The following is a 125,079-nucleotide window of genomic DNA, read 5'->3' on the forward strand; positions in this document are numbered from 1 at the left end:
ATTTAATGATATAAGATGTCGTCTCTAAATATGTAACTTGGTTAATATAGAATCAGCATTGTCCAATGAAATAAAGGTTTCTTGGTATCAACACTTTAAAAAAAATATGTAAAAAAATGTTGTGTATTTGTATAGCTGTAACCTCTCTGCGAAAGGCGGATACATAAATCCAAGATAAACTGAGTTACACCTATTGCGTTGTTGGGGTATGACAGTCACTGCTGTTTTCCTCGAGGACGCAGCCTATCGCGTTATATAACAGTAAATATACCTGATATTGCCTCTCCTTAAAAGAAACCAGTAACTAACAAAAGATGTACAGAACTATTGTATTACTTAGATAACTAAGGGTTACAACGTTACATACGATTTATGTTTAGAAACGTATCACTTGAATCGATAAGCTTTATAGGCGTTATATGCACAATCCATAATTGCATATCTTTGAATTCTACTCTAATTGACGTCAATATTTATCGAATATTTACTCACACGTATCACAAGAACTCGCCCCACTTAACTATTTTTAAACGTGCGTGTTGTATGCTTGCGGGCTCAAACGTACCTGATGAGTCCTTGCAGAACGAAACATCTGTGATGCTGTTAAATATATCATTTTCTATTTTTTATGAATTATTCCCTTGTGCTTCGTCCAATCCATGTATGCTTTTTATTGCAAAACGTGGATTCATCATAGACACTATTCAAACGCTCTCGCCATGAATATGTATTTTTGTAAGTGGATGGATGGTAATCTTTTTGGACATACATTCACACATGTACGCGTGTGCAATGCATTGTTGTCAAACCATGGCCCTTTTTTCTAATTAGAAAATTGCCTCGAGCGATGTCAAACTCGATCACTCTGATGATTTTCACGTCAATCGTTACAAAAGGAAATATATCTGGATGCCGAGTGACCACAGGCAACGTTCCCGGCTGCAGATTGCTACCATTATACATAATTACTAGATTATCCGGCAAACAACTTCAAACGGAAAATATGACTCCATGTGCAATTATTAAAGCTGGATGCAGGGAAGTCATTTATTAAAAACAAAAACAAAAATTATGCATGGTAATCAATCAATTTTAGAATGTGTTCCGGAGGCTAAATCTGATTGAGATAAACTCTTTGCACTTGAAGTGGCAGTTGACATCGACGTTATGTACACGCTTGTTGCCTATATTGTATTCATGAGATCGATCGAGCTCGTCGTAATTAATCAAAACTGTTGTTTTTGTAGTGAATTCCATAGAATGTTTTCATCCTAATATCGACTAAATCTCGCCACATGAAGTCCTTTTATCTATCTCTACACCTGAAAAATTCCAATTCACCCCATTCTGGTTTCTTATAAGGATGACAAATCTTATCGCAGCATGTGTTTGACTCATTCGTTGAGATTTTCAGTTTGTGTTGTGTTTGTGTTGTAGACGATGGAGAATTATGGACACACGTACAGTTCACGTATTCTTTCTACATATAGTATGATTACATCTCAGTAATTATGGACTGTGTTTGTAATTCCATGAAGATTCCATGAAGAGCATAGCATGCCAGTTCTCGCGCAAACTCATACTCTCACATCTTTTATACGTGTAGAATTTCTTTTCTTAAATCACATCTTCAAACTACTGACTCTGACTTTTTCCTTTGTAAACAAATATTTTATAAGTCTCATGTTTATATTTATAATCATTTATAGGTGAATTAGAAATGTATCTTGTAAGTGAAACGTTTAATATTAGGTGCTGAGTTTTCTTGAGTAACATTGGAGGGAGAGGGATCGCCACTACAACTGCAGCCTCGCTTTAGCTATTATCACTTATTGGTATCTATGCGACATTTTCGCTATAGAAAATACATTAAATGACAACAACGCATGACTATCATCACGCGATTACTGTTGGTATAGAAACGGCCGTCCAAACCCATAAAAGGTAAATATACGATTAGTATTGTATTTCGATGGCATTTATAGTTGATATATATGACATAGTTTAGTCTAACTTCCAATGATATAATCGCAAGTTTAGCCGTCTTGTTACCACCAATTCGGTAACAAAAAATGGAAAGTTATTGAATAGCAGTAACATTATACAGGAAATACAAACACACCTGATGGGACATAGTGACAGATATCGTGTACAGGAAATACAAACACACCTGATGGGACATAGTGACAGATATCGTACAGGAAATACAAACACACCTGATGGGACATACTGACAGATATCGTACAGGAAATACAAACACACCTGATGGGACATACTGACAGATATCGTACAGGAAATACAAACACACCTGATGGGACATTCTGAGAGATATTAACAGGAAATACAAACACACCTGATGGGACATAATGACAGATGTCGTACAGGAAATACAAACACACCTGATGGGACATAGTGACAGATATCGTACAGGAAATACAAACACACCTGATGGGACATAGTGATAGATACCGTAGAGGAAATACAAACACACCTGATGGGACATAGTGACAGATATCGTACAGGAAATACAAACACACCTGATGGGACATAGTGACAGATATCGTACAGGAAATACAAACACACCTGATGGGACATACTGACAGATATCGTACAGGAAATACAAACACACCTGATGGGACATACTGACAGATACCGTGTACAGGAAATACAAACACACCTGATGGGACATAGTGATAGATACCGTACAGGAAATACAAACACACCTGATGGGACATAGTGACAGATATCGTACAGGAAATACAAACACACCTGATGGGACATAGTGACAGATATCGTACAGGAAATACAAACACACCTGATGGGACATACTGACAGATACCGTGTACAGGAAATACAAACACACCTGATGGGACATACTGACAGATATCGTACAGGAAATACAAACACACCCGATGGGACATACTGACAGATATCGTACAGGAAATACAAATACACCTGATGGGACATACAGACAGACATCGTACAGGAAATACAAACACACCTGATGGGACATACAGACAGATACTGTACAGGAAATACAAACACGTCTGAAGGGACATACTGACATATATCGTACAGGAAATACAATCACACCTGATGAGACATACAGACAGATATCGTGTACAGGAAATACAAACACACCTGATAGGATATAGTGATAGATACCGTACAGGAAATACAAATACACCTGATGGGACATAGTGACAGATATCGTACAGGAAATACAAACACACCTGATGGGACATAGTGATAGATACCGTACAGGAAATACAAATACACCTGATGGGACATACTGACAGATACCGTGTACAGGAAATACAAACACACCTGATGGGACATAGTGATAGATACCGTACAGGAAATACAAATACACCTGATGGGACATACTGACAGATATCGTACAGGAAATACAAACACACCTGATGGGACATACAGACAGATACCGTGTACAGGAAATACAAACACACCTGATGGGACATACTGACAGATATCGTACAGGAAATACAAACACACCTGATGGGACATAGTGATAGATACCGTACAGGAAATACAAACACACCTGATGGGACATACTGACAGATACCGTGTACAGGAAATACAAATACACCTGATGGGACATAGTGATAGATACCGTACAGGAAATACAAATACACCTGATGGGACATACTAACAGATACCGTGTACAAAAAATACAAACACACCTGATGGGACATACAGACAGATACCGTGTACAGGAAATACAAACACACCTGATGGGACATACTGACAGATATCGTACAGGAAATACAAACACACCTGATGGGACATAGTGACAGATATCGTACAGGAAATACAAACACACCTGATGGGACATAGTGACAGATATCGTACAGGAAATACAAACACACCTGATGGGACATACTGACAGATATGACAGGAAATACAAACACACCTGATGGGACATACTAACAGATACCGTGTACAAAAAATACAAACACACCTGATGGGACATACAGACAGATATTGTATATGAAATACAAACACACCTGATGGGACATACAGACAGGTATTGTATATGAAATACAAACAAACCTGATGGGACATACAGACAGACATTGTATATGAAATACAAACAAACCTGATGGGACATACTGACATATATCGTACAGGAAATACAAACACACCTGATGGGACATAGTGATAGATACCGTACAGGAAATACAAACACACCTGATGGGACATAGTGACAGATATCGTACAGGAAATACAAACACACCTGATGGGACATAGTGACAGATATCGTACAGGAAATACAAACACACCTGATGGGACATAGTGATAGATACCGTGTACAGGAAATACAAACACACCTGATGGGACATAGTGACAGATATCGTACAGGAAATACAAACACACCTGATGGGACATACTGACAGATATCGTACAGGAAATACAAACACACCTGATGGAGCATACAGACAGATACAGTGTACAAGAAATACAAACACACCTGATGGGACATACTGACAGATATCGTACAGGAAATACAAACACACCTGATGGGACATACTGACAAATATCGTACAGGAAATACAAACACACCTGATGCGACATACTGACAGATATCGTACAGGAAATACAAACAAACCTGATGGGACATACTGACAGATATCGTACAGGAAATACAATCACACCTGATGGGACATACAGACAGATATCGTGTACAGGAAATACAAACACACCTGAAGGGACATACTGACAGATATCGTGTACAGGAAATACAAACACACCTGATGGGACATACTGACAGATATCGTACAGGAAATACAAACACACCTGATGGGACATACTGACAAATATCGTACAGGAAATACAAACACACCTGATGGGAGATAGTGATAGATACCGTGTACAGGAAATACAAACACACCTGATGGGAGATAGTGATAGATACCGTGTACAGGAAATACAAACACACCTGATGGGACATAGTGACAGATATCGTACAGGAAATACAAACACACCTGATGGGACATACTGACAGATATCGTACAGGAAATACAAACACACCTGATGGAACATACTGACAGATACCGTGTACAAGAAATACAAACACACCTGATGGGACATACTGACAGATATCGTACAGGAAATACAAACACACCTGATGGGACATACTGACAAATATCGTACAGGAAATACAAACACACCTGATGGGACATACTGACAAATATCGTACAGGAAATACAAACAAACCTGATGGGACATACTGACAGATATCGTACAGAAAATACAATCACACCTGATGAGACATACAGACAGATATCGTGTACAGGAAATACAAACACACCTGATGGGACATACTGACAGATATCGTGTACAGGAAATACAAACACACCTGATGGGACATACTGACAGATATCGTACAGGAAATACAAACACACCTGATGGGACATACTAACAGATACCGTGTACAAAAAATACAAACACACCTGATGGGACATACAGACAGATATTGTATATGAAATACAAACACCCCTGATGGGACATACAGACAGATATTGTATATGAAATACAAACACACCTGATGGGACATACAGACAGGTATTGTATATGAAATACAAACAAACCTGATGGGACATACAGACAGACATTGTATATGAAATACAAACAAACCTGATGGGACATACTGACATATATCGTACAGGAAATACAAACACACCTGATGGGACATAGTGATAGATACCGTACAGGAAATACAAACACACCTGATGGAACATACAGACAGATACCGTGTACAAGAAATACAAACACACCTGATGGGACATACTGACAGATATCGTACAGGAAATACAAACACACCTGATGGGACATACTGACAAATATCGTACAGGAAATACAAACACACCTGATGGGACATAGTGATAGATACCGTGTACAGGAAATACAAACACACCTGATGGGACATAGTGACAGATATCGTACAGGAAATACAAACACACCTGATGGGACATACTGACAGATATCGTACAGGAAATACAAACACACCTGATGGAACATACAGACAGATACCGTGTACAAGAAATACAAACACACCTGATGGGACATACTGACAGATATCGTACAGGAAATACAAACACACCTGATGGGACATTCTGACAAATATCGTACAGGAAATACAAACACACCTGATGGGACATACTGACAGATATCGTACAGGAAATACAAACACACCCGATGAGACATACTGACAGATATCGTACAGGAAATACAAACACACCTGATGGGACATACTGATAGACATCGTACAGGAAATACAAACACACCTGATGGGACATACAGACAGATATCGTGTACAGGCAATACAAACACACCTGATGGGACATACTGACAGATATCGTACAGAAAATACAAACACACCTTATGGGACATACAGACAGATATTGTATATGAAATACAAACACCCCTGATGGGACATACAGACAGATAACGTGTACAGGAAATACAAACACACCTGATTGGACATACTGACAGATATCGTGTACAGGAAATACAAACACACCTGATGGGACATACTGACAGATATCGTGTACAGGAAATACAAACACACCTGATGGGACATACTAACAGATACCGTACAGAAAATACAAACACACCTGATGGGACATACAGACAGATATTGCATATGAAATACAAACACACCTGATGGGACATACAGACAGGTATTGTATATGAAATACAAACACACCTGATGGGACATACAGACAGATATTGTATATGAAATATAAACACACCTGATGGGACATACAGACAGGTATTGTATATGAAATACAAACAAACCTGATGGGACATACACACAGATATTGTATATGAAATACAAACAAACCTGATGGGACATACTGACATATATCGTATATGAAATACAAACACACCTGATGGGACACACTGACAGATATCGTGTACAGGAAATACAATCACACCTGATGAGACATACAGACAGATAACGTGTACAGGAAATACAAACACACCTGATGGGACATACTGACAGATATCGTGTACAGGAAATACAAACACACCTGATGGGACATACTGACAGATATCGTACAGGAAATACAAACACACCTGATGGGACATACTAACAGATACCGTACAGAAAATACAAACACACCTGATGGGACATACAGACAGATATTGTATATGAAATACAAACACACCTGATGGGACATACAGACAGATATTGTATATGAAATACAAACACACCTGATGGGACATACAGACAGATATTGCATATGAAATACAAACACACCTGATGGGACATACAGACAGGTATTGTATATGAAATACAAACACACCTGATGGGACATACAGACAGATATTGTATATGAAATACAAACACACCTGATGGGACATACAGACAGGTATTGTATATGAAATACAAACAAACCTGATGGGACATACTGACATATATCGTACAGGAAATACAAACACACCTGATGGGACATACTGACATATATCGTACAGGAAATACAAACACACCTGATGGGACATACTGGCAGATATCGTACAGGAAATACAAATACACCTGATGGGACATACTGGCAGATATCGTACAGGAAATACAAACACACCTGATGGGACATACTGGACATACTGGCAGATATCGTACAGGAAATACAAACACACCTGATGGGACATACTGGCAGATATCGTACAGGAAATACAAACACACCTGATGGGACATATAGACAGATATCGTACAGGAAATACAAACACACCTGATGAGACATACTGACAGATATCGTACAGGAAATACAAACACCTGATGGGACATACTGACATATATCGTACAAAAAATACAAACACACCTGATGGGACATACTGGCAGATATCGTACAGGAAATACAACCACACCTGATGGGACATACTGGACATACTGGCAGATATCGTACAGGAAATACAAACACACCTGATGGGACATACTGACAGATATCGTACAGGAAATACAAACACACCTGATGGGACATACTGGCAGATATCGTATAGGAAATACAACCACACCTGATGGGACATACTGGACATACTGGCAGATATCGTACAGGAAATACAACCACACCTAATGGGACATAGTGATAGATACCATGCACAGGCAATACAAACACACCTGATGGGTCCACGAACATCAATATATATCAATTATATACATTTGTTGACTGGGTTTTTATGTTTCAGCCTCAGGCAACAGTTTGGTGGGAGGGTCATAAACCGAAAATCCAAATTTACAAATGTTTGCTTTACCTTCTACCGTTTACAAATGTTTTGTTGTACCTTCTATCGTTTACAAATGTTTTGTTGTACCTTCTATCGTTTACAACTGTTTTGTTGTACCTTCTACCGTTTACAAATGTTTTGTTGTACCTTCTACCGTTTACAAATGTTTTGTTGTACCTTCTACTGTTTACAAATGTTTTGTTTTATATTCTACCGTTGACAACTGTTTTGTTGTACATTCTACTGTTTACAACTGTTTTGTTGTACATTCTACCGTTTACAACTGTTTTGTTGTACCTTCTACCGTTTAACAAATGTTTTGTTGTACCTTCTATCGTTTACAAATGCTTTGTTAGTACCTTCTACCGTTTACAAATGTGTTTGTTGTACATTCTACTGTTTACAAATGTTTTTGTACATTCTACCGTTTACAACTGTTTTGTTGTACATTCTACCGTTTACAACTGTTTTGTTGTACCTTCTACCGTTTACAAATGTTTTGTTAGTACCTTCTACCGTTTACAAATGCTTTGTTGTACCTTCTACCGTTTACAAATGTTTTGTTAGTACCTTCTACCGTTTAACAAATGTTTTGTTGTACCTTCTATCGTTTACAAATGCTTTGTTAGTACCTTCTACCGTTTAACAAATGTTTTGTTGTACCTTCTATCGTTTACAAATGCTTTGTTAGTACCTTCTACCGTTTAACAAATGTTTTGTTGTACCTTCTATCGTTTACAAATGCTTTGTTAGTACCTTCTACCGTTTACAAATGTTTTGTTGTATATTCTACCGTTTACAAATGTTTTGCTGTACCTTCTACCGTTTACAAATGTTTTGTTGTACATTCTACTGTTTACAAATGTGTTTTTTGTACCTTCTACCGTTTACATCTGTTTTGTTGTACATTCTTCCGTTTACAACTGTTTTGTTGTACCTTCTATCGTTTACAAATGTTTTGTTGTACATTCTACTGTTTACAAATGTGTTTTTTGTACCTTCTACCGTTTACATCTGTTTTGTTGTACATTCTTCCGTTTACAACTGTTTTGTTGTACCTTCTTCCGTTTACAACTGTTTTGTTGTACCTTCTACCGTTTACAAATGTTTTGTTGTACATTCTTCCGTTTACAACTGTTTTGTTGTACCTTCTTCCGTTTACAAATGTTTGTTGTACATTCTACCGTTTACAAATGTTTGTTGTACATTCTACCGTTTACAACTGTTTTGTTGTACATTCTACCGTTTACAACTGTTTTGTTGTACATTCTACCGTTTACAAATGTTTGTTGTACATTCTACTGTTAACAACTGTTTTGTTGTACATTATACTGTTTACAACTGTTTTTTTGTACCTTCTACCGTTTACAAATGTGTTTGTTGCACATTCTACCGTTTACAAATATTTGTTGTACCTTCTACCGTTTAACAAATGTTTTGTTGTACCATCTTCCGTTTACAACTGTTTTGTTGTACATTCTACCGTTTACAAGTGTTTTGTTGTACCTTCTACTGTTTACAACTGTTTTGTTGTACATTCTACTGTTTACAACTGTTTTGTTGTACATTCTACCGTTTGTAAATGCTTTGTTAGTACCTTCTACCGTTTACAAATGTTTTGTTAGTACCTTGTACCGTTGAAAACGAATCATTATTGAGAATGTCATGCATGCCTTTAGTGGTATGTTCAGCAAATCTGTCCATGATGGCAGACGACATGTAAACATCGGACCGGAAGCTGACATTAGCAATACTTCCTAGAGAGGGGAGTGGGCACTATTGCTTAATGGTGGAAATTGTCGAGTAACGATCGGAGAGTTACGAACCAAAATAATCTGTGGAGTCAGCAGTCAACATCAAGTTGTTGCCTAGTCAGCATTGTACTTTGGCAAACATCTGACATTTCAGACTTTATGCACTATAGAGAAGTATAGAACTAGTAAAGGTAAAACAATGACGCATTTGTGGTAGTTTCTACGACAATGACGTTTGCTATCGGCGATGATACGCCGCTGCTTGGTTATGACTGCCTCTCCAAACAGATTGGAATTTAAACATAGATAGCACTTAACAGTACCAATATGACATTTACTCGATAAACGGCCAGAAGAAATTCATTCACTGAAAGAATATCAATATGTCAATATGTCCACAGGCTGTATAAGCATTCTCTGTACCTGTTATTTTTCTGTATATCCAACAAGGTGTGTTCATGTTCGCTCTGCATGATATTTGCATGTCTCACTGGTGTATTTATGTTTTTTAAAATTCTAGTTCGTTGTACATGTAAACTTTCTATATACCCTTTCTGTTGTATTTGCAATATGTGTACATGGTGTCTGTCAGTATGTCTCACCAGGTGTGTTTGTATTTCCTGTACGATATCTGCCAGTATGTCCCATCAGGTGTGTTTGTATTTCCTGTACGATATCTGTCAGTATGTCCCATCAGGTGTGTTTGTATTGCCTGTGCATGGTATCTATCAGTATGACCCATCAGGTGTGTTTGTATTTCCTGTACGATATATGTCAGTATGTCCCATCAGGTGTGTTTGTATTTCCTGTACGATATCTGTCAGTATGTCCCATCAGGTGTGTTTGTATTTCCTGTACGATATCTGTCAGTATGTCCCATCAGGTATGTTTGTATTTCCTGTACGATATCTGTCAGTATGTCCCATTAGGTGTGTTTGTATTTTCTGTCAGTATGTCCCATCAGGTGTGTTTGTATTTCCTGTACACGTTATCTGTCAGTATGTCCCATCAGGTGTGTTTGTATTTCCTGTACACGATATCTGTCAGTGTGTCCCATCAGGTGTGTTTGTATTTCCTGTACTCGATATCTGTCAGTATGTCCCATCAGGTGTGCTTGCATTTCCTGTACACGATATCTGTCAGTATGTCTCATCAGGTGTGTTTGTATTTCCTGTACACGTTATCTGTCAGTAAGTCCCATCAGGTGTGTTTGTATTTCCTGTACATGCTATCTGTCAGTATGTCCCATTAGGTGTGTGTATTTCCTGTACACGTTATCTGTCAGTAAGTCCCATCAGGTGTGTTTGTATTTCCTGTACGATATCTGTCAGTATGTCCCATCAGGTGTGTTTGTATTTCCTGTACACGGTATCTGTCAGTATGTCCCATCAGGTGTGTTTGTATTTCCTGTACACGATATCTGTCAGTATGTCCCATCAGGTGTGTTTGTATTTCCTGTACGATATCTGTCAGTATGTCCCATCAGGTGTGTTTGTATTTCCTGTACACGATATCTGTCAGTATGTCCCATCAGGTGTGTTTGTATTTCCTGTACACGATATCTGTCAGTATGTCTCATCAGGTGTGTTTGTATTTTCTGTACACGATATCTGTCAGTATGTCCCATCAGGTGTGTTTGTATTTCCTGTACACGTTATCTGTCAGTATGTCTCATCAGGTGTGTTTGTATTTCCTGTACACGTAATCTGTCAGTATGTCCCATCAGGTGTGTTTGTATTTCCTGTACACGTAATCTGTCAGTATGTCCCATCAGGTGTGTTTGTATTTCCTGTACACGATATCTGTCAGTATGTCCCATTAGGTGTGTTTGTATTTCCTGTACACGATATCTGTCAGTATGTCCCATCAGGTGTGTTTGTATTTCCTGTACACGTTATCTGTCAGTATGTCCCATTAGGTGTGTTTGTATTTCCTGTACACGTTATCTGTCAGTATGTCCCATCAGGTGTGTTTGTATTTCCTGTACACGATATCTGTCAGTATGTCCCATCAGGTGTGTTTGTATTTCCTGTACACGTTATCTGTCAGTATGTCTCATCAGGTGTGTTTGTATTTCCTGTACACGTAATCTGTCAGTATGTCCCATCAGGTGTGTTTGTATTTCCTGTACACGTAATCTGTCAGTATGTCCCATCAGGTGTGTTTGTATTTCCTGTACACGATATCTGTCAGTATGTCCCATCAGGTGTGTTTGTATTTCCTGTACACGTTATCTGTCAGTATGTCCCATCTGGTGTGTTTGTATTTCCTGTACATGATATCTGTCAGTATGTCCCATCAGGTGTGTTTGTATTTCCTGTACACGTTATCTGTCAGTATGTCCCAGCAGATGTGTTTGTATTTCCTGTACACGGTATCTGTCAGTGTGTCCCATCTGGTGTGTTTGTATTTCCTGTACACGATACCTGTCAGTATGTCCCATCAGGTGTGTTTGTATTTCCTGTACACGATATCTATCAGTATGACCCATCAGGTGTGTTTGTATTTCCTGTACACGTAATCTGTCAGTATGTCCCATCAGGTGTGTTTGTATTTCCTGTACACGATATCTATCAGTATGACCCATTAGGTGTGTTTGTATTTCCTGTACACGTAATCTGTCAGTATGTCCCATCAGGTGTGTTTGTATTTCCTGTACACGTAATCTGTCAGTATGTCCCATCAGGTGTGTTTGTATTTCCTGTACACGATATCTGTCAGTATGTCCCATTAGGTGTGTTTGTATTTCCTGTACACGATATCTGTCAGTATGTCCCATCAGGTGTGTTTGTATTTCCTGTACACGATATCTATCAGTATGTCCCATCAGGTGCATTTGTATACTAGTAGGCGTATTTACGTTTCTAGGATGGTATTTAGCGGTTTTCTTGTCATTTGAACGTGCAGTACGTCTATTACAAAAAGTGTGTAAACAGTGACAATTCCTGATATAACCACGCGGTAAAGGCGGGTATACCATCGATTGAGTGTCGTGATAATAAGATGTAGAACTCTCTTGTGAACATGTCTCTCCTTATCAATAAAACCATATGCCATTCTGTGGTAATCGTCGGTCGCGTCTAGGCTGTGATGTAATATTGTTTTACACCATAGCTGTTTGTCAGGAGCTTCCCTTTCGATAACGATCGTGAATGAAATGAATCGACGTAGCTGCATCGACTTATATTCACTAGTCGTTAAAACAGGCATCCAGGAAAAAGACAAAAATTGAGAACTCCCATCAACAGACTTTACTCAATAATTTTTCTTCAAACCTGAAAGCATTGATTTTTTTGGCAAGTCAAAAACAACGTATGAATTTCATTCTACTCCATTGCGTGGATAACAATGCGTATTGAGTTGGCAAAACAAAAACTATACAGGCACACAGTCATATAGGGCGATATAGGGGTTAAATAGTGAAGCACATTATTCAAGGCACATCTCTTCAAGGCTAGATGTGTAAGGTAATCAGGGTCACTGCAAATATGGGGAAAGCTTAATTCTGAGATTAAAAAACTCAGCTAATTAGAAAGGTAGAAAGCATTGTAATTGTATTAACCCAATAAGTTTCTCAGGCAACATCAATTAAATATTCCCGGTTCACTGTATTACCGTGAGAATCTAATTAGTATGCAGTTCCGAAGGCAATCGAGAGATATATTGCCAAGGCAGCGATTCGCCTATCACAGCTACACCTTCACTCCAGCACTACAGACTCCGTTGGTGTTCGCAAGAGTACAATCTATACATGGCACTGTTACACAGTCATGAATATCCAAAAACTGTCTCGTGAATAAATTCACAAATTTCAAGACAAAAAAAAAAAAAAAAAAATCCAAGCATGTTAATGAAATTATAGTACAAACTCAAATTCAATAGAACTCGAGCAAAAGATGGACGAATGAAACAGTTACACAGAGATTACAAGGACAATAAGCCCAGATGTTATTGTTCAATTGCTATTGTCCGTGCAATCGAGGTTTCCTACTGTCTATAACTTCTTGTTTGTCAACTCTTGGTGTTGACTTCATGACTTGATGACAGAAAGAGAAACTGATTATTCACGTAATCATTCATTTTAAACATCAACCACGTCACTACCCATAGTATCTTCTAGAATCAATTTCAAACCTAGACAAATGTTTCTGGTGACTGCACAAAATTGCTGTGGAGTTGATGGATTAAACTTGCCCAAGGTCGTTATTAGGGCAGCTCGCGCTCCCCTGTTCCTTATAAGGACATTCCGTGTCTGCTATTTCACCAACATCGATTCATTAATTCAATATTTACATATGATTTAACACCATTTTTAATCGCAATCTCGACATGCCCGTGGATAATTTAATCTAAGGGAAACCCGCAGGTTTTCATGGGTGTCACGTAATACCGCCATTAAGATTTCATTCTAAATCTATCTAAAACCTGTCTTCATGATAAGTGCCTGTCTTGTTCCCTTGTGTTACGTAACCCCATTACGATATTAACGTCATTAGGTCTATATATATATGTATATTAGATTCTGAGATATGCGCCTATCAAATTGACGTATACCTTTCTCCTAAAATGGCGTGTAACACTGATACCACTGTCCGGATTTGTGTCATGTAAATCTGATTCGTGATACGGCACTCACTAGTGATAATTATGTAAATCTGATACTAGTGTTAGTGTTACTCGTCTGTCGTATCGCATTACAGGTTTCGATCAAGTGCGATGCTTTCACGTATTGGTCTTTTCGTCGTTAATTCATCTCATTCTTATTATGAAACATATAAATATCATTTCTTATATGAGCTCCAGAACATTGAACATATCTGTGTGAGATGGTTACTTTTGTGGACAACTATAAGATGGTTACTTGTGTGGACAACTATAAGACGGTTACTTTTGTGGACAACTATAAGATGTTTACTTGTGTGGAAAACTATAAAATGTTTACTTGTGTGGACAACTGTAAGACGGTTACTTGTGTGGACAACTATAAGACGGTTATTTGTGTGGACAACTATAAGATGTTTACTTGTGTGGACAACTATAAGATGGTTTCTTGTGTGGACAACTATAAGATGTTTACTTGTGTTGACAACTATAAGATGTTTACTTGTGTTGACAACTATAAGATGGTTTCTTGTGTGGACAACTATAAGACGGTTACTTGTGTGGACAACTATAAGATGGTTTCTTGTGTGGACAACTATAAGACGGTTACTTGTGTGGACAACTATAAGATGGTTTCTTGTGTGGACAACTATAAGATGTTTACTTGTGTGGACAACTATAAGACGGTTACTTGTGTGGACAACTATAAGATGGTTACTTGTGTGGACAACTATAAGATGTTTACTTGTGTGGACAACTATAAGACGGTTACTTGTGTGGACAACTATAAGATGGTTACTTGTGTGGACAACTATAAGACGGTTACTTGTGTGGACAACTATAAGATGGTTACTTGTGTGGACAACTATAAGATGTTTACTTGTGTGGACAACTATAAGATGTTTACTTGTGTGGACAACTATAAGACGGTTACTTGTGTGGACAACTATAAGATGGTTTCTTGTGTGGACAACTATAGGACGGTTTTTGTGTGGACAACTATAAGATGTTTACTTGTGTGGACAACTATAAGATGTTTATTTGTGTGGACAACTATAAGACGGTTACTTGTGTGGACAACTATAAGACGGTTACTTGTGTGGACAACTATAAGATGGTTTCTTGTGTGGACAACTATAAGATGGTTACTTGTGTGGACAACTATAAGATGGTTACTTGTGTGGACAACTATAAGATGGTTACTTGTGTGGACAACTATAAGATGGTTACTTGTGTGGACAACTATAAGATGGTTTCTTGTGTGGACAACTATAAGATGGTTACTTGTGTGGACAACTATAAGATGTTTACTTGTGTGGACAACTATAAGATGGTTACTTGTGTGGACAACTATAAGATGGTTTCTTGTGTGGACAACTATAAGATGGTTACTTGTGTGGACAACTATAAGATGGTTACTTGTGTGGACAACTATAAGACGGTTTTTGTGTGGACAACTATAAGATGTTTACTTGTGTGGACAACTATAAGATGGTTACTTGTGTGGACAACTATAAGACGGTTACTTGTGTGGACAACTATAAGATGGTTACTTGTGTGGACAACTATAAGACGGTTTCTTGTGTGGACAACTATAAGATGGTTTCTTGTGTGGACAACTATAAGATGGTTTCTTGTGTGGACAACTATAAGATGGTTTCTTGTGTGGACAACTATAAGATGGTTTCTTGTGTGGACAACTATAAGATGGTTTCTTGTGTGGACAACTATAAGATGGTTACTTGTGTGGACAACTATAAGATGGTTACTTGTGTGGACAACTATAAGATGGTTACTTGTGTGGACAACTATAATCAGATGATTATACCCATGAGGACAACTGAATACAATATAGTTACTTATGGGGAATATCATACGTTCATATACCTTTTCACTAAAGGCAAATCATCATGCTGCATTCATTCTCTTTTAACTATTGCAATTATCTGTTAGAGCTTGGCATGTTTTGAATCTTCAACCATTGGCATTATGTTGGTTGACATTGGTACTATGTCATTATTTCTTTCTCGTGTTATAAAATAAACTTGGTAGTGTTTTGTCTTTCGTGGACGCGTGCGATCTAGCTTCAGATCACTCTTTAATTGCCAAAGATCGTGGTAATAGGTATCATACTCTCGACGATAGAACTTGGTTTAATGCCCTGTCAGCAGCTATGGTCATTTAAGGATTTTCGTGTATGCGAGGTGAGTGCATATGCTGAATGTGCCTGTATGTGCCTGCAATATGTTCGTGTAAGCCTCCTTGTGATAATATGGAACAAATGACGACTTCATAGTGCGATCACACTGAAGTATACTGTCCAAAAAACCTAACAAGACACTATCCAACCGTCTTCAAAATTTTGACAAAGGACAAAACAGTCGTGCACTAATACAGCAGACTAAGAAAGAGAACCAAAAGCTTTACAAACGAGTGAACGATCTACTTAAAAGTGAGGCAGTGTCAATGGAGCCATTTGGAAGAAATTATTTTAAGGAAAAGAGAAAGCATAAAGCTTCCAAGTTCAGTAGCCTCTTATAATCATGTGAAGGGCACCTCAGGTACAATTCTTACGTCATATATTAAGGACAGACTACCATTGTTTTACATACAGCTATCAAAAGTCAATCCACATCTTATATCCTTTACTTCAATATTTTGTTCGACAGATTTCGAGATATCTAGAATTTTACATATATGACCACTAGTATAACTGACGAGTCCTTGAATGAATGAACAATGGGTCTAATGGGCCTAAATAGCTCTTCAGTTACACAGGAGACTTTCTTACTTCGTTAGGTAAAAGCCTATTCCCAAGCATGCTACAGCAGAAATATAACGGCGCAGTGTCATTTGCTTGCTGGAAAGAAATTTTCAATTCGATAAACAGTTGGGCAATGTAAACTGGAAAAACGTTTCAAGGTTATTCATTTGAACAACATGGTAGCCCTTTATTCAAGTATGTTACAGACCAAATATCAGCAATTTTGGCCTTTCTATTATTGAAAAGACGTTTGAATGTATTAACACATTTGGTCAGCGACCATAAAAGTGTGCAAAGACATTCAGCTAAACAAACTTCGTAACACTTCATCTCAACATGCTACAGGCCTAATATCAGCACCATTTTGGTTATTGTCGCTTATTTAAACAAATTTGAAGATCAAGGTCATTCATTTGAACGGACTAGGTAACGCGTTATTCCGACATGCTACAGGCCCAACATCAGCAACTTGGGACATTTGGGTATTGAGAAGACATTTTTTGAAGGGCAAAGGTTGACACCAGACGGAGGACGAGACACGGCATAAGCTTACTTATCCTTCGGACATACTTGGGTATGATAAAAATTGATTTAGTGCAAGACAATAGTCCAGAGTCAGCTGCTCGATCACACACAGACATTGGCCATTTTAGTGATGTTGCAGAGACGATAGGGGACACAATTTCTAATGACGTTTCCTGTTTTTCTCTTACAACAATCGCTATCCGAAGGATTAATGGAAACACCTTGTTAGAACATCAATCTTTTCAGACATCACTAGCTATTTATAGAAACAGTGAGGTTTTGTGTCCGTTTATCTAATGCGTCAATGTCAGGATATCAGGGTCTGCATCAATCTGGGTCAGGGAATATCTTGGTCAATGAAAGTAGAGGGTCAGTTCTCTACTATTGGGGTCTGTTTCATTCAGAATAAGTATCAGTCATGACCAGTGGGACACGGTTCTGTAACTGTCAGAGCCATTACCTGTCTGGACAAGTGGGGGTTAAGCTCTGTATCAATCAGGGTTAGTATCTGTTTTGACGAGGAAAAGTCGGGGTCTGTGACGTAACAATCAGGGTCACACTGTTTGGATCCGTGAGAAATTGAGTTTGTAACAATCAGAACCAATACTTGTTTGAGTAAGAGAGAGTAGAGGTCTGTATCAATCTGTATTTGAGAGGGTTAGGGAAAGTCGGAGTCTGTATCAATCAGGACCAGTTCTAGTCTTGGTCAGTTAGAAACAGGGTTGGCATCCTTATGTGAAAGTGAGAGTCGACGTTTGTAAGAATCAGATTCAGTCCGAGTCGGGTTAAATGTCTGCGTAACAGTGAGTTTGTAAGAGACAGGGTCTGTAACAGTCTGGGTCAGTGAAGGTCAGGGTCTGTAACAGTCTTGGTCAGTGAATGTCAAGGTCTGTAACAGTCAGTGATAGTTGGGGTCTGTAACAGTCTGGGTCAGTGAAGGTCAAGGTCTGTAACAGCCTTGGTCAGTGAAGATGTCAAGGTCTGTAACAGCCTTGGTCAGTGAAGATCAAGGTCTGTACCAGTCGGAGTCAGTGATAGTTGGGGTCTGTAACAGTCTGGGTCAGTGAAGGTCAAGGTCTGTAACAGCCTTGGTCAGTGAAGGTGTCAATGTCTGTAAGAGCCTTGGTCAGTGAATGTCAAGGTCTGTAACAGTCTGAGTCAGTGATAGTTGGGGTCTGTAACAGTCTGGGTCAGTGAAAGTCAAGGTCTGTAACAGTCTGGGTCAGTGAAGTTCAAGGTCTGTAACAGTCTGAGTCAGTGAATGTTGGGATCTGTAACAGTCTTGAGTTAATAAGAGTTGGGGTCTGTAACAGTCTGGGCCAGTGAAGGCCAAGGTCTGTAACAGTCGGAGTCAGTGAAGGTGAATGTCTGTAACAGTCGGAGTCAGTGATAGTTGGGATCTGTAACAATCATGGTCAGTGAAGGTGTCAAGGTCTTTAAGAGCCATGGTCAGTGAAGGTCAAGGTCTGTGACAGTCTGGGTCAGTGAGAGTTGGGGTCTGTAACAGTCTGAGTCAGTGAGAGTTGGGGTCTGTAACAATCTGGGTCAGTGAAGGTCAAGGTCTGTAACAGTTTGGGGTTAGTGAAGGTCGAGGTCTGTAACAGTCTGGGTTAGTGAAGGTCAAGGTCTGTAAAAGTCTGTGTCATTGATAGTTGGGGTTCTGTAACAGTCTGGGTCACTGAGAGATGGGGTAGGTAACAGTCTGGGTCAGTGAAGGTCAAGGTCTGTAACAGTCAGAGTCAGTGAGAATCAGGTTCTGGATTAGCGAGAGTCGTTTCCTGTAACAATGAGCGTCAGTATCTGTCATTTTCAGACATACATATTTATACACCGGCTGACTCATTGAAGACGTATGTTACCTTTCACTTTACATTAATTCATTGGTATAGAATCACAGGAAATCACCGGATTTTATTCGTAAATATGACTTGGTCGTTGATGAGTCAGACCAGGATTTTTTATTCGAGGAAAACAAGACAGTGTTGTTTTGTATGCGCTCCCTGCTAAATTGGATTTTATTTTGCGTTAAACAATGATTAGTGAGATATCCAGAAGGAATTACTAAAATGACTGCAGGAGGATGTGTCATGGATTCACTGCACTACACTCGTATTCTTTTTATTCGCGAAGGTTGTCGAGAAATATATTGTAAAAAAAAACAAAAAAAAACAATGTTTTTTATTTATTTATTTATTATTTATTTATTTTTTTTTTGTATATTGTGAACATTGTTGACGGTGATCGCTTTTCAAAGGGTTTTCTGAACCAGGGATTTGATTACAAATGTATTAGGTATATTAGCACCTAGTTATGTATTTGGTGCCTTACAGGGTGGGCGTACGTTTTGTATCTGCTTTTATATTGTGGATTTATTTAACCTGACCTGATCTATATTTTATCTATACTGTATTTTTCCGAATGTGACACTGCCTCGCTTGTAGGCTTTTCTTTAGCGTTTATCTCTGTGAGGAAGGACTTTTAGTTCTGTTTCAGGCTGAGATTTACAAGTGTCATTATAATGGACAGTTACTCTACTCCTTAAGCATACTCAAAATTGTGAAAGTGTAACGACTGGTTTGTCTGTTGTCAGTGTAATGTAACACGAATTTATCACAGTGACCAGAAACACACAGACTCAACACACGCACTCACCTCTAATGCAAACAGAAGCCGTCCATAAATGGCCAAATCAGTTAATACAAAGACTTTAAAAAATAAAAAAAAAAAAAAAAAAAAAAAACAAACAAACGAAATCTTTGGGAAGTTTTAAAGGTGTCATACGATCGCACAAGGCTACCAGTGGCACCAAAAGGGAATTACAAAGGCACGCTAAGAAATGGCACTTTTATCACTTGTCAAAACAACAAATAGATATATATGGTTCCCATTACGTTCTTAATAATATGACACGCTCTTTACTGTAGGATTAGACCACAGTGCATGGAAAAAGGACAGACAATACTGTTCGCAAGAAATGTCATATGTTTTCCTTCTCTTAACACTCTGATGCAGCTTAACTTTGCTCTGTTTGTCATCGGAAATCACTCAAAATCTCTTTCACTCTTTAATATTAGATATCTGTAGAGCAAATTTGGAACATATGTCCCTGAGGTATCATTACAAAACATATCGTGTCACAATATCTCTCATTTGTCTAGTGTGATGTAATACAATATAAAAAGTTCGATAACCATGATATAAATCTTACTTACTCTGTGCAGTTCTTCTGAATAATTCGAAACACACACATAAAGGGGGAATTGAATTATTTATTATGCTTATAAATCGATGTATTCTTTGAAAAAGAAATAATATTACCACAAATGGCGTCATTGGTTGCTTCAGAATACGATTATTACCAGAGAACATTCGTCTTCTTGTTGTACGATAATAGATGTGAAACAAAAAGTGAAAATTATTTGTAACCACAGACTTGTTATTTGTGTCTTAAGATATAGATATTCTCTCAATAGGAGACGTGTTGATTATATATTTAAGTTTTATATTAAATGTGTTAAAAAAATGTGCTGTTATTTTCCCAGACACCCGATTTTTTATGGATTTTCTTGAACGCTATGAATACCGTATGACATCTATAAAAGTAACGTCACGGGAACGATATAGTGTAGGGAAAATATAAAATAAGGAATTTTAATCTGTGATTTCTTCATCGATTTGAAAAGTAATCTCCGTCTAGGTGGTAAAATTACAAGTATTTTATAGTGTGTTATCCTGCTGTTGCAATGTCACCTGGAGTATATCATGTTTTGTAGCAGATAATATTCATCAGATTCATGACTAGGACAGACCTGATTCAACGCATTGGATCATATCCATTTTTTCAAATTAGAATTGTGTACGTATGGTAGTCAAAATGTTTTAACATTCTTTTATATGACGCCATAATACGCCTTCATTTGTATTGTCTTCAATACAATTACCTAAGTTTTGTTTCTCTGTAATAGCTTCTATAGCTCATTCTCTTGTTTATCAAGAACAACTGAAATCCCCAAGTCTATATTTTTTACAGCAACACCAAGCGGGTCTCCCTGATTAAGCAGAAGACACTTATCATTCCGCTTCACTAATCTTATTTCTATTTTACCCTAGATTCATCAAACTGAGTTTGAATTAATGACAATCACGCCTAAGGATCAAAGCGGTTTTATTGTCTCCTTGACAAATACTTGCCACACCAACATGCATGTGCCCATTACCTAAGAATATGGATTCGATAGAAACAGTCCCATAATGTCAAGTTACGGACAACGGCCTGAAAAACAAATTAAAAAAGGAGTTAGTTGCTGGATTGTACAAAATACACAACTGAATAGCACAATTTTACAAACTTAAAATGAGAAACAGTAAAGCGATATAATGAATTAAACTGCATCATACAACTGCTTTTACCTTCCCAACTAATGCTTGAGGCCTTATATTTTAGGAGACAACTGAAGAAGATCACAATCAGCCGAAACCAATCCTTCGAGTTTGTAATAGATTTCGTCATGAAACGGGGTCATCATTAGAGTTTAGGCAATAAAAAATCCATTTAGCAGTTTTAACGAGAATGGAAATTGAAGAAATGAGATGTTGAAATTGCATGTTCAGAATCGAAATTTGAGGGATGTTTTCTAAACAATATTGAGTACATAATACCAGTATACGCATGCGTGGCTCATTTCAGCATGATATTGAAGCTTATATACCGAGGAGGCAGACATTTTTATTTCTTGCTGATTTCATTCTGTAAAAGGGTTTTCTGTGTTTTCTTTGTTTTGTTTTGTTTTTTTTTTCAAAATGATCAAATGACAATTAGTCCAAGTTATCAAACACATGACCACGATATTAATAACTATACTATACCTTCTCGACAAGAATTAACAACGGGTTTTTAGAGTTAATTCTAATGATTCATTTACAGTTTGCGATATTTTTCATGTTATGAACTCTTTTTTCTTAAATAATTTCCTACACCGCAGCGAATCAAACGTGGCGTTACAAAATGAGGTAAATTTTATCATGGAGTGATAAAAAATAGCCAATGAAAATTGGTGTTTCTAAGAGGATAAAATGTTATATACGTATTAATACATGACATGTTGTTGCTTTTAATATGGTGTGCAATGTGCAGAAATATCAACGAGTTTAACATACCAAACATTATGTCGTAGTTTTGTGTATTTAATGGCGTTGTGTTTAGTTTCCCTTAATTCTGGTTTGGACATTGATGAAGAAAAACATACCAAAACGTCAAACCCCATTACAGACCTTCATTTTTAAAAAAAAAAAAAAAAAAAAAAACCACCGCCATTTGTGACAATAAAACGTTTATCAAATCCAATGTCGTTAATTTTTATATCTCTCGTTCTAACTTCATTTCAATTGTTCCATAATGACTTTTCTCTCTCACTGATTTCTGATAATGATGCCTGCATTCATTTATCACATTAAACCTACTCAGTGGTTTGTTGTACAACAAAATGATGTATCAAACGAAATGAGAGAAATCTTCGTTCTCCTTATAACATACCCTGCCTTGTTCAAGCAGCACCATATTGATGTAGTTTTCTGTACAGGTTTATACCCTGTTCACTGTACATTAACAAGTAACGAATCCAGACGGATCTAAATAGTTTGCAGTTGACTTGGGTTTTACATACGTTTATATCAGACTGAGACTATGATCAAGCGATCATGGTCACACAGTCTTTATATTCCTTTTCAATCCCTACACAAATATTTGAATAACAACATCTCACGAAAGTAAAATCCAGTTATCTAACAACTGAAATACTGGCTTGAAATCCTTCAAAGTAATAAAAATTTGGAATCATTATCATTCTATCGTTATATGTATATAACAAAATATTTGTTTTTTACTAAGTTTTTAGCCGAACATCATCAGATTTGAGGGTTGTTCGAATCATCCTTCGTCCGTGGTTCATTTGTCTCACCATTTATTTTGAATTACTGTTGGATTTTTCTCAAACTTGGCGTTACTCTTCATCCCTGGTTATGCCTATTTAATAGTGAATCAAAATGACCAATAGGCGGCAGTCTTGCATTTCATAGATGTGCCACAAGTTTCCATTCTTGGTTGTGATTTGGCTGTTGTGTGTAATATTTTTTGTGGTCTGGGTATGGTAATATGTCTTTCAGTCTCCGTTTAATGGAGGGTTGCTTGTGATTCATAGGAGACAGATTTGTCCGTGGACTGACTGCTTGAATTAGCTGTATTTGCTTTGTAGATGTCACAGAAAGGGCGTTTTGTTTCAGGTTTTTGTAAGAAAAGGTGATTAAAAGAATCTTTCACCACCAGTGGATGCCTGCAAGCATGTTCAGAGTAAAAGAATGTTTTTTCAGTGAAAAGATATTTCTGTTTGTGGTTTTGAAAAGGGTGTATTTTTATTAGCGATCACGATGGCGGAGAAAGAATGGTTCTCTTTCAAGTATGGAAAAGGAAACTGTTTTGCTTGTGTAAAAAACAGTTGGAGTAGATAATAAAAAAGAGAACAATTAATTTTGAGACCTGGTTGTAGAAAAGTTTGACTTGATCGTTGTCTTGGTGGCAGAGAAATGACAGTTTAGTTGGTGGTCTGAATGTCAGTCACAAGGTATCTTGTTTCAATGTATAAGCACACAACAGTGGGAAATGATGTAAAAATCGATACGCCCCTGTGACAGCTGGTGTAGACTGGAAACAGCTCTGGACTCGTAAGGTGTCATCGATTCTCACAAACGGCATACAGTTGGAAGAGTGTTTTTTCCTCTCACCTGCATATACGTTTGTGTTTCAGTAAAGATGAAAACGACACGAAGAAGTATTTTTTCTTAATAAATATCCAGATGCATTACTCAAATGATTCATTACGGGTTTCCAGAAACAATCCTCAGACGAACGCAATCGGAATAGCACATTGTGGAATGTATGTTGAATGAAGTCTATAAGTTATAAAGCAATTTTTAGAAGAAATGAGAAATATAAATGAATAAATTGATATGGACTAATCACAAGGATTTTTTATATCGCGCTTAAACGAATTGGCAGTTTGAAATCTAAAACGAAATGAAAATACAGGTCAGTGTACCTCGATCCTGATGTTAAACTCTCACTTCAAAATTTATAATACAGATTCTGTACCTGCATATAAGGCGTCCAATAACTTGATCCTTGTGTAGAGACGTTATTACATTTCCAATATAAAAAGAACTAGACTTGCTTGATTACAAATGGAATCCCACCTTTACATTACGCAATCTTTCGCTTCGGTATTACAATAATTCAGAATGACTATCAAAATAAAGGATACGGACCTCCCTCGTTTATGTTTGATTCCTTAACTTCACAATAATCCATATAAACAAAGTTTTGTTGCTGGCTCGTCTTACGATACAATATATGGTTCTGAAATATACCCAAATGTATTTCGCGAAAAATATGGCCAAATCGAAGAAAAACTAGGACGAAATCATAAGAATGATCAAGTTTTTGGTTGACAACGTCTTTTGACATACCCATCAGATCTAACTGCGCCCCTCTGTTTGCTGATTTGTTTTCGCCTTTATACGAGGTTAGATATTTCGAGGAGCTCATCAAAATAGGTCAAAAAGACCTTGTTAAGTAGTTTAATTTCACTGTCAGCCACATTGATGACGTCTTGCCTTTACTTGACTAAAACATTTTCGACCACGTTATTCGTATATACCCACCAGAATTGGAAATCAAAGACACGACAGCCTTTTCCACATCAGCCGCTTATCTCGATCGTTTGAAAATTAAGGGGACGTTTTACAGTCGTTATATATTTACGATTCGTTTACAGTATAATAATATTGATGTCATGCATTGTTTGATTGACTAGACACATTCGGAGAGGACAGCCTCGCCTATCCCTATCGTTTAAAAATGGGAATGCACACGAGGACAACAGAGTCTCACCATCGATAACACCTTCAACATCAATAGCACATAAAACATGATGTTTACAACAATTAAACCACATATACAATATTATGTAGACAGGTCAATTACTAATGTACCTTACATAATCAAATCACCTTTTTACGTGTTGTAGAAAAACACCAAGAAAATACCAACATGGCAACATAATCTCAAATTCCATAAAGCTAGAGAAAAATATGAACAAAAGAAAGATTTACACGAAGACTTCTGAAAATTACAAGGAGAATAAGACTAGGCGTTCCGGAAGCGTCTTCTGCTTCATCGACGAGACCAACCATGTGAACGTTGGATATCTAAGTAAGTAATGTCACGTTCTCAAACAAACAAGCAAATACAGCTTCATGTCACATAAAGAACCAGAATATTTCTCAATGAGATCGCTATGACGACCATAGAACTTCCCCATGATTTTCACAATCCTGCTTCTTTTGAACCCATGTGTTACAAGTTTGTAAGTCTGTTGACGACTTCTTGCACGAAAATCGTGATAATGGGAACAGGCTCTTGAACATCGAATCAACCGTAACATGTAAATACCACAGTTTGGAGATGTAGGGACATTACTATCCAGAAATTGAAAGTTCACAATAGGGAAATTGAAATCATCACGTCTACAATACAGCTTGATGGATAACTGCCCATGTTGGTTTCATTGTACGAAAAGATCGAGATAAGCGGTTGATGTAGAAGAGTCTGTCGTATCTTTGATTTCCAGTTCTGGTTGATATAAACGATGGACGTAGTAAAAAAACTTTCTTGTTATTTAGACAAGACGTCATCAATATATCTATAGGTGAAATTAAATGACTTTTCAAGGTCCTTGGGACCTGTTTTGACAAGCTCTTCGAAAACAAGTCGGTCAACAGAGCCAGTAGTCGGTTAGACGATCTTACCACCAAACTCGACGAAGATGTTGTCAAGCAGAAACCCGATCATTTTGTAGGTAAATGTGTTTCTGTTGTAGTTTTCCGTCACTTTCCCCCTTAAGCAATGTAATGCTGTCCCTGATATAGGAATGGTCTCAATTAGGTTGAAAAATATACCACACAACCTGTAGAACACGATAACAGATACTATTATGTTTACATGGTCATTATGACCAGCTTTGAGAAAGTCTTCAAGCAATTTAACCTCATATATTAGACCAAAACAAGTTATTTAGAAAACATGTATGTTTCCATAGGTATTCTAGTAGTATATTATTAGATCGTATCTGCCATATCGACAAAAATATTGTCAACCAGACATACGATCATTTAAGTATTGGGTACGTATGGCAAATATCAAAGTCTACGACACAATAAAATATGTTTGTATGGGATACTATAGAAGGTAGATCATTATACATTTATATTGATTTTAGTATAAAGAATATCGCATTTCAACGGAGTCTTCACGTCAAATGAATGTGGTTGTTTTTGCAAATTGATTTAATAACGAACGTTGCAATGCCACATGTGATAATGTGATGGATTTGAAAATAGCGAAGTCAGTAGAAAGCTCTGCGACGTAGACTATAGAAAGGGAGCATGCTATAACTGGTCAATGTGTGTATCACAGCTTAATCGTTAATATCAAGAACTTATTAATTACATATCGACTTCAGGTTTATATAATTTTATATAATCATAGGGGAGAAATATGAACAGGTACAGATATAATATTAATGTTAATGTGATATACAGGTAATTTGTTTTTTTTTTTATTGATCAACACCACCACTGTATCAATATCGGGATATCGCAAACATCTCTTATTTATTTGCATAACACAGAACGTTTATGAAATATTTCTTAAAAATCGAAAGACAGAAGCACAAGGTAATTATCTGTGCACGCCATCACACGTGAAAGGAAACGTAACGACCAACCAGCGCTAGGTACATCGTATCGTAGTCAGCGTCACGCTTTGGGGACAAATATTCAATACTGTGAATTCATGATCTGTATACTGTAGCAATCATCTGCTGGCAATGTGTTGAATGACGGGATTACCACCTGAGCAAAGTATTAGTTGGTGTCGTTTCCAGAGCTTTCTAATGAAGATCACGTGTCCTTTGTTATCACGCATGTGAAACATTCAATTCGAGACTTTATAAAAAAACACAATTGGTCAGTGGTCACAATCATTGCATTTATACACTTTCTCATGTCTATGTATCTAAATTTGATACATACACCTGTTACGTGGATTACGTTTCTGCGCGTGCGCGAACATTATTGAATTCTGTTTCAGCAACTTCTGTACATGTGATCCCTAGCAGTTTCCGTCTCGTAACATTACCGTGTGTGTCACCTCAGCACTTCTCGATAAAATAGGCTTAGATCGAATCAATTAGGAGATATAGATTTTACATTTTCCTTTCACTTAAAAGTTCATTTGAACTTATTTAATTTGGAAATATACATAAAACATGGCAGCGACCGCCGAGGGAAATTTCTTGAGACAATTTCGGGATTTGAATACGAGAGAGTTTAAGCAGATTACAGCTAACCAATTCATGGATGTTTGGCATCATTACGACTCGAACGGTAAGTGGCTATCACGATGGAGGTCTCCTTGTGAGACTATAGGGTAAAAGTTTTACATACATAGTCGAAATATCATATATATATATATATATATATATCGATTTGGTGCTATGTCGTATACCAGGTTATTGAATGTCACTAATTAGTTGTAATCTGTCAGCTTTTCGAAACATCCAGGCACAGAGCGGTAGGCATGTTTCTCTTAATCTCTTCTATGCAACAAGAAGTAGCACAGTCTTCAATACCAGCATCAAGCTCATTCTTGGGTGTGGATTTTTTTTAAATAAGTCATATTTGAATACAATAGAGGTAATACAATATCAATACATGAAATTTACATACCTGATCGGAAAACTGAAATAACTGCATACAGACAACTTGTCAACATGCATGTTTTTGTCGAAATAAAAAAATCAAGTGATGTTAATATGTGATAGAAATGCATTTGTATTTCTTTGTTATCGAACTATTTCTTATAAAGTATCGTTGTTACAAGGATAAACATTTTTAGTTTGAAAGTAGCATTCGGTACCATTCCCCTATCATTGCCATAGTGACATGCAGTGACAGATTTGTCGACAGGAAGGGACTCAGAATAAGAGTATATTGTATATATCACACATTCCTAAATAAGTACATAAGAATGACATTTATGACAAATCGTCGGGAAATTATTATTTTGTGCTCTGTTAAGGCAAAATGTAAAAAAGGATGTAAGCATTTACCCTAAGAAGCAGGTGTTTGAGTTCGTAATAAAGTCATAAATGATTTATATCATATTCCGTAAATTAATTCAGACTCACCCATGTCATAACTGTTCAACCAATTTACTTTCGGACAAATTGAGGGCTCAATATCAAACAATGTATATCAGGTCTATCTTAAGTAAACTTTAGTATCATTTATTGGAAACGTAAATATGTCGTTTGATGTTCAAACACAATATGTTTTATGATTTTTTGCTCATTAAATATATTTCATTAAAGTAAATTCTGAATTGCAAAGATGGGTTTACATTTCGTTCTTTGAAGCTGTGAAGATGCAGAAGCTTTAGGGGGAAATGATGAAAAACTCTTCACCGATATCCTTGATAGTAATATGATTAAGAACATGGCGAATAATATATGGATTCTTATGCTTACTACAAAACCTGTCAGATCAATATTGATAAAATAATGGATACCCAAGCAACATGTGGTAGGAGCTACATTTATAACAAGGTTTTCGTTCGGCGGGGTTATTGATGTAAAGACATCCTACACGGTCAAACCAACGTCAGTTAGCGAGACTATCAGAGAGATCAAACTCCCATATACCACTGCACGCATCCAGCTATTATCAGCTTCTCTTACAACCGTGGTGAAAGGAATCATTGTCAGAATTAATTTGATCAATTCTGAAAGTTAAAATGTGTTTACAAAATGTGTGACGAGGTGGTAATGTTTTCAGGTGTGCGGGTCTGCCACCACGGAACGACTAACAGTGAAATAACAAAGATTTTATCTTAGTAATGTAGCGTTTTACAGTCATGATAAATAGAGTCGTCAAGAACTATCGTAGGAAACAGTCTAGTAGTATGTCCTTTTTCGTAACTGAATTTGGATTGGTAAGAAATTGCGTATAATTCATTCATTAACTATTAAAATCAAGTAGCATTGGGGATGGGAACTAGCGTCGCATAGATTTAGTAAACCGTGTAATTGTTACATAAATTTGAGGCATTTATCTTTTGTTCTTCTAAACTGTATTTAATGTCTAGCAAATCCATTTTCTCCAAACAACTCGTGTCTTTATGCTATTTGAGTTAAAGCGAAAACAAAACAGATGCATCCTTATATGTCTCGTGCTTGGTCGTTACACCTTCATACCAAACTGGGACGTGTGCTTAAAATAGTTTTTTTTTTCTATTTTAATCCTGATATATATCGACATGATGATTAGTGTTATGATATTGTCGGATGTCGCTGTGTATATTAAATCTCAGACGGAAAAGACTAAACTGTTCGCATTAATTTCCTTTTAGATATATCAGTTTAATTTTAGTTTTTATCTCTGGTACATTGTGTGATACTGTGATGACACAATGCTTGTTTTCTTTCTGTTATTTTAGATTACTATAACTCTTACATCTATGTTTCAGTAAATGTGTGACACGTTTTGATGGTAATAATTGTACGATTGACATGGATCAAGCTAATCGATTACCATATAGCCTATTAATTCCCTTTCCATAAAAAGGATACACTCTATTCATGAACTTTTGTATTAATACAATATTGACGATGAACACTAAACTCTTAAACAAACGTTTGTTTTCCGATTATTACATGTATACGGTACATAAAGGCCTTGGCAAGCAGAATTGACACACCGTTTAACTAGGGTCATTGTGCAGGGCAAATGCTGTAAGTCGAAAGTCGATATACAAACATTCTACCTGAGGATAAATAAAGTAATATTATATTTCTTTATCACTAGAGGAAAATAAATCAATATAGAGTATGGTTTACTGTAAAACAGAGTCGGAAGGTGTGTTCTGAATGCTGAAGCAGTCGTTCCAGTGCAATCACAATAAGTTAACGTCCTTTCACGTTATTTTGGGAAGCTTTTGTATCATGTATCCGTTGTAAACGCTTTTTAATTATTCCCTAATGTCGCCTTCGGCTTCAGAGTATATATGTGTATTTAGTTGAAACATGTTCTACGATTTGTTTAACGTCAACATGCAAAGACAAAATGCGTGCTTATATCTAATATATGTATATATTGATCAGAAAATACGAACGATCAAATGAAACCATTATTCAAATTGAAATCCAGGAAAGAGACAAAAAGAACACATGACCTTCAATATTTTCCTTTCATAAAACTCCCCGACTACCATAAAATGCTCACCACCTTATTCTGAGAGTAACTCGAAAAATAGGAAGAGAAAATATGTCGTATATTTTGCTTTTAGATATTTTTGCGAGCATTCCGACCTTACCAATATCGCAAAATTTAAAATCATATCATTATGTGCCTCTTTTTGCTTGCTTGTTTTTATTAATTAAGGAAATTCGCTTAGACATTTGCATTCTAGATATACTATCAACCACCGGTCGTAAAGCACAAGTAGGAGTAGTGATCACAGTCACGGTTGCTATAATTATGACTTTCTACAGTAGAAGTAGTGACCACAGCTGCCATAGTTATGACTTTCTTCAGTAGGAGTAGTGACCACAGTTGCTATAGTTATGACTTTCTACAGTAGGAGTAGTGACCACAGTTGCTATAGTTATGACTTTCTACAGTAGGAGTAGTGACCACAGTAACGGTTGCTATAGTTAGGACATTCTACAGTAGGGGTAGTGACCACAGTAACGGTTGGTATAGTTATCACTTTCTACAGTAGGAGTAGTGACCACAGTTGCCATAGTTATGACTTTCTACAGTAAGGGTAGTGATCACAGTAACGGTGGCTAGAGTTATGACTTTCTACAGTAGAAGTAGTGACCACAGTAATGGTTGCTATATTTATCACTTTCTACAGTAGGAGTAGTGATCACAGTAACGGTTGCTATAGGTAGGACTTTCTACAGTAGGAGTAGTGACCACAGAAACGGTTGCTATAGTTATGACTTTCTACAGTAGGAGTAGTGATCACAGTAACGGTTGCTATAGTTATCACTTTCTACAGTAGGAGTAGTGACCACAGAAACGGTTGCTATAGTTATCACTTTCTACAGTAGGAGTAGTGACCACAGTAACGGTTGCCATAGTTATCACTTTCTATAGTAGGAGTAGTGATCACAATAAGTTGCTATAATTATGACTTTCTACAATAGGAGTAGTGACCACAGTAACGGTTGCTATAGTTATGACTTTCTACAGTAGGAGTAGTGACCACAGTAACGGTTGCTATAGTTATGACTTTCTACAGTAGGAGTAGTGACCACAGTAACGGTTGCTATAGTTATCACTTTCTACAGTAGGAGTAGTGATCACAGTAACGGTTGCTATAGTTATGACTTTCTACAATAGGAGTAGTGACCACAGTAACGGTTGCTATAGTTATCACTTTCTACAGTAGGAGTAGTGACCACAGTAACGGTTGCCATAGTTATCACTTTCTACAGTAGGAGTAGTGACCACAGTAACGGTTGCCATAGTTATCACTTTCTACGGTAGGAATAGTGACCACAGTAACGGTTGCCATAGTTATCACTTTCTATAGTAGGAGTAGTGGTCACAGTAAGTTGCTATAGTTATGACTTTCTACAGTAGGAGTAGTGACCACAGTAATGGTTGCCATAGTTATCACTTTCTACAGAAGTAGTGACCAAAGTTGCTATAGTTATGACTTTCTACAGTAGGAGTAGTGACCACAGTAACGGTTGCCATAGTTATCACTTTCTACAGTAGGAGAAGTGACCACAGTAACGGTTGCTATAGTTAGGACTTTCTACAGTAGTAGTGACCACAGTAACGGTTGCTATAGTTAGGACTTTATGCGGTAGGAGTAGTGACCACAGTAACAGTTGCTATAATTTGATCTATACCACAGTAAAAGTGTCACCCCAGCGACTTGTACCTTAGTTTTGAGTAGTTCTACGATAGTGATGTTGAATCTTTCTTTTGTTCATATTTTGCCCCAATGTTATTGTATTTGAGGTTGGATTATGATTATTTTGACTTTTGACATGTTTGTATTTTCTTATTGTGTGTATGTATTTGAATTTAGATTCTGTTTACATGTTGATAATTTGTGGTTTTTCTTTGTGGTAGAGATGATGACTAAGGTGATATTCTCTATACTGTCGATTTTTCTATGCTTCAAAACATATAGATCATAAATAATATTAAAATATTTTTTATTCATATAAATTAATTTAGATCGTCACATAAAAGATACGAATAAAGATATTTTTCACCCAATAAAATGGTGGCATGTGTTGCACTACCTCAACATGTTACAACGTGCTATAAAGGTCGTCAATAATGAAAAATGTGTTGTTTTCTTCACCTAAGCCGTGGTCACACTGTATTTAGATCTGTAGCCGACACATTATACATTGTGCATGGGTATAAGGTGGCGTCTATTCTGTTGTGTGCTCACGGTGATAAAGTTATCATATGTATGTTTTTGTCACCATGACTGTTTGTGGCGTTGCTGCGCCGACGCCGCTGGCGTTCTTACGACAGAAGTTGGCTAGGGAGGTGGCGGCTGCAATCATACAACTAACAGTAGTTAATATTTTTTCAGTAAAAGAAGACATTTCCACTTAAACTATTCCCATACTGTATATTTCTTATAGAGTGGTTATATGATCGAGCGTTGTCGCTAGGTTTATAAATGGCAAAGAACATTTCTTTAAAGAGTTAATTTAATATATAGGTTGATCATTCAGTGGGCAAACTGCTTTGCTTTTCAATCACTCTATTCTGTCGACTGGACTGTGATTTGAGTGTCAGAAACCATACACTATTACAAAAACATGGAAATACGTAACCTTCATTATTTCCTCTTTGAATTTTTGAACAACGAAAGGATAATATATTTGGGAAGGGTTAAACGTCTACTTCTTAATAACCGAAATCTAATTTTTTAATGAGAAAAAGGAAATGCTTGGTGTTTCCCTAAACCTTAACGACACAATTCAGTAAAAGGCTAAATGTTGATCTCGTAAAAAGTAATATTTTCTTTATATGTCAACAAAAATACAATCTTATCAAAAGAAATATTTTACGATCCTTAAATACACAAGACCGATCATCTTCTCCCTATTTAAAGCACGAAATTGACCATAAGCTGTAAAGGTTATCGCCACTGACCACGGGTTCTAGAATGACCAAACAGATGTATGGTGAAGTCTTATTCGTTATTTGGCACAACTGTATGTTATTCTATATCTATATTGTAAGGTGGCTTCACTTGTGTCTTTTATCCAATCGTCAAAGTACTTACGACTTGTCGACGAGGAATAAATTTCCGGTATGGTCGTGTCCGGGCTACCCAGATACTTGTATTTACATTTTGCAGTAGATTCTAAGGCCTTAGTTCTAATATCACAAATACAGTGATGATATCACCGATCTAAACAAAATACATGCAAGCGGGGGATGCATGTCTATGTAAACTATCGGTGAGTTATATAGGTGTCATTATTATATATAAAAAATCTGTGTTATGCCTTCTTGCAAAGCCTTCCTTCTGTTCGATCCAGACTGCGTTGAAAGAGTGAAAATGCATGGGGTTTAACACCTAATGTGTATCTGTTATAACCGAGGTACAATTAGGGGCGCACATCAAGTTCTTGTGGCGATTTATTTGCTGTGGTCATTCGTCTTTTAGTGCTAGTTACCAATTTATAGTTTTTAAAAAGTCAATATCTTGTATTCCTTATGAGTTCGATCTACATTTGTACAAGTTAGTCGTTTTAGAAACACTTTATTACGCTTGCCTGACCAGAGTCAAATACTCCTATCAATAGGATGAGGACATTTCCTGACGACAGATGTTTAGCTTGTAAAAGCCATGAGTGTCATTGTCTTTGCGATAAGGGTCATACTGGGCGCTATAAAGTTGAAAGGTATTACTGTTCTAACTGTTTAGCTCAAGCTGTAATTGCCAGAACACCGTTTAGGAAACGCTGATATGTATATTCATGTCTGTAGAGTTGTAGACACCATACTGTCGTGTTTTATGTACGCATTAGTGGTGATTGTTCTTGCATAAAGCTTACAATTACCATTAAATAACTCTGAATATTAAAGGCCGCTCTCACTCTTCATCCAAATGCCATTTGAAATGCAAATATATACGCATACACTAGAAAAATACATGACTTCGTTAAAGACTTCGTTGCAGACCCTGTGCCTTTTACTCTTTGACTTTGAGTGACTCATATCTTAGTAATTAAAGAGAAACATGAAAAACAACAGACATTTAAAGTCCTATGTTAGAAACACTACACTGACCTATAAAAACATATTAGTTTACAACTTGTTAAAACCTTGCGCATTACATGTATTGATGGACAAGCTTTACTTAGCGACAGCACTACCTAAACTCCGCATAAAACCTGGATACAAAAGGTTGTTGAGTACCAGACAGACAGCTGAAGGAATGTATGACAAGAGACGAAAGGATGTCAACAACACCTGGTGTTATATCACATAAAACACGATCTGCAACATATGGTAAATAAGGGAAAACTCAACGGATACTACACTATATCGTCCGTCAATACCTGGTATTTGTTACTCGAAGTCAAATAAAATCCGAAACAAAGAGATCTAGCTTCGTTAACTTTATTTATCGATAAGGTGCGTTTGGGAGAGGGGTGAACAAAATAACGATTAACACCGCAACATTGAAAAAAGTGGAGGTAAATAAAAGTTGTAGTAAATGTAGTTGAAATGCATCTTTAGCAAGAGACACTCGACATGCCAAATTATCAATAAATCATACAGGTGATGTATCATGGCTTATCAGAAAAGCAAAGGTCCAAATCTGGGAGTGTATCAGTGATAGCTAAACATGCCTAAAGACCTACAATTGTGACGCCAAGTACTGTGAACCGCCATGACAGTTGTGTTTTTATTTGGTTCAGGAGATGTCGACATGTTTCTACTGCTAAGCCCACAAAAGTCCTAAAGTGGTTCCATAAAATGATCTTGGGTGAAGCAAAATCCCTAAACAACTTCCTGATAGAATGTCCAAATCTTTGACATAATTCTTTAAAAGTTTTTCGAAAAGGTGCATTTAATTTAATGATATTTAAAACATTAATTTCAATACTATTTTATGAGACCTTAAGCTTGAATTAATGTCATAGAGATACTTTCCATTTGGTCTGATGTTCTTTTCAATTTTTTGTTTTTGTCTTGTTTGTAAGTTGATACCTGAACCGTCATCTATTGACCATGTCGCACATATTAATCCGCATGCATTTATAATGTGTTATAAATAATTGCTATCACAAATCACGATATTAATTGAAATATAATATCTACCATGAAACACGAATAATTCTAGAAAGGATACCTCCTACGTAACTCTGTCACGTACATGTACAAGTACAAGTAATATATTTTGCTTTAACATACGTTTTACCAACATGACAAAAGACCAAAACAAACATTCTTTTGTACAACTTCTTTTAAAGAAGTTCCTAATCCGTTATGGAACCCTATTCAATATCTCCAATGCACCTACGATCAAGCTGTGGAATGGAGTAAGCATAATTCCTGGGTTCTCCGTTGTCCCCTAAACAGGTATCCGAGGAAACCGCTACAGCAGATGCCCTACAAGTAGTCATCTCTTAGTTCCTGTCATGAGAGCGACATATTTCCCCAGATTCTACCAGAATAGCGTTGTAACAGAAGCAGTACAAGCAACAATTAGAAAGCATTATTAAATAGTTGCACCTGTTTATACTCCTTACAATTCCGATGAGGTAGAAAGGCTTTCATACACTGTGGAGGTGGTAGTGAAAGTTTTCATGCACGATACTCGCAATCAGAAATATTTAAGTTTTGACCACCTATGATTCCGATGTACGTCAGGGTCTTTATGCATCACCTAAATTTTCTCGGTTTAGTGATAAAGGTATCTTTAGTATGTTTCCATTTCATATGATATTTTATGAAACTCGTTTTGAAATCTGAAATGTTTGCTCTTATCAAATTTTATGTGAATTGAAAACTCCAGTATTGCCTAAATATTGACGCAAAAGTATACCTAAGCACCATTTCCAGACTTTTCCTTCACACATTTAGATATAAAGGTTTGTGTATTGTTTACATCATTATTAATGTTGTATAATCCATGATAACATCTAACGTATTCGGATCAACATGTTTTATGTGACGGGTCAATCTTATTAAAACCATCAATAAATTGTGTAAATTCTCTGTTTGTTTCTATTCCAGTCCTGAATGATTTAAGATCATTGAAACTGGTTTGGACTTATCGTGATGGGTTTCTTAAATACAGGTTTTATATATACTGTTGATAAAATCTCTATATTTGATCGCCTTTTTATCTCATTGCCATTATAAAATATTTCATCATTTCTGAAAGTATTACAATATGAGAAAAATACATTTAAAGGTTTTCTGAAGTTCATTGTACACGTAATGCAGACCGCTATTCCCACAAATATTAATAAGAGTGTTTTGTTTCACGCTTGGAGAAGCATTATTGATTTAATAGTCTTTTGTCGATAACTTATAACGGATTGAATTTATTTAATTATCTTAAACAAAGTGATTTTTCCCTTGAGAGATGATCAAACATCACTTCCATTTCCATTATAGCTTTCCTACACGGTAGGTAACAGGATATTCACAGGATTGTTATATCAGTTGGAGTAACCAGCCATTGCTCCGTACTCTGGAATGATTCCGTTAAGGCCCGTTAAACAATCGTGTAGGTACATTACCTCCAACGAGATCTAATGCGGTCATAATTGCAAAAAAGTCAGGATATTCCCGCGACAAAACCATTCCTGATATTTTGCAAAATTGACAATTTCCGCGTTATTTGAGATACCAGTATTTCTGCTAATTTTGAGACGACGCGACGAAAGACAAACACTAGTAAAATCGTTCGACCGTTATCAGGGTTTTTTGTCCTAGGCTAAAACGCGATTGTTGACATTGCTATTAAGAGATATGTTGATGTTGAAGTCATGTGTGCCAGTCTTTATACTGTTATTTGCATTCTTTCTTGACAGTACTTTCAGCCAATATCACGAAATGATCACGTCATATTTCAAAATCCATTATGTTATGCGGTACTATCTTTATTGCAGATATTTCTGAACTGAATAATCCTATATATACATCAAAATACGTTCCTCTATCATGCATTTTTTTCCTCCATATCACATACGTTGTAATCAGTTACTCTATCACGTATCATTAGGCTACACTGGGTTGTCTATAACGACTTAAGCTTCAGTCTATAATCTTATATTAGGCTCCAGTTTATACGCCATGTATCTGATACATAGCCTCCTTTGTTATCTATCGTTTACATCAGTTTAGCTACACGGTATAGCTACTCGTCCGTTCCTGCAATGCATGTGTCATACATAAGGTGTTTTAATGAAATGCTTCTGTCATAGCTCTGATCATGTGTAGCCTCACAAAGCAGCGTTAAACCTGCAATATTTTAATGCAACACAAAAGACATTCACAAACAGTGGATGATTTTTTTATACTTTTGCAACTGACAACCAATTACCATAGAGGTAAACCAGTGCTATTACCATGAGTATTGCCATAGCAATAGATATCGGACAGGCTTAGGGCTTCTATACTGCGACGTCATTTAAAACATTTTCGTTTAAAAAGCTGTAACGGACATCAGCCGGTATATTATACCGGTTAAGAATAAAAGGTAATTAAATCAATCCTTTAATTGATAAAATTATTTGTTTTGATGTTGGTTTAGTCTGTAGCCTGTAAATATCGCCCTCTATTCACTTCATAGCTTTACTGGCTTTCATTGTTCCACGGCGAAATTTAAATTTTGAAAGCTAATCCGATTGTTTGCATGAATGACTTCGAGAAAGAAAATCATGACAATATCGAAAAAAAAGAAATTCGCGTCAACTTAATTAGGGTTTCTTTCATACCAATAATCTTTATAAACGAGAACATGTTAGAAATATAGCGTTAATTGCCCTGCTCTGTGAAGTAGTTCTAGCTATTGTTTCTGTTATCTGATCAATTAAATCGTAGAGGATACTGACGAGATCTCAGATGCAGTACATATACATCAGTCATCAGATTATTTACTTTCAACCTTACGGTTTATCAGTACAGAAATTGTATTACCTTACCATTACATCATTGCCATTGCCGCCAGGACATTATCTCAAACCCCACGTGCAGGTTGGATGCTGCATTTTGTACGTACACATACCAATTACAATAAACATTGTCCATCTCTGACAGTTGAAGGGGAAATGTTAAATTGACACTATCAGGGCGTTGATAGAGGCTTTTAACCAGCCTGCAAAGTTGTCCACAGTCGACAATGGAATATAGCAATCAACAGGCCAAATGGCAATGAGCGCTCTCGTTTTGTGAATTCACGTAACAATAATTTAAAATCAACTATCATTGAAATTTATTTAATTTGCTTGGTTATAGGGTTAGATCTCCTCATCTACATGTCAATATATCTGCCCGATTTCCTAAACTAGTCTTTCAGAAGCAGTATGATGTAGTTCAATCATTTATGGGGTTAGACCGCCTCCTTTTCTACATTTCAACTGATTTCGATTTCTCAAACTTCCAGAAGCTATATGATGGATTAATTATACTTGTGAGTTTTGTAAAACCGTTATAGATATGTTTATTTATAGATACGTTTATTTATAGATACGTTTATTTATAGATACGTTTATTTATAGTTAAAGATAAATAAAACATTAAGTCATGGTGACTGTGCTAAACACTAGGAATAGACGGTTCAGCATTACTCATGGTAGTAGTAGATATATGTTTGTCTTTAATGTCCAATGCCAAAAATATTGATCAATGACTTGCCAAATATATTGATCAATGACATGCCAAATATATTGATCAATGACATGCCAAAAATATTGATCAATGACTTGCCAAATATATTGATCAATGACTTGCCAAAAATATTGATCAATGACTTGCCAAATATATTGATCAATGACTTGCCAAAAATATTGATCAATGACATGCCAAAAATATTGATCAATGGCATGCCAAAAATATTGATCAATGGCATGCCAAAAATATTGATCAATGACATGCCAAAAATATTGATCAATGACATGCCAAATATATTGATCAATGACTTGCCAAAAATATTGATCAATGACATGCCAAATATATTGATCAATGGCATGCCAAAAATGTTGATCAATGACATGCCAAATATATTGATCAATGACATGCCAAATATATTGATCAATGACTTGCCAAAAATATTGATGATATCCAAAAAACACAATTTTACGTTTACATACATTCGAAAGCCACCTTACGTATGCTCGGCCCAAATAAGGCATAAATGTTTCTCAACTAGACTTTGTACCAACGAATCATTTTGTTTTTGTCAAGTCATCGCGTTGGAATGCTCGCTAGTGGGTTTACAATTAAGATAATAACAACGTATACTAACATAAACTCTCGTAATGAATGAAAGCATTTTGGAGAACGTTACTGTATTTTATTTAATTGAACGGCATCCTAGAATTTATCATAAATTGTGATGCGGGAGTTAAAAAAAATACAGAAATAACTCTTTTACATCATAACTCGGAATCAATCGATTCATCGACGACATCCGCCATCTGAATTTCGGCCAATTTTATCAAGTAATATCATGTACTGTAATGCGAGCCAAATTAATTAAGACGATACGCACCACCTAAATATCGGTCAATATAATTTAATAATGTCATGATCTGTAATGTGAACCAAATTAATAAAGACTACATCCACCACCTGAATATCGGTCAGTCTTATTAAAAATGTCATGTTCTGTAATGTGAACAAAGTTAATCAAGACGACACCTACCACCCGAATATTGATCAATCTAATTTAAAATGTCATGTTCTGTAATGTTAACCAAGTTAACCAAGACGACACCCTCCACCCGAATACTGATCAATCTTATTTAAAATGTCATGTTCTGTAATGTTAACCAAGTTAATCAAGACGACACCCTCCACCTGAATATCGATCAATCTAATTTAAAATGTCATGTTCTGTAATGTTAACCAAGTTAATCAAGACGACACCCTCCACCTGAATATCGATCAATCTAATTTAAAATGTCATGTTCTGTAATGTGAACCAATTTAATCAAGATGACACCCACCACCTGAATACCGGCCGATCTGATTAAAAATGTCATGTTCTGTAATGTGAACCAATTTAATCAAGATAACACCCACCACCTGAATACCGGCCGATCTTATTAAAAATGTCATGTTCTGTAATGTGAACCAATTTAATCAAGATAACACCCACCACCTGAATACCGGCCGATCTGATTAAAAATGTCATGTTCTGTAATGTGAACCAAGGTGCCAACCATGAAACAACAAGGTATACGAACGAACATCTAATACATCTCCCGTCGGAATGAGATCATTATAAAGACCATTCATACTCCATTCATCAGCTGGATTTCGTAAGTTGATCCTTCTGTTGTCGACATCTATAAAGATTTATGTACTAAGAAACACAACTATAATATCGAATATTGTGTGAGATGTAGACATCGCAATTCGGAAAATAACCCTGGTTCAGTAATAATCCGGTTCTTATCCTTTGTCGTTTCAAATGCTCATTTGCAAACGTCATATACAAATTCCATTCCATGTCTTATTTCCAAATATATTATAAGTGAACCGTTGTAAAGTAGAATTAACTACAGCCGCTGTAACATACTGCTAGTGTCTGGTCCCTTTCAGGGAGTTGATGTTGAAGAGTGTGTGCGTTGAAGAACAAAGGGAAAATAAATATGTGTATGTTAGTTGGAATTAATTCATTGCTTAGGACTCTTTCGTTTAGGGAAGAAACCCTATCTATGTTTGAGGATGTACAGACAAGTTGTATCCGCTTACCGGCATCTCTAGACGAAAGAAATGGATTTAATGTGTAATAAGATTAGAGAAAATTGTTTCTGTGTAAACAGTACTACGCACGGGGAGCACATGGTAACGACGAGGAATGGAATCCTATTACTACATTATCTGTAGATATATTTGTTTTGTTAATTGATAGAGCCTACATTAAGGGACATTAGAAAACAGTATATCTTAATAGATCCGTTAGTTAATACACATAGTTAGGGAAGTATGAGTTCATTGTAGAATATTTATTTCACAAGTTATTGGATAAAATATCAATTACGTAAAATGTAGGATTACACATACGTCAGCAGGTTTCAAAATTAAGACCTCCGGCATCACTGACGAGTCCTTGAAGGAGGTAAAAACTGTATGATGTGGTTTCATTCCTTATATATATTTTGTTCAATTTTCGAGCACACACTGTCGGATGGTCTTATACATTTTATATTTTGTCAGCTTCGCACTATCGAGAGAGATGTGATATATTTCCGCTTCAAGTACGCACTTTATCTATTTATCATTCAATGGGTTTTACGTACACTGTTAAGATCTTTCGACCGAAATTTGGCCTTTCAGGGGATGAGAGATAAATTGTTAATTGTCAGCTTCGAGTACGCACTGTCGAGAGATATGATACAGGTTGGAGTACGCACTGTCAAGAAAAATGATACAGCTTCGAGTACGCACTGTGGAGAGAGATACGGCTTATTGTCAGCTTCGAGTACGCACTGTCGAGAGAGATACGGCTTATTGTCAGCTTTGAGTACGCACTGTCGAGAGAGATACGGCTTATTGTCAGCTTCGAGTACTCACTGTCGAGAGAGATACGGCTTATTGTCAGCTTCCAGAACGCACTGTCGAGAAAAATGATACAGCTTCGAGTACGCACTGTCGAGATAGATACGGCTTAATGTCAGCTTCGAGTACGCACTGTCGAAGGACATGTGTTAAATATCAACTTTTGACACCTTTTGTCGTGCCGTATAATGCTATGATAATAATAGTAAACAGACGCTACACTAATTTAATATCAATGTGTGATATGATGAATATTTTAGTTTCAATCTATACTTCCGGTCTATATGTCATGTTTACATTTCTCAGAGGTACCATAAGGGAAAGCTCTCGTCCAATCAATTTGTATCACAATTTAAATGTGAAAATTTTATGAATATTTTATTCCATTCTCAACAAAATAGGATTGAAAAAAAAAAAACACACACACACTGTGGAAATTAAAATAGGAAATATGATGGATGGTGAAATGGTTATCATGTAACTCGGTAACTTGATATTAATGAAATTGCAGTAAACACATATTTATAGTTCTGGTGTTGCAGACCATGAGAAATAATGAGTCCATGTGATATCTTGTTTTGACAAACATAAAACCTTGGAGTGAAATATGTAGGAGTTTCCGATAGGAACTTTGCGTGATACGTATATCGGACAAATTTGTCGATAAATATTGTGTCGATACCATGCATAGTAATTGTCAACATCTTGAAATCGATTAGTAAATACTACAATAATTTCTTTTCTTTAATTTTCCTAAAGAGCGGGATTTGTTTGTCCTTTAAAACCATCTTTTTCATTCGAGCTTTGCTATTCAGAATAAAATCAACAAAGAAGATAAATTTATCAATATAATGACCGTCTTATGTGTAAAGCTATTTCTATTCATTCACTTTGACGTTATCAACGGATATAAAATGATTTATGAAGTGTTTTTGGATAAACCACGGGAAACGTCTATTGTGACGTTGTGTTCGCTATCCAATTGTGGCGAGAACGAAAACCATTCAATCAATAATATTGTACTTTCTCAATTGTTTCATTTCTATAAGTTCAGGTTTGATTTATTTCAAACATTCAGCATAATGATAATGAAAAAGATATTTTCCACTTGGTGAAACGTTTGTATGTTATCACGACGGCAATGGCGTGAGGGCTTCAGAATTGTACCTGCTGTCGCCATGGTGTACTCGTGTAACATGCGACTAACTTTGGGATCTATTTTATCTTATAATTTCTTTCTAAACATCCATTTATTCTCTGCCTCTCTGTTGGCCTTTAGTTTCGCCCCTGTGACGACTTTGGGTTCTGAGACTTACCAGAGCCTATTCAGTAATATTACTCCCTGATTAAGGATCAGGACTGTGGTAGTTAACGCCTACTTGCCTGCTGTAAGAATCATGTGACCAGGTGGGATGTTCTGCTGGTTACCTTAGGCTGTATGCCTCAATGTAATAGCACAAAAAGTCGGTGTCAGTATCGTACAATCACAAGGAGGCGTACACAAACATAAGTCAGTCTTAGCATATAACCGTACCTTGCAAGCATAAGGCGATCGTTCTTAAATGACGACAACACATACCAAAGCGTCGTGACACATCACCTACAACAATGTTGTCACACAACACATACCACAGAGTCGTCAAACAACGACAACACATACCAGAACGTCGTCACACAACGACAACCTGTACCAAAGCGTCGTCACACAACGGCAACTCATACCACAGAGTCGTCACACAACGACAATATATACCACAGCGTCGTCACACAGCAACATATACCACAGCGTCGTCACACAACAACATATATCACAGCATCGTCACACAACAACATGTACCACAGAGCTGTCACACAACAACATATACCAAAGCGTCGTCACACAACGACAACTCATACCACAGAGTCGTCACACAACAACATATACCACAGCATCGTCATACAACAACATGTACCACAGCGTCGTCATACAACATGTACCACAGCGTCGTCACACAACAACATGTAAAACAGCGTCGTCATACAACATGTACCACAGCGTCGTCACACAACAACATGTACCACAGCGTCGTCACACAACAACATATACCACAGCGTCGTCACACAACAACATGTACCACAGATTTGTCACACAACAACATGTAAACAGCGTCGTCACACAACAACATGTACCACAGCGTCGTCACACAACAACATGTACCACAGCGTCGTCACACAACAACATGTACCACAGCGTCGTCACACAACAACATGTAAAACAGCGTCGTCATACAACATGTACCACTGCGTCGTCACACAACAACATATACCACAGCGTCGTCACACAACAACATGTACCACAGATTTGTCACACAACAACATGTAAACAGCGTCGTCACACAACAACATGTACCACAGCGTCGTCACACAACAACATGTACCACAGCGTCGTCACACAACATGTACCACAGCGTCGTCACACAACAACATGTACCACAGCGTCGTCACACAACAACATGTACCACAGCGTCGTCACACAACAACATGTACCACAGCGTCGTCACACAACAACATGTACCACAGCGTCGTCACACAACAACATGTACCACAGCGTCGTCACACAACGACAATATATACCGCAGCGTCGTCACACAACGACATATATCACAGCGTCGTCACACAACAACATGTACCACAGAGTTGTCACACAACGACAATATATACCGCAGCGTCCCACAACACATACCACAACGTCGTCGTAATAAACACATGCCATTCAAAAGTATATAAAAAAAACACCAGGATAAAACATACAATTGCAAAACATGCCGGAGACAATCCATAACGATAAGCTATGATACACTGTCAACGTACAAGTATAACGACAAATTCTAACGATGAGTCAACAGTAATCACAATTTATCCTGCAACCGCTTCGTGTATCAGCCGATAACTACTGCCAGATAAACCAGTACCTTTATCCGTCAGTTCAAAGTGCTTTATCTGTCAATACGATTCACGTGGAGTTGTTCCGATTTTCACCGGACTATTTTCAAGTTGACCTGAACTTTGACCTATTGTGTCATGCTAACGTAAACAAACCTGAGTAATGCCTATATATTTCATTGCGCATTGATATTTTCAAAATGTAAATTTTCAAAAAGGTAAATGCTCTTTTTATGAATGGAAATCTTCTTACGCGACGAAGTGAGGGCGCCGCTTCAGTACAAGCAAAGGTAAACAATATTGCGCTGTACTCGTTTTATGTAAACATTGTTGAAAAATGGTTGCAGGATAAACAGAATACATGGTCTTTTCTAACCCTCGTCAAAAATAAACCTTGTATTGTACGATACTGACCATGTATTCTCTATATATCTGACGTTAGCTGTTGTCGTAAACTATAACGGTGTATAGATACCTCACTGAGTAACATGTACCACAGCTGAACATCTATGGATGTCACGTGATACTTAGTGAATTCAAAATGATATTTGACGTCATGCTACACCTACTGTACTCTGTACAGAAGTTTTGATGATATATGTATCTATATATAAATATTGCCACGATTCGGTACACAGACGAGAACTATCAATCGACCAGCAAATGACATTTTTGTCCCAGCAAACAGGAAACAATGAATAACTATGAAGCAAAATCCAATATATCACACGTAACGCTGGTTATGTTTTAGATAAAATGTTTCGTTCATGTTTGTGTCTGCAGATACATAGGTCTGTTTCAATCAATCAACAAGGGGATTGTTTGTGATTTCGTATACTACGGACTTAAGGAGTCCTACCACCACGCACGTACACTATGTCTAGACACCATCTTGCAGGCGAATTGGCTACTTTTTTCCTCAATAGATAAAAATCAATGTCATCAACATAATTTTCACCAGGAAACTTTTTCCCTGTGAATACGGGATTATATGGTTACTTAAGTGAGCGAACCATACACTGTTCCAAGGGGGTAAGCTGATATTTATGTACCAGTAACGTTTGCAGACGGTTTCTAGTTAAAACCCACCCACTCTTCATTCAGTATATATCATTGAGTTTAAATTAAAAGATAAATTCTCAGCTTCGGTTAAGGATTTCTCCTTCAGGTATTTTATCAAAAGCATTAAAATACGACTGAATTGTCAATTACACCACGGTAAAGTCGTCTGTTTGTTGGCTGGTTCTTTGGTCATAATGTCATAATTGGTGTTTCAAATCGTCTATCCACGACGCTACATGTAACAAAAAAACGTTAAAATCGAACAGTTCTCATTTAGATTGTAAGACGTAGGTTTGATAAGGAAACTACTTGTGTGATTCTCATCGAACCAAGTTTTCCTGTGTGGTATTAGCTCCTAATATATATCGTTTTTCCGTATCCTGGTATATAATATCTGTTCCACTTTTTAGTATATTCCACGTCCAGGCATATATCATCTACTCCGTTTTCTGGCATGTATATAAATCGTTCCACGTCCTGGCATATATTATCTGTTCCGCTTCCTACTATTTTTCATCTGTTCCACTTCCTGTCATATATCACTCGGGTCACTTCTTGAAATATCATCCTTTCCACTTCATGGTATACATTTTCTGTTCCATTTTCTGTTATATATCAACCACTTTATTTTCTGGTACACATCATTTGTTCAACTTTCAGTTACATGTCGTCCACTCCACTTCCGGGTGTATATATCATCGGTCCCACTTCCGGGGATATATATCATCTGTTCTACTTCCTGTTATATATTATCTGTTCCACTTTTTTGGTTGGATATGTCGTTTCTTTAACTTTTTGCAAAAGAAATATCACTCATTTAAAGTGTCTCGCTGGTATATACATAGAACCAATTGACAAAAATTGATTCAAACATCGGAAAAGAGGATTAGAGGCTTACGAGGATTGTTTCCCCTACCGGTATGTATGGAAGTAGGTTTGCGTGTTTGATTGTATCTACAACTAAAGATACAGCACAATCACGAGCAAAATTGTCCTTTTCATATACCTCCAGTTACAAACATTACACACGTCTACAGAATTAATTTTAATGCAGATTACCTTGTTTCTATCTATCTTTCACTGGCGCCAGTCACGATATAAACTTCAAGAGTATCATTTGATGTTGATAAAGGGTTGTTTCAAATGTAGTGTAGATCGAACCTGGTCAGACACCATAGCGATAGAAGAGATCAACTGTTTTATGTCTGTGTTCAGCTGTAACGACCAAAAAGGCGAGCACAACGTCTCATTAGTTCGTAACACATCAAGCGATTGTTTTCATATGAAAACATCTCTGAAGAATTCAAAATGAAACATTCTTCCGAGTTAGATGTACTGTTAGTAACTTTATATTTTACTTTGTATGTGTGGAATACTTAAAACACTACACGTGTATATCAGTTTAGTCATAAAATGTTATATTCATACACCTTGGTGTTTCTGCTGGAAGCACTGGCGCCATCATGGTCTTGTCGTCTTTGAATGGAATCTATCAATACATTTTGTTCCTGTGACATAATGTCACGGCTTGCTTTGTTCCTGTGACATAATGTCATATCTTGTTTTGTTCCTGTGACATAATGTCATATCTTGTTTTGTTCCTGTGACATAATGTCACGGCTTGTTTTGTTCCTGTGACATAATGTCATATCTTGTTTTGTTCCTGTGACATAATGTCACGGCTTGTTTTGTTCCTGTGACATAATGTCATATCTTGTTTTGTTCCTGTGACATAATGTCACGGCTTGTTTTGTTCCTGTAACATAATGTCATATCTTGTTTTGTTCCTGTGACATAATGCCATATCTTGTTTTGTTCCTGTGACATAATGTCACGGCGTGCTTTGTTCCTGTGACATAATGTCATATCTTGTTTTGTTCCTGTGACATAATGTCATATCTTGTTTTGTTCCTGTGACATAATGTCACGGCTTGTTTTGTTCCTGTAACATAATGTCATATCTTGTTTTGTTCCTGTGACATAATGCCATATCTTGTTTTGTTCCTGTGACATAATGTCACGGCGTGCTTTGTTCCTGTGACATAATGTCATATCTTGTTTTGTTCCTGTGACATAATTCATATCTTGTTTTGTTCCTGTGACATAATGTCATATCTTGTTTTGTTCCTGTGACATAATGTCACGGCTTGTTTTGTTCCTGTGACATAATGTCACGGCTTGTTTTGTTCCTGTGACATAATGTCACGGCTTGTTTTGTTCCTGTGACATAATGTCATATCTTGTTTTGTTCTTGTGACATAATGTCATATCTTGTTTTGTTCCTGTGACATAATATCATATCTTGTTTTGTTCCTGTGACATAATGTCACGGCTTGTTTTGTTCCTGTGACATAATTTCATATCTTGTTTTGTTCCTGTGACATAATGTCATATCTTGTTTTGTTCCTGTGACATAATTTCATATCTTGTTTTGTTCCTGTGACATAATGTCACGGCTTGTTTTGTTCCTGTGACATAATGTCATATCTTGTTTTGTTCCTGTGACATAATGTCATATCTTGTTTTGTTCCTGTGACATAATGTCATATCTTGTTTTGTTCCTGTGACATAATGTCATATCTTATTTTGTTCCTGTGACATAATGTCATATCTTGTTTTGTTCCTGTGACATAATGTCACGGCTTGCTTTGTTCCTGTGACATAATGTCATATCTTGTTTTGTTCCTGTGACATAATGTCATATCTTGTTTTGTTCCTGTGACATAATGTCACGGCTTGCTTTGTTCCTGTGACATAATGTCATGGCTTGTTTTGATTTTTAGCATTTTGTCTAATTACTAAACAGCAATTTACAGCAGATTTAGGATTTCCTGACCGGACAGTTGCGGCCTCACTTTTGACAGAAGATTCTTGTCAACATGACCTAAATACTTTATCGTCCAGAGAAGAATGAATGTGATCCACCTGTATTGCACGTGCGATCGATGCCTATGATTCACTTCTACGATAAAGTTTCTGCTGTGCTCGAGGAGTTAGTTATTGTTATCAAAACAGCTGGTACTGTTGACCTATAAAGCATTTCCCACTGTTCCTGGCAGATTATCCTGTGTTAATGATTGATTTTCATGTTTTCTAATATCTCTTGTTCACTCCCCAAATGATCTCATTCAAAACATTGTAGCAGCTGCAATAATATTATACATTCTACTCATGTCATTGAAAAGTCGATAAAAGGATACTTCGAGGGGCTGTTAAACGCACCAAAGTAGCGTAATTATTTGGTTTGGGTTTGTTTATATTGTGTAACGGCCTATCAACAGGCAGGGTCATTTAAGGACTATCTCCCGCGGGTATTTTAGATGTTATCTGAAATAATATTGATAAATTGAAACGAAAATTTATTTTATTTCAAGATACCTTTCCACAAGGATGGTGTTGTTTATGCAGCAATCGTATTTCAGTAACAAGGCGATTCATTGCGTCTCAAAATGAACAAATAGAGGTACGGTTTCTATGGCAAAAATAAATAAAAAATTCTCCGATTTTCTCTTCCGAAACTGGTCTTTTCTTTCAATGCAAAGAAGATAACTGTTTTACAGTTTTGTTTTCCAATTAATTTCTCTTCATAATCACGCAATATCACATTAACGATGGGTGTTATACATGTAGACATTTAAACAAACCCAAAAACAAGACAATACCAACATGACTGCATAATCTAGACTCAAATTTTATATAGCATGGACAAAATAGGATCAAGAGAAAGATTTATACAAATCTTGAAAACAGTGCAATGAGAATAAGACCGAGTGTTCTGTAAGAGTATAATCGTCTTATGCTTCATCAATGACTCCCGCTTTGTCAATCTTAAACAATCCCAATAAGAAATGTCATTTTCTGAAATGAGAACAAGGTATACAACAGCGGAACCAACAGGCAAACTAACGAGCAACAAACATGTCCAGCTTCATATCACACAAAGAAACTGAATATTTTTCAATGAGATAAATATGCCAAACGTAAAGCTCCTACATAGTTTTCATCAACCTGCATCCCTTGAAACCATGTGTTATGAGTCAGTTGACAATATCTTGCATAAAAATCGTGATGTTGGGAACATGCTCTTGAATAACGAATCAGCTGGGAAATCGAAATCATTACGATTGTCATGCAGTATGATGGAATGTTGGTGTAGTTGTAGGAAAAGATGAAAAATAAGCGCCCTATATAGAAGTATCTGTCGTGTCACTGCTTCATGGTTACATATACGATGAACGTGGTCAATCAATCTCTTGTTATTTAAAAACAAGGCATAATCAATAATATGGACGTGAAATTGGAGGACTTTGTCAGCTGTTTGCGGTATGTTTTCATTAGCTATTCGATAAATTCAGCCACATATGAAAACAAAAATAAGTCAGCCGACACAGGGGCATAGTTTGGTCTCTGAGGTTTGGTAATAGTCTTTTGAATAATCTTGCAATCCAATTCGACAAGGATGGTGTCAGGCAGAAACTCAATCGTTTCGCCTTTGACTTGGACATATTTTTCACGAGAGACGCTTCAATTTAGCTCACAACTATATACCTGTATCGCCGTCCACCTGTCTTGGAAAAAGGAAGCTCACACAACTAGAGAACAAAACCTTGAGATACCCATACTTATATTTCTACTTCTTGAGAAGACAGTATCGCAATAAGACTGTAACCCGATATTGATGCAAGTAAACCATCATTTCTGTTACAGACATATTATTGTCAGGTCGATACATAGGATGTGAATATATAAGTACCACTTGTGATAGTTAGATATGAAAGCTGACGTCACAGCACACTGGGTCTACAACAGCTGTGTTACGAGTCAAATGCTCAGACTGCATACATATTTTGCAACCGAACTTAATGTTTGCGTGGGTAGGAGTTCGAATCCGGTAAGTTTGGAAGATCGCTATAATTTGGTTCAGGCAATAATGCCATAGTGTCATGGAATGGATATAACTGGATTTTATGCCGTCAGCAACTTTACAAGTACACAATGCAATTCAACAACAAATGTTTCAAATAGTCATTCGACTAGTTTTCTTTGGTTTTGAAATACATTAAGAGATAATGACATTTTTGCTATGCTTAGTACATATTCCGTGAGGTATGTGATCGTAAGTACTGAATAGGCCTTTATGTGTCGAAGTTAACATCCTCTGTTTTTAACTATGTACGAGTTCAAAAGTCATTTAAGAATGAGATAACACCGCCTCAGATAAGTAAAGAACTCTGATGCTTGCAATATGCTCAATAGGCGGAGTGTCTTTCGGAATGAAGGTCAAATAATATCAAGTATAACATGAGTACACTCGCTACAGCTAGAGATGACTCGTTGCAAAAAGATCGCATGGATTCACAATTCAATGGAAACAAAGTGTAAAATATTGTTCCTTCTAGCTAATATTGTATTATATATGTGACTGCAAATCAATTTTAAAGCACCATAAACAACTGTCATGGAAAAAGGGTATTGGTGAATCTTACACGGTGCTCCCATTTAAATCAACGTTTTTTTAATATTATAATCCACACCTTTTTTCTAGATAATTAACCAAGCTTTGATAATTGATGACCGGAAATAATACAACTGTCTCATATTCAGACTAGACATTACGATGCGCAGTTCCTTTGAGGACATTAAAACTGCTGTTGTTCTAAATTTTATATCATATCTTTAACCGTATCTCAAGTATGTATTTCACGTTAGATATACAATCAATATTGTGACAAAAGAGTGAACATTGTTGTGGTTGACATTCGGTCTATATACAGCGCATCATAACCGGTAACATGCATAGTTCCATATTTGCACAACACATGTTAAATCAAATAACATCTGTACTTCCGGTGTCCCATCACGTGTTCATGATTTTTTCCTCCTTAGATATGCTACAGTGTAATCACAACACACCACCGCATATTTCAATACTTTGGTGTTATTAACTTAAATGTTATCCCTACATGACATTAACACGGTGTTGGTTAAATACAGAATAATTGTGTAAAGCAAATAATTCCAATAGATAGAAAAAAAAGTTTGTCTGAAACAAATGAAGCTACAACGTATTGTAGTGTATTATGACATTTTATAGAAGAGTGCTCGCTTATTTCCAATCATCGCGATGTAACAGGAATAGAAAGGAGTAATAAAAACCAACAGCGCTAGGGTTCTAACTAGCGACTCTTCGGTGTCTAGCCAGTCACTCTACCGCTTGACCCAAGAAAGTAACTTTTAGTTGAGACTAGTCAAGTGATATGGATTCTAAATTGCTATAGTGACAGTATTAAATATTGAATTTCTTTTTAGGATGCCAAGTCAATAAACAAGATTTTAACATAAAGACTATGCGTCAAGCAATATAATTTAGAAATATCTTTTAGGTTGTCAGATCAGCTAGTGGACAACATCGCTATACGTCACATAAATAGACAACCATGGCTATGTCGTGTCGAGCTAGGATAATGATGGAGGGTATCTCATTTATTTCTGTCATACTTCGGCCACATGCACGAAACGCAAATCATAAGGTCACTTTCTTATCGAATAGAGTTTCTGGTCAAAAGTGTATCCGTTGGTCGGAGAATTGACATTCGATGTCAAGAAAGACACAATGAAAGAGTAAGAGGGTGAAGACTTAGGGTACTGAAGCTGTAATTACTAAGTCACCTGACACGTGACCAGATGTAGGTATTATACGTATCCTTAGATAGACAGTCAATGGAAGCTGGTGTATCACCATACATCACTGGACTGTCTGTATCTGGCATTCTATACTCAATTTAAACAATTGATCAAATACAAGTACAGAAAACGGCGCTCATGTCGTCTCGGGAATATCCCAGCTCCATCGTGACGATCAATATAAAACGTAATGCACGTGACAAGCATGGACAAAACATTTTATACAAAATCTAATCAGCGTTTTTTTATTTTTATTTTAATCAATACAATTCATCAATACCCAATCAATACGTGGGTTGGTGGTTTAATTAACAATATTAAGGCTTTCGAATCACTAATAAATAGCAGGCAGATAATAGTTTGAAAACAACCATATACGTTTTATGAGATTTTGATGTCAAAACAACACTCGATGATTGCATGTGTGCATTTTATGCATTTAACAAAATATTCTAATAAACGAGAGCAAATTATGTATCATTTTTCATATTTACTGAATGAACTGGACATGCTTGTTAAATAAGAAAACGAATCCATTATGTTTACGAAACATATAGAAAAACTATAACCGAGCTGTGTAATACAGAACAATGTCACTTATTGCGGTTGAGTTGCATCTTAGTGTCCCCTGATAACACCCAGTTTCTCTTGCCCTGCAGGTAGGGTGTAATAATTGTATTGGTTTTCCACTTTCCGTGATTTGTAAGAGACGACTAAATTGCAGATCAAATCTTTTCTTTTCTTTCTAAACAACATTTTCCCGAAAATATCACTTGAGCTGAGGTTTCGTACTCGTGAAAAAGATGTGTTCCGTCCCAAGACACAAGAGTCTTTAAAACATGTATTCAATATCCCCTGTTTTATGTTCGACATTGTGGTTATGTATCAACTCGTTGTTAGTAAAATGAGGTGTCCTGCTGGGTGTCTTCCGTAATGTATTTCAGCAAGGTAGCAACAATATTATAGTTTCATCATCAATTCTGAACTATGACAAGGATTCTCATACAAGCATATCTCAGCTCTCCGGAAACACACACGCACTCATTTCACATAAATTATACAAAGCGATCCCGTTTGTATATATTACCTTTTATGTTTATGGGATATTAATTACTATAAAACCAAATATTACCATTTTATCAAATTCATGCATGGGTTGGTAGTAGCTCACATGGAGTCGCAAGGTAAAAACCATATAGACATATTCATGAATATTTCACAGCAATGTCGACATGTTATAACCAACAGGGCACAGTAGTATAGATCGGTGAACTGTTGTCTTTGATGTTATATGCATGCTTTTAGAAGCAATAGCCGTTCTCGTGCATACCGGAACCAATTATACCATAATTAGTGAATACGTTGATTAAACACCGGGATAATTTCAACATTATCATATCAACCCCGTTATGAGAAATAGGAGAAAATACATGTCCCTGTATTTGAAATTGGAACATGTGGTATGAGTTTATAATGACCTAGTCTTCTTAATGCGTTCCGTCGCGGAATGTTGGGTGCATGTAGTAAAATTTCTGACATTTTGTATGCGATGCAAAGCTTACCGTAGATATACATGTATCTGGGTATTTATTTGTGAATATCATAACCGAGGTTCGCCAAGTTACTAGCATCAGGATTTCCAATGTCGGTTTTAAATCATTATAGACATCTTTTATTAAGAGTCTTTTAATATAAAATTCATTTCATTCCGATTCGTACATTTCTATCCAATACAGGATAGGATACGGATACAACTCAAGATAGATTATACAAAGCACGGAAGAAACCGATTTATTCTAAAGTCAACCTCAGTGAAGTTAAGGTGTAAGTTTGTGATTTTGATATCACATTTGGCGAAAATTCTAAAAGTTCATTTGAAACCTGTAGCAGACAATTCTACTCTCGATTCTCATAAAGATAATCATGTAAACGAGTCTAGATCGTAAATGTGTAAGACGTATCGATTTCCATGTTTTAATCATGACATATAAGCTAATTTTAAACTCAGTCCTAAAGTGTTCAGCTTGTGTTTTTTCCGTGTTTTAATCACGACATATACATGTAAGCTAATTTTAAACTCAGTCCTCAAAGTGTTCAGCTTGTGTTTTTTCCGTGTTTTAATCACGACATATAAGCTAATTTTAAACTTCGTCCTGAAAATGCTCAGCTTGTGTTTATCAGCAAACTGTGAAAAACACAAGTCAGTATTGGACAAATATGTAGCGTGTTATCAGTCATCTAGCTTGGTGGTATACAATATCATAACAATACGGAACAACAATGTTACGAAATCAATACATATGAAAGCACTATTTGCATTAGCTTTCATGGTTTAGGGAAGGTGCTATCTATTATCACTATCCACAACACCTGCAACGGAAGTACAGAACGTTTTCAACAGCAATACAATTAACATAGGTTTTTTTTTCTTTAGTGTTATGTTACTTTTCTGGTTTTCTGTTCACATTGTAATAATTGTTTTTATAAGGGATCAAATGGATCGGATTTCAATTCAGCCACTATAAATCCTAATTAATAAATTCCTAATTAATTACACGAAAATATTTCATCATATACTTTTTTATATCTATCATAGGGGATGGATACATAGAGGGAAAGGAGTTGGACAGTTTCCTGAAGGAGCTAGTGACAAGCATAAACAAAGAAGACGTCGGACTTGAGGTAAGCTACATTTACTGAATGTTTGATTTCGCGAGGCTAATATTCGTGGCTTTCCCGGATAGGGCTAGTTCGCGCAAATTAAACATCATGCATAGGTATTATAGATAGATTTTCGTTTACTTCAGAAATGTTCTCTGGGGTATTTGATTTTGCGCTAACTTTACTGGCGTTGAATACATATCGAAATTAAAGCTTTCTCGAATATTACGAATTATACAGTATATATATGTCGGCTTGTAGAAAAAATAACCATTGAAATATTTATGGCACTTTTAAAAGAGTGTACGGAATGAACCCATTCTATTTATTAGGAAAATATATATGTATTATTTGACACCTTTCATCGCCTGTGTGGAATCGTGTGGAAAATATTACATATACTGGTGTGTCCATGTGGGTAAGCACATAATACACAGAACATTTGCCAGAGCACCATAGAGTTTTTTAGAGTGTCATTTTGGTTTTAAATGACTTTATTGGCGTCCGGGTCTATATAACAGCAGGTTGTAGCAATTTGCACCTTTACAGGTCATTAAGCATTGAGAGTTCAAACTGTATCTATCGAGATGGAAAGCATACTGCAATAAACAATGAAAACATATACTTGTCATTTCTCTATAATCGCATTTTGTCTGTTTTTGAAAAGCTTGTGCTAAGCAATGTCGGTCATGTATTGTAGAATAAACTCCGCCTTGTCATAAATGGATTTATTATCCCGCTTTGTCCTGTGTTTGACTTGTTCATCAACCATCCTTTCACGTTTGGACTTTGATCCAAAGTGATCCCGCTTAACATCAGCTGTCCCAAGTACTTCTCTTCTTCTTGTCGGCACTGAACAAGTTATTGACAATGGGCGATCTAAGGCAATACATATTAACGATGCGTTTCAAGTCAGTCATTTGGACAAGCAATGACTGTCCATACGTGTTCAAGAATACAACTGAGAGCGCTATAATGACGAGGACCACGGACATAATACGAGTAACCTAAACAATATGGGATATGTTTTGTTTACTTAAAGATTATAGAATAAAACTTTCAGTTAAGAAACAAAATTATACCAAGTATAGCCATATAATGAATTCAACCGCATCACACAACTGTTTCATCCTTCTAGGACTGGACAAACCTGTAACAGTATTTCTAATTTGCATTCACCAGAAACACTTTTACTCCCAAGGCATGTGCGATATTCGAGTCATAATATTGCGATGGAGCTGTCTGACATCGTGTAAATGGCCACTTCGGTGGCGCCATGAGGTGTCAGAAAGCTCGTTCTCTTCAACAGCCGTATCAATATTAATGTTCCATCCAGGATACTACTTGAAAACTCCAGTAAGAGGTTTAAGATCGATCCGTGTAGGATTAATATACCCGCGTGACTGCCACAGGTAGACTTTCCGCTAATAGATGTCCATTTGAGGTAGTAAAAGTGACGTGTGTTATCGATAACCTTGTTGTTGAAATGCTCTGTAACATCATTAATTGTCATTAGGATTTTTGTTGTTGGTGTCATGGGTACTGCAAGTTCACTCATTTCCATATGTCTTCGAAATCATGCATATAGAAAGTTTGACATAGATTATAGTTCTGTCGAATATTGTAATCAAGAACAAGAAAAAAACATTTCAACTTAATCAGAAACCAAATCAAATTAAGTAAAACAATAGCACAAAATATTAACAAAAGATTTCTGAAAAGTACAAGGATGATATGTTCCGGAAGAGTAAGCCTCTTCTGCTTCATCGACGACACCCGCCATGAAAATCTAGGTCAATCCAAGTAAGTAGTGTCACTTCCTCAAATGAAAACAAGGTATATAACAACAAAACCAATAGACAAACTAACGAGCATCAAGCACATACAGCTTCGTATCGCACAAATAAACATAATAATTCTCAATAGGATAACTATGATGGCCTTAAAGCAGTCCCATAATGTTCATCATCCTGCATCTTTTTGAACCCTGTCAGTTTATTCTTCAGATTCGTCAACGAATCCAAGTGCCAACGAAAATGTTTTTTGGAAAACTAGGAAATTTGAGTCCACAAAAATATATGATTTTACAATAGTTTCAACCTTACCTATACCATCTGACCATAAATCGTGGAAATGCAAAGCAGATGAAATTGTTTGGTGTTATGTCAATAATTCAACAATTGGTATTATGTGTCTAGTACGAGTATCAACATTACGCCTATTTAGGTACAAGTTTGTATTAAAATATTCGATATCATAACAGATATCCCACGTGCGATGAATTTGTTTATGGTTTATTGATAAATACAGATATGCATCGCTAATTATTGACATATCGTTTACATTTGCATTCATGAAATAGATTACCTTGGAAAAGACTGGTGCGAAATTAACTCCATGAATGGTGATATATGTACGTGTTGGAAAATAAAAATATTAGCTTAAGTTTGAATAATCCGAAAACATTGAAAAAACAAGACTATACACTAGTCCATGATATTCACCATTACAATGATTCAGATAGTCAATACATAATCAAATGCAAACCCTTCTTGATTTTATTGGATGCGTAAACTATACAAGAGGATGTATAAATGTGATATCATTTAAGATCAGTCAATCTAAAGTAAAATAGCTTAATCTTTGATATCATTACAACAAATTTTTCTTCATTGTTTTGAGATGGTGTACACCATTATTATAACAAGAAAGTTATAAAAAAAAACTTCGGTGGAACTGGTTTTTCGTCTTCCATGTAGTCAAGAAAAGCTAAAACCAAAAAGAAATATACTGTGGGATGAAATTGTGAAATCCGTCGATTCAACAAAAAAATACTTACTCTTCCGGAACACTTGGTCTTCTTTTTTTGTACTTTTTCATGAGTTGCCAGGTTAATGATTACTTTGTGCTAGTTGTCCTCCAAATTCATAGATTTTGAGTTTGAATTATGTGATTTTTTTTTTTTTTTTTTTTTGTATTTTCCGGCTAGTTGATTTGTATCTTGTGAACGGCATCTATTATTCAGGACGACTTTTATCGTCAGAAACACCCACACACATTCTACATCTTACGCTTGGTACGCAAAATGTGCTCCGAGTGCGATCTCGCCTTTTCCCATTTGCACATTAACCATTTGACAAGACCAGGTGACAAAATCTGCGTTAAGGGAAAAGCTTGAAAGATATACGCCAGCCACACCTCAGTCGCTTGAAGGGCGGGTTCGAGATAAAAAGGTTATCTTTGTGTTTACACTTGATATAACATATGTCGAGAATAAAGCATAAATAAACCTATATCTATACGGGCATTTTGAGGGGTCGACGCTCTAGTTTATACTTCTTGTTCTACACATTTGGTATAGTGAAATAAGATGACAAAAAGATAGAGGTGAAACCACTGTCGCCTGAAAATAAGAAGTGGCATGACAAGATCATCGCCTAAACAACAGTTATAATCTTAACATCTTCGCCTGTCGTTAAAAATAGACGTTTGAATTGAAGGAATAGAAATTTTTTAAAAAAAAGTCTGTTGTTATCCAAGCTTGGAATTTGCTGGATTGTCTACGTGTGTAACCGACACAGATGACCATTCCTGTTTCTGTTCAATCCATCCCTAAACACTAGGATTATATTATGATAAGTGCTTTGCTGCACATTACTTCGCCTTTGGTTCCATGTCTACTCCCAGGAGTAAGGTTATGTTGCGTCATGCTGCTTTTGTAAGAGATATGACACTAATTGGTCATGGAGATGTCTCATACTCCTGAGACTACCTCATCTTTGTTGTGGCTCTAGTTATATAAATCCGTTAACGAGCATTTCTATGTGAATTCCAACTTCGTCGTTGATGATTTAGATCTAAGTGGATAGTTTGATATAGTGGCAAATCAATGGCTAAGACAGGTAATAGCAAATCGTCTGTTTCCTAAAGGCAGCTATAGGTGTTAACACAGTCCGCGGTCGAAGGGATCTAAGGCAGACAGATGTAAGAAATCTCGGCAATTTCCCAAGCGACAGAAAATGGTTATTTATACTTTACACATTATGTGTTAAAGGGCTTCACTTACTAATAGGAGCAAAAGCCTCAGGACATCCTTATTAAGTAAGATTCTCATAAAAATGAGATTATTAAGAGCAATGTTGAAATTAGGGAGGAAAAAACTGCCTGCTACAAGGTCATTTAAATCTAGATTTAACCTAATTAGACATGAGATGTGACTGTTATCTACACCATTATCGCTTCGTGGTACTTTTTATTTTAATAAAAAAAAAGTCTATAGAATATAACCAAACAAAATGCTGTAAAGTCACATCTTATTTTCTCAAATTGTAATTGTATCAGACATCCCTGATCTCATTACTACCTGTCCGTACGACCCATCCACGACAACCCCGGTTTGATTAGCGGTTACAATAGCGATGAAAGTAACAGTAGATGTAGAAATCTTCCTAGGCTAGTGTTATTGATGGATAGCGAACGTCATTACAAACCAGGCCACTACTGTACATTTCCAGTCTATTGGATGGATGTTCAAGCATAAACAACTTGTGTTTCAAGGAAGTCCGGTACATTTAACATGACTGATCGTTATAAGAGGACAAAAGGCTCGAGGCACACAATAACACACTAATTAAGAAAAAGTCACGATGTTTCTGAATTAGAAAAAAAATCCTTTTGGATTTAAAAAGAGATATGTTTTGAGGCCAGCACGAAATTTCTACTGTGTGAACCATTGTTGATGACAAGACTTAATTGAATTGGAAATGAACTCTCACCTCTTGTTTTATACACCATATGATCAGTACTTTCACAAAATAAGACTGTAATCTTTATCGTTTTGTTCACGTTGAGGAAAACAGTGCACTCCAACAGCGATATAATTTTATTATTCTAAGTTAATATTAACGGATGCAATGTTTACACTGTGCAATCAGTTCGACAAGTCTAAGAAATAGGTAATGGAATTCATTAACACAACATCTGCAGAAAGACATGCACATTTCATTATTCGTGATACAGAAATTTTCGCGGTAAGAAAATCCGACAGGAAGTTTCTCATAAGTTTTCTATCTATGATTAGCTATGTTTCGAACCACTGTTCACGTCTTTCTATAGACGGATATAGCAAGAGAGGTGTAAAGCAATTTCCGGGGTTGGAGTTCTGGAATGAATCTGTCCGGAAATTGCTCACATTGTCAACGCCATAGATCATAGACTTAAACTAATGACATTCTAAGACCTGTTGCACTGGGTTTCACTCTAAAGCAGAGGTACAGAACAAAATAAATATAATCAACAATTCAACATACATTTCAAATGATAAAAGTTTAACAGAGATGAAGTGACGTAAGGTTTTATTTTTTTACAAAGGAAACAGTGCCGTCATGTATTAGCATGCCGGAGGCGAAGTAAAGAATATTACCTGAAAACATTTTGTTTTTTTCATATACAATGAAATTGATAATTGAAACATCATGCCTGCATTTTTGATTCAGTATCTTTATTGATTTTGTTGGAAATTTGCGTCATCTCACCGTTATTTTATCCCTGCATATTACTCACATCACTTACCTGGTACCCAATCAATAATTTATAGAATTATTAGCACCTACCAAGTACATCAACAATACCCTTTTAATCACCACCTGCCCGGTACTTCATCACTATTATCTACCAAGTACATCAACAATACCCTTTTAATCACCACCTGCCTGGTACTTCATCACTATTATCTACCAAGTACATCAACAATACCCTTTTAATCACCACCTGCCCGGTACTTCATCACTATTATCTACCAAGTACATCAACAATACCCTTTTAATCACCACCTGCCTGGTACTTCATCACTATTATCTACCAAGTACATCAACAATACCCTTTTAATCACCACCTGCCTGGTACTTCATCACTATTATTTACCAAGTACATCAACAATACCCTTTTAATCACCACCTGCCTGGTACTTCATCACTATTATCTATCAAGTACATCACCAATACCCTTTTAATCACCACCTGCCTGGTACTTCATCACTATTATCTATCAAGTACATCACCAATACCCTTTTAATCACCACCTGCCTGGTACTTCATCACTATTATCTACCAAGTACATCAACAATACCCTTTTAATCACCACCTGCCCGGTACTTCATCACTATTATCTACCAAGTACATCAACAATACCCTTTAATCACCACCTGCCTGGTACTTCATCACTATTATTTACCAAGTACATCAACAATACCCTTTTAATCACCACCTGCCCGGTACTTCATCACTATTATCTACCAAGTACATCAACAATACCCTTTTAATCACCACCTGCCCGGTACTTCATCACTATTATTTATCAAGTACATCACCAATACCCTTTTAATCACCACCTGCCTGGTACTTCATCACTATTATCTACCAAGTACATCAACAATACCCTTTTAACCACCACCTGCCCGGTACTTCATCACTATTATCTACCAAGTACATCACCAATACCCTTTTAATCACCACCTGCCTGGTACTTCATCACTATTATCTACCAAGTACATCACCAATACCCTTTTAACCACCACCTGCCCGGTACTTCATCACTATTATTTACCAAGTACATCACCAATATCCTTTAATCACCACCTGCCCGGTACTTCATCACTATTATTTACCAAGTACATCAACAATACCCTTTTAACCACCACCTGCCCGGTACTTCATCACTATTATTTACCAAATACTTCACCAATACCCTTTTAACCACCACCTGCCCGGTACTTCATCACTATTATCTACCAAGTACATCACCAATACTCTTTAAACAACTTCCTGCAACAATACGTCATCACTGCTATATAAACATACCTGCCCGGTACTTTGTCGTTCACTGTTATCTAAAATTATCATTTCACCGTTTCTACAATGTTAGGCCCTAAAGCGTTTGTACAGTAAATCACATCTGCAGCAAAGTGAAAAAAAAACCCATTATATAACATTCAGTGAATTGTCTTCAATGAGACTGAAATTCGCATGATATGTAAAGCCTTGCAGCTGGTATTAATGGTGTATGTGGAAGGTATATTGACAAAGGCTAATATAATTCTGAATACAAATCTAAGGTTAATCTAATCTATATGTCCTCCAAGGAAACCTGTCGCTTCACATTGAAGAGATATGCAAACCGAAACCACGCAAAATGACAGAAAAGCAAAAATTGCTGATTTGCATCATTTCAACAGACATGCAAAACAAACGAGTTTTCTGACTAAACACGCAATTTCTGTCAGTCATTTCTTTATGGGATTCAATTTCGTTTTAAATCTGAAATCTACTGCATCCAAAAACAGAATATGATCGTTCTTGGTTAACAGTTATTCTTTGCACATTCATTCCTAATTTGTTGTTTTTAAACAAAAAATGCATTTAGAATGTCTTCACGCTTGACAAATAAGATATTATCCAAATGACTAGTCAACGAATGGCATTAAGTGCCTTTGTTTCTTGGATAAGTCTCCACTTCGATTCATTTATGAAACATTTAATCTTATACACCCGTAGTAAGACACTGTAGATTAATTGATCTGACTCTTTAATTAATCAATTGTCTTGACATTCAATGAAAGATATGTATAGTATTATTTTTGGAAATTTATTGAAACTTTCATTCTTTAACTACAATATGTTTTGGAAATAAAGGCTCGTGGTTTTTCCTTCATTTATCTTGCCTTTAGTCGCCTTGATCCTATTGTGAAGGTACCACCACGTTGATGCATAGCTTAGCCTTTTCAAGTATATCAATGTGCATCGTCTGGATTTTTTCTGGTGGTAAAATTTGCGCGGAAAACTGGATACATATTCTTTTGTACCTGTGTTGATTTAAATACTCCGTCTTTTAAAAATAGAACTACTCAAGTTACTCGAAAATAATAATAATGATAATAATAATGATAGGTAGCATAATTCAATGATATTTGAATGAGACAGAACAGAAATAATCTATCACTGTCTGTAAAGTGTGTTGAAATATATAACAAAGGCTTTCTAAATAGCTTCTTATAGATTTACAGCAACTTATCTCTTTAAAGGGAAATAAATGCATTACAGCTCCATGTAGATATTTTAATTTTTTTTTTAATTTGTGTTCAAAGATGCAGAAATAATATACCACGAATCACAAACACATTAGTCCACAACGTCTATCACCAGCAATCATTTATCTTCAACAGCGTCAGCCTCAAGGATAAAAAAGGCAGCGCAATATGAAACTTAGCCAGGAATGTGAAAAGGGGAAAGCAAAGCTGTATACACAACAGCGATAAAAAGTCAACGAACAAAGTCATTAGATTACACGGATGAAGCACTAATTGTGCATATATAATGTGCGACAAGAATATAGATAAATATAAACTATGTACATTGGAACCTAATAGATAAATAAACTGTTATGATGAAGTAAAGGCAACCTGTTTCTGATAAACTCTTGCTCGAAGTCAATAAACAACTAGCGGAGTCTGTTGCTTTGAAGATATCCTGGAATATTCTAATTTTACGTCTACATTAATTCTTAGTTATACCTTCCTTTTAAGTGTAACATCATATAAACAATTATGCTTTCTGAAGTGATGCCTGAAAACCCGGGGACCTTTACATCAATTGACCTATCTATATCTCACTGTTAATAATGACTTAGCTGTAATCAAAATTATAATGAAAGTGTGACAAGATTAATTTAAATCGTACTATAAATTCAATGTATATTTCCCAGGGAAGCAAATGATGATTGTAATTATGTCAGGAAAAGCAATATACAGTCATATGACCTTGTCTATTTCGCGAGTTTCCATTTATTTAGACAGTACAAAAATATACGGTGATCAAACACTGGCAATTTGCCACCGCGAAAAAATAATTTCTGAAATTGCTCTTCTTTATATTTAAAAGATATGATTTTTTTTAACTTTATGAGAGTAAGCCGCGCTCACAACTTGTTATAAATCCAGATATGAACCATGTTCATACAATGCTGTCTTACTGAAAGCGCTTGCTAGGCAATTTTTGCAGACCCAGAGGTCAAAGGTTATTATCGCTATATTGGAAAATCCCCCCCTCATCCAAGTATCACGATGGATGAGAGGGATTCTCTGTAATGAAGCCCGGAAGCTGGAGAGTTAAATAATATGCACCTGTCAACCTGTTGGGTGCGCGACACTGAAGTCCAAAGTTGAAAATTATCTTATCGATATTGCATTGCACGTGCCTGACCCATGTGAGAGGTCACCATATAAAAAGACATAACCAAGCCTAGACACACGCTTATTTCAAAGAGAAATGTTGGCAGATTGTGTGCAACTATGGGGTGGGAGATCCAAAACTAAACAGCAGAAATAGAAACCCAGAGACTTGGGAGGGTATTTAACTCTCCAGCCTACGGGCTTCATTACAGAGAATCCCTCTCATCCATCGTGATACTTGGATGAGGGGGGATTCTCTTCCATTCAGCCCTACGGCTTACTAGTTAAATAATATGCACCTTCAAAGAATCCGCCAACATTCCAGATAACCATGAAAAAGAAAACCAAACTGCAACTCAAGTTCACTCATTCATTAGTATTTCAAAATTACACCACATTTCACAAAGTCTATATCATTGACATCTTATCACTGCCCTGTCTGCAGAACACTGGTTGAAAATGAACCCGGGTCATCAATATCTCTTAAGTAGAACCTCCTAAAGCTCTCGGCTGATGCCCAGTTTGCCGTTTCCAGTATGTCCCTCAAGGATGTCCCCGCCGTGTATGCTGCCGACACAGACGCTCCTCTAACTGAATGAGGTTTAAACTGTCGATCAATTCCAGCCGCCATCATCACTTCTCTCATCCATCTTGCCACTGTGGAAGTGGACACTTGCAAACCTCTTCTGAAAGAAACTAAAAGTTTATTACTCTTCCGTATGTTTATTGTCTGTGACACATAATATCTTAAGGTTGAAACTACACATAATCTTTCCTGAGAATATTTGTACAATGTTACTTTATAAAATGGCTTTGATGGCTTGGATGTTTTCATAAGTTCTGGGACTGTAAAAAAAATATAGTGTCCAAAATCCTGCATATGTTCAAGGTCTAAATTAACCAATGTTTGTGCTCTTTGTGCTGTTGTAAGTGCTATCAAACAAACTAAATTCCTGGTCAATGAATCCACCTCCAGGGCTGTCAAAGGGAACATATCACCCAAATACTTCAGCAAAGGTGCCACATCCCATGTCGATGAATACCTGGGCTTAGGAGGATTAGTGTTGAATACCCCCTTCATAAACCTAGAAATTAGGGCATTGTTCATCAATACTGTATGGCCTAGTAATGGCAAAGTCTGGGACAACATACACTTATGTGTATTAATAACACTGTAAGATTTCCCTACATTAAACAAATGAGTGAGGTAGGAAATCACTTCCTTGATAGTGGGATGATTGGCACCAACCTGTCGTTCACCACACCAAGAGACCCAGTTATTCCATGCCAAGTCATACTGCTTGGACGTGGACTGTTATCAGGAGGAGAAGACAAGTGTGGCAGCCTGTCGTGAAAAGCCCTGCTTCTGGAGAGATCTCCTGACACGCAACATGCGATCAGTCTCAGGCTGTTTCTTAAGGGATGCGGCTCCCCCTGTGGGGACAATAGCAAGTCTCGCCACCTCGGCAGGCGTGCGGGCGCATCCACAACAATATTTAATAGAGTAGGTAGCCACGCTTGACTTCTCCATAAGGGAACGATTGCTATTGCCATACTTACTTTGTCTTCCTTCACTTTGTGCAGTACACGGCTGATCAGACTGAAAGGAGCAAAAATATACGGTAAGTAGTCTGACCATGACATAGAAAAGGCATCATAAAACCAAGCATCTGGATCAGGATACCATGAGACAAACTTGGTAACCTTAAAATTCAACCTACTTGCAAATAGGTCAACATCTGGATTGAAGAAATGACCACATATTCTGTCAAATATCAGAGGGTGTAATGACCACTCTCCCGAAGACTGCATTGACCGTGATAAGTAATCAGCATCAACATTCAAAACACCCGGTATGTGGCAGGCAGAAATGAAAATATTTCTTTCCGTACACCACAGCCATATCTCTTTTGCTAACTCATTCAGCTCTGTTACATTTCCACCAGGCTTATTAACATATGAAATTGTACAGACGTTATCCGTCACAACCCTGACATGAGTATCAGACATGTCTGAACAAAAACATCGTAATTCCAACCAAACAGCTTTTAATTCCAAAAAAATTATGTGATGTTCACGTTCTGCTTTTGACCAAAGACCTTTTGTTATTTGAGAGCCAAACTTTGCTCCCCATCCATCACCAGATGCATCAGTTTCCATAATCACATCTGGATCACTTGGTCTTATCGCCCGACCATTCATACTGTTTACCTTATCTCTCCACCATACTATCTCCGTTTGTGCCAACCTAGACAAACTGACCTTGTCGTCATAAGACAAACCATTATGTAGGGCTGCTGTCTTTTCCTTGTCTACCAATCTGTAAAATAGCCCTGACAGCCGCACTGCTCTAAGAGATGACGTAAACAAGCCAATGAGACTAGCAAGTTCCCTTAGAGAAATTGACTTTTGACCTAAGACATGGGAACATGCATCTATGATTTTCTTCACCTTTTGTTCTGGTAACGAAACGGTAAATGTGATAGAATCTATCAAGTACCCAAGATGAATGACCATTTGACTAGCAGAAAACAAAGATTTTTCGGAACTAATCTGGAAAACTCCAGCTAACACCCTACAGTTCCTTTCACAAACCTCTCTGTCAGCAGCCTTGAGTCATCTATGTAATAGAAAGCATGGATACCCAAGCTGCGAACTTTAGCCAGAATTGGCTTCAGTACTTTGGTAAATATCCGAGGGGCACTTGTCAAACCGAAAGGCATAGCCATAAACTCATATAGTATACCTCTCCATTTGAATTTCAGGTATTTCCTATGATGTTTGTTCACTGGTATACTGAAATATGCATCCTTTAGATCAATAGAAGTGAAGAAATCACCTCTCTCTACAGATTCTAGTACAACATCTAAGGTCTCCTGCTTACAATGGTGGTACACCACAAACTCGTTCAACTTCCTCAAATTAATGACTGGCCTAAATTTACTATTTTTCTTTTGGACCAGGAACAAATTAGAAACAAATTCACCTTTCTCATGAATAGACTGAGTTATTGCCCCTTTGGATACTAAATCATTCACCTCAGAATCAACAATCTCCATCTCTTCCTTACTAAAAGCTACTGGTCCTGGCAATTTATGTTGCACAGGGATTTCTACAAACTCAAGTGTAAGACCACGCACAGCATCCAAAATCCATTCATCATCAGTCAATGATTTCCAAAATTCTAAACGCTCTCCGATTCTACCAGATGGAACACTCACCTTAGGGGCTATTCTTTTTTCTGTGTCTGGCTTTGACTTTGATGTATGTATGCGGGTCGCCGTTGTCCCCGGCCCCGCTGGCCCGACCGTAAAAAAGGCCTTGCTGAGCCTCTGTACTGGCTATAGCCCCCTCGCCCTCTCTGGCCGCCACTCCAACCTCCTCACTGTACCTGTTTTCGTGAAGACAAAACATTGAAAGCCTTATTAGCCTCAGAAATGTCTCTCACCTTCCTTGCAAGATCATCCCCAAATAGATTTGAAGTTATTGGCATGTCTTTCCCACATAAGGCATGATATGATGGCGGGAGAGCTTGTCTCATAAGAAACCTACGTTTCAAAGACAATGTATGTACTGCATTCTCTAGCATGGACAGAGCATCAATACACAGAGGCCTGAACTTCTCTCGAAAGTCTGGATGACTCATAAGAGCCTCAGTCAGCCTCATCACAGGTACCATACCGTCAGACACCGACTTCTGGGCCTCTTTAAGTTGAAAATCTCTTGCCTGTAAAGGCTTACCAAGTTTACCCCAAATCTCAGGGTTACATCGTGGGACGGTCATATCGGCACAATTTGCCGGTACAGGGTATTTTTCTGCCATTTTAGAAACGTCCGACGTTTTTCTACAAGCAGTATTTACAAGTTTGGCAAGTCCCTCGTGAACACTAGGGCCCAACTTTACATCACCATATACATAGTCAGGGATGGCGAACAAGTCCTCCATATGACCTTCCTCTGTGGGTAAAATATCAGAATATATATCATCTAACTCAATGGAAGATTGTTCTGTATCTTGAAGACACAACGGGTCCGTCATACTAAAAAAAATCTGAGTCAAAACTGTCAACAACATAATCATTGCCGTACCCACCAGCCGTTTGGTTTCCTGTACGGGAACTCGCCCGGTCCCGCTTAACGTCTGCTAACTGCTCCTCCAGAGCCCTCATACGTTTCGCCATGAGTTGAAACTCGCTACCAGCGGCAGCCTCAGAGCAGACGGGACGTTTCTTACCCCCACGGGGCAAAGGAACAGTCGGGGCATCGCCTCCGACGCCGCCATATTTGTCATTCCGAACAACGTTCGGTGACTGCGGCTGTGCAGAGTCCTTATCACTTGCACAAGCGACAGAGTCGCTTAGACCCGAACTCAAATCGGGAAGGGGTCCCGGAAAGAAATCATCACACCCCTCTGCCTCCGTCTCTCCGGGATGGAGAGAGAGGTCATCGTCAGACTCACAATTATCGAAAGTCACCGACAAAGGCAACCGTTTACCGCGAGCCTGCTTACGACGCATAACCGTACAGCTGATAACCAAATGTAAACAAATGAAATTCGCGGAGCGAAGGAAAGGAATCAATAAAAATAAGTTCAAATGGCTGAAACTTTACCAAGCAAATGCAAATCCCGGACGCGAGACCCGCAAGATATCCTTCCCTTCTGGCTTAATGTCTGTCACGCACCCTGACTGACAAAAAAGCGTGTGTCTAGGCTTGGTTATGTCTTTTTATATGGTGACCTCTCACATGGGTCAGGCACGTGAAATGCAATATCGATAAGATAATTTTCAACTTTGAACTTCAGTGTCGCGCACCCAACAGGTTGACAAGTGCATATTATTTAACTAGTAAGCCGTAGGGCTAAATGGAAGAGAATCTAGTTTGTGGAATAACTCGTGATTTCTGATTTTTGAATCTAACTCAAACTTGATTGATGCAATGCTGCTAAATCAAAAGCGTTTATTGAAGATAGATTGTCATTCAGGTCCAAAAGTCAAAGGTCACTGTAACTATAAGTAAAAATCCGTTTCTGTGTGATAACCATAATTTGCTTAATTTACAATTCTCCTTACCAAAAATGATTTCTTGGAATATTGCTATATCCCAAGCTCTAATTTTTTTTGTTTTTTGTTTTTTTGTGGCAGGTCTTGCAAGAAATCTGTTCGTCTAGGATGATTTGTTTAAGATTGGAGGATGGGCTGGGGGATTCCAACTACATAGCGGGGCGCTTGCTGACCTGTTAGTGGTCTAGATTCACTTTGAATTTCAGTTTAACCCTAATGTTGAAACCGAATGACAGTTGGAAGTAAGTTTGTAATAAATCTTGATGATAGGGGTAGTCTGAATCGCAAGTTTGCAGCATTGTGTGTGCCATATGCGGGCCGGGAAGCGAAACCTGTTGTACAGGTTGTTTTCTATATTTTTGTGATTTAGAGATGGCACTCATTGGTGTGTATCATAGCTTGCCATTGTGCGCTTTCCCAACATTTCCCAAGATACACCTTTTTATATTGTCCCTATTTATGATCAACACACAAGACCCGAGACCATCTAGCTGCGCTACACTGCCGTAAATTGACCGTAGCTATTCGTGAAATGTCCTCATAACGCGGTAAAACAGGCTCGTTGCCGTAAACAATTATCCATAAAACCGATAATTGAGATAATTCAATAATGTCCTAACCAGTTTCGTTTACCGTTTTTATGTTAAAAACATTGCTTGTTGTAAGTATATATCTTGTGTTATCCCGTTGATAAGGTACCTATACTGACAGCCTAAAGACACCGTTTTCCTGTGTTGTATTGATTTTCAAATAAAGAGTCAATTGAAACGTCATTGCTATTAAAAGTGTGTAATCGTCAAGAGCATTGTGAGGCTCCGAAATCAGAAATGATGTTGTATGTGAAAAGAAGGATGGAACAATTGTATAATGCAGCTTAATTCTTTATTTGGCTCTACTACAGCTTTTTTACCTTATTTGATACCATAGCGTGTTGTCACACTTATAATAGAACATCATAGGTTTTGCCATGTATATATGTATATATATATATATATAACAAATCCCAATTACAATATTTGAGATAGCAGGTGGTAGACACTCCTTGTGGAAGTTCCTGAGGTTTGCCGTAACATGCATGCTACGTGTTAATTCACTCAAAGAATAGCGTTCAGCTCTATTGTATCTAACTCTAAATTATTGAAAGGTGATATTCACTTGTACGTCATTTGTGCAATCTTTGCTGGGTAAGAAAGGATGCGGAAGTTTGTAGATACTTATTTCACCGCATCGCTGACTAAATAAGAGTTTGATTAAAAGTTTTATTATCTGCCACATGGATACTGGAATTAGGACACAGATGTAAGAACCATCGCAGTTTACTTCTGTCCATTTACAAGAATTTAACGAAAATGCTTTATATACACTTCTATTGTTTCCCATTTTATAACAATAACATTATCATGCTGCGCTGACACATATGTAATGGATTAGCTGTAGACTCGATAATCGATATCGGATATAGAATGTGATTACCCTCGTACACATTACCAGAGTTCAATTACCTGATTCCAATTATACGAAGTCCTAATTATACCTAAGGTAATGACATGGGTAACATTGATGCCATTCGATTTCTTCCGAAATTGCCATGTTCGTAGTTTACAAACACAAAACAAAATTGGTAAAAATATCCGGAAGCGGAAGCGATTTCGTAAGAAGGGATTTATTTAGTAATTAAGGAAATGATGAGGATTCATTCATATTAATTTTTGTTGTGCGCATCTGTTATAATAGGTAATATCACTGAAAGCAAATTTTATGCAAATTAGTACAATTCTTCATGATACCTTGGTGCAGAACCAATATGCAAGTTTTGTCTGTATGTGTTACTTAAGTGTTTATTAGTGATCAAAGAAGAGTGGAATGATGATAACATATAGAGACCAGTTCAGTTGTTTATTACATCAATGAATTCTCCATGCATTGTAGCTACGACATAGGAATTATATTGTGTCCCCGGTTGTTATACCTTTATCCTAGTCAATTGCATGCCTTTTGAACCTTTGTTGGAAGTAAAAACACCTTTTCTAAACACTGATGTATAGATAATATGGGTAACTAATTTAAAGCAATATGTGGCTTTGTCTTGATGTTGATTTCTAAGGTAGCTTTAAAGCAATTTGAAATTGTTTATTGATGAGAAACGAAAAGTGTGTGTTTATTACTGCTATCAAGAAGCAGTGTAGTGTCTATTTCGTAAGTAACAGGTGATTCACACGTGGGTTATAATTTGTTCTCGGAGACCAATCAATGATTAACGAGGCTCTCTCACACTTGGTATTCTTTCGGAGTTTGATTACTTTCTATCTAATCCTGAGTCAAAAATCCATGACTGACTGGGATAAAGACAATACGTTTCCTTCCCTTGGGCATCAGTGTTATCTGCTGGTACAAATATAGCGTTGAAAGGCTAAAAGCTCTTTAATAAATGTAACTAGTTTTGAAACACAATGATTTTTTTAATTGATTAGAGTTTCGGAAACGACGATCGGAATATCAATATTAGATATATAACAGTTTCTATAACCTGATCAGTGTTTATTATTCCATTTTGTCTTTGGTATTGAAATGGACATATTTGATGTTCATGCAAATAAAACTTTACATAGAAAAGAGATATAGGGGAAAATAGCGACATTTTTCATACCATAATTCAATTATTTAAAAAAATGTTATAATAAGTGTTATCTGGTATCGAGACACGGTATTGGAAAAAGAGTCCTGTTGGGACAATAACTAACATCTACAGCAAAAATAGAGTTTGATGTGGATAATTGCGAATACTACTGCTTTTACATAATTCATAGTGCGTCTGCTTAAAAATTCACATGACCTGTTTCCCTGGACACCTTGTTGTGCTCTTAAGATTGTACAAAGGCACACAAATGAACAGCGCCTTTCAATGCAATTTTGATGATAGAGTAGAGCCAAACACTGAGTTAAACTGCACTATACAGCTGTTGCATCCTTCGAGGAATCGTCAGTGATGCTAAGAAGCTAAATTGTGAAGGCCTAGGAGGCGACTTAGGAAAATCAAAATTGATCGATAGAAATGTCTAGATCTTAGTTATACTAATTAAGATAAAAGCAATTGATGTATCGTTACCTGAATTAACAGTGATTAATGTTTTTTGTACCTGCAGGTTGTTTCAGAAAGTGCGCTTAAAGAAGCAAAAGAATTAATTCTCAATGCCTTCGACGAAAATAGGGATGGTAAAATCGATATTGCCGAGGTAAGCAATCAACTAAAACATAAAAAGTAAAATATGGTGTTTTTAATTCTCATTTGACAATTTTCCAATAGCAAAATGCAATTATTACTAAATTCTGTTATCATCACAGCTTGCACAAATCCTGCCAACAGAGGAAAATTTCCTGTTGTTATTTCGACGAGATCATCCACTTGACTCCAGTGTCGAGTTCATGAAGGTAAGATTACCTGCTATATGTTAATTATGAGTACCTTCTCCCTGACTTATGTGCAATAGAGTTCAAGTCCCATATTTTAAGTGATCGTTCTGTAACACAGTTTGTATTATTGCCTTATATTAATGTTTTGTAAATTCAAAAAGTATTAATTCCCGTCATGAAACATAGCCTTAAAACACAAATATGTATCACATTTACTACAAGGTAGCCCCCATTATTGCATTGCATTTATAAGAAAAATCTTATCTCAGCATGTGAGTTTTATTTTTCAATTCATGAATTAGGTTATCTAGTCCGACTTAGTCCATCATTATACGTATACATATCCATACTATACTAAACTTTACAAGAATCCATATAAACCATATTTTATTGCTAGCTTGTCTAGCTGTTCAACCAAACCTTCGTCAAACTACTAACCACCATTCTTAGCACCATGAAGTTACAGTCTCTGTGATACTGTTTACTCAAGGAGTGGAATTAACAGTGTGTGATATTAAAGAACTCCAAAGAGCTTTTAGTCAATCTTCAACAATCTCTTCTAAAACACATTTCTTCTGTAAGACATTTAATTTTTTCACTCTGTACACCACATATCCCATTCTGAAATGAAGTAATCTCTTCGCTGTCTTGTTATGAGATCTTTCCTTTCTAAGAACGGCGGTACAAAAATATGTTTGTGAACTCTACTGAAGCCTATTTCGTAGAATTATACGTCCAAATCAACGAAAGAAGAAATACACAGAGGAAAAATTATTTAAAAGATTGAGTTTTTTGTTGGCAATATCTTCGTTGAGTTTGGTGATAAGATTTATCTGTGCCCCTCTGTTCGATGAGGGTTTTTTTTTTTTTTTTTGTTTTCAAAGGAGGCTGAATTTATGGCAGAACTTATCACAAATACCATGCAATGTCGTTTTATTTCATATCAGATATATTTATGACGACTTGTCTTTCAAAACCAAGAAACGGCATTGACCACGTCCATTGTCTATATCACCAGAATAACAAAAAACAATGGAACAATAGACTCTTCATTATCAGCCGCTTATCTCTATTTTTTATAGGGTAACTAACTAAGACAGCTTCCAACCAGCTGTACAATAAACCCGCTGATTTCAAATTCCCCTCTGTGAATTTTCCATTTCTGGATAGCAACATCCTGGACCCAAAACCTATGATGCTGTTGATTCGATATTCAAAAGGTCTGTTCCAGTTTTCACGATTTTCGTTAATGAAGTTGTCAACTGTGGAAAAAACTCGTATCAAAGGGTTTCAGGTTGACAAAAAATATGTGGAAGTTGTACGGTCATCATAGTGATCTCATCGAGAAATTCTTTTGTTGTTTTTTTTTTGTGCGATATGAAGCTTGACGTGTTCGGTGCTCGTTAGGTTATCTGTTGGTTCTGTTGTTGTATACCTTATTCTCGTTTGAGAACGTGACATTACTTGCTTGTGCCGACGATTACTCTTCCGGGACACCTGGTCTTGGTCTTATTGAGATATCAATTTCTATTTATTTGTGCTATATGAAGCTGGACCTGTTTGGAGTTGTTAGTTAACATGTTGGTTTCGTTGTTACATACCTTGTTCTCATTAGAGAACGTGGCATTACTGGGGTTAACATAGCGGAAGTCGTTATTAGATGTTGCTCTTTCGGAACACTTGGTCTTAGTTTTCTTATAATTTTATAATTTTCTTATAAGTTCCCGTTTAAATTTTTCTTTTGTTGATATTTTGCCCAGTTTTATTGATTTTAGATTATGATTATGATGACATGTTGGTATTTTCGTGTTGAGTTTTTACATATTGGAAGATTACGTTGGGTCAGGTTAGGATGCACTACATGTATTTGCATAAATTAGGTAACGGTTTGAGATTAAAACATATCTATTGATCAGAGTTTTCTTACGATTTTTTCATGTCCAATTATTTTCTATATGTCTCCCCATACATAGACAAATCAATATTGTCGAAATAGTAATATTTACTTCCCACGCTGCAATTAAAATATCAGCGTAACTTATTGGTAAAACTGATCACAATAAGAACAACAGACTAATAGGTAAATGAATATTGGAACAACCCTATATTTTTTGTTATGAACAACTTCCAATTGAATATCTCCATAAAGTTATAATTGTTTTCATGTTTTAATGACTGTTCAGATAGAAAATAGTTTTCACCAAAAAAGAAGTACGATAGGTTCCCAAATTGCTTCGCTGTAATTAAGTTCATATGCCATAAATACTGCATTTGGATAGTGTTGATGATACAAGAGAATTAAGAAATAATGATCTTGCATGAAAACAAATCAATTTTCAAAATTTTAAAACATAAAAAGACGTTTCGTTTCAAATAATTCCATCAGAAATTTTGAAATGCGATGGTGAATTTGTAAAGGTCCGTAGTGAGATTTTAGAAAAGTAGCATTATATTTTCTTACGACGGATCGATTAGTAGGTGACACATACTAATGCAGTCGGCTGGCTTGACATCAAAACAATCTTCAAGAATCTTACATCAGATCATTTTATGCAAATCATAATTGCCTTATTTGTTTTATTGCTTTTATTATCAACATTAACTATGATAGAGTTCGGTATATCTGTTATTAGAATATAGACAACCGATGATGAACCTGCATTGATGTTTTGATAAAGATGACTTGAGACAACCATATCTGTGGCATTTGTGTATGTGAGGATTAATTACAACTATGAAAATGTATCTGATGTGTTTGGAGGATCAAAAAGATTTATTATAACAACATATTGAAATATTTGCATATAACCTGATTCGTTGAAAAATAAGACATTTAATTATTTTTGGTGTGATCGATACATAATTTCCTATGTAGATCACTTTAAATTTCCCTCAGTCGCCTCTCGGGTTCAAAATGTAGGCTGTATAATGCCATTTACTTCATTATCTGGCTACACTGCATCGTGCTCTTAATAGGTATTGGAAAGCGCTGTACAATTGTTAATGTTTTTTACAATCTTTGATCGAGTACAAATGACAGTTAGGTCATTTTACCTTTGGAAGGTATGTAATAGTACAACAGTCAACGTTTTATTGAATATCATATGTTTACTTTTAGTATCATCAAATCTTCCATTTTGATATTGATTCCATTAAACATCAGAAATGTCGAGTCCTAAGCGGAACGTGTGTCTAGAACAGGTTTCACCGATAATGTTCCAGTAGTCTGTCTCTACGTACAATGTCAATAAGCTTATTAGTTCAATTTCTCGAGGGGATTTCCCAGTCAATATGTATGTAGAACAAATGATTACCTCAAGGTATCAGTTGCCTTCAACTGTGGGCATATTACCAGCCAAAATAATGCAACCAGATAGTTATTTATTTACAGGAGTGGTATAGGCATACATTATCAAATAGCCAGGCGTAATACATTCGGTATTGTAAACAGTATACAATCAACAAGTTCCCTCGAATTCTGTTGATAGTTTCCAGTGGGCCTTTTGATTTGCCAATATTGTAATTTCAGAATACGTTCACTGCATGTAATTGATGTTTATACTAAAAATGAAACAAACCTAGCAGGGGGTCAGACCGTTGTGTAAACCTAATAGTGTGATGGATTTTTCTAGAAGTTAATAATGAATTCACATGCTACCAAGCGCAAATCAATTATTATACGCACTGTACGTTACACAATGGATACAGAATATTCAGTTATTTAAAGAGAGTCAGGGTAGAGTAAATGTCAGTATACACGTTGGGCAGAGCGGGCTGTTTGATACAAGTATTAAACAATATAATATACTGGAGACTATTAGTACTTGATGATACACATGATTCCTTTTCCGAAGAGTTATGAATATATTAATTTTATTCTCAAGGTATCAGTAATCGATTTAGCTGGGTCCTCTGACAGTTAAGGCTGGGGGAGCCCTATATAGATATCGTCGTTGGTGAAACAATGATTCTAAATAATGAAGTAACTGGCTATACGCCAAAGGCAGTTTTATTTGCCATATACCCTACTGTCTAATGTCGCAACAGCATTATGATCTTGTTCATTCTTTCTTTAGATTAAGTAAAACCCATTATGTATATTTTACAATCATGAAAAGAAGCAGACTCTTTGGGTGTACCTTATTATGCTGGTGTTCAAGGCCTTTTTATCTCCACTCTCTGCATTAGCATTGCGCAGGCTCAGACTTAACCACAATGTCGCCAAACAGTTACTTTTACAACCGTAGGTAGTTCGGAACTTAACCTCGTTGTCGCTTGTTTGTAAGTGTAACAACCTTTGGGAGTCACTGACTTTGCCAAAATATTGCATACCAGCCTCTCTCACAACGATAAGTGGTGCTCAGCGAGACTTTGGACTGACATAAACTACTCAGAATTATCCCCGATATTGTACTAGGTACATCTATACCAGCCTGTGTCACATCAGTATATCTATATAGGTATATATATAATGACTAGCGTTGTGCATAAAAATGTGTTTAACCGCATGTGAACTACCTATCGTATAGCTCTAGTAAGGGACAGTGCGGCTGTCTGTTGCTTATTCGTTGGCAGTCCGAGGCTTAACCACAATGTCGCCCACTATTAACTGTGAAACATGTTCATTAAACTGAAGACGATTACCCTTCCAGAATGCATGGTCCTATTCTCCATGTACTGGAGAATGTGGTCTTTGTGTGAATCTTTCATTTGTTTTCATTTTGTCTGGTTTCATCTATCTTTTTTTTTAATTTGGACTTGTTAACATGTGTTTTCGTTGTTCCGGTACTCCTATGATTCATCGCAATACCACGTAACAGTTACTGTAACAGCCTGAGGTTGTCCAAGTACATTCATATGGCTCATACTCACGATGTATTAAACTTTAAATCGAATTATTACTTTGAAAACTTAAACCCACGAATAATCTCACAAATATGCTTACAAACAATGAAGTGGTAGCCAGAAAATGATATTCAGTAAAAATACGGTAAGACACACAGAGATTTACAAGCGAATTTGCCACTGTTTATTGCCCACTTCATTCATGGTTTGTTACAAGGTTATCACTGAGTAAAAACCATTTTGGTATTAAATTATTGTCCACTTACTTTTTATAGGTATGGCGAGAGTTCGATACAGACCACAGCGGGTTTATCGAAGCTGACGAACTAAAGGTAAGAGGAGAAACTATTGACAATAAATCTGGAGTTAATAAAACTGCACGGCAGCAATGAAATAAATCCTCTTATAGGAAACAGATAATTCGTTTTATTAATAAGGAACAAAATTTATTGCAACAGTTGCAATTGTGGCTAATTACCATCTGAATTGATAATTAAATCAATTAAAGTTATGAGTGTCCTTGATTTGTAGGATGCAACGCAATTTGGCCTAATAATGTTAGTCAAAATGAAGTAATGAATGGATGTAGGGCAATGCCTGGTTATATGGAAACATAAAAAAAATTCTGCAGGGACGTTTCTTTGCCAGTACCATTTTAAAGCGTAATTAAGTGTTCTAAATAAATTCTTGCAAACAGAATTTTCTGCGACACTTGTTGAAACAGAAGAAGCGTGAGAATACCATCACTGAGGAACAACTCACAATTTACACTGGTACTGTGGTATGTATAACCTGTCCTTTATAATAAAGGTCATACCGTGCAATCATTTATAAAATCCGCGGAGGTGGTACAAGTCTTTTATGTATCACGATATGTTCGGGGACTGCGGTATTCATCCCAAGTCCTTGATGATTCTTTCAATGATCACGATATGCTGTGGAACAGTTATCTATTCCATTCCAATGAGATACCAATAGCTCTACATCGTAATCCTTGAGAATTTGTACAATTTAATATGTTCCATGTTATAACTGATAGTGTTGGAGCCCAACTACTATTTGATCATGTATACTCATACATAAATGTTTTGATATTAAGGTAAAGTAAGGGTACAGACAATTTGCTTAATAGTTTACATCTTTCACTCATGTGTCCTGTCACAAACACGCAATATTGGCTGCTTTGCATTTGACTAAATTGTGTCAAAGCAACAAAATGAAGAGGTATCAGCAGTTGCCATTAACGTGCCAACGGAAACACTCTTACGTAAAAAGGTGTAAAACTACACGGACCTAACATGTCTTTTCATGAGTAACTGCATAGATATTTTCTCTGTTATTTAGCTCCAACTCTTCGACCGCAACAAAGACGGAAAACTTCAGCTTAGTGAGATGGCAAAGTAAGTTGATCGATATGGGTCATAAGGATATAAACCGCTTCTCGTCACTTTGGTATTAGTAATCTATATATGACAATGAAATGGTTTGTGATTTTACAACATTAGGTGGTATTTATCTGTAAACAAATAATACCTGTATGTACTGCCATGATATGTAAGACATCAGTTTATTATCAGGAATACGTTGTAAAGTTTCATGATTCTTAAGGAGATCAGATTTTTCCTACATGGAGGCAATTTCTTTATTGTTTTTGTTTAACATAGACTTCATAATTCTTTTGTTTAGACTTCTCCCTGTGCGGGAAAACTTTCTCTGTAGACCAGTGTTTAAGGTATGTATAAACAGTGTCAGTTATCGGTCAATGCTGTGCTTGAATAGAGTGTGGTGTGTATGGTAGGCCATAGCAAAAGTAGTAATTAAGATGACACAGAGTTTGGGCTGAGCTTGGCGATCATTAAGTTGTAGTAAATTAGCGCAGTAGGTGATATTCCACATTTCATTGCGATCAGCATGTCTTTCTTCTGTATATGTTTAAATCCAGTGGAATCATACAGTGTATATAAAAGAATTTTTTTCCTCAATCAATAAAAGTAATTACATTTATCTATTGGTATCGATGCCTATAAACAGTGATGTAGGCTTTAGAATATATTTGAGAGATTTGTTACATTTTGGACCTTGTATTATATGAATTTATCTATTTTATTAAAAAAAAACTTATATCATCACTATATTTACGGTAAAATAAATCATGATCATTAGTAATGATATAACTTTCGTAGTTTTGACCAACCAGAACTGTGTTTTCTAGCCATTGTATTAACATTTGCCGATGTTTCTGTTCGAACGAAAATGAAGCGATATTTGAATTAATTAAATTTCCATCAAGTAATTCCCATGTTCATTTACGTTATTTTCTCAAATTTGGCATATTAAACAGTTTGAAAGTGATTCGTCTAGCACATGACAGCATAAAATAGTAGAATACAATATAAAGCACTCTATTCCAAATGGCATCCTCGTGTTGTCTAGCGTAAATCCTGACGTCAGGAACACGCTGATATTTTTTAATGCCGCTTTATTTTTGTTTGAATCGGCCTCTTTTTTTCGTTCAGTTTTTCTTTTGAAAATGTAATAAACAGAAAGTTTTTATGATTACCTGTTTAATATCATATACATTTCACGAGTATGACAGAATATCTTGGTACTTTTCATGAGAGAAAAGATAAAGAGATATATCATACACATGAAAAATATGTGATGTAAACGGGAAATCATTAAATACCCTCTGTATATCTCATAATAATGTTAAGGAAATTGGTGTTTAGCATTTTCTCATTAAACATAATTCAAGGCAGCCCATTATGAATAATAGTAATAAACGTAATTATGCATACTATAAACATTCTTTATACAGAAGAGTACCATTTAATTTACAGAAATACTTTAAACCAAGGGCATACGCTATGCTAACAGATAATACCTGTGTAAGAATGGATTGTATACAACAAGGGGTAACCATACTATCCACCTTAATATCCATAAACGGCTTCTTGATAAACCTTTCCATTCCGCATAATAAAGCTTGCCTTCCTGCATATTACTCCATATTACTTCAAACCATGTTTTATAAAAGTCAAAAGGATATTCGGGGAAATGTCTAGTAAATATTTATATTATCGTGTGAATACGATAGAGGTGTTGGGTCAAATAAAAAAAACAAGAAAATGCCCATGTATTGCTGAATAAAACACGGATTCTACAAATTATGTCATTTCAAACAGAAGTAAAGCATACTCTGTTGGAATATCAATCAAGGGTATACAGTTGTTATTTATGTCCTTTATATTGTTTTTTTATGTAGAATGAAAAACAACCATAATTCCACAACATTTTATATGTGTCACACCAGAGTACCTATTTGACTTGTCGATAATATGTTTCCATCACTTGTGTTGAATGGTTACCATTACCCCGCGTACTATCATATGCATTATACATATATCGGTATCATAACTTCACAATATATATAGTTCACGAACTATCGTAAATGCCATTGCAACCTACCTTGACATATAATCAAACCATTTGCTAATAAAATATTATATATGATATATAGCCTTGCTACTTTATCCTCAATATATCCTACATAATGTATATGTCATATTTCGTTACCATGTTACACATGCCTTTACAAAGGTGTATTTCATTTTGTTTTGAAGCTTGTTAACATCACTGACGAATCATTGATGGACAAAACAGCTGTATGATGCAGTTTATTTCATTTTTGGCTTTGCTGCATCTAAATCAAAATTTATATCGAAAGCTGCCATTCATTCGAAAGGTGTCTTTTGTACTGTCCTTTTAATTGTAAATCTGTTTGAAATTCAGTAACATGCGTACATATTTTATAAAGCGCGGCTTGTAAAATATATTGCATCATTACGATTTTGAAATAGCTATGAAAAGCTAGGAAAGATGTCAAGCCACATATATCTAAATTTTCAGTGCAAATACATTATGTCTGTAATGATTAGATCATTTATGAACACAGTACAGAATCAGTATATGTATTTTGATATCATGTTACACCATTGGTGATGGTCTCCTTTATCTCTTGGTGCTGGGTGTTTAAACTACATTCTCTTGCTCGTACCTTGCATAACATGATTCCCGCTTAACGGTATGTTTCAATAGTACAATAAACTAGGATTACTCTAACGGACCATTTTGATAGGTGATCATCTGATTGTAATGTTTTAGACGCAAGTAGACTAAAAGATGATCAAGAAACATATGTACTCCCTATTTACATTTATTGAGAAATGGTACTTGTACACTAGTCAGGTGGCAAAGACACTTGAAAGCTAATAAGTTATAATTACCGATCATATATGATGTTTATATTACATTATATTAGGACAATAGGCTAATAAAATGTAACATTGTAGTATACAATGAGCTGATTCACTTACAAGAATATACCTATCGCAAAGTCCATTACTGTATTTGTTCGTTTGGTTATTGATTACTTAAGCTTCAATAGTATAGAGAGCATGTTGGATAGAATGCTACAGATTCTGGTTTTCCATTTATTTATGATAGCGAAACATCCATAAGGTATGGCGAATGTATTTGTTTTCTCTCACGCTCACATGATTTCTTTGTTCTGAAGCATGTTTTATTATGATAATTCCACCTGGCATATCAATATTTATACAATAACAAAAACAGAGTATTGATTACTGCAAGTACACATACTGACCATTTTAGAAAGTTCATATTTATATCTTTGAAATGAAAAATTTTTCGAGAACATCACCATCCTCGTAGTATTATTTTCATGTAAAATCATTAATCCATATCTAATTCAGCGGCCTATTTAATGCCATGGTAAATACGGGTCTTTAAAAAAAGTTACATCAGCTTTTGTTAACATTTTAGCTCTAGTTCTTTTCCCAATTATTAGTTTGTTCCGAAAAATATGAGCAGTTAAAAGAAAGTTTCCTGTCGTGAATATATATCTTCAGGGAACTGGAGAATACGACCTTCATCGAATCATCTTTACGTCTTCCTTTTAATCATATATTTGAGAAAACCTACACTTTACCAATTGTACTAAACAGTCGTAACGGTAACTACTTCAACTTCAAATAACTATTCTGAAACGCATGGTAAGCCACATTGTAGATTCAGGTTTATTTCCATATAAAGTAGCAATGTTTTAAATGGTATCAGTAGAACAAGAAAATATCGTAATGTCAACATGATCATAAACTCAATTCAAGAGAACAAGGGTAAAATATGAACAGATTTACACGCAGACTCGTGAAGCTTCATTCATATGATAATTATTTTTACAAATAAATGAGATGATAATTAAAAAATGGAAGGTATGTGTGCTTGTCGTACAACTGTTAAGATAAGGACAACGCAGGGATTAGTGAGAAGATTATATCTATTAGGTTGATTAATTTGCTAAGTAAGGTTCAAAACAAATGTATTAATATTATCAAGTAATAACTAATGACTTTCTCAAAAAGTGATTCCGGTGGGTTATCAACTATAATTAATAAGAGATCACTTCTGTAATCAACGCTTAAGACCTTTTTATTATGATTAAGACCGTTTTGTATTTTCTTTTTGCAATATTATAAAATTGAACGTCACTGCCGGATCCATTAAAGACGCTAGCGATAGTGAGTCTGTTTTCGTTTTGTTCCACAGATGTGCATGTCTTTTCTTGTTCTTTGTAGTTTCTATGCTTTTCAGCTCTATTTAGCGCATTTTTAAAATAGGACTTCAAATATAGTCCGCGCTTGAGAGTAACAAACACTCGAGGCTGTTCTAATAGTTTTTGTCTAGATTTATAGTTATTAATACCAGTTTTCAATTTTGACTGTTTATTGTGCTGATATATTTTTCCAGTTGCCTAGTTCAATAGAACTTTATTAATGATACAAATGTCCCAAATTGTATGCACTAATTCTGTTGGTACACACAACAGTGTCATGTTGTTTGATATTTTAGTGTAGATTTTTTTTTATTTTCCAAATAGAAATAGATAAACAAATTTTTTATTATGTTTATTTTTGTATTCTCATTTATAGAATTTTGCTCTGTGTTTGTTTGCATATTGCGTAGATGCTGACAAGTAGATAAAATAGCTGTGATGTCTGGAATGTTCATTTTAATTCTGAAAATTAATTGATGTTTCGATATCATTCGTTCAAATTATAAGATGTTATTTTATGAACTACTACTGTTTGAATATGATGCTATGTATGGGTATGCTAATGAGATTTAATAAGATGCATGAAATATGTAGTAGGCATAATACGATGTAAATATGCTAAACTTCAGTGCATTCTCTTATAACCTGCAGTACTAAATATATTCATAAAGTGTAAAATCATATCATATAGTCTGTCATGCAATAATAACATGATATTAACATTAGCGTTATTTCAACTAAAACTGAACTCTTCAAAAGAGATAAAAGATAAAAAAAAAAGATAGCTGCAATATTCCGCAAAATACGCGATGTACATCACACATATCACCCGATCTTCCGGTAATATGGAGACACGTCAAAGTTATTGAAATCGCCATCATAATGCTTTTAAGGACACACAATTGAAACTTTTGTCATGATTGAGTGCATCCCCGTAAAAAATCATCATGTATCATCTTTCATTCTAATATCTCGATCAATACCAATATCACGTTTATCACTTAGCAATTAAAGTAAAGATGATGGTTCTCTCAAACGTGCTAAGAGAAAGAAATCAATTGTCACATTATATTTAATCACTACCTTTTACTTGTCCATAAAAACATTTTTTCGTTTTAAGCTTTATGACTTATTTTGTACGTTTTTGGTCGAAGTGTCACAATGAAGACACATCATAAATATGTCTTCTTATCAGATGAAGAATTTACTCATAGATATGTCTACATATCAGATGAAGAATTTACTCATAGATATGTCTTCTTATCAGATCAAGAATTTACTCATAGATATGTCTACATTTCAGATGAAGAATTTACTCATAGATATGTCTACATTTCAGATGAAGAACGATGTAATCCCCTTCACTTACGTATAAGTTTCAACAACATGTACTAGCATCGCATGGCATGGAGCATGAACTCAACATCAATCTATCTCTTTCTCTCTTTCTCATATTATACAATCTCAAGCACATTTCTTGCAATATTAGACTTAATTAGTCATGCCTTGAAAATATTTTTCTGTCAAAATTTGGAAAGATCATATCTATTGTCCGTGTTTATATTATTAGATGATTTTGTACAGTAAGAAGTGAATCAATTTTACTCGGATATGATGCATGAATCTATGAGATGCCTTAGATTATGGAGTTAAATGGAAATCAAATGAACAATTAACGCAACCACTTTGAAGATAGTTATTACTTTAATGAAACGAGCTTTTTGTTCTTGTTCTTTCTTTGAGCTGTTCAACTACTCACTTGATATGACACACATTTGATACATGTTACAAGCGGACTTAATCCTAAGGCTTTACGGTTTTACAGCTCTTCAAGAGAGTAACATTTACCTACTAGTATTCTACTGAAGGTCATTTACGAAGGCTTCAATAACTTTCCATATCTTATATTAAAATCCTAACCTATTTTGCCCAATGGTGACTACATTGATACAGTATTGTAAAAACCACATGTATTACGTTACGCAATCAGATACAGTTAAGTACTTATAACAGAATATTAAAGTCTCAATAATTAGATACAGTAGCACACAAAAGAAGGTTAACGAGTGTCCATGGGTTAAATAGTACGAACATCCACAGAAAATACACTCGCCACATCCTCATAATTTGTTATCAGGAATCCAAAGCCCTAAACAGACAAACAAACCAAGTGTGTTTCTGCTCTATATCTATTACCTTCGTAGGCTTACTAATGAACGTAAATATAATATATTTCACTTGATTTCTGATACATTAATGACAGTATGATTAGTGATTTCACTGCCTAGTCTCACTTGCAGCAAAAGAAGTTAGAATGGAAACAATTTTAACAACATTCGGAACATTTAATCACTCTGCCATGGATAGTTCATGTACACATTAACATGTTCATAGTGTACTTGTCGTTTCATGGGCACTCTGTTAAGGTCCATTTGCTTTGTCATATTGTAAGCATTTTGCTAATAACCATCAACTATTCGATTGATTAACGTTCCGAAGATGGGAAGCAGCTTAAGGTAGAAAGAAACTAGAAACTTACAAATTTACTCCTATCCTAAAAACAATACTATAGTTTCTCAAATAAACAAACCTGTATTTGCTTCGTAGTGTATTTGACCCTCCATTGGTAGGTCTGTAGTATCATTTTTATGGTCATTTAATGAACAGACTTATGACATTATCTTGATATCAAGTCTCGATACGATCTTATTTTAAATCAATACACACCTTGAGCACCAGAAAGCTGGAGCAATATAAGATAAGAATATATTACCCCATCGTGGTATAGGAAGCGATATAAAAACGCAAGGAATATCTTTATTGGTTCAGAATGGGTCATTGCCGAGAGTTATACCTTATCTGTAGACCACACGCTGGTATTGCCTTTCTTATTGATAGCCATTTAACAAATTAGCAGATTGTTCATTGATTTAACCTTGTATAAGAGTTAATGAAACCAAGACCTAAAACTTTGGTTGGTTCATGTAATTATCATATTACATAAAAACGTGAAGTTGGAAAGCCAACATCATTTCAAAATATGAAGGCCTTCTTTTAACAGCAATAGAAATTAATCCCGCAACGCTGTATCATAGACACAGTTTCATCAAATTTTGTACCAGTACACATTCATATGTAAATGACGTCCAGAGTTACTTTTTGCGTTCATATTACTCCTCACCTAGTACATGGCGTTTGTTACATAACGCATGATCGTGTAATAAAAGTGATGTCCTACAGCACATATACGTGTGTGAAACAAGACCATGCAACATTATATGTCCATTTGATACACATTATGCTCGACTCATACTTCATGATAGTAGGTATCTGAACGTTGAAGTTAGCTTTTAATGATGCTAAATGATTTATCATTGTTGATAATTGCTTTGTTACCTACTAGTTTCATACTTTCTGACACATCTCCAACTTCAACGTTTGCTTTAATTTTTTTTATATATATAATTTCTTTTCGTTTGTAGTCGATTGTCCTGTTTAGATCACCAAGAATAGTTGTTTTTATTGAATATGTAATCTTAGCGTAGCGATATTTCAATTATCAGATATGTATAAAGTTTAACATTAAACGTATTCACGTAGATAATATTACTGTTTATGGAAAACGCTTCATGCACTTTCATTGTTCTTCTAAAGACATTAATTCAATCATTGCGTTAATGTTGAATATTACATATGCAATTATAATCCAATATATTTTAAACATTTACCATCGCTGAACAGTTAGATTTCATACCTACTTATTTGAGTAGAATTTATGAGAATGGATTGTGTATATTTCACGTTCAAATCAAATTGTTAATCTTTTGACAATGACCTGATTATTGTAGTTTTACGGTATCTCATATATATCAGTAGTATAACAGTAGTTATATTTACTAGTACTTGTCTTTTAACTACAGCGTAATGAAATCCTCCATTAGAAATAATCATTTAATCATTTACTATTTTGAGTTCTATTAAGAAATCTTTGAAGCAATATCAGTTACTGCCTTGTTGGATTTATCTATACATACATGACGATAGTTATTCAATATCTTCGTTAATTTGAATAAAATCTATCCATGTTTGTGTTTGAAGTTATTGTAATTGATATATTTTCAAAGTAAGTTATATAGATATCAGAAGTACTACAAGTAATTTATCTACTTACTTGGATTAAAATTAGAAATGCCTTTTCATTCGTTTTATAATTTTTTTAATGATATAGAGTGTTTTGTGAGTGCCAGGAGTGATATTAATATGTTACATATATCTAACTTCAAAGATGTTATCGAAGTGATACTAATGAGTGATACATTATGATTTGTTTTATAAATAATGTTACAAGACTCAATAATTGCGATATGAATTTGAAAATGTTTTGATGTGTATTTTGCATTGCCATCGAATGAACTATTCACGACAAAACGCACGTGTTATAGACCATTAACTTTATCTCGGTTAATGTGTTGACCGTGATATTCGTTTTCGACTTTATGATAAAAATAATTATATGATTTTGCAACGTTTTGTTAGATGAATCAATAGGCATATGACACCATTGGCTATTAAGACATCATAAAATCAGGTTAACGGTTTTACAGAAAATAGTATCTGATAACTTGCATTTGTCAGAACTCTTTTTTCACAGAGTGCAAACAAAATGACGGACGATGACATTAAGCGAGTGTTCAGCCTCTACGACAGGGTATGTATGTTGTGATTTTAACATTGGATAACAAGCATGAAACCACTATTATAATATTATGCAGGTTATAAAAATTGGTTACAAATGGCAAAGGTTTTTTTAAGTCGTACGTTTGAACTGCTGCAACCTCTGTGTTGTATCCACATAGGCTGTGTATTCATTTAAAGCGTATTGGACGTTCCTGATTATATGAGGTTACATTGTATGTTATTATCATTGCGAAAAGGATACGCTAAACCTGTCCTGAAAAACTGATAAAAAAGGTCATTGAATTTACATAATTAACATTGGAAATATTGAAGAACAACAAAGGTCCATGACCTTTGTGTAGATATATGTGTCATCCATTTAATGGTTCAAAAGATGAACTAGCAGTTTATGTCCAGGCTTACAGTCCACTGGGTAAATGTATCAATCTAGAGGCACAGCATGCCAATTAATTTCAAATGGGTAATCCGGGAGATTCAAAATGGTTGATGACATGCTATTTGTTTCTTATCAACAGGATGGAAATGGCTCGATAGAAAATGAGGAGTTGAATGGCTTCCTTAAAGACCTAATGGAACTCGTAGAAGAGGTATTTGTATTTGAATTCTATTTCATATATAGCATAATTACTTTGACATTGACACTTTCCAAATCGATTACGAATAATTCTGTAAAATTTACTCGGGACAAATATCAGTACCTTTTCTATATAAACGTAATTGTGAAAGCTATCAGATTGTTCAGAACGTGGTGCTGAATGTCAAAAAATTTAATGACTGAAACAACAAGAAAAGTTTGACGTTTAAACGACAAACATTGTTAAATAACCAATTAACCTGTTCATTCATCAATTATCATTACTGTTCAGGGAAAGACAGCTGGCTCAAAGGTATGACTTTCAACGATCATTTTTATGTGGGGAACAGGTGTTTACTATGAACACCGTAACTGTATCATCTTTCATTTCTATAGGGATTCGCATGTGTGAAATAAAATGAAAGATCATACGTTTACTGCGTTCATTGAATTATAATTTGTGTGGAATCGGGCCCCCTTGGATCAGTGTTTACAAATCTAGAAATATTAAAACCACGTCTATTTCATCAAAGTATGCTGATTCATATAATCACATCATTCAACAATTTTATTCGCTGGTGGGAAACGCTTCCACACAATATAGGGGTTAGAATGGTTCATTGTTACAAATAGAAATGTACACCACCTAGTTTTCAGATCCTCCAACTCTGATTTAATTCATTTCTTAAGAAATACGTTTCAGTAAAGTTACGTACTGTCCCCTGGTATATTGATAAGGTTAGCAAGATTTTGACATTTTGAGGGACAACACAACTGACTCTACCACACAACCGCATGACATTCCTCGTTTTGCTAGAAAGCATATACAAAGAGATTAAAATACCAAATGGCACTGTGCAAGAGAAGTGACTCTTCAGTGATATTTTCGTATTTCTTACATATGGCAATTCAGATAGGCAACAGAACAGAGATTTTGTTATCATTTACTATGCAACATAATTCATGTTTTCCGTTTTACTAACAATTGTTCATCAAGGGCTATTATCCCTCCTTCGTATCCCCTGCTATCGCAATGCGCAAAATAATCGTGTACATTTACTAACATTTTCTAACACTTCCAAAATTTTAGTGAAGAGATATCAACTAAGTTCAATGTGGAATTTTTATAACATATACCTACATCCGTATTGATTTTCTATGGTCTCTATTGTGAGTTATGATATGAAGGCAATTAAAAGTTATGTTACCCTTTTTTATTAATATTTACAGATAATTGTGTAAAATATACAGATTAATGAGTGTAAAACATAAAATAAAAAAGTTTGAAAGTTGCACTAATACGCTTCCGTACAATATTGTAGGAAAGATGTCACAAACCTAGTTCAGGTATCTCCGTCATTAACCTGCGTTTCTGTCTTATGCCGATTATAACAAGTCTAAAATAAATAATTCATTACTGACTGTACCGTCAAATGCAACAATTATTTTCACGATGATTCGTCGCCATTGTAATACCCATGATACTGACTACATGGTAACGCACTGGATGGATGATATTGTATCATTAATCACATAAACTAAATGATAAGGCAATCGGGGTAGTAAACATTTATTTCCGGTGGTTTACAAATGATAGTGGTACCAGAATATATTGCTTGATATATGTTGAAATATCCACGACTTGAAAATGACGTTGTAGTGGAATATGGTATGCTGTATTCCACTGCATCATCGTAACAGGCGACAAAATTTCGATCCATTGCAAACCCATTCTTTGTCCGTGTCTCCTACCATGGGAACGTTAAAGTGACCTAGATAGCTCTGCTGCCTTCATTGGAACAGTTTTGGATATTGATCTTTACTTTACTGCCTAGCAACACTTTCTATCTGTGCTTTATTTCCGAATTTTTGGTGTCCCTCCTGACAGCCTCCCTCATATGACACTAGCTGTTGCGAAAATGTTGCACTCGTAAAACCAAAGCAAACAAGTTACTGACTCATTATTTCATGTTCACTTTTCATCGCACCTCCCCCCCCCCCCCCCCCCCCCCCCCCCCCCTCAAAATATTTATAAGGCATTTCCAATAAATAGATTAAAACGATTACCTAATTTTATGAAAAACAATGTACAAAGTTTTCATTGCACCTCCACATTTTGTTTTTGACGTTGTTAAAAAACTGTGTAATAACTATTAACGGACTGCCTATTGTGAGTCAACAAAGAACACCGAGAATACTTGCACTGCTCTCAGTACAATAAAACCTTTATAACTTCCAACCATAATACCTTTCCAATTATCCATAATTTTATTTAAATAATGTAATAGACTCAAGTACACGTTTTGCGAAAAAACTGATTAATGGTAATAAAATAACTTGTATTGTGTATCCTTGATTTCTTTACCTACCTTCGTTGCATAGAGTCAAGCATTAGAAAACAGTTTCATATATATATAAGGTAGCGCTTTTCATCAAAATGGCTGTTTCTATATTCACGTGTAACTATCATTCCTTTGAAAATATTATAAAATTAGATATTTTTACATCAAGTGTTTCCGAGTTTGATTTCTTACATTGCCTTCCTCATTTCTTCACTTTGAAAGACGAGCTAGCTATATAATGCAGCTTAGATCATAAATCGGCATAGTATCTGATTCAAAGGTATGTTCTTTTTTCACAATTAACTGACATGCTCACATTATTTGCATCAGGACTATGACGAAGAGGATCTAAATGAGTGCAAGAAGATTCTTTTGGATAAGTGTGATCTTAATCATGACGGGAAAATCAACCTTGACGAACTGACCATGGTCCTCATGTCATATAACAGGTCTTCCAGTGAAACGGAATGTGCCAAAGTCTAGCATGTATTTCAAAGAACCCACAAGTCAGGGTCACTAACATGTCTTCTGTCGTATCTAATTCGTATATAAGGAAAGCCACTGTATTTGCAAACGAGAGAGTGTGAATCTGAGGCAAATATTTGCCATAATATTTATGTTAACAGATAATGAAGACCAATGAAAATGCCGGAAAGGTTACATGTTTTGACTGTTGAGTATGAAAAACCCTTAAAGGTAATTTATTTTGTTTTGTTGTGTTCCTACATTCGTGATGTCAGTATATACTTAGTACGAGTGATACAATTAGTGACCTTGACTAGCAATGACTTATATATCAGCTGTATTAATTACTTTGTATATCTATACGGTCAAATTATATGTTATGAAATATTTCGTTTCAATGTTTATGTTAATAGCTTGTAATATCACTTATCCATGTTTTTATAATGCATTAAGTATTTCCAGCGTCGTCTCCCGATATTGGACAGTTTTAATTTCAGCCTTATCTCCCATATGGACGTGAATATGTACGGCTATGATTGCAATTTGGCATGGATATGTCTTTTGTATTGGTTCCAAGTGATGTAAATATAATGCTTACAATGAATTATTATCTTGTTTAAAATTTTCAATCTCTTTTTGAACATTCCTCTTTGTTTGTATATTCAAAATATTATATTTATGAATTGTTTTAGATTATAAAAAATCACCTATACTTTACCATATGAATGTCCGTGTCGCTCAAGTTTGTGTCGATAATGCCGTTTGAAATGGAACAATTTCTATACAAAATATGGCTCAAGTATTAGATATGTTTGCTTTCTCAGCAGGAAAAGTTTACCTAGACTGGGGTACAAAGAAAGATCACTTCTACTTTTCAAGGGAATATTAGAGGGTTTTGTTTTGTCGACATCTCTTTTTTCTTTGTATTTGATATCCCAAATGACCTTAATTAGAAAATGGGATTGATGGCACAATGTACTTAAAATGATTCTAAATACTAACTTTCCCCAGTTCACTATGATTTATTTAATTTTGGTTATAGAATCACGTCACTGTAATGCAGTGGAATAAATCTTAACTATTTCTTACTTCTATTGAACAATCATTGTTTAAAACGTTATTGTCTGATCATAACAAACGCAGGCATCACATCGACATGATGTTTTTTTTTTCTACCTTTCTCTTTTATCTGTATTTTTTTCATAACGATTCAACAAACACACCTTATATACGTATTTGCTCAAATCTGTACCTACTTTTCTTAAATTAAGCCTTTCTATAAATCATTGATATACCATCACCCCGGGCATGTTTATCAAGTGCTGTTTTGGTATTGTTACGTGTCATTTTTTCTTTTGTTCCATTTAGCTAATGAATAATCAAATTTACAAACTATAATCTTCCAAATAAATTATACCGACCAACTGGTGTCTTGTCTGTTGCATTATTTCTTATTCAACAAATCTACCTGCTCTGCAGTTCTGGGGTATTCATTGTGTAATTTTCTGAATGGATATTCATTATAAAGAGCAGAGCAAAGAGTTATGAACAATAGATAGTGTTTTCGCGGACACTTGATTTCGTGGATGACTATGATTCAGTAAATATATTATCTGAAACAGTTCAAAGATATATAAATACACTGATTAAAAGTACCTAAAAATCAACGAAAATCAATGTTTTTACAGTATTACAACAATGATAAAGTGTAAACGTTAGAGAGGGAGGTAAAGCAAGTGTGGACATATAACGATTATTTTCCTCTGATGCACATTTTCACAGATCTAACTAAAACTTATTTCTTTTTTTGACAAAAGTCATTCAATGGATTATCATTTTCTCCATCAATTTTATATTCATGTAGTCAAACTTCATTTAATCGAAGCCATCGGGTCTTGAGAAAACACCAAATTAACGGAGTTCGACGTTATTACCCAGTTTTCGCGATTTCATTTCAACTTCGAAAATAGCATAAATATATCAATTCACAAATGCATTCTGTGCAGTAACAAAATACATCTCTGTTACAACCTATGTGCTAAAATTGACGTGGCAAATCAGAGCGTGACAAAAGGACTGCATGATGAGTGGACTGGTTCTTTTGCAAGAAACAGGTCTGAAAATAAGTTAAACTTCCCATACAAATTAACACGGATGTAATGTAAAGAGGGAGACGTACGCATAAAACAACCAATCCCTTTGTGCAATAGGATGTCCTGGTATGGAGTATTCTACTACCGTAAGTAGAAAATACATTCAACTTCAAGAAAGGGTGTTGTAGGGTACTTGCGAGCTTAATTCCATGAACATAAAATCATATCTCAAATTGCAGATTCAGTGATAGTGGCATGAGCGCAGCTAGAGCCAGACTAGAACAAACACATTTTTATTTCTAGACTTTTGAATAACGTGCATATACCATGTCGATGACAATATCATGTATTCAGTTTAATGTACTAAAGTGACAAGCAGTACAGTACAGTGAGAACAACTGGAATCATCCTCAATGAAACACATAAACTCTTACATACATTGACAAACTTCATTCAGATGCTATCAGAAATACCACTAAGAAATATTCCGATATCGCTAAAAAAAACTTAAAACTTAAAAATGGTCAAGATCTAATTTGTACTAAAAAGAAACTGCAACAAATATTATCAAACATCTTTTTAACAAATATTATCAAACATCTATTTTAACAAATATTATCAAGCATCTATTTAACAAATATTATCAAACATCTATTTCAACAAATCAGCATCGTCCGTGCTAAATAATATCTGAGTTTAATCAAATCTCCAGGGTGAATCTTAGAGTAGAAAAGGTATCACAATGAAATGTACAAATACAACAGATACAGATACTGTGGTCGTTGTCTACACGTACGGACACACCCAATACACACAAAAATCGTAAATAGACGCTTGACAGCACAACTCCACATAATTAAAGCTTATGATGTTAATTCATCTTTCTGTTAACCTGCCAATAAAGTCACAGTGTACTGAAATTGAACTGTGCCAAATTAATTAAGTACGTATACAGTATACATTTCTCTGCAATGGATGACATTTCAAAAAAAAAATTAGATTATGATTATTCCTCCAGGAATATCAAAATACATTAATGAGAATGTACTTACTGGCACTGAAAATAATAGCTAGACCTCTCAGTAGGCTACAGGTATGTTGCTCTCTGACAACGGTATTCCAGATCAATCTTTTAATGAATCAGTACTTTGTAGTGAACATGAAATGTCCTTTACGTATACGTGATCAAAAATAGCATTAATATAATTTAATTGCATGTGTAACGATACCATCATCCTAATTGTCCTCCTCAAGTGACCGTAATATCTAACAATTTTATAAAATGTGTCCCAAACCAAAGCATGAATTTTCAATTTATACTAAAGAAAGTGAAACAGGATTACTGTGAAGTCTAGATATCTAACTACATGGATGCTACTGAAAATGAGATAAAAAACTATTTAATCTGATATGATTAAATCGGTTTTCGCAATCAAAATATCTGTATACGCGACTTGTAACAATAAATAAATAAATATAAGAGATACCGATGGGGTCCCACACTGGCTAATTCAGCACCCAGTGGGCAAAGACCTACTATTAAATCACGTCACTCAACGATCATTCAGATTAAATTTCTAGAGAACCCTGGCATTTCTACAGAGGAAAGACTTGAAGAATTTGTTCTGTCCCCCCGTCCCAATGGTCCAGACCAATGGTTTTTTCAGACCAAATTGAGACACAATCGTGACATTGCTATAAAAGAAGGATTTTAAAGAAGTAGCTCAAATTTTCCTGTTCGACCTGCACCTCCAGCCGGAGAAACCGAAACCCTTTATTTAAACAAAATTATTCAAGGATACTTCATGCCGAATTGGGAGAGAATTATGGCATTTTTACTTAAGAAAATGGAATTTAAAGAATTTGCTCCAAATATACTTTTGGACCCCTCCCTTTCCTGGGAACCAAGACCAATCCAATCGCCTCTTTAAAAAACGCATTTCCCTTCATCCATGGCTGCTTCAAACCAATTTGGGCAAAATCCTTACGATTTCGTACTGAAAAATTTCAAAGTACCTACTCATTTTATTTTATTCTATTAAGCCCCACCTACCGCTCCAGAGGGCGGAAGCCCGTCACTTGTACAAAAATGACTCCCTTTTATTCAAGGATCATGCAGACCAAGTATTGACACAATCCAGACATTCTTTCAGAAGCAATTTGCACTATTTCCTCATCGGACCCTTTCCCTGTCGCCTTAGGGAGTCGACCCAAACCAATTATGCAAAATTTATTCCTCTACACCCAAGAATGCTTCAGATAAAATCTGGACAGTATCATGCAATTCCGATGGAAGTAGAAATATTTGGTACAATGTTTTCTGTGTGCGTAGTGATTCGGACTACTTTTTTGGGAGAATTCCCCAACTGGCACTTCGCTTTCGTATTGTCGACAAATAACGTAAAAGTAAAGCAAGGCATAAACACATTAGAAATATTTCTGAAAAGAAATACAACAAATAAAAAGTATGTGAAGTTAAAGAAACATGCATGAACTGTATGACTATGTAAAAACAAGAACGGCATCAGTAATATCTAAAAACAAAAGAGCAATAACGCGAATATTTCGCTTTGGAAAATAATAGAAGTTATCTGATTTAATAGATCTTATTCGCGAAAACCATGCGGGCTACACTATCACCGGGAGTAGATTTGTAATGTTTACCGTAGATTTGTAATGTTTACCGGGAGTAGATTTGCAATGTTTACCGTAGATTTGTAATGTTTACCGGGAGTAGATTTGCAATGTTTACACCAATATCATTGTATAATCTCCTGTAATAAATAAGTGATATTGTTCTTTTATCGATTTTCAAAGTTTGATACGGAAATGATGAGGAGAGCTACTTATTGATAATGAAGTGAAGAATTGATCGGAATCTACATGATATTGTGTATGTGGAATACACTGGTGTGTTAATCATCCAAGGGCTTACTGTAATAATTTTAAATGTGTTTGTATTTACTATATAATCTGAAAAATCACACACAAATCTAACATGTATGTCTGCTGTAAAAGAATTAAAAATCAGTATTATTTTTCACGGAGTAGGTGGGTTATTCCACTGCATGCGAAAACTTCAGTAAATCAACACAGATATTGGCTAACCAACCCCAATATAGACTTTTTGTTCATGAACATCTTCTATACTGTTATACATGTCAGAAAATGTAGATTTGAAAATACAATAAAAAGAAAATAGTTTTTTGGCACAAACCAACAGCAGACTAAGTATCGAGTTAGATAATGTTATACAACATATGACCGAAACGGATGTTTCACTCAAAGTGGTCAGATTTTGTAAAAACAACGTTCAGCAATCTAAGGTTGCCATACTGTCATCTTGAAAAGTGACGACTACAGATGAATAAAAACTTGGAGCAAAACAAATACTCAAAGGCTTTTATCGTCAAATGTGGTTTGCTGGTTTGATGATGGACAAATGATAAAGACGGGTTAAAGCCTGAACCACTCGGCCACCATTATTCTACCTAGAAATGATCTATCCTGGTACACTTCATTTTGACAGGGCCTCTATGTTAAAATGTGCAGTTTTCATGGTAATCCTTGATTATCTTCAGACACAACATATAATCTTTATTAAAATGGCACTTTGTCACCTTCATAGCCATCTGAAAGTATCAAAATAAACCATCCGCCAGTTTATATATTACGGTCAACGGCCTAGGTGCGATTCTATCGTCGGTGATGACGTTGTATGGCACAGATAATATCAGACATGTTACGGCAACCCGTTAACTTGTGACGTAATCCAGTGAACTGATTAAAGTTAAAAAACTAAAAAAAAAAAAAAAAAAAGCAAATGTCTTAAGATATAATACATCCAGATGTGAAACAACCATTACATTTCATATGTGTTATTTGGTATTGGATTATGTTCTTGTCATAGACGAGGTCAAATTCCTTGGTTGTAAAAACGTAACAACCCAATGTGAAATAACAAAGATGAAAAACGATCAAATTTGATTTTCTTCAATCGCGGTCTAAGTTCCAACACTTTAGTCCCTTAGCATCAAGGACGAGTCACGGGGAGAGAACAGCTGTATGATGGGGTATAATTCACTTCTGGCTCTACTTCATCTGATTTTAATTTTGTACAAGAAGGTACTGTTCTCTTGTGTGTTTTGTATAAACATTCATGAAGTTTGGTGGCTAGACTTGGCCGACTGTTAAATTTTCACACATGGGTGAATTAATAAAGAGTTTATCACAAAAAAGGTAGAAAAACCTGGTCATTCACCAAAGTCTCTATTCTCTCTTTAGATGAATTGTTTTTCTTATCGATCACATAAGTTTCATTACATTTCCTGATGGTATCATACCTCCTTCCTCGACTAGCATATTTGACCTACATATATCTACTTTTGACTTTAGAAAAATTAACATATGATCCTATGGACATTTTCATTCATTATTTGATGCATACTGTGCCTATTACAATTTTGTATATATATTATATATATACCCACAATTTCCTAAAGCAAGTTGCTAATACTTTTTTCTAAGTAACAAGTTTGGTTAAGCCAATTTTCATTCTTGCTTTTCACTAATCCTCAATACACCCAACTTATTTCAACATTTTTTTAAATTAACAGCTTTGACAGATACAGATTACCCTGAAATTGTGGGAATTTTTTTCTACATGTTTCAGACACATTCCTGACTGTTGGGCACCTTCCATTTGAAAAGAATTCTTGTATCTTCAGAATGAACATAATCTTATTCTTTTTTCCCAAATTTTCTGAATGGATAACCGAATCTAATGAATCTGGCAACTAACTTCAACCCTCAGCTACACAATACAAGCATAGTTCCTTTAAAAGCTGTGAAACAGTGTGTGATGACAGGTTTGAAGGCAGTGCAGCCAAAAAAGGCAGAGCTAAATTATCAAGAACATATTGGTGACAAAGGCAGCAATGAAGGCAGAAAAAATTCAATTCCCATGTAAATGTACAAAAAGAATTAAACATTGTTAAAGCACTTTTATTGTTGACAGGGAACAAAAATGTGAAAGTTTTATGATAACTTATTCGGCTATAGATTTCATGTAATAGCATTACCCATTAATAAATAATTGACTTAACTGTTGTAGGTATCATGTCCTTAAATCATACTGATAATATGCACTGATCCATATCTTCTGGTAATATCCCCTGATACATGTGTCAATTGTGTGCAATCCATTATAAAACATTTCACAAAACACTTAAAAATAGAGATATTGTTGCAGGCAAGTTAAAGCTGAAGCAGTCGATAAAATGAATTAAATTAAGAATCATACCTATAGTTTTTGTAAGCACTCAAAGATATCTCAAATACATCAATGTTATCTTAATATACATTTTCATGCATAATCATTGGCCAACAAATTCAAATCTATTGAAAAAAATCAAATAAGAACTAAGAAACCTGATCTAATTTTTCTGTGTAAATATCAGATAATATGTGTCAAAAAATGGTAGGTACACTTAGTCATTGACAGTTCTTTATTAACTTAATTTGGTCTTTACCCAGACAGGCTGGACACGATATGGGTATACAAATATGTAACCTGTATGCTTCGGTTTACCAAGCCACTTCAATGAATAAAAGGATGGAAACAATAACTGTTTGAGATAAACCTGTCAGATTAAAGAAGCATGAACATACACTGTGATTTTTTAATACATTGCAATGGCTTGTAGAAGATTTGAAAACTAGGTCTCGTATCTCAGTTGGATGTTTTTTCACACCTTTGACACAGAGAATGCCACGAGAATGTGACCTGTGTTGTTTACATACATGTCATCTAAATCACTTCTGTTATCATTATTCCAACTAATATTGCAGATTTTCATTCATGGCAGGAACAGCAACTATAACATGATTGATGTTAATGGAGTCCGTATTCTGTTTTCTCCAGAAATAATGAATTCATAATTTACTCATTCAGCTACATATCTCTGCAATATGTGAAACATCACTGTCTAACTGCACCGTGTAAAATCTCCCTGATAAAGATGAAAACATCATAGTTTCCTAACTTGGTACATGATTCAAATTATCTGTGATCATTATTGGGGTATGTCCTAAGAGAGATAACTCTGTTTCATGAGGTAGGAGGTTTCTCAGATGCAGCTTCCTCTCCTTCGGCTGATCCCTTTTTCTGATCATCAGGTTTCATGGCAGGGAAAAACAGCACCTCCTACAACAACAGCACAACCACAGAAATGAGAACAGCAGATAGTTTAACAGGATCAGGATCACATTACTACAGAAAATTACCTTGCAATTGGGACCTCTCCCATAGTCCACATGAGCTAAAGAATAGGTCTTCGAACTAAGTGCAGTAAGACTTTCTAGACATTCACGTATTTAATCAAGCAATGTATTTGGAGCAAGAAACTTGTGTCCATCAAATAAATTCTTGAAAGATACTGACCAAAAACTAGTATCTCTTAAGATTGCATCAGGTTCACTAAACAAGCACTAATTTGGCAAAAAAAGGGTTGCAAATACGAAAGATGAGAATTTGAAGTGATTTGCTAATAAGTATACAACACAAGAACAATTGAATTCAGATATCTTCAAAATAAGAAAAGGAATCTGTTGACAAGGATAATGTTTGACAATGGACATTGTAATTCATAATAATACACGAACATAGAAAAGTGAATACAGCCACAAACCTTAATGTTGTTAGAGTCTGTGAGGAACATACACAGTCTATCTATGCCCATACCCCAGCCTGCTGTGGGAGGCAGTCCATACTCTAGTGACGTACAGAAATTGTCATCCACAAACATGGCCTCATCATCACCTGCAGCCTTGTCCTGTTACAAAGTCAAAGGTATAGAACTGCTACAAAACCTATATATTGAGTCCATGATCATGGTTTCATTATCACCTGCAGCCTTGTCCTGTTACAAAGTCAAAGGTATAGAACTGCTACAAAACCTATATATTGAGTCCATGATCATGGCTTCATTATCACCTGCAGCCTTGTCCTGTTACAAAGTCAAAGGTATAGAACTGCTACAAAACCTATATATTGAGTCCATGATCATGGTTTCATTATCACCTGCAGCCTTGTCCTGTTACAAAGTCAAAGGTATAGAACTGCTACAAAACCTATATATTGAGTCCATGATCATGGCTTCATTATCACCTGCAGCCTTGTCCTGTTACAAAGTCAAAGGTATAGAACTGCTACAAAACCTATATATTGTGTCCATGATCATGGTTTCAAAAGCCTTGTCCTGTTACAAAGTCAAAGGTATAGAACTGCTACAAAACCTATATATTGAGTCCATGATCATGGCTTCATTATCACCTGCAGCCTTGTCCTGTTACAAGGGTACAGGTACACAAATGGCACAAAACATGATCATCAGTATACCTATACAAAAATTGCTCATAAAAGATGTAACCACAAACAATCAACTTAGCAGCATTTTCATCAAATTTATTTACCTCTTTTGTTCATGTATGTACAGGTTTTACTTAGATATGAATAAAAAAGTACACTTATTTTGAAAATTTTATGCACAGATGCTAACTTTTCAAAACATTCATGGTTAAAAGTAACTGTGAAGCAAAATTATCAAGTTACTTCAAAAGTAATTAAAAGTTACTACCAAGCCCAAAATACTTGATTCAATGAGTTCAGAAACTGTATTACACCTGACTTTAAGGGTTTTAATACCTGAGCTTGCTGTGCAAACCTCTCCCTCTGTACTACGGGGTCGTTCAACTCAGTGTAAGCGTTACAGATCTCTTTCTTACACGTGAACAGCTCAAACCTCTCTGTTAGTCCTGGAATTGTCCGGTGCCACTTGGCGAGGGGGCTCATGACTTGTGGATGCTCTATAATATACGTGGGATTAATACATTTCTCTTCAATATATTCTCCCACCAGCTTGTCAAGTAACCTGGCTGCTGTTCTTGGTGCTGTACAATCCACTCCATGTTTTACACATTGAGCATCTAAAAATTTTCTGGTTTCTGAAATATATAATTCAACATATCATTGCAATGGTCTGAAGCTAATACTTACAAAATCTAATTAAAATCCTCTAATTTCACATCATTTTCTCTACCTCGTTACAGAATTGCTGTTCCGATGGACTTTTATAGTTTGCAAAGGTCCTGTATTATTGACAGATAACTCCTTTCCCCGATGTTTACACTATTATTATGAAATATCAAATGAGTGCCAGAAGTCACTAACTGTTAGATGCAAATAATTAGAATTATTAAAAAAAAACACTTCTGATATTACTAAAATAAAGAGAGAGAGTGAAAAAATGTACTTCGATCATAATTAGACAGCTACAAGCATTTACTGAAAGGCAAATTATCACTGATGTTTACAAAGATCCTGTCATACTAGCTTCAGTGAAGTATATTTGTCAAATCTTGGATTTGTAAGTAATAAGATCTACAATACCTCAATGTAAACAATCTATTCTCAAATCAAAATTCTAAATACGCAAATCACTTTTCCCCTGATTACTTAACAATAGCTGCCATATTTAACAGTGTTTGATGTCGAAAAGTTTTATCTCAAAGTAGCATAAGCACTGAACATTTTCCTATGGTATTTATGGTAAATCAAAAAGACAAAGTCTGACAGAAAAACATATTAGGTACTGGCCATGCCATGTTCTCCTGGAATACTTTGTCATTCAAACTGACCCTAGCAAGCCACGCACATTTTAACACTAAGACACATACCATCTGAGCCAAACTCTGTTGCCGGGGGAAACTTGACATCCAAGACTTTCTCCAGTTCTGGGATCATACTAACTCTCTTGAAGGGTGGTGTGTAGTCTACTTCCCATTCAGGTCCCTCAGGCCCTTCAGGATGGTACTTCACCTTGTACCCTCCTGTGACATACTTCACCATACCTGGAAATACCAAACGCCTGATAACATACCTCACATCAGGAGAAACAACATATACTGCTCATTATCACACTCATAACATACTTCATACTGGAAAAATTATTATGTATAGCTCATTATCACACTGATAACATACTTCATACTGGAAAAATTATTATGTACAGCTCATTATCACACTGATAACATACTTCAAAAAGAGAAAAATATTCACAGCTAATTATAGCACTGATAATATACTTCCAATATGGGGCTATATCAGATATATACCAGATGTAGCATGAACAACATTCTCTCAGATAGTTGTATTGTAAATACATATCCTGTAACATCTATAACTTTAGTATATAGAAACAAAAGCAGGTAAAAAAATACAACTTTACATTTCTAAATTATGTGAAAGAGATATTAAAACAATTACCTGATACAAGTTGTTCTGTGATCTTCATAAGGTCCTCATAATCAGCATAGGCCATATAAAACTCACAAGTTGTAAACTCAGGGTTATGTGTAAGGTCAATTCCCTCGTTTCTAAACTGTCTGCCAATCTCATACACTCTATCTATACCACCTACAATTAACATCTGAAACAGAATTTTCAACTTTTTATTGGATATTCTATTATTATCAATCATTTTTGAAAATAAAGGTAGATTCCATACAATCCTCTGCACTCAACAGTTTCAAATATATTTAGTGCACTAGGGTTTGTTTACTGGTATAAAATTTCTCTCAATCTAACTATGATTTATAGACATTGAGATGATGATTTCTAGTAATTTCCAGTATCAATTCACCTTAAGGTAGAGCTCTGGGGCTACTCTCATGTAGAGGTCCATGTTGAGTTCATTGTGATGTGTAATGAAAGGCTTAGCTGTAGCACCACCAGGTATCATGTTCATCAATGGAGTTTCCACCTGACAAAATGAGAAAGAGAATCTCAGACAAGGTGAACAATATTTGTAAAGCTAAAAGCAGTTGCGAAACAAACAAATACTATTAATCACACTTGTGTGTCAGGCAGCATGCAGAGAAAACCCATAAGGTCAGGCAGGCAAGCCAATACGTCCAGTTGAAAAATGAAACCTTTGTGACAGGAGAGTGTGATACCAGTGTTCCCCTTGACCACCCCCTAGTCCCACCATTAAATTATGGCCTGCATCAGCTTATTAGTAAAACTGCTATCAATAACAGCCCTGATCATTTCCAAGTTTTAACTAATCCAATGAAAGGACTAAAGGCTATAGATTTGGACATAAAACCCTTTAAATAAAGGAACAAGAGGGCTATGGCCCATCATCGTCATCTGACAATTAACAAACAGATGGACAAACCACAAAATTCACTGATGGTGGTCTGACAAATCTTATGTTTTCAAATTTTTAACATTCCTTGAAAGTATCAAAACCCTTTGGGACAGATGACCTAATAAATGATGTTCCATGTTTAGAATGATACAAATTTAATATTTAGGTACCAATGATTGGTAATGAAAAATTTACAGTAGATCTTCACATCAGATGAGAAAATTGATTATATTTGATCATCGCCCCATTACTACTATATATTATCAATTACATAATTCCAATTTAAAAAAAAAATTTATGACAAACAAGTAATAGTAACAATGAAATTAATATGAAACAAAATCTCACCTCAAGAAATCCCATTTCATCTAAAAACTTTCGCATATAATTTATAATTTTTGCTCTGGTTATGAATTTCTGCCTCGTGGCCTCGTTAATGATAAGGTCAAGGTAACGCTGTCTGTAGCGCGTCTCCTTGTTTTTGACTCCATAAAACAGATGTGGCAGCTGATGAAGACAAGGTGTGAGGAGAACCATTTTGGTCGGCACAATACTCAGTTCGCCTTTCTTGGTCTTACCTGTACAGAAGAAAATATTGATTTTATATAGGTACAAATCACATTATGAATTTTGTAATAATAAATTTTTCATCCAAATCAGTATTTCCACATACGAAAAATTCTTTAAACCAAAATAATTTGAATAGTTGTATCTTGGGAAAAGATATGATAAACACAAAAAGCAATTATCACAACTCTTTACAACAAATAAAGTAAAAACAGTTTTTAAGGATTCAAGATATATTTGACAAAAACTTATATAAACATACTTTGGATGAATTCACTATAGAAATGAGTATTGAATCATCACAAGCCTAGCATGAAATTATGACACATGTATTAACAGATAGTTTTACAATCTAAGTACCTGGTTTTCCCTCAACTCCTACAATATCTCCACGCCTCAATTTGTCATTAATGGCAATAAATGCCTCTTCAGATTCGTAGTATCTAAAACAGTAAAACACACTAGTGTTCACAATGTATTTATTGCAATTACTATCACATATGAGTAAGAATACATGATATGGACAGACCTAAACAGGGGCAGTATTATATAATAAATCACCAATATGGAAAAGTAAGTCAAAATGAACTTTGGACTCTGACAGTTATAAACCGCAAAGTCTATCCAATTAATCTAGAATCTGTCACTATGCCTGAAAGTTAAACAGCAACTTGATTGTTAACCAGGACATTTATGTACATGTACACTGGAATTTTGGGACATATATAAAATGTTATAGTATTTAACTAATTCTAATGACCAGCAAGAAGCCAGGGATCAACTTATATCTGACTCAGTGTGGGGTGGAATCATTACAGGGCAATGATATAACAATTGTAAGCATCCTTAATGAAATAGATGTGCATATATATAATGGATTCTTCAAAGATATAAATACACAGCAGAACTTACTTGGCATTGGCCATTATCTGAATTTTGACTCCCTCCCCTCTTAAATCATAAAAGATCAACTTTGGTCCCTGTATTCTCTTTGAATGGAGACGACCTGCAAATACATAGCATTTAAAATAAAATGACATTTTAATCATTGAAATTTCTAACAAAGCACACATTAATACATTAATCAAATTTAATTGCAAAATATGAAAAAAAAATATCATTTACTCCTGCTTCTACAGATGTACTGTCAACACTTACCAGACACACTGACAGTGTCCTCCAGTATCTCTCCATCCTTAACATCCTTGTACTTCTCTATGTAGTCTGTTAGAGATAAACTGACGTGGAATTTGTGAGGGTAGGGATTCTCATTGTTTTCCTTCCATTGACGAACAGAGTTGGAGCGTAAGGCAAAGTATTCCTACAACCAATGATAAATGTTTGTCATAAAATTGTTCAAACCCGTTTCGAACTTAATAATCTTCTTCAATTTCTATTTTATTTTGTGTACACAAAGTATCAGAAGTGCATGTAACAAACCAATTGTAGAGTCACACTCTGAGCTGAATATTGTAGAGACTTTGAGTAAGATGCTTGAGTAAGATAACGTATGGTATCACTATAATCAGTATTAAGCTGTATTTCTTTTTAACATTTGCAATATGATAATGATAAGCTAAAAATCTTTCATAATCCTTTTAGATTGAGGATGATTGTCTTTTAAAAGGTCATTAATGAGAAAGGCATTACATGTATAACCCATTCTATTGTATAGTTATTACATTTTTACATATTTAAAATGTGTGGCCCCTGGATTTAGCTAAATTAGATCCAGAAACAGATCTCATTTTTTTTTCATTTAAATACATATCAAAAGTAACCAGATGTTAGATGATTCTAGCAGTTTCACAAGCAGGTCTAAATATAGCCAATGAGGTTTATCTGATAAAATCAGGAAAGTTGGTGACAGTGCATTAAAACAAAACTTTCTGACAAATTACACCTCTAGGACCTTTGATGGTTATGATAACTTGTGAGGTTTTAGATGAGCACGCCTGAAGTAAAGCTGAACAACATGTCCAAAAAAGTGAAAATGGGGCAATATCAAGGGGATAGAACTGAAAACTCAACTAACAGCTAAAACTGAGGCAATATCAAGGGGACAGAACTGAAAACTCAACTAACTGCTAAAACTGAGGCAATATCAAGGGGACAGAACTGAAAACTCAACTAACTGCTAAAACTGAGGCAATGTCAAGGGGACAGAACTGAAAACTTTGAACAACATGTCAAAAAAAGTGAAAAATGAGGCAATGTCAAGGGGACAGAACTGAAAACTTTGAACAACATGTCCAAAAAAGTGAAAAATGAGGCAATATCAAGGGGACAGAACTGAAAACTTTGAACAACATGTCCAAAAAAGTGAAAAATGAGGCAATGTCAAGGGGATAGAACTGAAAACTTTGAACAACATGTCCAAAAAAGTGAAAAATGAGGCAATGTCAAGGGGATAGAACTGAAAACTTTGAACAACATGTCCAAAAAAGTGAAAAATGAGGCAATGTCAAGGGGACAGAGCTGAAAACTCAACTAACAGCTAAAACTGATGCAATGTCAAGGGGACAGAACTGAAAACTCAACTAACAGCTAAAACTGAGGCAATGTCAAGGGGACAGAACTGAAAACTCAACTAACAGCTAAAACTGAGGCAATATCAAGGGGACAGAACTGAAAACTCAACTAACTGCTAAAACTGAGGCAATATCCAGGGGACAGAACTGAAAACTCAACTAACAGCTAAAACTGAGGCAATATCAAGGGGACAGAACTGAAAACTCAACTAACTGCTAAAACTGAGGCAATGTCAAGGGGACAGAACTGAAAACTTTGAACAACATGTCCAAAAAAGTGAAAAATGAGGCAATGTCAAGGGGACAGAACTGAAAACTTTGAACAACATGTCCAAAAAAGTGAAAAATGAGGCAATATCAAGGGGACAGAACTGAAAACTTTGAACAACATGTCCAAAAAAGTGAAAAATGAGGCAATGTCAAGGGGATAGAACTGAAAACTTTGAACAACATGTCCAAAAAAGTGAAAAATGAGGCAATGTCAAGGGGATAGAACTGAAAACTTTGAACAACATGTCCAAAAAAGTGAAAAAGCAATGTCAAAAAAAGGCAATGTAGAACTGAAAACTTTGAACAACATGTCCAAAAAAGTGAAAAATGAGGCAATGTCAAGGGGACAGAACTGAAAACTCAACTAACAGCTAAAACTGAGGCAATGTCAAGGGGACAGAACTGAAAACTCAACTAACAGCTAAAACTGAGGCAATGTCAAGGGGACAGAACTGAAAACTCAACTAACAGCTAAAACTGAGGCAATGTCAAGGGGACAACAAATGGTTGTTTAGAAAGCAGAGAAAAGATCAAATTACAAATTGGGTCACCTCCAGCTCATACAAATCATGCAACGTGGCCACAGTTACAATTATAACAAGGCAAGAAAGTTGGGAAACAAAACTACACTCTAAATCCAACCCCCCCTCCCCCCCAACAAAAAAATCTTCAAGTGTATACATGCCATGTGCATGTCTGATGTTGAAAATGAAGTAATACAAAACAACATGAAAACAAGTATTCTTACATTTGCATCAATCTCCTCCTCATCCTGTTGTTTAGGTTTGGCTTCTTTTTGACTCTCTCCTGCCTTTAACTCCTTTTCTCTCTTTTCCTGTTCCTTTTTCTCTGCCTTAAGGCGACGTTTCAGCTCACTATAAGGAAAAAGGAAATGACACCTTGATTCCATTCCACATAACCGATGAAACATTTCTAACAACTGGAAGCAGTTTTGCAGTATAAAGGGCTATAGCTAATAGAAAGTCTACATATGTTATCTAATACGGTATCATCTTCATGTTAGTATAGGATGGCAAAAATTTCATCGTCCCCTCTATCACACAACCAACTTTTTTTTAACCACATCCTGGAGAAATTTCAGAAAGTATTATCGTGATATTGTATTGGAGTATATCAGATGTCATTTAAAATAGGTTCAATCATAATGGATAGTAAAATCTAGAAATTTAAGTTCTTTAAAAAACCTAATATCTAAATGTCCAGGCTTCTAACATTACCTATGACATTAAGGGTACAGCCTGGGACCTGGCTTATTGTCTATGAATCCATTCAGAACTATGTTGTAACTATGAATATTAGAAATGCTTTCTCCTATATCTACTTTTTCCCTTAATTGATAACAGTGTAATTTTTGTCCTTTAATTACTGTACTATTGATACTGAGGAAAAATATTTTATTTTTACTGAATATGCCAAAATTTATATTTATTATATTTATGATATCTTGCATATTTTACATATAATATTTAATCTGTGTTAATCAATCTATTAGTTATACAGTACACATCTGAGGATGGGTAAAATTGTCAATGTAAATCCGAAAAATCAACATAACATAGCCTGTAACCTTTAAACTCAGGTGTTAAAATTCAAAAATTACACTGGATACACATCTACATATATCACAACTTCAACAGCCGTACCTTGTGCACTTGAAATTGTGGGATGCTGATGTATGGAACTGATTTAAAGTAGGAAGAGGAATGTCAGGTCTGCAACCCACAGTCTCGATGGCAAAATTTTTTAAGAGGCGAGGCACCAAAGGGAAAATTCTCTTCATAGGGAAAACAAACATCTTGTCCCTCCCAACACACCCAAAATGGAGATGTCTTAATTAAGATCGTGAAGTATCATAGTTAGCTGGTGTTCTTGCTCCTATATGAAATACACAACACAAAAAATAGCTTTACAACACACACAAAGCTAGAAATCAGACTGACCAGTTTATTTCAATGCTATGTGTTGACCATCGAGAAGGAAACATCACACCCTTCAACATAACTTACTGACCCTTTGGCAAGAGACAAAGCTTTCAATCCTGTTAGAAGTATCCAAAATGTTGTGTGTTTATTTACATACTGTTTCATACAAAAACAGAGACTGGAGTTTGTGTTGTGTTACCAGAATGAAAAGCATAAAAATGATGAGTTATCCTAATCTGGAAGCAGGTGCACAGTAATCTAAAAATCCTTCCTTATGGAAAATGGTGCACATGAAAAGAACAGATTATGAATGCTTAACAACACAAATAAAAAAAATTTTGAAAATTCAAAGACCGCCAAGAATATCCCAAATACTTTTTCTATTGCTACATAACAGCTTCACTTATAGGCTCACTTTTTTGAAAAGTGACTCTACAATCTACAGGCATTAATGATTGTACAAGTATGTTTATGTGAAATGGCATTTTGTAATGAACAATTATCATTTTAATGACCAACACAATACCTTAATACCTAATACACAATTGCTTTTAGTCAATTTAACACCTATTATTAAACAGAATGAAACCATACCTTCTGTTCAAATGTTGTAGTATGTAGGCCTAAATACCAAATTCCGGGCAACAAAAGTATTGTACAATGACCACTTTACACTAATCAACCAATTTATAATTTTAAGTGTCAATTAAGTGTGATCATAACTTACCTTTTGTTTGGAATAGAATATAAAGCTATGGCACCATTTAAAGTACCTGAAGCTGAGTCTTGATCCGGAGAAACTGTTTCCATGGTATTTAATATATTTCACATCTACTTATTATTTACGGAAATTTAACGCACAAAAATGTTTGATAAACAGTTTCAGAAATTAACTTTTCTCCTATAAGAGGAAGAACTTGACTGATTTTTCACTTGTTACAGTTTTATATATCCTTTTGGCAAAGTATTTCACCATCATGAGTCTTCACTAATATAAAAGTTTTTCCACTGATTGCATCACCTTCAATGCCCTACAAAGGCCAGTTATTGTATCCAAATATATGTATATCTAAGCTGTATTGCATCACCATACAGTCCTTAAAACTGTTATCACTCTCTCTTTGACCCTTAAACCAGGTAAATATCTATTGGCCAAAAGCTGTCATGATCAGCGTTAGTGATCATGTCATGTTTTGAATGGACTTTTGATGATGGGTCAGTGCAATACAAATGGCCACATCAGCTGCTGATGTCAAGCATGAAGGCTTTAAGTGTTGCTTAAAACGCAGGGTCGTGTACTCATTACTAAAGTTACCATAACTGGTTTGGTACAAAAAGTACAACTTAATGTTAATTTTGAGTTAAATATCCCTTACTGGTAGTGGGTACTGACAAAATGAGCATAAGCTAAAGCGTTCCTGGTGATGTAAACAAGGAATGATGCAATAACACAGATTGACAGTCTTAGTAAGTAGTCGGTATTTGGCGACCTCCATACCGGCACGCAATATTCAGCATATGAATGGTAATGAACACATTTAAACATAACCTATTTTTCATCAATATATTTGAACAATGTAAGACAATTTGACTCGTGATGCTTCAGTCTATAACTACACAAAATACCCACTTTTTGCTGATTTTTTCTTCTGCCATTTCTACGGATCACACGTGCGCCAAAATTCGTGCCAAGTTCAGTATCACCAAAGAGTTTACTAGCAACACGAAGTAAAACATGAGGAGAAAAGCGTTTATATGCGTCAGACAAGCGTGTAAATGAGATGTATTACTAAATACAAGAACACGCACCATCATATAGTCGATTGACCGGATTCAAGTTTCAAGTGATTGATAAGATTTTTTTAATGGTTTGCTGTAAGCACAAAAATATTGCAATACGGCAACAAGCAATAGAAAACCACAATGACTCATTCAAGATTGTTGATTCTGTTGTTTTGCTCCTTCAAAGCAAATATAGTTGCCGCTCTGACACGGTTTGTCCGTTCTATTCTTGTCCAGAGTATAGCTTTGCCCACAGTACAGCAAAGATGAAACCTGTGTGCTTCAGTCATACTAAGGATATGTGCAGTGTACTAGATTAAATGCCTACAACTCTTTATTTACAGAATACCCTTTGTGAAAATGTATCCCAATCATAACATTGCATGCATTTACAATGGGCTTATGGAACTTGATTTATGAATCGGTTATAGTCAGTGTTCGTAACTCCTTTTTACATAGATACTGCCCAAGTACTTACATAGCTCTAAAAAATTATGAAATTTATCAAATTGGCTGTTTTTGAAAAATAAAGAAACTATCTCGTAGTTGTAACCTTAGCCATGCTTCTTCTAAACTTGCCAGTTTATCTTGTTATTTTGGCTCTCTCCCAGTATATTTCATGAAGAACCAGCATTTGTCAACAAATTATTATACAGCGATGCCCCCTAGATTAAGTATACTCTCATGCTTCTCCTCTAAATTTGTTCGGGGCTTTTTTCTGTCTGATCCATCTGTGTGTCATAGAGTTCCTTTACAGGTCTGTTTGTTGTCATTTGGAACTCTTTAACTATTTCAATCAATGGAAATGTAGCTGTGATAATGTATTGGAGTTTATCAAATGTCGTTTAAAATAGGTTCAGTCATAATGGAAAGTAAAATCTAGAAATTTAAGTTCTTTAAAAAACTAATACTTCAATGTCAAGGCTTCTAACATTACCTATGACATTAAGGGTACAATCTGGGACCTGGCTTATTGTCTATGAATCCATTCAGAACTATGTTGTAACTATGAATATTAGAAATGCTTACTCCTATATTTACTTTTCCCTTTAAGTGATAACAGTGCAATTTTGTCCTTTAATTACTGCACTACATTGATACTGAGGAAAAATATTTTATTTTTACTGAATATGCCAAAATTTGTATTTATTATATTTAGGATATCTTGCATATTTTACATAAAAAATTTAATCTGTGTTAATCAATCTATTAGTGATACAGAACACATCTGAGGATGGGTAAAATTGTCAATGTAAATCCGTAAAGTCTACAGAACATAGCCTGTAACCTTTAAACTCAGGTATTAAAATTCAAAAATTACACTGGATTCACATCTACATATATCACAACTTCAACAGCCGTACCTTGTGCACTTGAAATTGTGGGATGCTGATGTATGGAACTGATTTAAAGTAGGAAGAGGAATGTCAAGTCTGCAACCCACAGTCTCGATGGCAAAATTTTTTAAGAGGCAAGGCACCAATATCGCTAGAATTTCGCACAGCAGTAACATAGATTTACTAATACTTTTCGTCTATCGATGAGACTTTTCCTATGTGCCTTTTTGGCTAAACATACTCAGTACTCATAGCCTATTAATCAGATGTACTGGTAGATAGGGGTATGTAAAAACACAAACACAGGTTTGGGCCAAAAGTAACCAATATTTTATTATTATGTAATATTATGTAACATTACAAAATTATATATCTGTGGACAACACAGTCCACAAATAATGAAATACTGGTCTTCTGCTAAGAGACAAATACAACTAATAACTACAACATAAAAGATCTAATCTAAAGGGATGGGTGGGATGGGTGTTTATCATTCAGGGTTCTAAAGCCCTGTCAGTGCTGGAGGTGGGACCTGGTCACTCCACAGTGCTCTGGAGACTGTGGCTGGGCAGGTCAGTGCAGCAGTGTAACCTACAAACCTCCTTGGTTGTCATTGGCTAAACCTGTCAAGGTGAGGAGGTTAATTACAAATCCCCCTTATAGGCACAATGTTTCTCAATGGTCCCATTGCCCCAAACTTGACATGCCAAATGTTAGCCCTGACCCCTGGATAACCGACTTGATAAAAGTTGGGGCCATCTGACAAGAATGACACTCCATCCCACCTCATTAATATTGTATTAATTACTTAATACCTACATTGCCACGGCCTTTCAGACAAAATTCACCGATCCTGGCCTTCTCATTGGCTGAAATATCGAAAAGAGTTAGAGCCCTCTAGCGGCAATTTTCTGCGTAAATAATGCAGCGATCTTTCAAATCGCTATTTTAAAAGCAGCCCAAATTAGTTTATTTTTTTAAATAACAATACGATTACTATATATTTCAAAAAAGAAGCACAGTGTGGTTGAACTATTGATGAATTTTGAACAATATATTTTACTGAATTCTCGACATGACGTAAGCGTACAGAACACTGTACGTGCGAGTTGATAAGAAGCTATTCTGGGGGCTTGGTTTGAATTATCAACTAACAGCACTTATAAACAAACAAAACTTACAAACAGAACATCAATTTTGCTTTAATCCTTGTCGTTGTGGCAAGATCATCTTAATATATAACACCACTTTACCTCATTAGACGTCACAAAATTGGACTGTTCGTCTTACGCGCACACCCGCCAATATGACACTTTTTTAAGGTTTTTCACACCGACCGCCATGACACTTTTTCAAGTTTTTGAAGATAAAAAGTTAGCGCTTCGTAGGCAAGGTACATTTGGTGCTCATGATTTATGAATAATGTATTTTTAATACTGTACTGATCATGATGTTGACTATCATAACTTATATTTTTTGTCTTTTAGTTTTATTTGATGAAGGTTGATTGTGCTGATTTCTCAAGGTTTGTTAATGTGTATCAAAGTTCCTTGAATTGAAAATATTTCTTCAAACAAAGCGCGTATAAAAAAACAGAAATATTCATGTTTATAATTATCAATTGACTAGAACGAAATATTTCCATAACATATTTATTCATTTAGCGTGTCATGGTGACATTATCTAATGCATTGGAGATCAAAAATAGTAGTAGCTATAGTGAAAATATTGTAAATTTTGTATATAAATGAAAGTCTGGTTTAATCTCAAAGAACTATGTCTTTATAGACATAATTACTGCAAGAAAAGTCTAACCATGATACTTCTAGGAAGATAGGCATGTAAATACATTTAATGTAATTACTTACACTTTAATCTATCTGAAATGCTGTGTACACCTTGTCTACTTTCCTCAACTACAAATATAATTACAATAAGTAAGGACTATTACTTTGCAATACATTCAAAATACAGTAGGTTTAAAGTCCTTTCGATTTGTCTAAATCCTCATATTGATAGGATAGTAATTGCAACATCTTGGGTATTTCAAAGGTTTTATTTAGTCAACTTCATCATAGAGCTATTAATCATTTGGCTCGTTGGCGATAAATATATGGTTGTGTGTATTTTGTTATTTTTTTACCTATTTTGATTTGTTCACATTATTGTCGTCAAATTTAAAATAAGAATTAAAGAAGATATAAAATCGCTTAAAATTAAGAAAAATAGCCTCTGGTTCTCTTATTTTAGTAATTTTTGCATTCCAAAGTGTAGGAGTATGGGGAAAGTAATATAGCTTTGCGGTTATTTGTGAACATTTTTCAATACGTTTAGCCTTTCAGTACTTTCAGTACTTTGATTTTGTATTGTATTTCACTTTATGTGACCTCAAACCATTTTCCAGTTACATGTACATTTTAGTACCGATCACAAAAACAAAATGGCCGACGGGTGACCATCTTGGAATGTGACAGGTTGTTACTGCTGTTTTTGAAAAAGATTTTTGATTTTATATTTACGTGTTGGTTGGTTTTTTGGACTGATAGAAAACAAAATCAAATAAATTTAACATGATAAAATGAAACGAAATGAAATAACATGCCGGTGGCCATCTTGGATTTTAACCAGACTTTTTCATTAAAAGCACTGGATAATCATTTATATGCATATTTCCTTTGTTTGACCCTTAGATGTGCACCTACATTGCATTAAATAAAATGACCAAAAGACTGCTTTATTGGATTTTAACAACATAAGTAATGAAGGAGTCTTTATAAAAAACAAATTAAAAAAAAAAACATAAGTAGATTTGGTAATTATCTATGTGACTAAAACTAAAGAAGGGACACATCTCTTGCAACAAGATTGACAGCAACTTTAAAACATTGATAAAGTACTATGTGTTCTTCTATGATGTGTTCTTTCATTAATTATACTTCATTTTAATTGAATATTACTCTGTGATACTTTCTAATGGATTTATCTGGTAGCCAGTTGATAAGCCTTTGACATTTCTAGATCTTGTATTTCATCAATTTAACGTTATTCAATAGACCAGTGTTTTTTGTGCTAATAGTATGCATCCAAATGTTTAAGCAGAGTTCAGTCATACTTGGTAACATAATTGTGAACAATCTGTTCTGTAATCAATATGCTATTTAGAAATCCTATGTCGATATATACCCCAGGTATGTTTGAATTTTAAATTATAAAAGCTCTTGAAATTTCATCAACCTATATATTTACATATAAGATAGGCAAATTTCATGGTTTGCAGTCAGGATTATTACTGCTAATTGATGCATCACTGCACTAAACTGACACAGATGACTTAACACCCTGTAAAATTTTGAAAGCACTGGTAACTAAAATCCTTCAGATATGCAGTGTATATGTATACTGTACACAATTAGTAAATACAATCAACACAAGTACAAAAAATAGTAACAAATTTGATTGCACATAAATATTTATTTTATATGACCAGCTGATTGCAGCAAAAATAGTTGGAGAAACATGCATATAACAACGAATAACTCGCATATAAAGTATCCTTGTTGGAGGAAACATTCCTGTTGAAGCCTTCCATTATACAATTTAAACTTAATAGCACCTGAACAACTTAAGATCATATCAGCATCTTTTGAGTATAGTTTACAAAGCGAAAACCATTGAGTTTTAACAATCATTTACATTCCTTTGTATATATTAGTTTATGTAAATTCAGTTTTAGAATTCCAAGTAGACAGTAAGATAACAGATCGTGAAGACCAAAACCACAAATACAAAATGGATATTTCAAATACCCCCAAAAGAATGCATTGGGCTTACACCACATGTAATACTGTAATTGATTTTGTGGATAAAAAAACGAGTTCAAGAAAATTGATTCATGCACTTTTGAATTATGTAAAATACTCACAAAAAGAATAAAACCACTTTCTCACACAAAGATATGATCTTCAGCAGCAGGTGTAATTGAATTGCAATCCATTGTAATTTTAACACTCCATATCTGAGACAGCCATACTTTATAGGTCTCATGACCTGGCACAAGTCGTACACGGTACTCATTTCAATAAGAGACCCAATGGGCCTGTATCACATCAACTGGTATTAAAGCTTTTCAGATATACATTAACACCAAATACTATTAACATCCAAAGCACGTCTCTATCAAATCTATCTACACAATCTTTGAAACCATCATGCTTACATTGCTCAACATTATATATCTACAACTAATAGAATGCCAGTGATTGGCTGACAACTTCACTCTGTACAATGTATTGCCAATTGAAGCCACGTGAGTGTTCCAGAAACATTTACTCCTGTGATGTTGAATAAGGATGAAGGTCATTATCCTGAGCAAACTTTATTGTTTTATCCCAGGAGGATAATACATTCTATAAAAAAATATCATGATTCTAGGTCACTTGGTTCATAAGAAGTTATGAGAGTTGTCATTACAGACAAGGTCAAGGCATTTCCTTGTCATGAACCTTGCCGGGCCTAATTATAGGAACCAATATAAGCAAAGTATTATGACTCTAATCCTTTTAATTGAAAGAAGTCATCTAAGCATTTAAACAAATTTGACTAGTGTGATCTTGAATACAGGGCCAAGGCAATTTTCCCTTTAAAAAACATTATCAAGTTTTATCCCAAAATTCATCTGCCAAATATCAAGATTCCAGTATTTTATGTGAATCATCAGAAGCCGCATGAACATTACTACACACTTGACACTGGTGACTTTGCATATTGATCAGGTTTGTTTATTTAACCAAATCTTCCCTGGCTTCATTCCTGAGGAACCTATAAGCTAACTATTATGATTCTTGGCCCTTTGGTTTGAAAAAAATTGACACCTGAGACCTTGAATATGGGTCTTTTGGACAATAAATACCATCTTTACCTTTAGAAATTAATTGATCAGTCTCAACTAAAATCTGGTGAAAAGTGAGATACAAATTCATATTTTCTGTATCTATATACATGTGTATGTATTTCTATATAAATGTATGTAATTATAATGTATATCAACTAAAACATAAAACACAAATTATACAAATGCCAACTGCTAAATGAAAATATTACTTTTGTGTCAAAATTCAGTGATCAGCGAAAAATATCTAGATCATCCATTTTAGACAAGAGTATTGTAATAAAGTCGAACTTCTATGAGTTGAACTTCAATGATTCAAATTTCTTGATGTATCAAAGTTTTTTTCCTGTCCCAAATTTTATATTTTATTCCTATACTGTATATTACTATTAACTTTTATTAACCTTTATGAATGGAAGTTAAATAAATCTAACTTTCCAACGTTCAGAGTTTTTTCACAGACTGTTCGCTATGATAGTACAGTCATTGCCACCTCATGATTTGTTATTTTGAAATGTAATCGATAAAAAAATCATCTCTATGCCTTATCTTCAGCACAGTATCTATGTTTATCAAACTTTAGAGAAAATAATTATATAACCTACCCTGTACATAAGGAAATACTATACTATTTACATCTATCATAATTACCATTGATATTATTTAATTGAAATAATCAATACATGATTGAGTAATTTGTATTCTAAAGTTTACTTGGGTACACATTTTCTGTACAGTTTTAAAATAATCATACTTTTATGGAAAAAAAATATTCATATATCCAAGTAAATGTAAAAAAAAGCCCTGTGAATCCAAATAATGCTTAGGAAGTTGTACATTTCTGTGCATGTTCTGTAGGACTACTTAACTGCAAAAATTCTTGCTCTGACAATCATCTCATGTTTATATATGACTGAGTGATAACTAGAAGCAACAAAATAGTCTCAAGCCCACATCTAATACAAATGTAAATAACAAATACCTGTCTACACAGGCCATTTGTTGTATTAAGCTTTTCTCTGGGTGGCCTTTATAGACAGGTCAAACTGTATTTGATAATTCCCGGGGATATTATATGGATATTCAAGGCTCTACAGTCTGTCTGAATAGACTCCTCTAGTCTGCCAATATGGGTACATATACTGGTATATACTGGTGATCTACAAGTTGGAGATATGTGTGTAGGTCAGAAACAGCCTGTGGTGGGGTTAATATCTACATGAATGTGAGTGCTTGTTTGGAGATATGTGTGTAGGTTGGGCGTTTTGTATTGGTTGGGTATGTGAGGGTTTTAAGATCTGTGTGAGGTTAGGGGTCAATGGAGGGGTTGGACATCTGTGTGAGGTTAGGGGTCCGTGTAAGAGTTGGACATCTGTGTGAGGGTTGGGGACCTGTGTAGGGGTTGGATGTCAGTTTGAGGGTTGGGGACCTGTGTAGGGGTTGGACATCTATATGAGGGTTGGGGATCTGTGTAGGGGTTGGACATCTGTATGAGGGTTGGAGCGGATCTGTGTAGGGGTTGGATACCTGAGTGAGGGTTGGGGTCCTGTGTAGGGGTTGGATACCCGAGTGAGGGTTGGGGATCTGTGTAGGGGTTGGATACCTGAGTGAGGGTTGGGGACCTGTTTAGGAGTTGGATACCTGAGTGAGGGTTGGGGACCTGTGTAGGGGTTGGACATCTGTATGAGGGTTGGGGATCTGTGTAGCGGTTGGATACCTGAGTGAGGGTTTGGGATCTGTGTAGGAGTTAGACATCTGTATGAGGGTTGGGGATCTGTGTGAGGGTTGGGGATCTGTGTTGGGGTTGGATACCTGAGTGAGGGTTGGGGATCTGTGTAGAGGTTGGACATCTGTGTAGGTGTTGGATGTCAGTTTGAGGGTTGGGGATCTGTGTAGGGGTTAGACATCTGTATGAGGGTTGGGGATCTGTGTAGGGGTTAGACATCTGTATGAGGGTTGGGGATCTGTGTAGGGGTTAGACATCTGTATGAGGGTTGGGGATCTGTGTAGGGGTTAGACATCTGTATGAGGGTTGGGGATCTGTGTAGGGGTTAGACATCTGTATGAGGTTAGGGATCTGTGTAGGTGTTGGACATCTGTTTGAGGGTTGGGGACCTGTGTAGGAGTTAGACATCTGTATGAGTTTTGGGGATCTGTCTAGGGGTTAGACATCTGTACGAGGGTTGGGGATCTGTGTAGGAGTTAGACATCTGTATGAGGGTTGGGGATCTGTGTAGGGGTTAGACATCTGTATGAGGGTTGGGGATCTGTGTAGGGGTTAGACATCTGTATGAGGGTTGGGGATCTGTGTAGGGGTTAGACATCTGTATGAGGGTTGGGGATCTGTGTAGGGGTTAGACATCTGTTTGAGGGTTGGGGATCTGTGTAGGGGTTAGACATCTGTATGAGGGTTGGTTATCTGTGTAGGGGTTAGACATCTGTATGAGAGTTGGGGATCTGTGTAGGGGTTGGACATCTGTATGAGGGTTGGGGATCTGTGTAGGGGTTAGACATCTGTATGAGGGTTGGGGATCTGTGTAGGGGTTAGACATCTGTATGAGGGTTGGGGATCTGTGTAGGGGTTAGACATCTGTATGAGGGTTGGGGATCTGTGTAGGGGTTAGACATCTGTATGAGGGTTGGGGATCTGTGTAGGGGTTGGATACCTGAGTGAGGGTTGGGGATCTGTGTAGGGGTTGGACATCTGTATGAGGGTTGGGGATCTGTGTAGGGGTTGGATACCTGAGTGAGGGTTGGGGATCTGTGTAGGGGTTAGACATCTGTATGAAGGTTGGGGATCTGTGTAGGGGTTAGACATCTGTATGAGGGTTGGGGATCTGTGTAGGGGTTAGACATCTGTATGAGAGTTGGGGATCTGTGTAGGGGTTAGTCATCTGTATGAGGGTTGGGGATCTGTGTAGGGGTTAGACATCTGTATGAGGGTTGGGGATCTGTGTAGGGGTTAGACATCTGTATGAGGGTTGGGGATCTGTGTAGGGGTTAGACATCTGTATGAGGGTTGGGGATCTGTGTAGGGGTTAGACATCTGTATGAGGGTTGGGGATCTGTGTAGGGGTTGGATACCTGAGTGAGGGTTGGGGATCTGTGTAGGGGTTGGACATCTGTATGAGGGTTGGGGATCTGTGTAGGGGTTGGATACCTGAGTGAGGGTTGGGGATCTGTGTAGGGGTTGGACATCTGTTTGAGGGTTGGGGACCTGTGTAGGAGTTGGACATCTGTATGAGGGTTGGGGCGGATCTGTGTAGGGGTTGGATACCTGAGTGAGGGTTGGTTATCTGTGTTGAGGTGGAATACCTGATTGAGGGTTTAGGATCTGTGTTAAGTCTGTGAGTGTGTTACTTGCGATCTGTTTAGGGTTTGGGTCTTTGTGTTGTGTCTGTGGGGTTTGGGATTGATGAAATGTCTTTGGGGGGGTGGGGGTGGATGGGGGGATGTGGATGTATGACCAGATGGATGGCCATGTTAATACGAAATGAGACACTTTAGGATGTTATATCACAAACTAGTGTATGATGGTGGGAATCTCAATGTTCACCATTGAAACACATTCATTAGTTCTGTTGACTGGGTGAAAATAATCAAACAAATCTACATCTATTTTATCTTACATATTTCTCTGTATTTCCATTTATATTTCTAATTAAAAATTTCATCAACATTAAATAAATCATGAAAAGATAAGTTTTTTATATGTGAAGTGTTCTATTTGCAATTCATAAACTAGAAAAGTAAGTAATCAAATTGAGAGATTTTCTTTAACCTGTCATATATTTTCCTCTGTAAAACTAAGGACTAACATGGAGTGTGTGTATGATTGTGTGTGTGTTTGTTTACATAATGTTCTGAGGTACAAAGCATGATAATACAGTCACGAAGCGAGGTATGAAAAAATGGGGTACTTTCCCCCATTACCTTGCTTTGCCGACCCCGGATTTTGCGTACAAAATCGAATATCAATGTCACATGACATTTTTCTATGTATCCCACTTTAATGTTGTAGTGTTGCATACACTGTGTCAACTTCCTGTTGGTGACCTAGCACACGCTGCCCAGATAAATTTCACATACCTTGCTTAGCTGCTGTGGTGTTACCACGCTGTGTGTTAACAGAATGTTGCTAAAGTGAGGTAACTTTCAGGTACCTCACTAGACTATGATGTTACCACACTGTGTGTTAACAGAATTTTGCTAAAGTGAGGTAACTTTAGTGAGGTCACTTTCATGGACCTCACTAGACTGCTGTGGTGTTACCACACTGTGTGTTAACAGAATTTCGCTAAAGTGAGGTAACCTTAATGGACCTCACTAGACTGCTGTGGTGTTACCACACTGTGTTGAAAAAATTTTGTTTAAGTGAGGCCTTTTTTATGTATCTTGTTAGGTTGGTCTGTTGTTAACGTACCGTTTGTTGACAAAATTTTGTTAAAATATTATTCGTAATGAGTGGGGTTACAAATTTTATTTTGATTCTTTTAAATCCAATGCAAGGGGTGTTGCAATAATTTTTGATAATAATTTTGAATTTAATGTTAAGAAAGAGAAGAAGGATTTGTCCGGCAATTTTTAGCTATCGAGGTAGAACTTGAAGACATGAATATTACACTTATTACATTATATGGTCCAAATTTGTACGAACCAGATTTTAATAACCTACTTGCTGACACTATAGGCAGTTTTGGTAATGACAGAGTAATTATCTGTGGTGATTTTAACTTAGTAATCAATCCTGACATAGATTATGATAGCAGTTATAAGTCTATAAATAATCCAAAAGCTAGGGACAAAATTCTAGAAATTATTCATAATTATAACTTAGTTGACATTATAGACAGTATCATCCTGACTGTACTAGATATACATGGAGGAAGTCAAATCCCTTAAAACAGTCAAGACTAAGGGAAGGGAAGTTATTGTACAAGATTATACTCATGGTGGTTTTAAAATGCTTAATATTTATAACTTCATTGATGCTTTGAAATTGAGTTGGATTGAAAGATTATATTCATCTCCAGGCAAATGGAGAGTAATTCTGGAGAAATTAGTGAACGTAAATAGACTGCTACAAATTGGAGGTACCTATATAAAGATTTCTTAAAAAAATTGTAATAAAAGTTTTTGGAAAGATGTTTTGGGAGCTTGGCATAGATTAGATAACTCAGATAACATGAAACTACTACATGGTTGGAAGAAGTAGGGAAAATTAATGCTAATGTTACATTGACACATTTATTACCTACATGTATTGTCTTGTCAAAACATTAAGTAAACTTCAGTTTCTGTCTCCAGTCCTTTACAAATGCCCTTTTGTGCAGTATTTATATACAATAGCATTTTAAATTTTCATGTATCAAATATCTACCACCACCCACTATCATGTAGCTTCAGAACCATCAATTTTACTTATTACTCTTTATCTCCATTTCTATGTCGCTTTCTCTCTCTCTTTCTCTCTCTTTCTCTCTCTCAGGCTGTGTTTTTGTAGATGTGCATGTCTATATGTCTGTTATGAAGGTAAATGTGTATGGATGTGTGGATGGGCAGATATGTAAGGGATTGCATGTATGTGTGATAATGATGAAACAGATGATGATCTAGATGATGATGGGAATGATGGTGATGATGATGTTCATGATGATGATACGGATGATGTTACATGTAAGGAAGATATGGATGATGGTGATGGTGATGATGGTGATGGTGATGATGGTGATGGTGATGGTGATGTTTAAGGTGATGATGATGGTGATGGTGATGATGGTGATGATGGTGATGGTGGTGATGGTGATGGTGATGATGGTGATGATGGTGATGGCGATGGTGATGGTGATGATGGTGATGGTGATGATGGTGATGATGGTGATGGTGATGATGGTGATGGTGATGGTGATGATGGTGATGGCGATGGTGATGATGATGATGGTGATGGTGATGATGGTGATGGTGATGGTGATGGTGATGGTGATGATGGTGATGGTGATGTTTAAGGTGATGATGGTGATGGTGATGATGGTGATGATGGTGATGGCGATGGTGATGATGATGATGGTGATGGTGATGGTGATGATGGTGATGGTGATGATGATGATGGTGATGATGATGATGGTGATAGTGATGTTTAAGGTGATGATGATGATCATTATTATTGTCATCATGATAGGATTTGATGCAGGCGAGGATATGAATGATGCAGATGATGATGAAGGTCATGATGATGACATTACGGAGGATGATACATGTACGGACCATATGGATGATGATGATGATGATCCTGCATAAAGTGCCAGGGTCACCCAGAAATCGAACTGGATGTCAAAACTAATCTGTACCCTTCCAACAAGAAGCCATATACCAAATTTCATTTCTATAACCCAAAGCATAACCAAAGTAAGTCCAGAAAACAATATTCCCAGAGAATTTTCTAAGTTCAAATGGGCATAACTCTGCTAAGAAGGGTTACAGACAACCAGAAATCATACTTAATCGGTACCATGCCAACAAAAAGCCATATACCAAATTTCATTTCAAGAACTCAAAGGATAACCCAAAAAAGTCTGGAAAACAATATTCACAGAGAATTTTCTAAGTTCAAAGGGGCATTACTCTGCCAAGAAGGTTCACAGACAGCCGGAAATTGAACTTAAACTGTACCCTTCCAACAAAAAGCCATGTACTAAATTTTATTTTGATAACTCAAAGCATAATCGAAAAAAGTCTTGAAAACTTTCCAGCTCTGCCAACGACACAATAAAAATAACCAAGAGTAAAGGAATGACGGAGTTAAAGAAGTAGCACAGAGCTCCTTGTACAATTGATAGATAGAATGTTCTCTTCATTGGTAAAACTACAGAACGCAGCAGGATTTGTCCACCTGATCTTTATCATGTTTACATCACATGAGCTCTGTGTTGTTTATATATGTAAACACAAATAAAACTATAGATGTGATGATACATGTAATTAACACCTGTAACAGGTAAACAGTGTGACACTGTAAGATCCTAGTTTGTCGTTATAACTTGTCAGTACACGACAGAGCAGAATTGA

The 125,079-nt window shown here is 35.9% G+C and overlaps 2 protein-coding genes across 3 annotated transcripts; one reads left to right on the plus strand and one right to left on the minus strand.

Moving 5' to 3' along the window:
* Window positions 1-28,271: 28,271 nt before the first annotated feature.
* On the plus strand, window positions 28,272-92,410 carry LOC132553593 (calbindin-32-like). Its single transcript, XM_060217849.1, has 14 exons — window positions 28,272-28,389; window positions 56,072-56,157; window positions 73,566-73,655; window positions 73,765-73,851; window positions 78,954-79,010; window positions 79,376-79,459; window positions 80,023-80,078; window positions 80,365-80,410; window positions 83,185-83,199; window positions 84,267-84,278; window positions 88,965-89,021; window positions 89,527-89,598; window positions 89,878-89,898; window positions 92,258-92,410. Exons 1-14 carry the CDS (start codon window positions 28,272-28,274, stop codon window positions 92,408-92,410), a joined length of 954 nt encoding a protein of 317 aa, XP_060073832.1.
* A 7,063-nt stretch (window positions 92,411-99,473) lies between these two features.
* On the minus strand, window positions 99,474-111,667 carry LOC132553580 (lysine--tRNA ligase-like). Of its 2 annotated transcripts, none has more exons than XM_060217836.1 (12): window positions 111,638-111,667; window positions 108,813-108,939; window positions 106,422-106,584; window positions 106,176-106,269; window positions 105,624-105,706; window positions 105,045-105,274; window positions 104,187-104,306; window positions 103,811-103,973; window positions 103,222-103,395; window positions 102,191-102,489; window positions 101,175-101,318; window positions 99,474-100,690 (listed from the first exon to the last, which is right to left on the minus strand). In XM_060217836.1, the coding sequence occupies exons 1-12, from the start codon at window positions 111,661-111,663 to the stop codon at window positions 100,595-100,597; spliced, it is 1,719 nt and encodes a 572-aa protein (XP_060073819.1). In that variant the 5' UTR covers window positions 111,664-111,667; the 3' UTR covers window positions 99,474-100,594. The 2 variants fall into 2 exon arrangements, with proteins under 2 accessions (XP_060073819.1, XP_060073818.1); XM_060217835.1 differs by lacking the exon at window positions 111,638-111,667 and adding an exon at window positions 109,729-109,927.
* Between the last annotated feature and the right edge of the window lie 13,412 nt (window positions 111,668-125,079).

Source organism: Ylistrum balloti, unplaced genomic scaffold (genome assembly GCF_031769215.1).
Source record: "Ylistrum balloti isolate Yb309-2 unplaced genomic scaffold, AGI_CSIRO_Ybal_v1 Utg370338, whole genome shotgun sequence".
Lineage (NCBI taxonomy): Eukaryota > Metazoa > Mollusca > Bivalvia > Pectinida > Pectinidae > Ylistrum > Ylistrum balloti.

Bases quoted from the DNA above. Each gene is read 5' to 3' on its own strand.
- LOC132553593 (XM_060217849.1), top strand. From the start codon at position 28,272: ATGGCAGCGACCGCCGAGGGAAATTTCTTGAGACAATTTCGGGATTTG. The intron at 56,158-73,565 runs GTAAGCTACATT...TTGTACCTGCAG, and splicing joins AAGAAGACGTCGGACTTGAG to GTTGTTTCAGAAAGTGCGCT. The intron at 79,460-80,022 runs GTATGTATAACC...TCTGTTATTTAG, and splicing joins CAATTTACACTGGTACTGTG to CTCCAACTCTTCGACCGCAA.
- LOC132553580 (XM_060217835.1), bottom strand. From the start codon at position 109,880: ATGTTTGTTTTCCCTATGAAGAGAATTTTCCCTTTGGTGCCTCGCCTC. The intron at 104,307-105,044 runs GTGAGATTTTGT...TCATTTTGTCAG, and splicing joins ATGAAATGGGATTTCTTGAG to GTGGAAACTCCATTGATGAA. The intron at 102,490-103,221 runs GTATGTGTCTTA...TATATATTTCAG, and splicing joins AACAGAGTTTGGCTCAGATG to AAACCAGAAAATTTTTAGAT.